Below are 144,179 nucleotides of genomic sequence, written 5' to 3'. Positions count from 1 at the left end.
CACTGTGCCAGACTACGATAAATAAATCCAGAATAGTTTTTTGGTTTTTTTTCCCCAGATACCGAGAGGTGATCTCATAAACATTTGACATTTCCGGAGGTTTCGACAGAATCATTTTGAAGACACTCATTTGGCAGCATATCAGGAAGCTCTCAGACCAAGTGTGCTCATTGGACCACTTACACCAAAACGTCATTTGTCCTTTAGATCTCCTGTGAGGTGAGTCACTCTTAACGATGATTTAAGGTTTGAGTAGCTTTTTTGAGCTCCTTTTGCGAAATTCGACAGCACTAGGTGGTTAGGCTTTGCTAAATTCACGTTGTTATCTTAGGATTTTAACCAAATAGTCTTTTGTATAAGATTCTAAAACCTAAGATCTTCATGTAAAATTTTTAAACCTGAATCTTGCTATGAAGTAATTTTGATTTGAAAGTGCATTTGTGAGGAGTATAGCAAGTCAGTCTTCATCTGCCAACTGCGTAGTGTGGAAATCTCAGAATCCCACTATTCTGTTCCCAGCTATGAAGATATAACAAATCCTCACTCTCCACTGCCCTGTTCAGTATAGACACCAGTCATGTACATGGCATCTCTTTCTCTGACTCTACCCACCTAGAGCTAAGGCAGACTTCACAAGTTAAAAGGACACTGTTCTTTAGACTGTCAAATAGGCAAATGCCAGCCGCAAGCTTGGGAGTCCACATGATATCCTTACTTCTGACTTGCTGGCCACAAACTCAGAGTTCTCCCACTACCCCTTCAGAATGCCAGCCACAAGCTTGGGGGCTTCCCCAGGGTTCCCTTACTTTTACCTTCTGGCTCCCACTACTCCTATGGTTTCAAAAATTGCTGAAACAACATATAGAACTCACAGAAATTACTATACCCATGATTACAGATTTATTACAGCAAAAGTATACAAGTCAGGATCAGCAAAAAGATGAGAGACACATGGGAGTGAGTAACAGAAGAGTTTCCACTGAGAAACTTCCATATCTCACAAAGAGCTTGCTACCCTCCCACTTGTATCAATATCTTTTACCAGCCAGGAAGCTCTATGTTTCATGGAATAATCATGAGTGAGGCCTCATTGTATAGTCATAACTGGGGTCTCATTGAATATATATGATGGGTGAAATATACTCTTCCCTTCCTGAGTTTAGCTGACCAGGTGGTCTTTGTGGCTTGGCCTGCCCAAATCCTCAAGTGTTGTCTGGAAGTTTTAAATAATAAAAGAACTTGGATTACTCAGGAAATTCCAAGGGTTATCTCTCAAGACATTTTGAGATCTTTGTGTCACAGCAACATTTAATAAATCAAACATAGATTTTCATAAAATATCATTATAGCTTTGGTTTGAAAATGTACCACTTGAAAGGTTACTGTTTGCCATTAACATGCTCATTTTTCTGCTGATTGCTGTGCTTTTGCTTTTGTTTGTCTGTATTACATAGAGAGCACTTTTGTTTTTTGTTAATCTCCTTTAAGACTTAAGAACATATAAGAAGTCCTCTAAGAGAATGAATAGAGACAATGTCTCAATAAAGCTCAGTTCAATCCAAGCCAGCTCTGAGTGTTAGCGGTCTATCAGGAGTCCATTAGACCTGGGGCCAGTTTGTAAGCTCTGAGTGTTAGCGGTCTATCAGGAGTCCATTAGACCTGGGGCCCGTTTGTAAGCTCTGAGTGTTAGCGGTCTATCAGGAGTCCATTAGACCTGGGGCCCGTTTGTAAGCTCTGAGTGTTAGCAGTCTATCAGGAGTCCATTAGACCTGGGGCCCGTTTGTAAGCTCTGAGTGTTAGCGGTCTATCAGGAGTCCATTAGACCTGGGGCCCGTTTGTAAGCTCTGAGTGTTAGCGGTCTATCAGGAGTCCATCAGACCTGGGGCCAGTTTGTAAAGAAGGCATTCATCAAAGTTATCTTAGATTCCTTGCAAAACCTTCACCAATGCACCCTCTTTCTCAGTGATATCACTAGGTGGTGGTGAGGGGATGCAGACTGCACCCCATGACACAGACAAAAGAGATGACTCCAAAATGGCCCCAGAGCCCAATGCCTTTGGGGGAGGGGCCATCAAGGCAGTGAATGCATCACTAGGGTTGGTGTTACCCGTCACCCCGTGTGGTAACTCGTCACCCCCCCATCACGTACCAGTCAGGGTGCTGGTGGCTGAGTTGCCGCACCTGCCATTGGTCAGAAAGGGGGGTCTGCACCTTGGCCAATGGGAGATGGAGGAGCTGTGGGGAGCTATGGTGGAGGGGACAGGAGGGATGGGGCTTTGAGGCATGGGGGTACAGTGGGGCCACTCGATCAACTGGAGGAGGTTCATTGGCCAGCTCTGCCCAACCTGAGTGAGGGGGGTGTAACTCCATGAGTTAGTGCACTGGGTGACACCAACCCTAGTGATGCCACTGCTCTTTCTTGTTAATTTGTGAAAGAAGGTCAAGTTGTTAATCATATGGCCCCTGCTTAGCACTTGACTGAGGAAACCAAGAGATAAACACATGCAGTTGACCAATGGTAGTAGCTTTGTTTTATTTGCCATGCGATTGTTCTTGTCTAAGTCTTAACTTCTTGAAGAAATTCTGATTCCTATTTAAAATCTCATTGTAATCCTAACTCTTGCACTTTGCTTGACAAATTACAAAAAAAAAAAAAAAAGTTGACTTAGATTGACAATGGCCATTAGTGGGAACTTCTGGCCTGTAAAAATTAATTAATATGCTTAAGAGAAATTCTATAAAAACTAGAGGACAAAGCACCAAGCATTCAGGAGTCAGATTATTTACTTGGTATGATGAGACCTCAAAACGTAACTTTAATAAAATCTTTCTTAAAGATTTGTTACTTCTGAAATTTGCCCTCCTTTCATCTTTAGTCTTTCTACACAGCCTTACCTGATCTTCTAAATGAGCTATCCTTTCTCGATTGTCTTCAGGAAATGAAAGATCACATTGTGAAATTGATAGGTTAGAAGGCATTGGGAAATTTCTAGATTCTGGTCTAGGGCAAATTAAGGGCTAGGCTTAAGGATTTTCCCAAACTTTAATAACACAGGCAAAGGAATTGCCACAAACTCAGAATTTTTATTAGATATTTATTTTCCTGGCCAGTTGATTGGTAACAATTATTTCTGTTAACTAGTAGTGGCACAGATAGGAAAATATGTTCAAGAATAGAGTATAAGAGAGAATTTTAAATGACTCAGTAAAATTTTTGAATGTTGCCTTGAAAGGTGTCAAAATCATCAAAGTACAAAGGAATTAAAGCATATAGGGTTTATTTGAATGATTAATCTGTACGTATACCAGGAGATCTTTGGGTTCAGAGAAGAAAAAAAGAAAGAAAGGGAGGAGTCATTGTAGGCTAGTTACAGGGAGATTTTAAGGAGAAAAGAGAGGAAATTCAGAGTACAAACTTAACACTTTGGTTAACCTTAACATAATTAAATGATGCTCCTTTTTATTCTTGTGCCAGTAGTTGGTCATCCTGGCCTGGCCAGTCTCCATTCACTTGTGTAATAAAGACATCTCAACTACACAGGAAACAAGTGAAAACCAGGTTACTTTGGATAAAGTTAAATTCTTTACACAAGGTAAGCTTTAAGCAAATTCGTGCCTAACAGATGACTTATTACACGGGGAATTCTGCTGTTTTGAGATGGCTGTGTCTTCTGCCTGTCTCCTTCATTCTTATTTATTGGTTCTCTGGTCCATTCCACATTGGTCAGTGACCTTTGTGAAATTTTCTAGGCACTCAGAGGAATCTGTCAATCTAGGCCTCGATTTCTTTCCTTTTTTTTCTTTTTTTAACAGAGGGTAAAAAATATATATGTATACTACCTACGTCAATTTCAAAATTTATATGTAAAGTATGTTGAATAAAGATTTATAGCTATAAGCTAAATTAAATGTAACTGGAGGAGCCATTCCAGGAAAGGTAGCTGCAAGAGCAAACTGAACACGACTGTGTTCACACAACAAGCCATAGTCTTGCTTTTTGAAAATCAACGTGTAAAGCCACGGCCCACATTGCTTTCTGTGTTAATGTCTCCAAGTAGCCCAGGAATATCACTTCCCTAAGAACAATATTCAAATTAATTTTTGGCTTAAAAATCCCTGCATCAATTACTATTAAGTTGGGTTACTAACCTATGAAGGAGGGAAATTAATGTTTTAAGTTACAGAAGATGTTCTTTAAAAGAAAGTGTACTTGCTTTCTCTCTGAGCTAGGGACAACTTTTTCAACTCCTCTTTGAAAGGACAGTGTAGCTCTTTGAAGACTGCCACATTACATAAGTGATCCCAGTGCAAAATTTCTGCTACCTATAGATGGGTCCAACATCTCAGATTTGTTTCCTGTGTGGTGTTCAAACCGAAGCCTTTTGCACTTAAAATCTATCACAAATATAAATATATCCCCTAAACTGCCTATCTGGAACCCTGGTGGTGCAGTGGCTAAGAGTTTGGCTGCTAACCAAAGGTCAGCAATTCAAATCTACTACCTGCTCCTTGGAAATACTACGAGGCGAGGCAGTTCTACTCTGTCCTATAGGGTCGCTAAGAGCCAGAATTAATTCCACAGCAATGTGTTTGGTTTTTCTCCAAATATTAATTAATATGTGTATAAGAAATTATTTAATTATCTTTACCAATTAGTTCTGCAATTAGAATGCATCCTAGAAAGGAATTAAGTAGGATAAATAAAAACATGTAAAGATATGGAGAATACCTTTATGAAACCATAAATAATTCAAATCCATTCAAAACCATATCATATGATTAAGGATTTGAACATATATGAAGTTTCTTTTTATTCCATAAATTATATGGAAACCCTGGTGGCATAGTGGATAAGTGCTACAGCTGCTACCCAAGAGGTCAGCAATTCGAATCTCTCAGGCGCTCCTTGGAAACTCTATGGGGCAGTTCTACTCTGTCCCGTAGGGTCGCTATGAGTCAGAATCGACGTGACGGCAGTGGGTTTTTTAATATTAATATAACATATTGATACAATATAGTAAAGTATCTTGCATAATATAACCAACATACCATAAAATAAAATGACATAATGTACTTATTAAGTACATATGAAATCATAGAATCTTATCCATGTGACTTTGGACAATTTAACCTTTGTAAATTTCTGTTTCCTCTACCATAAAACCTAAATGCACAGAGAAACACAAAAATCAGGATATCAGAATATATTTATTGTGAGTAGATCCAATTTGAATTGGGCAGTGTCCACCCAAAAGTATTGGAAAGGCACTCCAATGAGGGGACAGTAAAAGCAGGTTATGAAGGCAGGGTCCTGGATTCCAGAAGAATTAAAATGGTTTCTCTCCTCATATATCTACAATAGAAAAATAATCGTACCTGATTTATACTGACGCTGCTAGGGTTAAATATGAAGTATTTACCACAGTTTCTGTCACATAATAAGCTCTCAAAACCTTCAGCCATTGTCAGCAGTATTATTAATATTTTTGAAATTATTATAATCTAGCAGAGATAATATGAAATGATATGTATGAAAACCATACAAATGTAACAGCAGTTTTGAAAGAACCCGTATATTAAATTTAAGCATGTTTATTTAATTGTTCAGTGTTTGTTCTTTTCAATTTTGTCTTCTTAAAATTAATTCTTTCTTTTTCTGTGACCCTTCAATTTAACAAAACTTTCTTTATTACAATATTTGATCTAAATCCTATAATTTTTAACTGTATAGATATTGAAAACAAAAAAAAAAACTGCTTGCCATGTTAAAAAAGTATTGAAGTTTACATTGAAGAAGTTTACATTTCAAGATATTAGAATTTTGACTGTCAGCAACCCCACCAACTTCCTCTAAAGAAAGATCAAATTTTACATTTTACATTCTCAATTCCACATTTGAAAAACCTAAATCGTTTTCACTATAGTTCAACCTAACAAACTTATAGAATAAAAAAAAAAATGAAAGTGGATTTAATAAAAAAAATTCTAGAAGTTCAGGGATATTTTTAGGTGTCCAATAAAGGTTTTCATAAGCATTCTTTTCCTTCTTAAATCTGGTTCAAAGCAGTAAATATTTCTAGATATCAGTGTTGCCTAAAACACCGTCATGTAACCTTCCAGGAAGGGCAAGAGTGAAAGCCATTCCAGCCCAGGCTCTAACCAGAGATACAAGTGTGAATGGACTTGTGTCTCCCTGGCTTTTCCCCATTGCTGGGCCTGATGGCAATTAGGATGCTCACCGCCGGGCTCCAGAGCCAAGCCAAGGGAGAGGACAGTGTATCCTGTTCTGTTCTGTCCAGCCACCAACCAGAAAGACTACATGCACTCTATTCCTTAAACTACCCTTTCCCTTTCATAAAAAGAAGTGAAAAATTGCTTTATGAATTTTCACCATGCTAAATTTTATGGAGTGAAAAACTGCAACAAAAAATTAGGCTATGATAAAAAAAAAAAAAAATCGCTATTTGCGTATCTGCATATCTTTTCCTGGTTGACTTTTGGGCATATAAACAAGATCATTACAGTTTTAATAAATCAGAAAAATGCCCCTACTTTCATTATAAAAGTGAGCAACTTAGTAGAGATCATACCTAATAGTGTCTCCATTTATTTTCAGATATGATGAAAGGTGTATCACAAAAATAGAGAGCACAGATTTTTTCCTTAATTATGAAACAACTTGGCTTTCTAAGGCAACATATTTCAATGAAAACTTTTAACAAATTACGTTTATGTTCTCTCTTAAGCAATAGGGAAAAAAATCAGAACAAAAATGACCATGTTAAAGGCTACCTCGCTTATACGAGAAACTCATTCTGTAATATTACAGGATCAAAAGTAAAAGCTAAAATAGCTGTTCTTCTCTGTAAGCTCCATGACCTAATATTTTTACGTTGCTTTCTCATCAATATTACCCTTTGCTTTGCCTGTAAAGTATCATTTGGGAAGCAAACCTCTTTGCAGACCTCCTCTCCATCTTTGTCATTTGGGTATACACTCTTCTTCATTACTTTCAACTTCTTGGGGAGAAATGCATTAAGGCCACCTGAACCTGCATTTTTGATGGATAGTTTCTCATATGACCTTAGAATTTGCTGACTTAAAGGAGGCCTCTTCTAGATCATCAAGTTTATCTGTCTGCACATAGCTATTTATTTCATGATATTATCTCTTCATCATTTCTAAAATAAGAAGTTATCATTCTACCATTTTCTTTTGTCATTGATTTCCTCTACATGTTTTTGTGACTATCTCTTTACTTACTGTTAACATGCTTTTGTTCTAAGTTACTCACCAAGATAATCAATTTTATCAGGCACTTAAAATTATTTTGGAATCACTATACTTTTTTGGTTTTACACTTTAGTAACCCTTGTTATTATAAATATCATGTTTTACCTAGGGGATATTTTTTTCTCTATCTTTATTATCACTTTCATAACTTACAACCTAGTGACCATATAGTACTGAAGGAAGAATGTTGAAATGTATGTGATTTCCAACTAAAAGAATATTTCACTATAATGCTTAGAAGTAATTGCTTTTTAAGTTAATGGACAAATTATTAAAATACCAACAAAATTGAATACTTATGGCAAATAACATCTGTATGTATTAAAAGGCTATTAATAAGATTTTTAAAAAAGGCTTCTATAAATACTCTAAAATATTGCAGTAAACATCCAAAAATTTTATTTTGGGTAATCGTAAATAGAAAGTTTTCCAGAAGGAATAGGATCGTTTTTGAGTAGCTAGAGTTAGAGAGAGTGTGTGAGAAAGAAAGGAAGAGATTCATAAAGACAGAGTTAGACACAGAAATGGGGATAAAGAAAGTAAGATAGAGAGATAGGGTAGAAAAACAGTGGGTGAGAACAGAAAGGTTTGCTGAAATTGATAGAGGGGAAAATAGAGCAACTAAGAAAGTAAGAAAAACACTTCAGAAAAAAAGAATATCCCAAAAGCCTATATGAATAAGCTGTCCAGCCTAATTCAAAATTAGTGAAACATAAATTAAAACCAAAGTGAAACATCAACCAACGCACAAAAAATAAGAGCTAAAATTAAATGGATTTGTTGTCGTTAGATACTGTCAAGCTGGTTCCGACTCAGTGAGCTCATGTACAACAGGACAAAACACTGCCCGGTCCTGTGCCAACCTCATGATCGTTGTTACTCTTGAGCCCATTGCTGCAGCCTCTGTGTCAATCCATCTCGTTGAAGGTCATCCTTTTTTTCACTGACCCTCTAGTTTACCTGGCATGATGTCCTCCTCCAGGGACAGATTCTTCCTGATAACAGGTCCAAAGTAAGTGAGACATAGTCTCACCATCCTTGCTTCCAAGGAGCATTCTGGTTGTACTTCTTCTAAGACAGATTTGTTCGTTCTTTTGGCAGTACCTGGTATATTCAGTACTTTTAGCCAACGCCACAATTCAAAAGCATCAATACTTCTCCCATCCTCCTTATGCATCGCCCAGCTTTCTCATGCATATGAAGTGATTGAAAACACCATGTCTTGGATCAGGCGCACCTTAGTCTTCAAAGTGACATCTTTGCTTTTTGCAGTTTTTTAAAGAGGTCTTCTGTAGTAAAAAAAAAAAAAAAACCAGTAGATTTGCCCAATGCAACGTGTCGTTTGATTTGAAATACCGAATTATGCAGAGGTTGTATAGCAATAGTAAAAGCTTAAATTGGTTTCACCTTTGTGGAAGCCTATATGCCATTTTCTACTGATGTCATCTATGAACACCTTAGGATTCAGCAATTTCAGTACTAGGCATATACAGGAGAAACGCATACACATGTGCATGAAAAGAAATGTACAAAATGTTCTTAACATCATTGCTCAAAATAGCCAGAACTGAAAGCTACCCAAGTGTCAAAGACAGTAAAATGGATAAATAAAATGATATCCTTACGATGGAAAACTATGCAGAGATAGGTATATGTGCAAAACAAAACAGAGCTGCAGTCACACACAACAGGTGAGAATTCCACAACCCTTATGTTAGTGAGGAGACTCTGGGTGGGCAAATGGTTCATGCACCCGACAGCTAACTAAAAGGTTCAAGGCTCAAGTCCACCCAGAGGTGCCTGGGGAGAAAGACCCTGCAATCTACTTCTGAAAAATCAACCAGTGAAAACTCTATGGAGTACAGCTCTACTCTGACACACGTGGGGTCGCCATGAGTCAGAATTAACTCGACAACAACTGGCACTGGTATGTTGAGCGAAAAAAATTGGACACAAGAAAATTTAGAAGAAAATATTGTATAACCCCATTTATGTCGCTATGGGACAAAACTAACCTATGGTATTAGAGGTCATAATAGAGGTAATTTTTGAATAGGCTAGATGTATTAATGTTTCGAAAGGGGCAGTAGGGTTAGAGTTTTTGTTAATATTCTATTTCTTGATCTGATGGAGGTGACATGGGCATATTTGGGATAATTCAGTGAGTTGATGTTATAATTTTTGTGCTTTTCAATATGTCAGTATATTTGAAAATATTATATAAAACAAAACAAACACAAAAAATATATATTCCAGGGAGTATATGTGAGAACAGATTATACTGCAGGTATGCATAATTACAAAATATAAATGCCTAGAAATTGAAGGCAAATACCCCGATATATAACAAGCTTAAAAGACAATGGGATTAGGGAAACTGAAGAAAGAGGATTTTGTTGAGAAAATGTTGGGTATACTAAAATCTATCTGTATTAAAAATATAGGCAGATAGGTAGATACAAAATAAAATATATGTGTGAAATATAAAATAGGTGAACACCAAATAGATTTTTAAAATTAAAAAACTGCTACCTATTTCACGTAAAATCATTTCTGGTTTTATAAAATGTAGATATTCAATAAAGGATACATTTCACTGATGTAGTAAAGTGAGGGAAAAAGAGGGCCCTCAGGTAGTTCAAATGAAATCTGAAGAAAGCAGAAGTTTAAAATGAATGTGAGGTTAAGGTACTGGATGAAAACTGTTGAAGAAAAATAAGAAGTTAAAAAAATGAAAAGTCAAACTATGTCTCCTAGGCATTTAAAATAGTTGGAGACAAGGCATCAGTAGAGAATGAAAAGTAGGGACTGGAAAATGTGGGATCTTGTCTTTAGGTAACCACTAATGAAGAAACAATTGCAGGAATTGTTGCTTCATGACATAATCAAGAGTGTGTTCACATAAAATTTCATGTTCTTGGTGTCCCATCCATTCCCTTCTCTGGGATTATGTATTTAAGGATCAAGAGGGAAATATATTTAAAGATCAAGAAGTCTTGTGCCTACCCAAAACCCAGTGCCGTTGAGACAATTCCGACTCATAGTGTGCCTACCAGAACTAAGAAATTGTTTTTTTGAGTCTCTGCCTCAACTTTCTATGAGTTTTTTAAATTCATTCTTATTTAATCACTATGCTAAGCCATTTAACACACGCACACACACACAGAGCAAGAGATTCTAACTTAGTATGTCACCACTTCCTTGAAAGTTTTAATTTTTAAACATGACAGTAATTATGGCAGACTTGGGAGTTATTAAAATAAATTAGCCAAGCTCTCTATCCTTGAAAAGCTTATGACCTACTGAATTTGGAAGAGGAAGAGATAATTTTTAGAAAGCCTAAAGGAAGAAAGCAAGGGATGGGTCCTAAGATCAGCAAAAAAAAGCCTGAGTAATACTCTATGCTCAAAGCATACCACATGATCTGCTCAAAGTCGTTAGTGAAGATTAGAAATTACTGGAAATGTTCTTTATGGGGTAATATTTTGTGGAGTGATGGAGATTTTTGCTTGATGATCAGAGATATTTAAAGAAGTTGACCTTGCTTATTGGTATTCTTGGCATGTTTCTTGGGAGTATCATTTTTAAAATTTTCTCCTTAGATTCATTTCTTTTTATACAGCTGGTGTAGAAAAATGTGTCTGTAGCTACCTCCCACTTGGAGAGATGCCTTAATTTAGAAAAAGAGTGCTCACCCAGGTAAAAGGGTCCTTTTCCATGCCATTTATCTGTCTCTTCTAGAAAAAGCAGCCCTGTGGGCTCACTCATAGTGGAGCCCAAGTCTCCAGAGGCCTATATGCAGGCTTGGTGGTGGATATAAACACTGATTTTTCCCCAAAATGTCTTCCTTTGCTTTCTGAAAACCTCAAGAGTTAATTGCTAATGAGCTTTAAGCTCTAGGTTGGCTTCTAGATTAACTCAATTAATTAAAAATTAAATGTGTTCACATGCTCTAAAAAATTGCGCTTCTATCTTGGTAGAGAAGGCTGATGACAGAGCAACAGAGATGAGGTGAAACTTAGATAAAATGCAGTTCAGTCGAAGACTAATTTTAGTCAAGAAAATAGTCAAGTGGGTTTGGGTAATTAAATAGAATTTAATTAAATTCAACAAACCTTTATTCCCTTTATACTTTGGTTTAATTAAGATTAAAGCATACCCCCAAAGTAAAATCTCATAGCCACAGTAAAGGCAAATATTACTTAAGGGAAACACTTACCTTTGATAGATAGCATATAATTGTTTTCTTAAAACATCATATGCTAATGAATTTTTTCTGTATTTCACTATTTTACTTTAGTGATACATTACAACATCGAAAAAAAAATCACATCAATGATGCTTAATTCACAGCAGCTCATTTGTTTTTTCCCCTAGATTACAGAAGACAAAGATTAGCTAAATACATAAATGAAAGACAACCAGCCATCTCCAAATAGTTATATTGCCTTTTGTTAATGTATTGAATAGAAAGTCTTAGATGTAAATATCACTATTAAATCTAAATCCTTTGTACAATGGCATTCACTCAACTACAATATTCATATGAAGGGAAAATAAAATGTACATTTAATTAACAGCTGGTTTGCCATTAAGTCCAAAGCTCACGTGACTGTTACTATCAAGAAGTACCAGCTTTCTCCAGTGTCTCAGCTGACAGTTAATGTTGCGTTACTATTGAATAGGTTAAAGAGAAAAGGTCTGGCTTCCAGGGTCAGAGGATGTGAGATCAAGAATATTTAAAAGAAATGGAAGAGCGTAGCTTTCTAGATTTTGACTTTTGACTCATCATGAACTGTCAAGAATTTAATTACATTGCTTTCTTCCCAGAACATTCAAAAGCCAATTGTACAGTTCTACTGATATATCTGTTATCTTTGCTTCACTGCTTCTCAAAGAATAAAAGTTATAATAGTAAAATTATATCAAAGGGTTACAATATATTTTCATTCCTTTATTGTTATCTATGTGGCAGAAATCTTATCTACAAAGGCTTAACAACGACAGGATATTTCACCACTAGGGAATCCAACAATATTCCAGGAGACTTCTAGAAAGATGGTAAAAGAGGTTAATTAGGGAGAAATTGAAAAGTCCATTGTTGGCACAGTTGGAAATTATTCTCAAGGAAAGGAACAAAACTGAATATAAATAAAAGAAGTCATAGGAGGAATTCTATAACGTAATAATAAATTTCCATTTTTAAACTATATAGGAGCAAAGCTTTGTAAAAAAAATTAAGATTTTTTTTTTTTTTTCCTCCCAAACCCTTGCTCATCAATGACATAAAAGGAAAATTTACCAACGCTCGTGATTTTCAGGTAAAGAATAGCAATTTGAAGAATCACAAAACTTTTGAATTGGAGTGAAACCTTGCTGCTGTTAGTTGCTGTCAAATAGGTTCTGACTCATGGAGACCCCCTGCAGAGTAGGATTGCTTCATAGGGTTTTCAAGGCTGTAACATTAGAGAAGCAGATTGTCAGGCCCGTCTTCCAGGGCATCTCTGAGTGGGTGTGAACCACAAACCTTTTGGCCAGTAGTCAAATGCTTAACCACTTTTGCCGCTCAGCCACCTAGAATATATTCAAGCCCACCACCTACTGCTATTCATTCTTTGGCCTGTAACTTCATGTTTTTTTTATAAGTCAGGACTCAGTATCTCCCAGGAAACCCATTCTATCATTAAACAAGTCTCAGCATTACAAAGATCTTAGTACTGCATTAAATATTGTTTTCATGGATATTCTTCCAATCAGCCTCTGCTTTGCTCTAGAATGTTCAAGTTCTCTTTCAAATGAATTATAAAATACTGTTCGATTCATTCTCTAGAATACCAGTGTAATAACATACTATCTAAAGTTTATTTATCAGTCAATTATTTGGAATTGGACATTTTGTCATAAAACACATGCTCACATTAAATCTCCAAAAATAAATGCATATATTCACACACATACATGCAAATATACATGCACTAATAAATTATCAAATAACACTATACTTAGCTTGGGAGCCCTGGTGGTGCAGTGGTTTAGAGCTATGGCTGCTAATCAAAAGTTTCACAAGTTTGAATCCACAACCTGCTCCTTGGAAACCCTATGGGGCAGCTCTACTTTGTCCTAGAGCGTCACTATGAGTTGGAATTGACTCAATTGCAACAGGTTTGTTTTTTGTTTTTTTTATACCTAGAGTTTAGTTTTGTAGGATCTAAACATTTATTTATCCATTGCCCAAATATTTTAATCATTTTTATATACAAGGCACAATGGCAAAAGATGATTCCAAGAAAGTTTATAAATTGATCATGAGGAAGAAAATGCATATAAATAAATAGTTATTACATAACTCTAGGAAAATGCATTCAATGTTTAAATTCTGGAGGCTAAAATAACCTCCTCCACATAAGTGACTGAGACTGGAAATTTCATATTAAGGGATAGGAGCAGGTCAGGTCCACTGCACTGGACAACTACAAGAAGAAGGAGTTGCATTGTTGTCTATGTGAAAAGCACTCCTGGCATGTGCACTATGCATCTAGCGTGGTCATATATGGTAGACCTGGGGAGTACAGCAAAGTATCACTTGGAGAAATGGGGTACCTAAAGATGACGTAGCCAATGGAAGGAGCATAGGCTTTGGAATTAGGCACGTTTTTTCTTTCTGTTTGACTACTCTGCACATGTGTATATATGTACATATACACACAGGTTGTACCTCTAAATCCTAAACAATTGTGAGACTGCTAGGATAAGTACTATCCAATCCGATTGGGTCATACACACAGGACACACAGTTTTGACAATTGAAAGCCATTATTATTTATAGAAGGTAAACAATAAACAAGAATAGATTACTTATAATGGATTTGAGGTGAACAGATTTGAGTATCCCACTTAGCATTATAGGGGAGTGTCTTGGTTATCTAGTACTGCTGTAACAGATATACCACAAATGGATGGCTTAAACAAAGAGAAATTTAGTCCCTCACAGTCTGAATTCTGACTGCCAGCTCCAGGGAAAGGCTTTCTCTTTCTGTCAGCTCTGGAGGAAGGTCCTTGTCATCAATCTTCCCCGGTTGAGGAGTTTCTCAGTGCAGACACCCCGAATCCAAAGGATGTGCTATTCTGGCTCTTGTTTCTTGGTGGTATGAGGTCCCCAGTTCTCTCTGCTTGCTTCTCTCTTTTATATCTCAAAAGAGATTGGCTTAAAACACCATCTAATCTTGTAGATTGAGTCCTGCCTCATTAACATAACTGTTTATAATCCTGCCTGATTAACATCATAGAGATAGTATTTACAACACATAGGAAAATCACATCAGGCGACAAAATGATGGACAATCGCACAATACTGGGAATCATGGCCTAGCCAGGTGGTAACCCAATAAGGGTGGGTCCTGTTTGGCTCAACCCCTCAAGTCAATTTAGAGACACCATACCTTCGAAAAAGAGAAAGTAGACTAAAATAAGCCAGTCAAGCAATTTGCTTGGAGACTAAGTTTCAAATCAAGCTCCCTGTTGGGGATCTAGGGCAGTTATAAGTTTCAGGACAGGGAACTTCATGGAATTCATGAAGTTTCTGGGAATAGGCAGACAATTACAGGAACTAATGAACATGTATGGGGGTGCAGTGGGGGTGTAATATGACAGCTAGGGGGCATGTGTTTTCTGAGGGGTAGAGACATGAACTTTTTCTAAGGACAGCTTTGAGGTTTGTTACTCCTGTCTGAATGGAGGGGGGGCAGTTAGTGAAGTGACCTTGAGGAGAGAAGCAGTAAGATGACCTTGGTCTGCTATGCAGAATAGACCCTGGGTGTGACAGGAGGAGGTGGAAGAGTTTAACCCTGTCAGTTACATTCCAGGAGGGGGAATAGCTTAACCCTGTTGCTTACAAAGTTGACACATGTTTGGGGGGGGGGCACAATTCAATCCATGACAGGGAGGAACCCACTTGTGTCTAAAAGGGGACCACTCAGCTTTTCTAAATTAACCATGTCCATTTCTGTGTCACTTGGCAGGTATCCCATTGACCAGGTATTAGCAAGTGAATCTCTCTCTAAACAGGTGTGCCATCAGGTCAGGTCAGGTGCAGTGTGGCTATGTTTGTTTTCCCTGTCTCCCTCCCTCTAACTCCACGCAGCTTTTCTTGGCTAATTCTGGCCCCCTGTGCTTGCAGGTCTAGCTCTCAACCAGAGCTTTGGGACAACCCTGGGCCAGTGCCAGGGTTAAGCTGGTATTACAACAGCTCTGGAGACAAAACTTTTATGGGTAAACTCTGTATCCTGAACGCCCAAGCCTGCTCCATTGTGACCTCCTTCTCAGAGTTGCCAGCTCCATTGTCAACCTCCTGCCTGAAGGTGCCAAGCTCCATGGGCCACCTCTGTGCACTGCAGCTGTCTGCCAGTCTCACAGTTCCTGGCGCTGCACTACTGCCACTGTTTCTCTGCTGATGGGCTCTGCTGGGCTCTGCTGTGCTTGCTGCTGTTTGTCTGTTTTCAGTGTTACCAGCTTAGTGTTACAGCCCTTGTTCTCTATTACAGCTCTCCTAGGAGGTTCTCAGCGCAGGGCCCCATGTCCAAAGGAGCAGCTTCCCTACCAGCTCTCATGGATCAAGAGGCCCCATCTGAACTTCTGTGTTTTGGGGATTTTATCAGTCACTGGGCAGGCCCTCCAGCCAATTCTGGTAAAGGTCAGCTACTAGGTGGGGCACTCCTAGATATCCATGACAATGTTGATCTAAAACTGACCATCCTTGCCAGCCACTCGTGCGATAGCAAACTGACCATCCTTTAGCAGATTTCTATCTGGCAATCATCCTGGGAGAATTACAAATTCGCAGCCAGAATGGCCACATAAACGGAAACCCGTCTCGCCACAATACTGCTGTAGTACTTATTGACCATATGAAACTCAATAAAGTAATTAACAGGCTAAGTGTTCTCATTCTTAAAGTAGATATATGATAAACTTTTCTTCAAGGTAGCTTAGAGAAGTGTATAAAATTATGAGCATGCTAAGTAGAGCACCTACTATAAAGCCTCAAAGGTTGAAGGCGGGATTCACTTTGACATTGTAATACTTCTAGAAGGAGAATCCATTGGTTATCAGAATTTTACATGCTTTATTGTTGTTTATCTTGATATGAATGACCCATAATATTTTAGCTGTCTGTTTTCCTGCTATTTAAATATGTCCATCAATTACTTCAAAGTATTTTCCGTATAAGTAACATGCATTAAGGCAATTCTCTTCTTAAAGGTAAAAGTGATACAAAAAAATGTCCTTCATTAATGTTTAAGTTAGTTCATCTAAATTTAACCTTCTTAGTAAATTGGGATGTTTACTGAATTATTTTATGGAGGACACACTTGTAATTAGCAAAAGCTGTGAATTTCCATTTAGTAAAATCTGAGAGAATAAGTTAGAAAATTGGTCACATTTGGATAACTCTCAAGTTTTTAAAAGATGAGATACTTGAGTAGATTTTTTTTTGGCAATATTTGCAAAACACTTCAAAAAGAGGTCCAAATATATTTTACCTAACTTAGTTCTAAAGGCAAAATATGAATTATCTTGTTTTCCAACCCTAAGTAAATTATGCCATCCACCTCTCCATCACCTACAGAGATTCCTCATTTTCTGGGACTATTCTAAACATTTATTTTATCACCTCTGTATGTCTTTAGACTCATACTCACTGTTTCAAGGGAAACTCTAACCAGATCACCTATTGTCTGCAGAGAGCTGGGATTTCAGATGAGCCCTGGAAAATCATTTTACCACTATGTTATAAGCAGTTTTGAAAATGGAATGCAGAACATATTTACTACACCTGGTGAGTCTCTAATTACAATGGTCTATATTCATCATTTACACACATTTGTCATTTTAATTAATTACTCAAGGCTCAATTCAATCCCTTTGCTGTATCATAAAATTCCCACTGATTTAAAAAGTACAATTGTTGCTATGAAGTACCAGACTTTTGGAATTGGCCATTTTTATACAAAGACTATTCAAGTTCCTGCCACTCAAAATCATTTTGTTTCTTTATTCTGTGACAATGAATGTGAAGACTCTCTTTTGAGTATTAAAAGTTCTACCTTTAGTCACAGAAACCCTGGTGGCGTAGTGGTTAAGTGCTACAGCTGCTAACCAAGAGGTTGGCAGTTCAAATCTACCAGGCGCTCCTTGGAAACTCTGTGGGGCAGTTCTACTCTGCCCTATAGGGTCACTATGAGTCGGAATTGACTTGACAGCAGTGGGTTTGGTTTTCTTGGTTTTATCGTTAGTCACAAACCTTATGTTTAACATTGTTATAAGAACCCAAATATGGTTATTAATACAACATATTATATTGTGTTAATAATTATTTCAAGTAAATGTAAAAGGCTTATTTGTTAGATAACATGTTTTCCCTTGGATTAATCCATTCCTAGAAATATCAAATGCAATACAAATATTTTAATTACTTGTAGAATAACATTTTTTTCCTGAACTTCATCCCCCCAGCCCCAAGTCAACCAATTTTGTTATAAACATAAGGTGTATTCTTGGCTGTTAATGTATTTAATAACTTTAAAGGAGATATTTAACCAATGTCATGAAATAAATCAGTCACAAATATGTAATGGAAATCTTTGGGTTTTGAGTAATGTGAAATTTTGTCAAAGAGATAAATTCTTAAGATGGCTTAACTGAACTACATAAGTAGTCTACACTAATCAGATTTTTTAATGTTGGTTACAAGTTTATTTCCTTTATGCATTACTTACCGCTATCAGTCAACTCTTTAAGCAAGGCATGTACATTGACATGTATGATTTCCTATAATAACTGTGAGAGTTTATTGTGTATTTTGACTTTGGTAGGTAGCTCTTCTGGTGTCTTATATGGAAAAACTGACTGAATTCTCACAAAGAATTTGTGAGAAAGTCCTATTTTTACCTCCGTTTTAAAGGAGAAAACTGAAGCACGGAGAGATTATGCAATTTCTGCGGTCACATAGTACAGATTGGATTTGACCTCAGGTTCTACCGATTCAGAGCCTGAACTCCTAACCATCACGTTCTCCTCACGCCATATTGTTTTCAATTATTTTTTTTTATATTAGAAAGTATTTGAAGATTGAGACCTAGTCTTAACCATCTTTTATTTCTCCCATAATGCCATTAAAAAATCAAGTACCGAATACTTTTTTTTTTCATTGACATAGTAGTACATCTTTTAAATTCAGGCATAATTAGTGGCAAGCTCAATATTTAAATTGAGTCTTCTTACCAAGTCTATGAATTGGTTTGTTTGCTCTTATTTTGTCATTCAACAGCTTTGTGGAAGTAAAAGTTACATCAAATAAAAGTCATTTATCTTCAATAAGTAATTTGATGAGTTTTGGGATACCGCATACATTCATGTAACAAAGATCACAATCAAGAAACAGAATTTTACCAATATCTCAAAAAGTTCCCTTAAATCCCTTTGCAGTCAATCCCATCCTCCCTAAACCTTGGCTACAATTAATCTGATTTCTATCAATATTAATTGCATTTTGTAGAATTTCTTATAAATAAAACCATATAGTATTATTTTGTCTTTGAATTCTTTCACTTGGCATTTAATGACACCCTATAACAAAAAAAAAAAAAATTATTATTATGGGGCAGTTCTGTTTTGTCACATGGTGTCACTATGAGTCAAAATTGACTTGACAACACCTACCAAGAACAACATTCCGCTTTACTCTAAATAAATGTTCAGTAGATATTAAAAAAAAAAAAAATCAGTAGATATGGCCACCTACAATTCAGTTTAAGGTAGGTTACACAACAGAATCAACACATTCATGCAGTTTTATACTTTCTATACTTTTCAATGTCATGAAAGATACCAAATTAAATTTGCAAACTGTACAGTCAGGTCAAAGCAAGTGTCAATAGTGCTAAAGAAGTAACAGTTCAGAATGTTCCACCTAGCTTCTTGTGATGAAGTACAGCTGTCCTTAGGATTGAGAAGAATCAGCAATACTAGAAAGAGGAAGGGAAAAAAAAAATTGGCGATACCTGTCAAATGAAACAAAAAACCCTAAGACTAAAAATATTTAAAATGGTGGATTGAATATAGTAGCTGTTGAATCCAAATATTCTCTCAGAATTAAGATTTCTTTTCTGCAAATTTTAGCCAGTGTTGTAAATACTAGCTACACAAAGCACTGAGGACAAGTGCAATTTTGGGTAAATAGGTTTGAAACCATATGTTTTCTTACAGTAAGCAAAGAAAAATGTAAGAGTAAATGTTCAAGTTAACAAATGAAGTTCCTTGGAGAACTAGCAGAATTCAAAACATTATTTACTCTGAAACATTTGCACACACACATACACACTCACACACCTACCTTAGATATATTTTTGTAAGATCTTGGATATGTGTAATACTAAATTAATATATCTCTGCTTTGATTTGCTTTTTCTTAATGCCTCAAATTCATTTTTGAACCCATATATTTAAAAGAGTCACATCAATGGTCTGGGTACTGTGGCAAACAAACACTACGATAACCCCCAAACCCCACACTCACTGGTGCCTACGAAGCCCTCGCCCCACCGCAGTCCCCCCACTTCGCACCCTGCCAAGCCAGGGCCTCTAATTGCGGTTTGGCCTGACCACGCTGCAGCCCTAACCACAGATTGAATTTGGCATCAGTTCCTAAGCATGCGTGGACCAGGATTTTGGCACATGCACAGGACCTGAAGAGATGTGTCCTCAACCTGTCCTTGGACCTGAACATCACCGACATGATTCAACATTGGGACCTCCAGATGTGGACATCGGAGGCCTAAGTGTGGAGAGTTCTGGGCGTCAAACCCAACCCTCAGACACCATTAGAAATAAAATGCTCCTCAGTCCCCGCAGACAGAAAGCGCATGGTCTTTCGGCTGCTAGGCCCCATGATGCTCCTTGTTTGTGCAAACAGTAAAATGCCACTTTCTCTTTCCCCTGCAACTGGCAGTATGGTGTCGGTCTTATTTCACTCCCTAATAGGACAGGACAAGAACCTGCATTCGGTTACACTTATGACTTTGTATAATACCCTACCCTTGTTTTTTTTGGTTTTTGCAGAGATGATAGGATGTCGAGCTCATGATTATATTACCATATACAAGATGTGGTCTTGCTAGCCGACTCACTCTCTTTCTCTTCTGCTGACCTTGATGTGGCAAGCCACCATGTTGTGAGCTGCCTATGAAAAGAACCATGTGCCAGGGAACTGCAGCTGACTTCTAGGAGCAGAGGGCAGCCTCCAGATGACAGCAAAAACCTGAAGTTCTCAGTACTACAACCACAAGAAAATGAATTCTGCCAACAACCTGAGATTGTAAGTTGATTCTTCCCAAGTTAAGCCTCCAGAGGAGAACAGCCTGACTGACAATTTGAATACAGCCTTCTGAGACTCTGAGCAGAGGGCTGGGTTAAGCTGTACTGTGACACCTGACCAAGAGAAACAGGTGAGATAATAAAGCTGTGTTATTTTAAGCTGCTAAATTTGTGGCAATTTATCATGTAGCATAGGTAACTAATACAGTGCTATTTTTAAATAAGTCATAATATATTCTCTAAAAAGTGCATTCTTAACACTTTCCCTTATTTCTGATTGCTAAACTGTTGGGAGAATGAATGCTCTAATTTATTATTGGGTTGTTTGCCCCAAAAGGACTGGTAGTTAGTCATTGTTGAATTAATTTAACTTTATGTTACTTTAAAACACTATATAGTGTTTAAGAGTTGGCTCCTTTACGTAATTAACGTCATACTCCCAATCGAAGTAACAGAAACTGGCTTGAAAAAAAAAAAAACCTATAAAGTGAAAATTATATTAATTATATTAATTAAATGCTGGTAGTTGCTACTGAGTCATCTCTGACTCATGGAGACCTTATGTAGAGCAGAACAAAACATTGCCCAGTCATGAGACATCCTCGTGACCATTGTTGTGTTTGAGTTCATTGCTGTGGCTACTGTGTCAATCCATTTTAAGGAGGATTTCCCTAGTTTTCACTGATCCTGTACTTTACCAACCATGATGTCCTTTTCTATCTGCTGGCCTTCTGATGATGTGTCTGAAGTAAGAGAGCTAAAATCCTGCTATAATTGCTTCTGAGGAACATTTGGATTACATTTCTACCAAGCCTGATTTGGTCATTCTTTTGGCAGTTCCTGATATATATTCAATATTCTTTGCCAACGCCACAATTTGAATGCATCAATTTTTTTTTGTCTTCGTTTTTCATTGTCCAGCATTTGTATGCCTATGAGTTAGTCGAAAAGACTACGGCTTGGGTCAGGCACGTGTTAATCATCAAAGTGACATCTTTGTTTTTTCAAACTTTAAAGAGATCTTTTACCCAGATTTGCCCAATCCAATACATCCTTTGATTTCTCGAATGATGCTTCCATAGACGTTGATTTTTAATTTAATCCAAGTAGAATGAAATCATTGACAGCTTCTTTTTTAGTCAATACAGCTGTGAGGATTTTCTTTTTTTTTTTTTTTTCTCTTCACCTTCAGGCATAATCCATACTGAAGGCTGTAGTCTTTGGCCTTCATCTGTAAGTGCTTCAGGTTGTCTGCATTTTTGGTAAGCAAGGCTGTATCATCTGCGTATCACTGGTTGTTATTGACTTTTCCTCCAAACCTGATACCGTGTTCTTCCTCACATAATCAACTTCAAGGATTATTTAGGGATTGTTTATTTAGCATACAGATTGAATAAGTAAGATGAAAGGATGCAACCATGCCATGCACCTTTTCCAATTTTCAACCACACAGTACGCCCTTTTTCTGTTCAAATGACTATCTTTTGATCTCCATAAATACAAATGAGTGCTCCGAAATTTCCATTCTTCATAATGTTATCCATAATCTGTTATGATCCAATGACTCAAATGCCTTTAGGTAGCCAATAAAATACAGTTAAATATCTTTCTGTTATTCTCTGTTTTTGATCAAGATCCATCTGACATTAGCAATAATATCCCTAATTCCACATCCTCCCCTGAATCCAGCTTGAACTTCTGACAGTTCATTGCTGGGGTACCGCTGCAGTTGTTTTTGAAATCTTTTCAACAAAATTTTTATAGTGTGTGATATTAATAGTATTTTTGATAGTTTCTGCATTCTGTTTGATCACCTTTCTTTGGGATGGACACAAGAATGGATCTTTTGGTGGCCATGTAAATGTCTTCCTAATTTACTGACATAAGTATGTGTTTCTAGGGTTGCATCCATTTGTTGAAACATAGCAACTGGTATTCTATTAATTCCTGGGCCTTCTTTTCCACCAATGCCTCAGTGCAGCTTGAACTTCTTCCTTCAGTACCAGTAGTTCTTGATCACATGCTACCTCCTGAAATGGTTGAACGTTAACCAATTTTTTTTTTTTTTTGTACAGGACTCTATATTTCCTCATCTTCTTTTGGTGCTTCCTGTTTCATCCAGTTTTTGCCCATAGAATGCTTCAGTAATGCAACTCAAGGCTTGAATATTCACTTCTTTTGGCTTGAAAAATACTGATTGTGTTCTTCCATTCTGGTTTTCTAACATCAGCTCTTCTCACATTTCATCATAATATTTTAACTTATCTTCTTGGGCCACCCTTTGAAATCTTCTTTTCAGCTCTTTAACTTCATCATTTGTTCCATTCACTTTAAATAGAAGCCAATAAATATACTAAAAGATTCTGAATTTGACTACTTATCTGGATAATGCAAATCCATTTAACAAGTTATTAGAATTACTCAAATTGCATTTTTTTCTGATGGTTATAAAAATGAACAGTATAAAAAATTGCATTATATTATAAACAAATGCATAAAAGACATTTTTTAAAAATTTCATTTACAATGTGAATAAATCTAACAAAAGATAAACTACAGACATAAAATTATAACCATTAATTAAGACATGAATAAATTAAGAAATGGATGATGTGCATAAACTGAAAGACTCAATATTTTATTGATGTCAGTTATCTGCACGTTAGTTTGTTAGTTTTTGGATTCAACATAATTACAATCAACATCAAAGCAAGATTTTTTTTTTTTTATGTTGAAATTGGTCTCAACCCACCTGTAGCAAAGGAGAACGAAGAACACCAAAGACACAAGGTAATTATGAGCCCAAGAGACAGAAATGGCCACACAAATCAGAGACTCCATCAGCCTGAGACCAGAAGAACTAGATGGTGCCCAGCTACAACCGATGACTGCCCTGACAGGGAACACAACAGAGAACCCCTGAAGGAGCAGGAGAGCTGTGGGATGCAGACCTCAAATTCTCATCAAAAGACCAGACTTACTGGACCCCAGAGGTCATCGTCCTCAGACCTTCTGTTAGCCCAAGGTGGGAACCATTCCCAAAGCCAACTCTTCAGACAGGGATTGGACTGGACTATAAGATAGAAGATGATACTGGTGAGGAGTGAGCTTCTTAGATAAGTAGTCACATGAGACTATGTGGGCAGCTCCTGCCTGGAGGGGAGATGAGAAGGCAGAGGGGGACAAAATCTGGCTGAATGGACATGGAAATAGAGGGTGGAGAGGAGTGTGCTGTCTCATTAGCGGGAGAGCAACCAGGAATATATAGCATGGTCTATATAAATTTTTGTATGAGAGACTGACTTGATTTGTAAGCTTTCATTTAAAGCACAATAAAAATATTTTTTAAAAATGGACCATAATCCAAAAAAAAAGATATTTGAAACTACAGAGAAAAAAAAAAAAAAGATTTTTTTTTATGTTGAAATCAATAAGCTAACTTCAGAATTGATATAGTAATGCATAGGGCCAAGAACGGTTAAGGAATATTGTCAAAGATGTATATCACAAGAGAATTTACATTATCAAATATCAAGACCTACTATAAATTTAGTTTAATTAAACTTATTGTCTTAAAATTATATAAAATGACCAATAAAATAGAGGCCTGAAATATTTCCACAATGTACAGTCAACTGGTTTGTAATAAATGTGATATTGCAGTGTACTGGAATTTATTTGAAAGACTCCATGGTCTTACTGAGGCAATGTTTTACATAAAACATTAAAGTTACTGAGGCAACCGCATATACAAAAGTAAATATCTACCCCTACCTCACATCATGCAGAACATTTTATTCTATACGCATTGCATAGCTAAATGCAAAAGGCAATGCAACAAAACTTACAGAAAACTTAGATGAATATCTTCGTGATTTCAGAGTGGGCAGAGATTTCTTAAAGGGGACTGAAAAAACATTAATCATGAAAGAAAATATTGATGAAGTGAATTATATTTAAATTAAGAATTTCTGTTATTCAGAAGACATCAGCAAGAAATGGAAAGGCACCCCACACAACAGAAGAAGATATCCACATACAAATATCAAATACTTGACAAAGATCAATAAGAAAAAGACCAAAGCACATATCCAAACGACCAGCTAAAACACAAAAGAAAAGGTGCTAAATTGATTAGTTTTTGTATTTTGTAAAAATCTAAAAATTAGAGGTTTTTTTTGTTTTTAATTTAGTAAATATATAGGGCCTTAGGAGTTGGAATTGACTAGATGGCAAGGGATACAGTTTTTTTTTTTTTTTTTTTAATTTTTGGTTTTAAAAGTATAAAAGCTGTAAGTCTCACTGGAGGCTTTGGAAGTATAAACTGAGGTTTACAGTTAGGGTAAGGTAAAGAGATAAAGGGGTTCTTTTACACAATTTCTTATAAACCAAAAAAAAAAAAAACCCAAACCCATTGCCGTCCAGTCAATCCTGACTCATAGTGACCCTATACAATTTCTTATAGAAAAAGAAAATGACAATTTTTAAAAATTTTATAGCATTAAAAAAGCCCTTCAATCATAGAGACTAATAAACATATCAAATATTCTCAACTCATTACTTACTGGGCAGTGCAAAATCATACCACTCCGTAGCCACCAGGATGGTCAGTAGTTAAAAATACATGCAACACTAGATAACACACAAATGCTCCTTAGATGCTCAAGAATACAGGCAATAGGGAGCAAGATTGAAATAGAAAACCGGAACTGTGTAAAATAGGTAATTACAAAATTAGATTAAGATATACTACTCCAGTCCTAAACTTTCCTGAAATCCACCAAGATTCAATTTCATTCAAATAGACTCGTGTTGACGCTCTATGTAACCCACATCGTGCTTTTCAGTGAAACACGGCATGGCATGATCGATAAAATATAAGAATGATTTCATCTGCTCGTTCTCATTTTTTTGGAAATAAATGTTGATTTCTAAACCACAGTTTTTCCTTCTTTATAAATTAAATAACGCCAGTCGCTGCGGAGTCGAGTGTGACTCACGTGACCCCACGTGTGTCAGGGCAGAACTGCACCTCGTCGTGTTGTCAGTGGCTGATTTTTTGCAAGTAGGTCCCAGGCCTTTCTTCTGAGGTACCTCTGGGCGGACCTGAACCACCACCCTTTTGGTTAGCAGCTGAGAACATTGACCATTTGCACCACCAAGGGACTCCAAATAAACTAAGAGGAATACAAAAATATTTGAATTAAAATTATATTAAATTGTTTTTATAAAACATTAGGATATTTGTTGAACTTGCGTTTTCATAGATTTCACAGTTTTTCTTGGGATGAAAAATACATAGAATTCTCCTTTCACTGGAATTAATTTTCATGACTTTAGTTTTTTTTTTTTTATTATACTGGGTCCCTTGAAATTATGCATAATGATGATTTCTTTAATTTTTATTGGGAAAATGATGGAAACATAACTTTCAATAATACTACAATGGGCAGTTCTAAACTGCCCATCTAGATACAACAGGTTTTTTTAAAAAGTATTTTGGACATTTGTTTTATCTCTCTCTGCATACAGGCTTTTTTGTTGTCTTATGACCTTGACATTGTATTGTTAAGTTTTTAAAGAATCCAAATCAGTTGTGAAGTTGTACAGTTGTACTTACTTTATCACACAACTTGTTTACTTTTCTCTCATAACTAGGTTTAAGTTAAATATTTTGAGCAAAACTGCTATATAGGTGTGTATTATACTTCCTATTGCATCACGTCAGGTAATATGAAGTGTCAGTTACTTACTGTTATTGACGATGCCAAGTTTATGAATGGGCTATGCACAGTTTCTCTAAGTAATCTGCAGACTATACTCTGAGTTATGTGACTATCCTTTCTAATAACCAGTTCTCTCTGAGAACCTTGTCTGATACATAGCACATTGTTGATTTTCAATTTCTATTATCTTTTCTTATTAGCTGGCAGTTTTGTGTACATAAGATATTTCTAATTTTAACCCCCTCCTTTTCTGTCATGTGCAACTATGGACTCATGAGTCATTTTTTTTTATTATTATTATTCAATGGGTGGCAATCTAATACTAATATTATCTTTTTGATATTCAAAGTATTGCAGATATGGCAATGAGTGCCTCCCAGTTGGCTCATGTGTATTGGCATACCCTCTTTAACGTTTGAGCACTTTCTTGCTAGGTTCACCCTATAGTTTCCCTAGAGGCATTTATATCTCTAAAATACATTGACTCCTTTCAGGGGGGAGACCTATTTTTAAAACAAAATTTGAGCAGTTGATATAATCATTTCTATTCATATAAGTTACTGATATTCTATTTCTAGGTCCAGTGAATGGACACAATTAGTGTATTTACTCAAAACTTAAATCATACTTGTATCACCAATTTGATTCCAAGATGAAAGACTTTTCACCTTCTCCCATTTCATACGTGCACTGACTTTCTTCCGTTATGAGAACTTCAATTCCCCACATCAATATATTCACTCATTTCTTTTACCCTAGAATCCGCACAATAGTTTCAAAATTACTACATAAATATCATTAACAAATAAATTGTGTAAAATTCAAAAATTCTCCGTACTTTCCCCCCCATAGAACATATTTCATTAAACATCCATATTCAGAATACTGAATCTAAAAGTTTTAGGAATTGTTTTGTATATTTATGTTAAAAAGCTGATATACAATTAATTCATCTCTGTTGGTATCAATTTTAAAGCTTTCCTTTTTGTCATTTACAGTACAATTTTTTGTCCTAAGTCATGGCCATTTTCATGGTTCAAATGTTATCTTTATCTCTGATAATATTCATTTTCCTGAGTTGCCTTTGCCTAATGGTAACTTGTCCATGTCAGCTTTTAGTATGTTTATGGTAAATCTTTTTTCCAGGTTTCCTCTTAACCTATCCATGTGTTTATATTTAAATTGTTGTGGGCTATATAAAACACAAGACAGCACAATACAGAGAATGCTGCTTCACTGGAGCTTTCTGTGAACCCAATAATTCGCAAACATTCAACAACGTTTGGCATGGGGATCAAAAAATACATCCACATACAATTTGAGAACTCAGTTTAGGAAGTGAAGATGTATTTCTGAGGCAATTATTCCCTTTTGTTTTACCATAGTGTCTTCCCTCAATCTCTAACCCTCCACACCCATGGAAAATTATTTTGTTTTATTAAGGCTTTGTAAAAAGTGTTCTGTGGTAATTTTTTTTTTTTTTTTTTTAGTAATCTGTGAAGGAATTTAAATTTATAAAACTGCATTGGCAATCTATAAAGTATGGTCATGTTTTATTATTGCAGTGCTGTCCATCCTGAGTAAATTAGATTAAAATCCATAAATATGTTATAACTTCTCAGTTTTTCAATCACCTTACACTAATGCTCATGAAAGAGACAGTATTTGAGATGATACGAAAATCTGCTTATTTGAAGCCTAACATGAATATTGTTGCATGTCATCAATGCCATTCAACTTGTCTAATCATAATTTAAGTATAACATCCTACTGTTCTTATGATAGCAGGCAATTTAATGACAATCAAGTCTTGGAAGAGAATAGGCATATATCTGATTACCTACAATACAGTACTGAATACAGTGAAAATACTGAATCTGTGATGAATTTTTTTTCCTTTTAACTATTAAAACTTACCCAACTATAATAAAAGAATGAGCAAATAATAAAGAATAGGTGACTAAATAATTGTAAATGCATGCAAAGAGGAAAGTAAAACTGAATTCAAAAATGAGAAAGACAGGTCAAATAAACTAGATAAAAGACAAAATTTTAAAAACGATAACACAAAGTACCCTCTGATACCCCTCCCTGGGTTTGTTCCTGTATGTGAAGTACCTTAACACAGGCAGTGTGCTTGAATTTCTATGTAATTATTTGGCTTTGAGTAGAAAGTAGATTAATCAACGGAAAAAAGATACGTAGCAGACATAATTTTATTGGTAGTTAGTCTCATAATTGTGATGGTGTTATTGCTCATCAAATTATTTTTGTTTTACCATTTTTTTACAATTTGGTAAAAGGCCATTAACTGAAAACAATAGATGATTAAGCATCCTACATTAAAAAAAACATTAGCCGAAGATAAACACCCTATGTAAAGGGAGATAAGCTGTTGTCAAACATGCTTTTCAAGGCTTCTTAAAAGGTAACAAAATGGTTCTCTGATGCATAACCCCATTCTCCCAATCAGCTTGGATAAAAACATAGAAATCTAGAGTTTGGGCAGGTTAACATCCAATAAAAAAAAAAAAAAAAAGAAAGGAATTGGGTAGATTTCCCACTGAGGTTTTGACCTAGTGTCACTGGAGAGAATTTGGAGTGGGGTATGTCTAAGACAAAAGAAAGTGATATACGAGAGAAAACCTGAGAGACAGAGCACATTCTGCACAAAAAGGAGACAGGCACCTAGCTGCCCGGCTAGATGTGAGCCATGTCACCTAACTTAGCAAGTAAAGCCGCCTCACCAATAGGCATGTCCTGAGAGACTGAAAGAGCCCAGTGTTTGTTGCTGGGACACGATGGAGGCAGGCACGGTCACAGACACTAGTGTGCTTCCCTCCTGTAGAATCCTGAAGACAGGAAAGTAGCCAGAACAGAGGGCAGCAGTAAAACGACTGCACTCCCGTCTTTGGGCGTAGCAAGGATGTGTGGGTCAAACGGATGCTACCGAAGATGGAAGACATCAACTGTTCTAAAACTAACCAGCCAAGAGGGTAAAATTCTTGAGCAGAGAGACCCCAATAATTAGGTCCTTCAAGCAGGATGTGTTGGGGCCGTATTCTAAGAGTTCAATTTTTAAAAAACTCACCCGTATAAGAGGTACAACATGTGACTGTCTGCTTCAGAGCTTCAGAATCATAATAGCTCCGCTTGCCTCTTTTCCTCTATTCCAGTTTTCCTAAACTCCATCCAGAAGCTCTAGCAGTGTGACTCAAAGAACACACAGTGAGGGTAAAGAATGTACCACAGCTCCCTTAACTACCGAAGTCCCTGAGCTGACCAGAGAGGAAAATGTGAAAATTTGACATGATGTTGAAATGTCAAATTGGACACTAATAGTCTTAATTTTGGTTCTCCAATTGAGTCTCACGTACCAAAATGAGACTTCTTATGGCTAAAAATGACTGTAAGGTTCTGGGCTGATTCTGTGATTTCTCAAAAGCGTAGGGGAGGGAAATCCCAAACAACATACTTAGAGACAGTAAAAAAAAAACAGTAGTGAAGGAAAATCAATCCATTTTCTTTTTAAACTCAATATATTCAAAAATTATGATAAACCCGTTAAAAGTGAATAAAAATATACATGTAGGGCTTACTTTGTTTCAGCTTAAAACATAACTGTGAATGTTTTTGTCCATCTTCAAATATAAATTCAAGGTTTTTAATATAACTAAGTGGTGTCATCAACATAAAATTGTATTTAAACAATAGTTTATTCCTGAACTTTCCACTTTGCTTAATTACATATATGTTAGTTTATTACACCCAAATACTATATTACAATTATATTTAATACAGAATATAGAACATATAACATATTCTATCCTATAGCATGAATTATATATTATGTATCATCTATCATATTTATATTTGCGTAGTAACCAATATCTATTAGGTTCAATATTTTAAGGCTTTAATATTTAAAACATATGAAGCATATGAAAATATATTTTTCATTTTTTTTAATACCATGTTCAATAGATTTCGGGGGCTATCTTTTTAATCTTTGTTATACTGTCCATTTTTCCATCTAGAATTTTAGCTCTTTTTTGACCTTTATCTCTTTATTTGACGCATTGTTCTACACCTAGTTAGTACCCAAGAAATGTTAGATACTGGTTATATATATGTACACATAGAGAGAGAGAGAGAGAACTATATCACACCTACACGTTTACAAAAATGCAAACAACTACAAAATGCTGGCTAAGTTGAAATTATCTAAAAAATCAACATAGTATTTCCAAAAACCCCATACACATTATACTATTTAAAAAGAATAAACAAAAGTAAAGTCAGTAGTAGTATTAAGTCTTCTCATTTCCTGCTCTTCTTTGAGCATATCTTTGTGTTTCTTTGAATAAGTAAATGTTTTACTTCTGTTTAGCAGTGCAGACCTATCACGCATTTAGAATAAATTCACATACCTTCAGAAACTGTCTTGACCATCTGTAAAGGCATTTAAGAATTTCTGTTGTTTCACAATAGAAACCCTGGTGGCGTAGTGGTTAAGTGCTACAGCTGCTAGCCAAAAGGTCAGCAGTTCGAATCCGCCAGGCGCTCCTTGGAAACTCTATGGGGCAGTTCTACTCTGCCTTATAGGGTTGCTATGAGTCAGAATATACTTGACAGCACTGGGTGGGTATCGTTTCACAGGCTTCCGTAACACCTATATCAAAGGGACAGCCACAGTAGCAAAACAGAGAAATCTGTCTGGGTATCTAATCACATTTTTTACAACTGTGAAGGACCAGTTTAAGCTTAGAGTCTTTGGGTTTCTGTTGTTTTTTAAATAACCAGGATCACCTTGGCAATAATACAAATGTGAAGTATATTCTTTTCTTGGACAAATTAAATAAATTGGTTTATACTTTCTTACTCATTTATATTCATCAACAGCTGTATCTTGCCAAACACAGGGACTTCTTGAACTTGGTAATTTATTTCTAAAGAAAAGTGTGGTTTGTTTTATTCTTCTGGAAAAAATATTAAGAAAAGTCAAAGTCAGGGTCATTTCAATATTATGAGAAGAAAGCTAACAGAGAAACTAGGTGAACACAATTTTCCTTTGTTTAACTTGGGAAATAAGTGTTTCACAAATGTTAGTCCAAGAACATGAAATATATAACAGAATATAGGTTGAAAAAATTATTTTCCTAAAAATCATGCATTTCCAACCCCTAAATCCAATTCTGGAACATATGCCCATATAGCTTCAGGTCATCAAAGAATCTTTTATATGCACTTTTCCTCTATCTCCCTCTTTTATAAGGATTTTTTTCCCCCCCCAGATCTGGTAGCTAATCAGAACTCTAGGCTGAGGACCCCAAATAAACTCAGCAAAATTAAAAAACAAAAATAAAAGCAAGGCTAGCGTAACATGGCTAGGCTAAGCACGGTAATTCCACGAAATTTTTCTTTCTATTTAATACTATAGCAGACTTTACAACCACGACAGCCCAGTGAGAGAAATGTCTGTCCATGTAAGACGACAGTGAGGTTACTCTTTCCATAGAGCATCAGTTTAAGCTTCTCTAGTCGGCAGCATGACCACACTATATAACAAGAGCACCATTCTCACTTGGCAGTAACTGTAGTGTAAATTATCTTAATTATTAAATAATCAACCTAATCCTTATTATATTTCTCAATCTGAAGAGCCATTTATTTCTACCAAAATTTGCACATTGTCAAGATGTAACATTTGAACTAAATTATATGCCTTTAACCTTATTCTTACTATTTTAAATTTATATTAATACTGTACTTGCCCTGATAATTATGAAGTAAAATTCCCACAAATCATAATTAACTTTTAAAATACTGGAAAGAAAAAGTTGTTTTTTTTTTTTAATTTTTAAAAATTTTATGACCTCCATATTATGGTACCATGTATTATTTTGTTCTGTGGAAAAACAACACATATTTTTTTGTAAAGTGGCATGAGTTTCACGTGTATTTTATATTATGCTCATGAAATTTCAGCCAGGATGGAGATAGGTATCTTTACCCTTATTTTAGAAAGAGGAATAGAGAAGGTAAGTAGGCTGCTTAGTGTTTTGAGTCAGAGAAAGTCAGGGATATATTCCTAAAGCAGAGGTCAGATCAAAACATTTTCAATGGCTTCGCTTGCCTGTGGAACTAGGTTCCAAATGGCTTATGTGAAATTTCAGAGCCAGAGACAGTTTACCTCAATTCTAAATTTCATTTCTCACTGTATCTTTTCCTAAACTCTGCTCTCCAACTATCTCAGACTTATCACCACTGCACCAATACAGTCTGCCTTATTCCAGTTTTAACAATTAACTCCTACTATTCCTTCCATCAAAATGCTACGTTCCCTTCTTCAAATTTCAATGCAAATTATTATCTTACCATCAAGGCTTCTTTCCTCAGTGGGGTTCAGTCATTCTTTGTTATGTTTTCCTTACTCAGGTTAAATCCACCACCAGAGTATAATTTGTTATAAAATGGGAAGCATTGTTGTTAGGTGTTTGTTAGGTGCCGTTGAGTCGATTCCAAGTCGTAGTGGCCCCATGCACAACAGAAAGAAACACTGCCCAGTCCTGCGCCATCCTCACAATTGTTGCTATGTTTGAGCCCATTGTTGCAGTCACTGTGACAATCCATCTCACTGAGGATCTTCCCCTTTTTCACTGACCTTCTACTTTACCAAGCATAACGTCATTCTCCAGGGACAGATCCCTCCTGACAACATGTCCAAAGTATGTAAGACACAGTCTTGCCATCTTTGTTTCCAAGGAGCATGCCGGTTGTACCTTTTCCAAGACAGATTTGTTCGTTCTTTTGGCAGCCCATGGTATATTCAATATTCTTCACCAACACCACAATTCAAAGGCGTCAACTCTTCTTCAGTCTTCTTTATTCATTGTCCAGTTTTTGCATGCGTAAGAGGTGACTGAAAACACGATGGTTTGGTCGGGCACACCTTAGTCCTCAGGGTGACATCTTTGCTTTTTAAAATTGATCTTTGAGACAATCTTAAAGATCTTTGAAACCTTCTGTTTTTAAGATGTTTGAAATCTTCTTTGAAATCTTCTGATCAGCTCTCTCACTTCATCATTTTTTCCTTTTGCTTTAGCTACTCGACATTCAAGATCAAGTTTCAGAGCCTCTTCTGACATCCATTTAGGTCTTTTCTTTCTCTCCTGTCTTTTTAATAACCTCTTGCTTTCTTCATGTATGACGTCCTTGATGTCATTCCACAACTTGTCTGGTCTTGGGTCATTAGAGTTCAATGCATCAAATCTAGTGTTGAGACGGTCTCTAAATTCAGATGGGATATACTCAAGGCCGGATGGCAGTGGGTGGGTGGGATACTCAAGGCCGTACTTTGGCTCTCGTGGACTTGTTCTAGTTTTCTTCAGTTTTAAGTTGACCTTGCATGTGATTAATTGATGATCTGATCCACAGTCAGCCCCTGGCCTTGTTTAGGAAGCATACCTTTAAGGAATTAGGACAAAATAGGGTCTCAATAAAAGTCTAATGAATTCATATGCTTGCATTTAATAACAACCATGCCCCAAACTGGTATTAGATATTACACTGATAAGTAAAAATTAAAATAACATATTTTGAGTGATTACTTTGTGAAAAGCACAGCACCAAGCTATGAGATGAACATCCAATCCCCACAGGATCCTAGATGCTGGGTTGTTGACCACTCAGGTCACTGCTGCTTTACCAAGTCTTCTCTCAAACCTGCACTTTGTTTAATAGAGACATCTCTAAGAAAATATCTACATTAGGTTCTACAAATTTAAACACGAGAATTATTGAGCTGGAATAGAATTGTGGCTCTTACGGGGTAAACATGTATGCATCATAATCCTTTAACTAAACTAAAGCCAAATCCATTGCCATCAAGTCAGCTCTGACTCATAGCCGCCCTATAGCACAGAGTAGAACTGCCCCATAGAGTTTCAAAGGCTGTGATCTTTATGGAAGCAGACTGCCACGTCTTTCTCCCAAAGAGTGGCTGGTGAGTTCCAGCCACTGGCCTTTTGGTTAGCATCCGAGCACCTAACCACTGTGCCGCCAGGGCTCCGCAAACCTTTAATTAGGGTTCCCTAAATAATTTAGAAAATCAGCCATTTAGTTTCAAAAACAGCATTCTAGTTACATCATAATGACTTTTTTCTTCTACTTGCTTTTTGTAGCCTTTGAAGAATGATGTCATGTCATAAAATGATTATATGTATTTATACCCTGGTGGCACAGTGGTTAAGTGCTCGGCTGCTAAGCAGAAGGTCTGTGGTTTCAATCCAGCAGCCATTCTGTAGGGGAAAGATGTGGCAATCTGCTTCTGTAAAGATTTCAGCCTTGGAAACCCTATGGGGCACGTCTACTCTGTCCTATAGGGTCGCTGTGATTTGGAATTGACTGGACAGCGATGTTTTCTTTTTTTTTTTCTTAATACCTCTAAAAATATGATGATTTAGTGTATCAGCTACAGAGTTGTGCAGTGCAGCTTTGTAGCATCTGTGAGGAACAATCTTAAGGAATTAGGGGTGAATGTGTGCTTGAAAGTGCTTTTAAATGAATCTCATCCATTAACATAGTTAAATATAGATGTAAGCCTTGACAAAATGCTACTTAATCACCAGTTGTATGAATCACATAAATGTACATGTGATTTCAACAAATGGGTAAGGGAAATACTTGTAAGGGAAAGTAGCTGGACCTAGACTTTCCTAAATAATACATAAATATTCATCAAATATATAGATAGATAATACAGAGAGAGAGAGAGAGCAACTGAGATGGTGCAGTGGTTAAGCACTCGGTCACTAATCAAAAGGGGGGCGGTTCAAACACACCAGCTGCACCCTGCTCCCTGGAAGAAAGATGTGGCAGTCTGTTTCCATAAAGATTACGGTCTTAGAAACCCTATTCGGCAGTTCTCCTCTGTCCTATAGGGTGGCTATGAGTCTGAATTGACTTGACGGCACACAACAACAACCATATATGTGTGTGTGTGTTATGTGTATAAATATATATATAGTAAACATATATGTGTTATATATGTATGTGTGTGTATTTGTGTGGGGGTGTGGTGCAATGAGTTTCTTTATGTAGCCTTTCTGGCCCTTAGTTTGAAAAATAATTGCTTAGGTCACAATCTTACCAGTGATTGGTCAGTTTACTCTGTGCATAAGCAGCTTGCAAGTGGTTGGTTGGTTTACTATGCATATAAGTGGCTCGCAAGTGATTGGTCAGTTTACGACCTTACAGTCGACCTTTACCAGAGTTGTCTGGAAATCCCCACCTTGTCTTACCTTTACCCAGATTGGCTAGGGAGCCTGCCTTGTAAATAACACGGAGTAAATTTTTACATGGACTAGCCTATAAAAACTCCAGTACATGGATAAGAAAGCCAAGATGGGAGCTTGTTTTTTGGACAGGGCCCTGTGCTAGAACCTTCCCAGAAGACCAAGTAAACCTGAAACAACAATTAAGGCAGCAGCTGTGATGGTAGCAGAAGAATTGGAGACAACTAGCCAGCCCAGATCGTGGCAGCAGAGAATAAAGACTGAACCCTCACCAAGAGATGACAGGAAGCCAACAAATGAGTTTCCTGTGAGAAAGTTTCCTGATAGGTGAGAATGAACACTGGTTTTTGGGAAGGGTAAGTGAGTCTCCCTTGAGACATGAGTGGGTCCTCTCTTAAACGTCGAGGCCTAGTGCAAGAATCCCTCCCAAACCTCGCCTTTCATAACCTCATTTCTGTTTATACCCTTCCATGTTATTAAAGTTGTTATTGCAGTTTTGTTGTTTCCATGAGTTCTCTGTGACTGTTCCAATGAATTATAGAACCCAAAGAGAAGGAGTACAGTGGGGGGAATGCCGGTCTCAGAAATGGTGGAGAAGTTGGGGAATGTGGGTATATTTGACCTCTGTCTTATAGGAAAATAGCTTCATGCTGATTCTTAGAGTCAGAGTTATTATTAAAGTGTTTATAAAGCAAATTAATACCCAAGATAATCACAACTTGGAGAAATATAGGTCAACCTCATAACAACTGTCCTGATACAAAAATGTGCTATATAAATGTGAAGGAATGGCATTGCAACATTAATAGGGGCTGGGGTTCGTGGGGAAGATACATACTCTTTCAGAAGCATTTTTATTTTTTTCCTAGACTTTTTTTTTTTTTTGGTGATAAAGGCTTAATATATTTAGTAGAAACCATTAAAATGTATGAAGGCTGTATTAGTTCTAAGGAGATATTACTTGGGTTGAAGTCAGTAAAGAATAGAAGTCATGCCAGAGGCCAGCCCTAAATCAAGTTTAAAATGCACACTTCTGTGATAGGACAAATTATAACTGAAAATGTGGTAGTAGAAGCTCAAGCTTTGTTGGTTATCTGTAATCTCAATATAGACAATTGATCCAAAAATGAGAAGACATTTGTTTTTAGGGAACTACTTAATGATTTGGTCAGTTGACTTTGCCTCTAAAATGCTTGAGTCATGCTATATCACATACCTAAAACTTGACATCAGAAAGAAAGAAAAATAAAATGCTTTCCGAAGGGGTACATATCCAATTGCGTTAGCTATCTCAGTCAGGGAGCAGGTATCAGAGGCCCTATACACAGCAGAATGGAGTATAGCTTCTTTCTGCTGAGGAGATCATCCTGATAATTGATTATACTAAGTAATTTGTTATCCTATGATTTTTCTAATTTAAAACATTACTTTATACTTATACAATAGTTTTGAGTAATATTCAACTCACAAGAAGCCTCTAAGGCAAGGAAGGAAGTGGCATGGCCCTCATTTCGCATGTAAGTAAAGCGGGTCCCCCAGAGGTTCAGTGCCTGGTTTCAGAACAAACATCTAATCAATGGACTAACAGAAATACAAACGGGTCTCCTGGCCCCAGTCAGTTTCACAGCACAGACACCATGCTGTACAGGGAGGATGGAGAGCCAGGCGTTGTCTGCCCCAGCGTTGTCCTTTAATCGTACAGCATAACTGTGACTGGAACTGAACAATATATGAACTAAGATTTCTGAAGAGAGTGGTAAAGTCATGTTTTTCTTTATTATTTAACATTTTAGGGATTTGTCTGAGTATAACCACTCCACCCTCTTAAACAATCACTTTCATTTTTACCAGATACAACCTGATACAGCAGAAAGAATCTTAGAACTGAAGACAAGCGTACAACTTGGCCAATAACTTGCTAAATCACCTTGGGATATTTCTCAATTGATTGAGTTTACATTAGATAGAAGGTCTAGAAAAACATGAGCTTCAAGAGTCATTTTATCTACTAAGTAGTATGATTCAAAAAATATACGTAGTACTCCTCAGTAAAAGTCTTTTGAAAACACTAACCCAAAATATTCAGGCAAATGCAGCAATGTGTAGGAAAAACAAATAATAAGATCCCATTTTTCCAGTCTTCAGTGTTCTTGATGGTGCTTCAAACCTTGAACATTATGCTTCACACTAAAAAAAAAAAAAATGCCGTACAGTCCAATCTGACGCATGGTGACCCCAGGCGTACCAGGGTAGAACTATGCTTCCTTCAGTTTTCAGTGGCTGATCCTTCTGAAATAGATCTCCAGGCCTTTTTTTCTGAGGCTCCTCTGGGTGCACTGGAGCTTTCAACTTTTCGTTAGCAGCCAAGGGTATTATTGTTAGCCAGTTGCACCACCTGGGGACCCCTTTCCATAAATACACGGGTGACGAGTATTTGTACAATAAAGCCACTCCGCAGCTATGGCACGCCATATGATCCCCGTCCACTCACTGACCTACCCCTTTGCTTCCTCAGGCACCCTTCAGTCGTCCATACAGAAGCTTGTTCCAGGTTGTGACCAGGCCTCTGAGAATCGAGCGCTATTGCTGTAGCCTAAGGCCACAACGTCAAATAACGGCAACTTCTGCAGGACAGGCAGGGCGGTTAAGGAAAATCGCTAAAGTGTCAGCTTTTAGAACTCCAGTTTAAAGTTTTCTGGAGAACGAGAGTTTTCTTTACCTCTGAAATTGTTCACAGCATATGAAGTATGTGTTTGGTTCGAGGGAGCTACTGTGAAGAGAGCGCGAAGAGAGCGCGAAGCACAAGCATCACAGGGCGGTCTAATCGAAGTCTCGGTCCTTATCTGGGGACCCCAATTCCTGACCTCAGTGATCTCCAAACATATGTGCAACCCAAGGAACAGTGAGGCACGGACCGTTAGGGGAAAGTGATAATTAATGCTACATTAGGTACATTTCCAGTTAAAAATAACTGCATATTTTCATATTTTATTAAAAAAAAAAACTGAAATAATGAAAAGAATGTTCGCCAATGCCTGCATTTATACTTATAAAGACTGTTGCACCTCGTTGTCGCTTAAAGAATATCAATATCCTACCTGCTTGGTGGACCTTTCAAGGATTCTACCTAACAACTGTTACTTGAAAAGCCATTTAGAAAATGAGGTCTTTTTTTTTTTTTTTTTTTCCACTCACGCCTTCATTCCAAATCCCCTAAGACATTTTGTTGGTAATAGGACGAGTTCCAAAACTCACACTGCCTTTTTCTTTAACCAGAGATACATTTGATTTTCTCCCTGCCACTAGAAGAGGAAATTGATCCCAACTCCCTCTTCAATTCTGAACAAAACTCAACCCCGGCTCGTTTTTAGGGATAAAAATCATTTACAAACCATCAGGTCAGTGAATCACTCCAACAGCGGGCTGCCTGCTTCCTCCGGGGCTGTGAAGAGCTCTGCTGAGCGCAGGAATTCTGGGGGAAAAAAAAAGAGGAAGAAAAGTCCAGCAAATACCGGTCAGGAAAACCAGATTTCCCCCCGCCCCCCAAAAAACACAGATATTATAAAAACTATGTATTTTAGGAATTCTATAATCTGTAGCTGATAACTATCACCCTATCTTTGTTACCTTGAAAACAAAATAAATGGTTCTAAATATTATCTGTTCCCTAAGAAATGAAAGCACTTTGTGTCACTGGGACTTATTTTTATCTTAAGGGATGGTAGATTTAATGGTTTTTCAAGTCCTGTTTTTTAATAGGTTCCCATGATTCTTTAACTCTTAGTGATATTCTAAGAGGCAACTCATGTAGCTTTACAGAAGTTATTGAGAAATATTAATTTTACAATAAAAATATCTTGTGGAAAATATGACACAATGATGAAAAAGTTGGTGATATTCATTTATGTAGACTTATAAACATGCATATCATGTTAGTTTTTATTTTGCTGGCCTTTATTAATAAGAAAGCAAAATAAGTACGCCCTATTTGTGAATAACAAATCCAAAAGTTTTCTTGAAAAATATCGTTTTAGAATCCTTAGCTTCTCATAGGGGCCCAAAGAAAACATACCCAATCGCATTTGTTCTAACAAGATGGGGTGTGGATTACAGACATCCTATTTAAAATTCACACTTTCCCAGGCAATCAGTGTGAGCACGCACCAATCACAATTCATACAAGACCATATTTTCTGTTCACTTTATACCTCTCTGGTGTTGTTCTGCCTTTCAACAATAGGCAACTGGAAAAGGCACTCTGCATTTTACAGATGTTTTCCCTTGGATTTCTGAAAAGGTGACATTTTCAAAAAGTAAACGCCAAAGCACTTCCAAGTCTCATATAATTAAAGCCTCCAGCTGCATACATTTTTAATACCACAGACAACATAGTAATTGACATGTGTGATTCTGGATCACACTTCAGACAGCAAATTATTTCAGTCCGCTGAAGTGTGTTGAAGTGCACTAACCAGATAGCCTTTCAGTAATTTGGCTTTTAATGACTATCCTTCACTTTAGGGCTACCTTTGATGTGAAAATAGTCCAAGGAAAAATGTGTCTTCCCCACATGCTGGTTGGGTTAGAGTCAGATGTTTCTTAAATATTTCATGTAAGAACTCTCCCTGACCCCTACCACTGTGAAAATGTGAGGAGATTTTACTTATAATAATTTTATATCTTGTAGTTCACCTAAATTAACGGGAATGATCAGGACCTCAACCAAAATTGATTGCTGAATCTAAAATAAGATCAAAGCAATGAATCAAAAGAATATAGCAGATGTAAAAATACAAATTACAAGAATAAGTTCAGAATAATTAATATTTGCAAAATTACAGTGCAAAAGACCTTGGAAGTTGGAAAGCTCATAGCATGCTAAAATCTAAAATTTTAAATAGACCTCTGAACCCAGAAAAGTCTACTTAATCCCTGCTTATTTGCTGTGAAGCCAATAGGCATTATACCATAGAGCTTTATTAGCAATACAGTATCTAATTTTTCTGCTTAGCCCCTCTGGTGCCTTAAACTTCTTCCTAGCAGACCGTTCAGTGGGCAGCCACATATAGGAACACTCGAAGGATGTTTCCTACATATCAGCCAAGGTCAGATTTTCTAGGCTCTCCTCCTCTTATTGTTCAGAGATAACACAAAGATAAAGAAAAGAAAATCATGGAGGATATTACTTAATGGATTAAGTTCAGTGGACCCTCACTTTGCTTCAATTATAGCGAAGGAACTACCAAATTATGGAGGGTTCAAAGAAATGAGATGAAGTGATTTGCTATCTTGAGTTCAATCTAGCTTACTATGACATGAAATGAGGACACAATCAAATGCAATAAGTGAATGACACTATAAATGACAAAGAACATTAAATGCTTTTTAGAGCTTTTAAAGTGTAGATTTTATTTAGTTGGGACAATAAGGAAACGTTTCATGGCAATGGTGCCATATAAAATGGGTTTGAAAGGATTGGAGAACGAGGACTTTTGATCAGAGAATCAGCATTTACAAAGCACGGAATCACAGAAGTGTGGGGTGCAACCAGGGAACAGCAGACAGCCCTTCTTGACTCCTGCTTGGCTGATGCTTCTAGACACAGTAGCAGTTAGGACTGGAGAGGTAGTTCTCTGAGGCTGTTTTATGAAACCTTGATCTGGAGACTTTAAGTCTTTTAGTTCTTTGATGAAACCACACTGCCTCATGAAATCACGCTGGTGGGCCAGAAGCTAGACAGCTGGAGCCATAATAAGGAAGAGGAGAACAGGAACAGTCCTTCTTCTTTCTTTTTCCCTTTTCTTCTTCTTCTCCCTTTCCCTCCTTCTCCTTCTCCTTCTTTTTTGTATATAAAGAAATAGTGAGAGGATAAAAAACAATATGTTAATGGATAGTATATTAGTTCCTAAAAGACATATTCCCAGTACTAATAACTAAGATCAATCAATAAAAGTTTAGGATTGTTTTATAACCCAACACTAATTGAAATGGCAATTTTTTTTTTTTTTTTTTTTTTTTATCATAGGAAAGTTTAGACTGTCATAGTAAATTTATAATGCACCATTGGGAGGATTAAATGAGATTTGTTTTCAATTAAATTATTTTCAATTTGGAACAGAAACAATTGGAAATCAATGCTGGCTAAAACACAAAGCCGATAAACACTCAAGAACCTTAAAAACAAGAAAAAAACTAAAAACTGAACAGGGTGACATGCCAGGAATGATGCGAAGGTATTTCTTATATACTGTCTCACTGAGAGATTTATTATTCTTGTTATTGCTGTTGTTGCCATTTAGCACTTGTGGAAACTGAGGTTAAAATACATTAGGGAACAGATACAGGTGTGCACAGTTGGTATTTGGCAACATGGCGCTTGAGACTTCCAGTTCAGTCTTTCAAACCAAACTACTAGAAGAAAATATGCATGCCATGTGGGAAAGAAAGGTAGGGAAGAAACCACACAAAATTAGCTGGGCAGGTGTCAAGGAGTCTCTAACAGGAGCCAAGAAGCAGAAAAATGAAGGTATAAACTAATTGTAATTACAAAGAAATGCAAGAATCAGAAAATATTTTGGAAATGAATTGTAACAATGTTACTAAGCAGTAAAATAGTGGAAGTGAAGCAAAAGAAAGATGCAAAGAAATTATTTGGCTTATAACTGTCAGATATTAGTGAAGGATCATTGATAGAAAAGTTAGAAAAGAAACAGTGGGGGTGGATTACGAGCTATTTGGAATGATTTTTATACTATGGTCTCTGAATGGTACAAATGGTTTAGCTCTCAGTTATGAACCAAAATGTTTGGCAGTTTGAATCTGCGCAGAGGTGCCTTGGAGAAACGGCAAGGCTATCTACTTCTGAAAGATCACAGCTATCAAAAAGCTTTTGGAACACAATTCTACACTGAAATACATGGGGTTGCCATGAGTTGGAATCAACTGTTTTGTTTTGTTTTATTATACCCTGAGTTGTAACTAAATTTTGTGCTCTATTTAAGAGAATAGTCCTATATTTTTGTATTTCCAGAGAAAATTGAGTTCTGAGTTTTGAAAAATAGCCAATGAAATAATTTGAATTCAATTTATTTCAGTTATTCATTAAATAGTGATATTAAATGCTGATGTTAAGACAGAATTGGAGTGCAGGGCGTTCACAGTGAGTGGCCTCAAAATCTAAGTCTGGCATTATGCTGAGTGAAATTAGTCAGTTACAAAAGGACAAATATTATATAAGACCACTATTATAAGAACTGGAGAAATAGTTTAAACTGAGAAGGAAATATTCTTTGATGGTTACGAGAGGGGAGAGGGAGAGAGAGTGGAAGAGGGGTATTCACTAATTAGTGGATAAGAACTACTTTAGGTGATGGGAAAGACAACACGCTATACAGGTGAGGTCAACGCAACTGGATTAAACCAAAAGCAAAGAAGTTTCCTGAATAAACTGAATGCTTCGAAGGCCAGCGTAACAGAGGCAGGGGTTTGGGGACCATGGTTTCAGGGGACATCTAAGTCAATTGGCATAATAAAATCTATTAAGAAAACATTCTGCATCCCACCTTGGAGAGAGGAGTCTGGGGTCTTAAACTCTAGCAAGCAGCCATCTAAGATGCATCAATGAGTCTCAACCCACCTGGATCAAAGGAGAATGAAGAACACAAAGGATACAAGGTAATTAGGAGCCCAAGAGACAGAAAGGGCCACATAAACCAGAGACTGCATCAGCCTGAGACCAGAAGAACCAGACAGTACCTGGCAACAACCAATGACTGCCCTGACGGGGAACACAAGGGAGAACCCCTGAGGGAGCAGAAGAGCAGTGGGATGCAGATCCCAAATTCTCATAAAAAGACCAGGCCTAATGGTCTGATTGAGATTAGAAGGATCCCAGTAGTCATGGCCCCAGACCTTCTGTTGGCCTAGGACAGGAACCATTCCCAAAGCCAACTCTTCAGACAGGGATTGGACTGGACAATGGGTTGGAGAGGGATGCTGGTGAGGAGTGAGCTTCTTGGATCAGGTGGACAGTATAGACGATGTTGGCCTCTTCTCCCTGGAGAGTAGATGAGACGGTAGAGGGGGTTAGAAGCTGACAAAATGGACACAAAAAGGGAGAGTGGAGGGAAGGAGCAGGCTGTCTCATTAGGGGTAGAGTAATGGGGAGTATGTAACAAGGTGTATATAAGTTTTTGAGTGAGAGACTGACTTGATTTGTAAACTTTCACTTAAAGCACAATTAAAATAAAAAAATGCAAAAAAAAAAAAGAAAGCTAAGTCTGTTGGTAAGTGAAAGAAGTAGGATTTGAAGAAAAGGAATTGAATGCAATACAATCACAGCAAAGGCCTCAGCAGACCCTATGAGGAGCTCTGGACTTGGGATGTCTCTTTCCAATTGGCCTATCTTGAGAACTGGCTCACAGGTCCTTACATCATCTATCTAAATCAAACAAACACTGGGTGGAGGCTGCTCCCAACGAAATAGAAAATGCATGGGTGAGGATATTTACTCTACACCTCAGAGGGCCATTCCAAGAGAGGGACTTAAATAAGAGTAATCAGACTCCAGCACTCCCCGCTTCTTGGGGAATGAGGGCTTAAGTTCTAAAGTGAGAATCTGGGCAACACATCACAGCATCCATTACAGTCCACCCTTCTGGATTCCTTCCTTCATCATCTGCCATAATAGTAGCACTGCTTCTTTACGTACCATTAGCTCTCACTCTTTCCAGGCAGTTAGAGCCATTCTAGATGCACGGTTGCACCATCACCCTGTGTAACAGGTGACAGCTCCCTTATCAATCATCTCTTCTATCTAACCTCATATCCTTCTCACCTTCATCCAGCACACTCAGTATCCAGCTCTTTTCATAGTCCCCAGCTCCTATTGTTACACATTGGCTATCCTATACCTGCTTCAATTCTAAAATGTATTATTACTTCCTAGAATGCAGTAATAACACTTGTAATATTCCCAATAATTGTATTTTTACATTTTTTTCTCAATCCCCTTTCCAGATTCTTGTTCAAGCCTACTCTTTCCAAACACTCCTGATTACTTGATTTTCTTTTAATATCTAAAGACTGTATCATCTGGAACACACACAAAAAAAAATGGGAACATTTCTCATATTTATATTTATATGAGAAATGTTTCCATTTTTTTGTGTGTTCCAGAGGACTCGACAGCAGTGGGTATATACACACACACACACACACACACATATTCCTAGTTACGGGAGGCAAGTTTTGTCTCCTTCATGTAGAAGAGAAACCCTGGGATCAGAGAAGTTAATTACCTTTAAAAAGACAAATTACTAAGTGACAGAAGAATAATTTGGCTAGAGAATCCATATATTGACCAGCTGTTTCCTTTTAGTGATGAAAGCTACCATTTGTTGAGCATCCATTGAAATATGCATTGTGAAAGGCTCTTCATATATTTTAAATTTATCACTTATGGCAGGTCTATAAGGGAAGTAACATCATTCCTACGTAACAGGAGAGAAACTTGAAGCTCAGAGAGGTCATCCTCCTTTACTCAAGGACACGCTGTCCACTGTCACTCTGTTCCTAGTAGGTGCCATCCCCGTCATTAACGCCTCTTAGAAATCTTAGGGGTATTCAAAAGCATCGAAGAAATTACACACACTCACACACACGGGAAACCCTGGTGGTGCAGTGGTTAAGTGCTACCACTGCTAACCAAAGGTTGACAGTTCGAATCCCCCTCGTGCTCCTTGGAAACTCTATGGGGCAGTTCTACTCTGTCCTACAGGGTTGCTATGAGTCGGAATCCACTCAACAGCACTGGGTTTGGTTTTTTTTTTGTTGTTGTTCACACACACACACTTGGAATCAGTCCAGCCCTTTTTTCGATATATAGTACCAATCTCATTGGAAGTATTTCAACTTGGGAAAAAAGTCACACTAGAATAAATATCTGATACATTTACAAGCTTTATTCTCCACCACAATATAGTTGAAACATGTCATTTTCTACTTAACATGAAACAAAATAAATAAAATTATGTGTGTTCTTTAGAAATTAACATAATATTTTTGGTGTTGTAAGTTAATTTTGGACTACTCAGGAAAAAATTAAAATCTTTATTATAGGATATAATAAATGAATTATTTTTCCTCCAAACATCCCTAAAGTTTTACAACAGATAAATGGAATTTTACTACTATCTTAATAAGGCTTGAATGATTTAAACTGATAAATTCAAATCACTTTATTATAGCAAGTGCTAAAAGAGCATTTAATTATCTTTAGTTAATAGTACAGTCTAAAGGATTAAGCTATTATGTTCACAGAGCTCTGCTGGTGCAGTGGTTAAGAGCTCAGCTGCTAACCAAAAGATCTGCAGTTTGAATCCACCAAGTACTCCTTGGAAACCCTATGGGGCAGTTCTACCCTGTCCCATAGGGTCACTATGAGTCTGAATAGATTCAATGGCAACAGAGGAAGAGGAAGATCTTATACTGTCAATAAGTTTAAGGATTAATAGTCAGTGTAAGGGCAATGTGTGTATGTATCTATGTATGTTTAAAATACATGCATCCCTAATGTTAATATAGGAAACATTGGTGGCATAGTGTTTAAGTGCTACGGCTGCTAACCAAGAGGTCAACTGTTCAAGTCCACCAGGCGTTCCTTGGAAACTCTATGGGGAAGTTCTACTCTATCCTATAGGGTCTCTATGAGTCAGAATTGACTTGATGGCAATGGGTTAATGTTAATATGAAGGAGCCCTGGTGGCACAGTGGCTAAAGTGCTGGGCTGCTAACCAAAAGGTTGGCAGTTTGAACCCACCAACCACTCTGTGGGACAAAGATGTGGCAGTAAAGATTATGGCCTCGGAAACTCTATGGGGCGGTTCTACTCTGTCCTATAGGTTCACTATGAGTCAGAATCAACTCAATGACAATGGGTTTGGTTTGAGTTAATGTTAATTTATACATGGTAAAGAAGAATCCTAAAGAATCATCAAAACTGAAATGAAATCTGAGAAAAAAATATAAAAAATGGTAGATAGGCTAGTACATATAAAGAATCCTAGGGAAGTTCAGTTCAATGTCTGGCACCAAGGCAAGAGTTCTGAAGAGTTTTAAAGTGATGAGTTGGGCCTATATAAAGAGAAGCACATTCTAAATTCACTCTTAATTTAGCAATATACAGAGTAAACATTCTATTTCCTACAGCATAGGCTGGGCAATGGACTAATTTTATAAAATTCTTTCTAAAATGAGCTCAATAGTGCTTACCTGTAGAATCACGCATTATTTAGTCTGCAAATATTTATCTGAAGATAATAACTGGTTACTGTCCCACATCAAAATTAGTCCTTTTCAATCATATTCATAAAAAGGTCAGAAATGCTACAAGTAAAATTATAAAGCAAAGCTTGTTAGTGATTACCAGGGGTGGGCAAAAGGGGGCGGGAAGGAGAACTCGACGCTTAGGGGACACCGAGCTTCTGTTAAGGGTGATGGAAAATCTGGAAATGGATAGTGGTAACGCGTGAACAAAATTAATGTCACTGAGTTGTACAAGTAAAAAAGGTTCAAATGGCAAATGTTTTGGTACTTATATATTTACCCCATTTAAAACGTGCAGTGAAACAAAGGTGTGTGCAACATCGAGCTCAGTCCTTTGAATGTGAGAAAGTAAGTTTCTTATCTACAAAATTAACCTCAGTTGTTTTCGTGTAACAAATAATAGCAATGAAAGCTCTAAACAGAATATGTAATGGCTTGGAATGGGTGATAGAATTGTAGAATTTTTGGAAATGAGATATTCTGATAAATGAGCTGTTAATTTATTTTTAATAATATAACCTCTATGGAATACAAATTAAATCTATTAGAAAATAAAGTGGTCAGATAGAATAGATTTGTCTCTCCTACTGACGAATGGAGATGAATATTACTATTGATGAAAATATGGAATTTGTATCAATTGTCTTCAGCGTCTGAACATTCCTGCACATTTCTGTATTTACACGGACAGTGTAAAATTTTTACAAATCTTACTTTTGTCTCTTCAAAAAAACCCATCTATATTGCACTAAAAACCAGGCCCACATTTTGTCCATATTACAAATAAAAAGGCTTAGCTTCAAATTATACGAATATTGGAAAAATTAAAGTGAATTATACTTTAATGATAAGTTCATCTAGGCTACAGTTGATTTTACAGCAAACAGTGAGAAATGTTGTTAACATTCCTAATAGGAAAGGAAGGACATGTTTAAAGAACCTTGAGTAAAAGTAGGGCAGGAAACAACTTGTTCATGCTGAAATTGTATAGCTCCACCAAGCAACAGACAGGCTATTATAACTTTATTGTTTCAGGATATAAGCCTATTATACTCTCTAAATGAAGACACTGACATTTTGCTGTATTGGTTTAAAAGATTAACAGTTCACAAAGCATAGTACCCACTGTGCCAAATTAAATATATTAAAATGTGAAGGTTTAACATTCTATTATGCCCTCCGCTGTAAATGCCCATACAGTATAGCTTAAATGGCCTCAGTGGCTCCGTTAGTAGTGCAGTGGCATGTCAGCTTTGGAGGTGCAAGTCAAGTCTTTGCCTCTTTGCTATGAACCATGGCAAGGTGTGTTTTTCTAAACCATTAATAACTATGTCTGGTGAAATGGTGAAGCAGACTAAGTTTAGAAGACTATTCATTATTTTTAAGTCAGTTGGGCCTTGGTGCTCTTTATACACATAGCTCACAATGTACAAAATACTTAAATAAGAAACATACAGCTAACATTTTATTAATACATGTGTCTTGAGGTTTGATCAGTTTTTTCCCACTCCTCTAAATTCAATGTTCCCATTTATCTAGTTACGTGTTCCCCTTTATTTCAAAAAACTGGTCTCCGTTTATACCAATGCACATTCTATGGAAGGATTATGTTATTTTATCTGTTTCAACTTCACTTTCCTCATATGTAAAATATCGATATTAACCCGTAGGTGAGGGTATAATCAATATAATATTTGAAAGCATGTATGCTAATGTCTCCGTCACTCATCTGTCAGTTTGTCATACTGTGGTGCCTTGCTTGTTGCTGTGATGCTGGAAGCTATGCCACTGGTGTTTCAAACATCAGCAGGATCACCTATGGTAGATAGGCTTCAGTGGAAATTCAAGACTAAAACAGACCAGGAATAAGGACCTGGTGATCTACTTATTAAAAGAAAAAAAATAAAAGGCCAGTGAAAACCTTATGAATAGCACCAGAACACTGACATAGTGCCTGAAGATGAGCCTTTCGGGTTGGAAGTCACTGAAAATATGATGGGAAAGTGCTTCCTCCTCTAAGTAGTGTCAGCCTTAATGACATTGATGGAGTAGAGCTTTCAGGGACTTCATTTTCTGATGTGGCACAACTCGAAATAAAAAGAAACAGGCAAATATCCATTAATAATTGGAACATGGAATGTACAAATTATGAATCTAGAAAAATTAGAAGTCATCAAAAGTGAAATGGAACGAATAAATTTCACTATCATAGGCATTACTGAGCTGAAATAGACTGGTATTGGCCATTTTGAATCAGCAATCACATGGACTATTATGCTGGAAATGACAAACTGAAGAAAGGTATCACGTTCATTGTCAAAAAACATTTCAAAATCAATCCTGAAGTAAAATGCTGTCATTGATAGGATAATATCCATATGCCTGCAAGGAAGACCAGAAAATATGACTATCAGCCAAATTTATATACTAATTGCTAATGCCAAAAATGAAATTGAAGATTTTTACCAACCTCTGCAATTGATCAAACATGCAACCAAGATGCATTAATAATTATTGGGGATTGAAATGCAAAGATGGGAAACAAAGAAGAAGCATTGGTCTTTGAAAAATATAGCCTTGGTGACAGAAATGATGCTGGAGACTTCATGACAGAATTTTGCAGGACCAACAACTTATTCATCAATAATAATTTTTTTCAACAACATATATGATGACTATACAAGTGGACCTCACCAGATGGAATATGCAGGAATCATAAATGTGTGGAAAGAGACAATGGAGAAACTCAATATCATCAGTGAGAACAAGGCCAGGGACTGACTACAGAATAGACCATCAGTTGCTCATATGCAAGTTGAAGAAAACTACAAGTCCACGAGAGCCAAAGTACAACCTTGAGTACATCCCACCTGAATTTAAAGACCATCTGAAGAGTAGATTTGACCCATTGAATGCCAATGACAGAAGATCGTTTAAGTTGTGAGATGACATCAAGGATATCATACACGGAGAAAACAACAGGTCATTAAAAAGACAGTAAAGAAATGAAAGACCAAAATGGATGTCAGAAGATACTCTGAAACTTATTATTGAATGGAGAGTAGCTAAAGTGAATAGAAGACATGATCATATAAAAGAGCTGAACAGAAGACTTCAAAGGGCAGGTCACAAGACATGTGCAAAGACCTGAAGTTAGAAAATAAAAAGGAGAGAACATTCAAGGCATTTCTCAAGCCAAAACAACTAAAAAAAGAAAAAAATCAAGCCTCGAGTTGCAATATTCAAGAATTGATTCTACTGGCAAAATATTGAATCCCACAGGAAGCATCAAAAAATGATGGAAATAATATACACAGTCACTGTACCAAAAGAATTGGTAGATGTTCAACCATTTCAGGAGGTAGCACGTAATGAAGAACCCATGGTGCTGAATACCAATTGAAATGTTTCAACAAACGGATGCAACACGGGTAGTGCTCACTCACTTATGCCAAGAAATTAGGAAGAAAGCCACCTTGCCAATTGACTGAAAAAGTTCTATATTTGTGCACATTTCAAAGAAATGTGATCCAATACAATATCATTATTATCACACGCAAGTAAAATTTTGCTGAAGATAATTCCAAAATTGTTGCAGCAGTACATTGACAGGGAACTGCCAGAAATTTAAGACATATTTAGAAGAGGATATGTAACAAGGGATATCATGATATCATCGCTGATGTTAAACGGATCTTGGCTGAAACTAGTGAATACGGGAAAGAAGTTTACCTAGTTTTTATTGATTACGCAAAAACATTAGACTGTGTGGATCATAGCAAATTATGGATAACATTGCAAAGAATGAAAATTTCAGAACACTTAATTGTGTTCATGAGGAACTTGTACATAGAACAAGAAGCAGTGCTTCAAAAACAAGGGGATACTGTGTGGTTTAAAATCAGAAAAGAGTGCATCAGGGTTGTATGCTTTCAACATATTTATTCAGTCTATGTGGTTTAAAATCAGAAAAGAGTGCATCAGGGTTGTATGCTTTCAACATATTTATTCAGTCTATATGCTGAGCAAGTAATCTGAGAAGCAGAACTGTATGATGAAGAATACCTCATTGGGATTGGAGAAAGACTTATTAACAACCCGAGATATAAGATAGCACAACCTTGTTTGGTGAAAGTGAAGAGGGCTTGAAGCACTTACTGATGAAGATCAAAGACTACAGCTTTCAGTATGGATTACACCTCAACATGAAGAAAACAAAAATTCTCACAACTGGACCAATAAGCAACATCTTATAACAAGAGAAAGGTTGAAGTTGTTAAGGATTTCATTTGATTTGGATCCACATTCAACATTCACGGAAGCAGTAGTCAAGAAATCAAATGACATACTGCATTGGGCAAGTCTGCTGCCAAAGACCTCTTTGTTGTTGTTGTTAGGTGCCGTTGAGTCAGTTCTGACTCATAGTGACCCTATGCACAACAGAACGAAACACTGCTCAGTCCTGAGCCATCCTTACAATCGTTGTTATGTTTGAGCTCATTGTTGCAGCCACTGTATCAATCCACCTTGTTGAGGGTCTTCCTCTTTTCCACTGACCCTGTACTCTGCCAAGCATGATGTCCTTCTCCAGGGACTCATCCCTCCTGACAACATGTCCAAAGTGTGTAAGACACTGTGTCGCCATCCTTGCTTCTAAGGAGCATTCTAGCTGTACCTCTTTTAAGACAGATTTGTTCATTCTTTTGGCAGTCAATGGCATATTCAACATTCTTTGCCAATGCCACAATTCAAAGGCATCAATTCTTCAGTCTTCCTTATTCATTGTCAAGTGTTCACATGCATATGATGCGATTGAACGGCTTGGATCAGGCGCACCTTAGTCTTCAAGGTGACATCTTTGCTTTTCAAAACTTTAAAGAGGTCCTTTGCAGCAGATTTACCCAATGCAATGCGTCTTTTGATTTTTTGACTCCTGCTTTCCCAGCTGTTGATTGTGGATCCAAGTAAAATGAAATCCTTGACAACTTCAATCTTTTCTCCATTTATCATGATGTTGCTCATTGGTCCAGTTGTGAGGATTTTTGTTTTCCTTATGTTCAGGTGCAATCCAAACTGAAGGCTGTGGTCTTTGATCTTCATTAGTGAGTGCTTCAAATCCTCTTCAGTTTGAGCAAGCAAGGTTGTGTCATCCACATAACGCCAGTTATTATTGAGTCTTCCTCCAAACCTGATGCCCCATTCTTCTTCATATAGTCCAGCTTCTCGGATTATCTGCTCAGCATACATATTGAATAGGTATGGTGAAAGAAAACAACCCTGACTCACACCTTTCCTGACTTTAAACCAATCAGTATCCCCTTGTTCTGTCCGAACAACTGCCTCTTGATCTATGTAAAGGTTCCTCATGAGCACAATTAAGTGTTCTGGAATTCCCATTATTCACAATGTTATTCATAATTTGTTATGATCCACACAGTTTAGTCCCTTTGCATAGTCAATAAAACACAGGTAAACATCCTTCTGGTATTCTCTGCTTTCAGCCAGGATCCATCTGACACCAGCAATGATAACCTTGGTTCCATGTCCTCTTCTGAAACTGGCCTGAATTTCTGGCAGTTCCCTGTCAATATACTGCTGCAGCCATTTTTGAGTCATCTTCAGCAAAATTTTGCTTGCGTGTGATATTAATGATATTGTTCTATAATTTCCACATTTGGTTGGATCACCTTTGTTGGGAATAGGGTTAAATATGGATTTCTTCCAGTCAGTTGGCCAGGAAGCTGTCTTCCATATTTCTTGGCATAGATGAGTGAGCACCTCCAGTGCTACATCTGTTTGTTGAAACATCTCAATTGATATTCCATCAATTCCTGGACAGACTAGGAAGAAAGACGTAGCAGTCTACTTCTGAAAAGCATTAGCAAGTGAAAACCTTACGAATACCAGCGGAACACTGTCTGATATAGTGCTGAAAGGTGAGCCCCCCAGGTTGGAAGGCACTCAAAAGATGACTGGGGAAGAGCTGCCTCCTCAAAGTAGAGTCAACCTTAATGATGTGGATGGAGTCAAGTTTTCTTGACTTTCATTTGCTGATGTGGCATGACTCAAAATGAAAAGAAAAGCTACAAATATCCATTAATAATCGGAACCTGGAATGTACAAAGTATGAATCTAGGAAAATTGGAAATCATCAAAAATGAAATGGAACGCATAAACAACGATATCCTAGGCATTAGTGAGCTGAAATGGATGGGTATTGGCCATTTTAAATTGGACAATCACATAGTCTACTATGCTGGGAATGACAACTTGAAGAGGAGTGGTGTTGCATTCATCATCAAAAAGAATGTTTCAAGATGTATCCTGAAGTATAATGCTGCCAGTGATAGGATAATATCCATTTGCCTACAAGGAAGACCAGTTAATACGACTATTATTCAAATTTACGCACCAACCACTACAGCCAAAAATGAAGAAATAGATTTTTATCAGCTGTTGCAGTCTGAAATTGATCAAACATGCAATCAAGATGCATTGATAATTACTGGCAATTGGAATGCAAAAGTTGGAAGCAAAGAAAAAGGATCAGTAGTTGGAAAATGTGGCCTTGGGAATAGAAACAATGCCGGAGATAGAATGATAGAATTTTGCAAGACCAACGACTTCTTCACTGCTAATACCTTCTTTCACCAACATAAACGGCGACTATACAAATGGACATTGCCAGATGGAACACACAGAAAACATATTGACTACATCTGTGGCAAGAGACAATGGAAAAGCTCAATATCATCAGTCAGAACAAGGCCAGGGGCTGACTGTGGAACAGACCATCAATTGCTCATATGCAAGTTCAAGCTGAAACTGAAGAAGATCAGAGCAAATCCACAGAGCCAAAATATGACCTTGAATATATTTCACCTGAATTTAGAGACCATCTCAAGAACAGATTTGACACATTGAACACTAGTGACCAAAGACCAGGTGAGTTGTGGAATGACTTCAAGGGCATCATCCATGAAGAAAGCAAGATATCATTGAAAAGACAGGAAAGAAAGAAAAGACCAAGATGGATGTCAGAGGAGGTTCTGAAACTTGCTCTCAAAAGTCGAGCAGCTAAAGCAAAAAGGAGAATTGATGAAGTAAAAGAACTAAACAGAAGATTTCAAAGGGTGTCTTGAGAAGACAAAGTAAAGTATTGTAATGATAAGTGCAAAGAGCTGGAGATGGAAATCCAAAAGGGAAGAACACACTTGGCCTTTCTTAAGCTGAAAGAATTGAAGAAAAAATTCAAGCCCCGAGTTGCAATAGTGAAGAATTCCATGGGGAAAATATTAAAGGATGCAGGAAGCATCAAAAGAAGATGGAAGGAATACACAGAGTCATTATACCAAAAAGAATTATTCAACGTTCAACCATTTCAAGAGGTGGCATATGATCAGGAACCGATGGTACTGAAGGAAGAAGTCCAAGCTTCTTTGAAGGCATTGGCAAAAAACAAGGCTCCAGGAATTGACGACCTCTTTAAAGTGTTAAAAAGCAAAAATGTCATGCTAAGGGTTATGGTTTGCCTGACCCAAGGAGTGGTATTTTCAGATGCCTCATATGCAGGTGAAAGCTGGACAATGAATAACGAAGACCAAAGAAGAATTGATTCATTTGAATTTCAGTGTTGGAGAAGAATATTGAATATAGCAAGGACTGCCAGAATGAATAAATCTGTCTTGGAGGAAGTACAGACAGAATGCTCCTTAGAAGTGAGGATGGCAAGTCTTCATCTCTCATATTTTGGACATGTTATCAGTAAAGACCAGTCCCTGGAGAAGAACATCATACTTGGTAAAGTAGAGCATCAGTGAGAAAGAGGAAGACCCTCAATCACATGGATTAACACAGTGGCACAACAATGGGCTCAAACCTAGAAATGATTGTGGGAATGGTATGGGACCAGGCAGAGTTTTGTTCTGTTGTACTTAGGGACACTATGAGTTGGAATCTACTTGATGGCACCTAACAACTACAACATCCTAATGTCTATCATATATAAGGAGCATAAAATATGTTAAATAATGATAACTGTAATCATAGTAATAATTATCTGCACTTTACATACCCATCTGGTATTCAGAAAAAATATATATCAGAAAATTGAGCACATTCTCTAGGTTCTGGAAGACCTACATTGACTGGCCTGACTCCTTTCCCCTTGACCTCGAGAAGACAATATGCCCTTTTAACTGACCTCATTGTTTCTCTCCTAAAAAGAAAATTCTGCAACACAGTGTATTTTCTCCAGAAGAAATGCACAATCTTCCAAAAGCTCGCCTGCCTACCTTGATGAATAACACAGAGCTTGATGAAATCTGTTTCCTAGACTCATACGTAACAGAACCCTGCATCCCATCTGTAGCTGTGGCCAGTCTCTGTGTGGATATCTATGGGTGTGTTTCCACTGATTTTCAAGAATTTGTCTTTATTTCATAACCAAAGATGCATTTAGTCCAGGGTTTATATCAAAGATCACATTTGTGTTTTTATTCAACATTGGTATTTTCAAAGGGTCATGATGTTAACTAGCTTAAAATGAACTAAATACAAAGGTTAGGAACTGTGATGTATCAAACCCCTTTGTAGTGGATGATTTGGCCTTTTGATCCTAGTTCTGCTAGTAGCACCATACCTGTGGCCAATGAATGAGGACTGACCTGACTACGATAGACCACCTGGGGGCTGTCTTAGTTATCTAGTGCTACTATAACAGATATAACACAAGTGGATAGCTTTAACAAACAGAAGTGTATTTTCTTACAGCTTAGTAGGCTATAAGCCCAAATTCAGGAAGCCAGTTCTAGAGGAAGGCTTTCTCTGTCTGTTGGTTCCATGGGAAGGTCCTTGTCATCACCCTTCCCCTGGTCTAGGAGCTCCTCAGTGCAAGGACCCCACGTTCAAAGATGTGCTTGCTCCCAGCTCATCTTTCTTGGTGGTATAAGGTCTCCATGTCTCTCTCTTGGCTTCTTTCTTTTATATCTTAAGAGATTGACTCATGATATAACCTAATCTTATAGATTGAGTCCTGCCTCATTAACATAACTGCCTCTAATCCTGCCTCATTAACATCACAGAGGTAGGATTTACAGCAGATAGGAAAATCACGTCAGACCACAAAATGGTGGCCAATCACACAATACTAGGAATCATGGCCTAGCCAAGTTAACACACATTTTGGGGAGACAAAATTCAATTCATAACAGGCCTTAATGCTATCTAAGCCTGTGGTGAGGCCAGTGAAAGCCTGGGAAGTCAAAGACTCACTGGAGTTTCCCAGGTTGGAGAGCAGTGACGTTCTTCTCTCAGAAGAGGGGGGAACGTGTGCACTGGGGGACTCAGAAGCTCTGTGCTGAAGAACACCCCCTCTCCAACCTTGTCCCCAGGTGAAGACATCAGTTGAAGGAATAAGAGATTGGAAATTCTACAGAAGAAACCTGCACTGCCAACATTAGAAACTCTCAACCCGATAGAGTGCTGAATTGAGGTAAATAGCAGCAGAGACCTGGAGAAAGCAGAAGGTGGCATCCACTGGGGTGGAAGCAGAGCTGTGTCAGAGGAGAGGGCTGAGAATGCAGTGTATTTAGGGATGCAACAGCACCGGAAGCAGCAGAGACAACAAGCATCTGGGAAGTCACAGTGGGCCCAGGCAGTGGCAGAAGCCCCACCTGAAGTGCAGAAAGGCCTGTCCAGAGAACAGAAGGGATCTGCCACAGAAACACGGGAGACCCTCTGGTGGCAGAGAGAGAGAGACCAAGCACAGCCATGTCACACTCAACCTGACCTTGCGTGAACTCCGTACCTAAACCACTGTGCACCTCCTGACACTTAAGACATGCCCTCCCAGTGACGTAAGAGTAAACATTGACTTTCCACCATGATAATGTTGTTGAAGACTTCTATCTACTTTCTATGTGCTAGTGCTCTGGGAGAGTGTGTGTTCTGGTTCTGATCATCGGGGTGTGATATTTATGGAGGGATCACTATTAGTGAACAGCCTGTGTGTATTCCACCACAATAAATTTGTGTGTTTTAAAAACATGTGAGTGTACTGCTGGAACTAAGTTAACTGGCACGGCGAAACATTTAGATTAAAAGATTTTGACTGCAGCCATTCTGACTGGGATCACAACAGAGGATTCCAGACAGAGTACGAGAAAAATTTAAAACAAAAGATCAAATTCACAAAAAAAGACCAGACTTACTGGTTTGACAGAGACTGGAGGAATCCCTGAGACTATGGACCTAAGACACCTGTCTGACCTGGAACTGAAGCCCTTACTGGAGACCACCTTTCAGCCAAACAATAAACAAGCCCATAAAATAAACAGCAACACTGGAGAGAAATGTGCTCCTTAGAATAATCAGCTATATGAGGACAAAAGGGCAATATTTGCCCAAAAGCAAACATGAGAAGGTAGAAATGAGTAGAAAATCAGGAGAGAAGGAAACTGGGCATCCAGGGCAGAAATGGGGAGAGCGCTGATATACGGGGAATGAAGGCAAGGCCTTGAACAATTTAGGTACAAACTTATCTAACTGGAGTCAAACTTGCCCCATAAACTTTCACCTAATTCACAATTAAAAAAAATTATGGTCGTTAATTATATTAAGATCAATGTTGAGGATGTAAAAGAGGAGAGAGAAGATTGTGAATATCACTTAGAAGGAACTTTGCTGCGACCTGTGCAGGCTGGCTACAGGACTTATAAGGAATAAGGAAGTTCCTAAACCTCTCTGCAAACAGCTGATGGCTCAAGCCATGCATTCTTGGTTCCTATTAAAATCGTCTCTGATAACAAAAATATTGTACAACTAAACATGCTAATCTTTTTTTTTTTTTTTTTTTAGAGGGGGAGTTGTTAGATTGTTGTCAGGTGCTAGGAGTCGGTTCCAACTCATAGAGGCCCTATGTACAACAGAACGAAACACCGCCCAGTCCTGCATCATCCCCACAATCATTTCCAGGTTTGAGCGCATTGCTGCAGCCACCATGTCAATCCATGCGATTGAGGGTCTTCCTCTTATTCACTGACCCACTACTTCACCAAGCCTGATGTCCTTCTCCAGGGCCTGGTAACTCCTGATAACATGTCTAAAATATGTAAGATGAAGTCTTCCCATCCTTTCTAAGGAGCATTCTGGCTGTACTTCTTCCAAAATAGATTTTTTCGTTCTCCTGGCAGTCCATGGTATATTCAATATTCTTTGCCAACATCTAAATTCAAAGGCATTAATTCTTCTTGGATCTTCCTTTTTCATCGTTCAGCTTTCACATGCATAAGAGGTGACTGAAAATACCATAGTTTGGGTCAGACACACCTTGGTCCTCAAAGTGCCATCTTTGCTTTTTAACACTTTAAAGAGATCTTTTGCAGCAGATTTGCTGAATGCAATACACCATTTAATTTCTTGACTGCTGCTTCCATGGGCATTGACTGTGGATCCCAGTAAAATGAAATCCTTGACAACTTCAATATTTTCTCTGTTTATCATGATGTTGCTTACTGGTCCAATTGTGAAGATTTTTGTTTTCTTTACGTTGAGATGTAATCCATACTGAAGGCCCTGGTCTTTGATCTTCACAAGTAAGTGAGTGCTTCAAGTCCTCTTTGCTTTAAGCAAGCAAGGTTGTGTCATCTACATATCTACATATCAAAGGTTGCTATTGAATCTTCCTCGAGCATCTTTCTCCATACAGTCCAGCTTCTCGGGTTATTTGCTCAGCATACAGACTGAATAAATATGGTGAAAGGATACCACCCCAATGCAGACCTTTCCTGATTTTAAGCCAGCCAGTATTCCCTTGTTCTGTTTGAATGACTGCCTCTTGGTCTATGTACAGTTTCCTCATGAGCACAGTTAGGTGTTCTGGAATTCCCATTCTTTGCAATGTTATTCACAACTTGTTATGATCCACATAGTTGAATGTCTTTGCATAGTCAATAAAACACAGATAAACATCTTTCTGGTATTCTTCTGCTTCCAACCAACATCCGTCTGACAATAACAATGATATCACTCAACCCATGTTCTCTTCTGAATCTGGCTGAATTTCTGGAAGTTCCCTGTCAAAACACTAATGCAACAGGGGGAGTAGATATAGACAATGTAAAATATAAGTAAAATCCTGGTGTTCAGCCTCTGGGTTATTAAGACATGTTTTAGAACCTTTTCATTTGAAGACTTAAAATCTGTTTCTTTCCTTTACACTGTGAACATATTCAAGTATAAATGTTAAAGTATTAATTATTTAGGGGCTTCGAGTGACATTTTAAATGAATGGTTTCCCTTTTTAAAATAAAATCACAAAACCAAATATACTTAACATGCTATGAAAGGCATATTATAAAAGTTTAGATATTAGAAAGTATTGGCTAAGGGAGGAGAAAAAATATTGAGAAACAAATAAAGAATGAGTCATGATTTTGAGCTCACTGATGACAAGTGAGAAATTCCCAGATCTAAATTTATTTTATTCATTTGCTCATTGATTTACAGTTAACAAATACTAAGTGCCACTATATGTTAGTCATTCTCACAAGTGTTATGGATTGGTGGAACAGAAAATAGATAAGGTACATGGCATCACAAAGTTCAGTTGACTGGGATATACAGAATAACTAAAACCAAGTGTTCATTTTCCACCCAATTCACATAATTTTTACACTTAGTCCTCACTTATCAACTGTCTTGTTATCTGACATTTTGCATTTACTACAATAGTAAAGATCTACTCTCTCTGACTATTTTACACATTAACGACGTAAGGCTGGCAGTAACCAATTCCAAGGTGGAAGACAAGAATAACACTGGCAGTGATGGTTAAGATTATTTCTCAGCTTGGCTGGGCCATGATTCACAGTGGTTTGGCAGTTATGTAATAATGTAATTTGGCAGTTATATAATGATTTAGTCATCTTCCATTTTCTGATCTGATGTGGTCATCCTCTGTTTTCGCATAATGCTGATTTTTCATATAACGACCTGGTCTTTGGAAACTAACCATGTTGATAAGTGGACAGTGAGTGCAATTCCATACTAAATAATCAATTATTTTCAGTTTTAAAAAGTATCATTAAATATAGTTGATGAATTACAAAGGACTAGAATTAAAAGTGAGAAGATTAATCTTAATCAGCCAGATTATTCATTACAAATACTTCTTCAATAGATTTTCAAATATATTTTACCTAATATGTATCATTTTTTTTAATGTATCATTATTATAGAAGACCACCAGCTATCTGTCAGTTTGTCCTGCTGTGATGGTTTGCATGTTGTTATGATGGTGGAAGCTATACCATCAGGATTTCAAATACCAGCAGGGTCACCCATGGTGGACAGACTTCAGCAAAGCTTCCAGGCTAAAACTAGGAATAAAGACCTGGCAATCTACTTGCAAAATTTAACCAATTAAAATTTTATGCATCACAACAGAGTACTGTTCAATGTAGTGCTGGAAGATGAGCCACCTAAGTTGGAAGACACTACACGATAGCCACAACAATGGACTCAAATATAGCAACGATCATGAAGATGGTGAAGGTTTGGGCAATGTTTCATTCTATCACACATATACATTTTGTGCTATTATAAAACATTATGTAAGTACTCCATGTCAATTTACTATTACAAAGCCATTGAAATGATTGAAAACTGAAAATTTTTTCTATTTTTGTGAATATTTAAGTGTACATCTCTCAAAGCAAAAACAATTCTGATTTTTTTCAAATAATGTTTTAAGCTTGCACTTAATATTCACCTTTCAGAAACAGTTTATCAAATATTACTAATACATTAACAGTTAAAAGAGAATGTGTTATTTTACACTTTTTCCATATACAATATATTTTAACCCTGTATTTAAAAAATACATAAGACTGACTTATTTTGATAGGTGTCTCTGTGAGAGATAGGAGTGATTTTTTCTTTATAAGACATAAGATGAGAGGTCGGGCCAAGACAGAGGAGTAGTCAGACACTGCTGGTGACCCTCGTACAATAAAGACCTGGAAAAAAACAAGTGAAACAATTATATTTATGACAAGCTAGTAGCCCTGAACATCAAAGGCAAAGTTAGAAAACAGACTGAGCAGCAGGGGGAGGGAGAGACAGTTCAGAAGCAGAGAGGAGTTACCAGACCTGAATCACTGGAAACCCACAAGTACAATTCCCTGGAGTGATTGCGACAGGGCTGATGATAGGGTTTCAGACATGGTGTCCTCAGAGAGAGACAGAAAGCAGCACAGCCTACTCACACCTCCCAAAACAGAGAAGAATGGGGCTCTGGCCAAAAGCTAAGCACTTGTGTTTTTATTACCTTGTCTCCACCCCCAAGCTGGATTCGGTGGCTCTTGATTTCCCTGGGCCTGAGATAGGTCCTGATGCACATCCTGAGCCATTCTCTTAGCCTTGGAGAAGGAACAAATTCACAACTGGGGGAAAAGATAATCTTCCAGATACATTAACTTGGGGAGCTCAGCTGCTCCTGTCCAGGCATAAAAGGTCCATGGACTTTGAATACCAGTTCCCCCTCCTTGAACCTGTGTGGACCTATGTCAGGAGAATCGGCCCTTGTTGGCAGACTGCAACTCTCTCAGCTGTGTGGTGGAGAGGTGAGTGTTTGAAGTTTGAAACCACTTTGCCTTTTAAATAGGGTCCTCACCTACCCACATCAGGGGCCTAAGGAATAAAGGCTCCACCCACATCACCTAGCCACCTGTGACAGGGGTCCAAGGATAAGTGCTACTTCCCAATCCTTACAAGCAAAAGCACTGGGTGCCTGTGGTCTGTCTGCAGAGCCCACCCACCTGTGCATTCTAGGGAACAGGGACACACTTTCCTCAAAGACACATGGGAGATGGTTGTCAGCCCCCTGCCTTGTTCAGAGCATGACCCCTTGTTGCAACAAGATACCTGTAAGTACACCAATCACCTCTGCCCCTCTAAGGCTGTAGGACAGAACCTCTACCACACACTTGATGACCAACTACCCAGACACCTGAGCTGAATCCATACAAGAAGTGAATGAACTCCTAGGCTCACATACCTGATAACAGCTCTAACATCTGATGATAGGATGTTAGAGCTTCAAAAGGGAAAATAATCAAGCTGGTTCATTCAAGCAGCCTATTTGGGCAAATCAAAACAAAACAAAGCAAGAAACTAGGATACAGTAAGCAAACAAAAATAAACTACTGCAATAGTTACAGACGGCTCGGAGACAACAATCAATATCAAATCACATAAAGAAGTAGACCATGATCGCGTCAATAAGCCCCCAAAACAAAGAATCAAGGAATCTTCTGGATGAAGGTCCCTTCCTGAAATTACCAGATGAAGAATACAAAAGATGAATATACAGAATTCTTCGAGACATCAGAAAGTAGATCAGGAAAAATGAAGAATGAGCCAAGGAACACACAAATAATTGGTTGAAGAAGATAAAAAATGCTATCCAAGAACAAAATGAATATTTTAATAAGCTGCAGGAATCCATAGAGAGACAAAAATCCGAAGTTCAGAGGATAACAAAATTACAGAATTAGAAAGTCAGAGGAGCAGAATTGAGCAAGTGGAAGTCAGAATTAGTGAGACTGAAGATAAAACACTTGGCACAAATATATTCGAAGAAAAATTGGATAAGAGAATTTTAATAAATGAAGAAACACTAAAAATCATGGAAGACTCTATCAAGAGAAATAACCTATGAGTGATTGGAGTACCAGAACAGGGAGGAATAACAGAAAATACAGAGAGAATTCTTGAAGATTTGTTGGCAGAAAACTTCCCTGATACCGTGAAAGATGAGAAGATACCTATTCAAGATGTTCATTGAACACCACATAAGGAAGAACTCAAAAGAAAGTCACCAAGACATATTAAAATCAAACTTGCCAAGTGAAAGATAAAGAGAGACTTTAAAGAGCAGCTAGGGATAAACAGAAAGTCACCCACAAAGGAGAGTCAATAAGAATAAGCTTGGACTACTCAGTGGAAACCATGCAGGCAAGAAGACAATGAGATGACATATATAAAGCATTGAATGAAAAAAAACTGCCAGCCAGGAATCATATATCCAGCAAAACTGTCTCCAAATATGAAGGCGAAATTAGGACACTTCCAGATAAACGGAAGTGTGGGGAATTCGTAAAAACCAAGCCAAAACTACAAGAAATATTAAAGGGATTGCTCTGATTAGAAAATCAACACTATCAGATATCAACCCAAGACAAGAACACAGGACAGAGCAGGCAGATGTCAACCTAGATAGGTAAATCACAGAAATAAATCAAGATAGAAAAATGCTGAAAATGGGGAAACAGCGATGTCATTATGTAAAAGAACACAACAGTAAAACAAAAAAGAGGGACTAAGAAATGTAACCATAGATCTTTCATATGGAGAGGAAACAAGGCAATATAAAGAAATAAAAGGTAGGTTTAAACTTAAAAAAATGAGAGAAATATTGAGGTAAACACAAAGGAAACTAACAATCCTGTTCTCACAATAAAATATGACAAAAAAATAGAGACTCAGCAGAAACAAAATCAACAACAAAGAACAGTAAAAGACAATATATAGAGATAAACTACTCAGCACAAAAAATTAAGTGGGAAAAAGAAACTGTCAACAACACACAAAAAAAGACATCAAAATGACAGCACTAAACTCATACCTATCCATAGTTATGCTGAATGTAAATGGACTAAATGCACCAATAAAAAGACAGAGAGTGGCAGAAAGGATAAAAAAAAAATGATCTGTATATATGCTGCCTACAAGGGACACACCTTAGACATAGAGACACACACAAACTAAAACTCAAAGGATGGAAAAAATATACCATGCAAACAACAAGCAGAAAAGAGCAGGAGTGGCAATACTAATTTTTGACAAAATAGACTTTAAAGTTAAATGCACCACAAAGGATAAGGAAGGACAGTATATAATGATTAAAGGGACAATATATATAAAAAAAAAATACCTGCAGGATATAAGTATATTAAATATTTATGGACCCAATGACAGGGCTGCAAGATACATAAAACAAACTCTAACAGCATTGAAAAGTGAGATGGACAGCTCCACAATTATAGTAGGAGACTTCAACATACCACTTTTGGTGAAGGACAGTACATCCAGAAAGAAGCTCTGTAAAGATATGGAAGATCTAAAGGCCACAATCAACCAACTCGACCTTACAGACATATACAGAACACTCCACCCAACAGCAGTCAAGTATACTTTCCTTTGTAGTGCACATGGAACATTCTCTAGAATAGACCACATATTAGGTCATAAAGCAAGCCTTAGCAGAATCTAAAACATGGAAATATTACAAAGCAACTTCTCTGACCATAAGGCCATAAAAGTAGAAACCACTAACAGAAAAAGCAGGGAAAAGTAATCAAACACTTGGAAACTGAATAATACCCTGCTCAAAAAAGACTGGGTTATAAAATACATTAAGGATGAAATAAAGAAATTCATAGAATCCAACGAGAATGAAAACATTTCCAATCAGAACCTTGGGGACACAGCGAAAGCAGTGTTCAGAGGTCAATTTATATCAATAAATGGGTACATACAAAAAGAAGAAAGGGCCAAAATCAAAGAATTATCCCTACAACTTGAACAATTAGAAAGAAAGCTACAAAGAAACCTTCAGGCACTAGAAGAAAGGAAATAATAAAAACTAGAGCAGAATGAAATAGAAAACAGAAAACCAACCAAAATAGGTAAAAAGACCAAAAACTGGTTCTTTGAAAAAAATGAAAAAAATTGATAAACCAAACTGACCAAACTGACAAAGGAAAAACAGGAGAGGAAACAAATAACCCAAATAAGAAATGAAATGGGCAATATTACAACAGACCCAGTTGAATTTAAAAGAATCATATAAGATTACTATGAAAAACTGTATTCTAACAAATTTGAAAACCTGGAAGAAATGAATGAATTCCTAGAAACACATTACCTACCTAAACTAACACAAACAGAGGTAGAACAACTAAACAGACACATAACAAAAGAAGAGATTGAAAAGGTAATCAAAAAACTCCCAACAAAAAAAAGCCCTGGCCCTCAGGGCTTCATCGCAGAATTCTACCAAACTTTCAGAGAAGGATTAACACCACTAATAATAAAGGTATTTCAGAGCATAGAAAAGGATGGAAGACTCCCAAACTCATTCTCTGAAGCCAGCATACCCCGATACAAAAACCAGCTAAATAAATCACACAAAAAAAGAAAATTACAGACCCATATCCCTTATGAACTTACATGCAAAGGTCCTCAACAAAATTCTAGCTGATAGAATTGAACAACATATCAAAAAAAATAATTCACCATGACCAAGTGGGATTCATACCAGGTATGCTGGGATGGTTCAACATTAGAAAAACAATTAACGTAATCCATCATATAAATAAAACAAAAGATAAGAAACACATAATTATATAAACTGATACAGAAAAGGTATTTGACAAATTTCAACACCCATTCATGATAAAAACTCTCAGGAAATAGAAATAGAGGGAAAATTCATCAACATAATAAAGGGCATTTATACAAAGTCAACAGCCAACATCATCCTAAATGGAGAGAATCTCAAAGCATTCCCCTTGAGAATAGGAACCAGACAAGGACGCCCTTTATCACCACTCTTATTCAACACTGTCCTGGAGGTCCTAGCCAGAGCAATTAGGCTAGATAAAGAAATAAAGAGCATCCAGATTGGTAAGGAAGAAATAAAACTATCTCTATTTTCTATTTGTAGATGACATGATCTTATACACAGAAAACCCTAAAGAATCCTACTGAAAACTACTGAAACTAATAGAAGAGTTCAGCAGATTATTGGTATACAAGATAAACATACAAAAATCTGTTGGATTCCTCTACACCAACAAAAAGAACATCGAAGAGGAAATCACCAAATCAATACCATTTTCAGTAGCCCCCAAGAAGATAAAATACTTAGGAATAAATCTAACCAGAGATGTAAAAGACCTATATAAAGAAAACTACAAGACATTTCTGCAAGAAAGCAAAATAGAACTGCATAAGTGGAAGAACATACCTTGCTCATGGATAGGCAGACTTAACATTGTAAAAATGTCTATTCTACCAAAAGGAATCTATAGATATAATTCAATTCCAATCCAAATTCCAATGGCATTTTTTAATGAGATGGAGAAACAAATCACCAACTTCATATGGAAGGGAAAGAGGCCCTGGATAATAAAAGCATTACTGAAAAAGAAGACAAAGTGGTAGGCCTCACACCACCTGATTTTAGAACCTATTATACCACCACAGTAGTCAAAACAGCCTGGTAGTGGTACAACAACAGATACATAGACCAATGGAACAGAATTGGGAATCCAGGCATAAATCCAGCCACATATGAGAAGCTGATATCTGACAAGGGCCCCCAAAAAACAGTTAAATGGGGAAAAGATGGTCTCTTTAAAAAAAAAAAAAAAATTTTTTTTTTTTTTTTTAATAAATGGTGCTGGATTGACTTGATATCCATCTTCAAAAAAATGAAACAAGATCCATACTTCACACCATACACAAAACAAATTCAAAATGGATCTAAGACCTAAATATAAAATCTAAAACGATAACAACAATCATGGAAGAATAAATAGGGACAACATTAGGAGCCCTAATACATGGCATAAACAGTATGCAAAACATTACCAACAATGCACAAACACCAGAAGAGAAACTAGATAACTGGGAGCTACTAAAAATCAAACACCGATGCTCATCCAAAGACTTCACCAAAAGAGTAAAAAGACTACCTACAGACTGGGAACAAGTTTTTAGCTATGACATTTCTGATCAGCATCTGATCTCTAAAATCTACATGATACTGCAAAATCGCAACAGACAAATCTCAAAAAGACCAATAACCCAATTAAAAAATGGGCAAAGGGTATGAACAGACACTACACTAGAGATGACATTCAGGTTTCTAACAGATATGGGAGGAAATTCTCAGGATCGTTATCCATTACAGAAATGCAAATCAAAACTACAATAGGATTACATCTCACTCTAAAAAGTCTGGCATTAATCCAAAAAACACAAAATAATAAATGTTGGAGAGGTTGTGGAGAGACTGGAACACTTATACACTGCTGGTGGGAATGTAAAATGGTACAACCACTTTGGAAATTGATTTGGTGCTTCCTTAAAAAGGTAGAAATAGAACTACTATAGGATCCAACAATCCACTCGGAACATACCGTAGAGACATAAGAGCCTTTACACAAACAGATATATGCACACCCATGTAGCACTGTTTACAATAGCAAAAAGATGGAAGCAACCAAGGGGCCCATCAATGGATGAATGGATACATAAATTACAGTATTTTTACAAAATGGAATACTATGCATCCATAAAAAAATAAAAGGATGAATCCGTGAAACATTTCATAACATGGAGGAATCTGGAAGACATTATGCTGAGTCAGTCACAAAAGGACAAATATTGTGTGAGACCACTATTATAAGAACTCAAGGAATAATTTAAACACAGGAGAAAATATTCTTTGATGATTACAAGAGTGGAGAGGGAGGGAGGGAGAAGGGTATTCACTAATTAGATAGTAGACAAGAACTATTTTAGGTGTGGGAAAGACAACACACAATACAGGAGGGGTCAGCACAACCGGACTAAACCAAAAGCAAAGATGTTTCCTGAATAAACCAAATGCTTCAAAGGCCAGCGCAGCAGGGGTGGGGTTTTGGGGATCATGGTTTCAGGGGATATCTAGGTCAACTGGCATAATAATATCTATTAAGAAAACATTCTGCATCCCACTTTGGAGAGTGGCATCTGGAGTCTTAAAAGCTAGCAAGCAGCCATCTAAGATGCATCAATTGGTCTCAACCCACCTGGAGCAAAGGAGGATAAAGAACACCAAAGACAAGAGACAGAAAGGGCCACATAAACCAGAGACTACATCAGCCTGAGAACAGAAGAACTAGATGGTGCCTGGCTATAACTGATGACTGCCCTGACCGGGAACACAACAGAGGACCCCTGAGGGAGCAGGACAGCAGTGGGACACAGACCTCAAATTGCGAAAAGACCAGACTTTATGGTCTGACTGAGACTAGAAGGACAGCGGAGGTCATGGTCTCTAGGCCTTCTGTTAGCCCCAAACAGGAACCATTCCCAAAGCCAACTCTTCAGGCAGGGATTGGACTTATATATATGATAGAAAATGACACTGGTGAGGATTGAACTTCTTGGATCAAATAGACACATGAGACTATGGGGGCAGCGCCTGTCTGGAGGGGAGATGAGAAGGCAGGGGGGACAAAAGCTGGCCAAATGGACTGGGAAATAGAGGGTGGAGAGGAGTGTGCTATCTCATTAGGAGGAGAGCAACTAGGAATATATAGCAAGGTGTACATTATTTTTTGTATGAGAGACTGACTTGATTTGTAAACTCTCACTTAAAACAAAATAAAAAATTTTTAAAAAGGTGATGAAGACTTCATAACTTTTATATTTTTTATAATTTTTTCTATTTAATAAATTTATTTTTCAATTGTTCTTTAGATGAAGGTTTACAGATCAAATTTGTTTCACATTAAACCATTAACACACATATGGTTTTGTGACATTTGTTGCCAATCCCACAACATGTCAACACGTTCCCCTTCTTGACCTTGGGTTCCCCATTACCAGCTTTCCTATCCCCTCTAGTCTTCTCATCCTTGCCCCTGGGCTGGTGTGACCATTTAGTCTCGTTTTGTTTTATGGGTCTGTCTAATCTTTGGCTGAACAGTGAATCTAAGGAATAACTTCAGTACTGAGTTAAAAGGGAGTCTGTGGGCCATACTCTTGGGGTTACATTCTGATGAACCAAGAAACCAAACCACATCTGTTGCTGTCAAGTTGATTCTGAAATTAGTCAGTTGCAAAAGGACAAATATTGTACGAGGCCACTATTATAAGAACGCAACGGTAGAACTGGCCCATGTGGTTTCCAAGGAGTGGCTGGTAGATTTGAACTGCTGACTGTTTGGTTAGCAGCCAAGCTCTTAACCACTGTGCCAATAGGGCTCCAGTGCTGTTTCAAACAATGCAATCTTTATAGAAGCTGACTGCTCTATCTTTCTCCCACAGAGTGGCTGGTATGAAATATTAAATAAAATTTAAATGTATTCCTCGTGAAAATATTCTTTGTGAAAGCCATTATGATTCTATTCCTAAACGGAAGACATTACTTATACTGACATGTATATCCGTGGTTTGCTGACCCTAAGGCTCCCACCATAACCATGTCTCTCAACTGCAGCCAAAGTGGCACAGAGTTGGTAGGGCTTCATGATTCTCGGGTAAAGCAAGAGACAAATCCTGTGTATAAGAAAATATTTCCAAATTCAGTCCTTCGTTCCTGTAAATTAAGATTAAGTAGGATTTTTATCCAACAAAACCATTATTAAAGACTAGAGAAGAAATAAACGTATTTTCAGATAAATAAGATTGATATTTTACAAACAAACATAGTTTACAGAGAAACTAATAAAATTACACTTCAGAAAGCAGGAAAATTACCTCGGAAAGAGGCTGAGATGTAAGAGGCAAGGTTCACAAACGAAGCTGTGAACGTACAGGGAAATCTAAACATTGTCTCTAAATAATAATAATGTATATTGTGTGGAAGTAAGAAAAAGACAAAACTGAAAACCAAGATTTTAATAGCACATTTGCTAGTCATAGACTCTGAGTACTTACTGAAAAATAGGCTGTGGAATTAAGATAAAGTTAAGAAAAAGAAAACAAACAAACATATATATATATATATATATATAACCCAGTGCCATCGAGTCGATTATACGAGATATAAATGTAAGAAGAAAATGAAAGTATCTATTTGAACAAAATCAAACAAAAATAACTGTCTCTCAGGACACACTTAAAGCATTTCTTCTTTTCATATTTTTAAGAGTAGCCTAGTTAGGATAGATTTTTTTTTCGGGTGTGTGTGTGCGTGTGTATGTGTGTGGAGGTTTCGTTATTACTATTATTCAGTCTTGCTCACCACTCTCTCAGCTCCTCCCGTGCTATTTCTACATAATCTGAGGTGGATATTTTTCATGATGACCTTTTCTAACTCTGAGTCACTTTTCTTTGCAAAGGAGAGCGTAGGTCCTGCAAACACAATGCCTCATTCCAGTAGAGCAGCCCCTGCGGTGAGGCATCAGTTTTATCTTCCAGAGCGGCAGGATAAATAGGAAGAGAGCAAACTGTATTGTGTGAGCGATATTGCTAGATAGCTTTGCATTGCCAGATATTTTTGTTTAAAATAGGTTCCTTGGATTCCTTTATCTTACCATTAGTTACTTAATATCACACTTCAAAATAAAAAAATTGAAAAATTTAAAATTATCATTACCGAAAAACAGTCATGCAGCACCTAACATCCCTTTGGGCAATGTCCACCCACATATACATCTGTGGTTCCAATCCCCGTAAAGCCTATTATATTAAAAATTGGGGGTACATGCCACGGTGCCTAATAACATACGGGCACTACTTTGTGACACACATCAAAACATTATTATTACTGTATTATGTCAAAGATGTTTTATTGTATCTGGGATTGTTTGATTTTTTTACACATAGAAAGGTAAACCATATACTACATACTAAGACAAGCACTTGACTGACGTTAGCTACGATCCCTGCCTAACTGTTTTGACTTATACACAAATTCGACATAAAGACAGACTTAGGAATGGAACTCATTCGGAATTCAGGGTCTGTCTGTATATAATACAGTGTTCACAAAATATCCAAATCACAGAACATCCTATTTCACAGATGTGAAACATATAAATATATATACGTACGAAACCCTGGTGGCATAGTGTTTAAGAGCTATGGCTGCTAACCAAAAGGTCTGCAGTTCGAATCCACCAGGTGCTCCTTGGAGACCCTATGGGGCAGTTCTGCTCTGTCCTATGGGGTCACTATAAGTCAAAATCGGCTGGACAGCAATGGGTTTGTTGGTTGGTTGGTATATATACATATGTATGTACATATATATGTAAATATTCATTGGAAATTATGAAAAAAATCCCTGTTTTGTTTCATCTGCAACACCATGCTGAAAAAGTAGTTTTAATCTTACTGTTAGATTTGAAGCATGGCATGGTTATTACCTGGGCAAAATCAAAGCCCAGATGTGAATAAGTTTGTGACACTCTCAGACTTACTTGTACATTGTTTAATTTTTTTTTTAATTAACAGAAAGGCTAGTGATTACAATGATATCAATGATTTTGTGTTAAAATCTTTTCAAATATTATGAAATTTGGGGTTACGAGCAAATTGTGATTTGAATTCTTCTAATAACCAAAATCAGATACCCTGGTGGCATAGTGGTTAAGTGCTATGGCTGCTAACCAAAAGGCGCTCCTTGGAAACTTTATGGGGTAGTTCTGCTCTGTCCTATAGGGTAGGAATCGACTTAAGGGCAATGGGTTTGGTTTTTTGGTTTTAGTAATCAGAATTGTTAACTAGAGATTTTGATGCATACCCCATATTAAAAATAAAGTCAGTTAACCAAACTGAATTTTGGGCCTAAAAGGGTACAGGTTTTCAAAGCCGCAGCGGAGTTAAAAGAACAGAGATCGGGAGCTATCCCTTTGGCGAGAACTGCTGCTGTGCACTGTGTGCTGGCGCTCCCTGTGACTACAGACAACGGGGAGGTAATGCCTCAGAAAGCCCAAAGACAGCTGATCTAAAAGAAGCTTCACCTTCGAGAAGCTTGAGTTGTGTCCACAGAGTTTGGTAGTTAACACTGCTGCTATGATTCCTACTCAGGAAATTTGGAAGGAAAGAGAGATGTACTGCTGAAATTCTTTGGTAGTGAATATAGCCCTTGCTACTAGAATTTATTTATTTATTTTTTACTAGAATTTGTCAAAGAGATCAGATGACTTACAGGTGAGTGTTTACTACAGTTCAGATATTTTGTCATGTGAGAAGGAGACAGCCAACCTGGAGTCAGTATGACACCTGCCCAATATTGTCATCTGTGTATTCAAGAAGACTCAGGGAGAGAATTTTTTCCATTGAGGGCACAGGCAGTATTCAGAGGGAAGGAATGCCTTGCGATGTCACAGCAGAAAAACTCAGTAAAGAAGCCTCAAAGACATCAAGAAAGCGAGTACCGAACTCCAACAACTAGAAGAAAAGCAGACTTAAACAATCTGTCAGAAAGAGAGAAAACAAAATCGTCTTTTGGCTGTACCATTCAAGTAAGAAGTTTAAAAATTTGTCACCAACTTTACCCTCCTCACTACACCCTCTTTGCCTTCCAACTCAGGAAACTTCAGAAAAGAGCAAGTGGAGAAGAGTGAAGACACTTGTCCTGGCTGTTCCCAGGCAGCAGGCAACCTGCTAGAAGCCAGTCCTGTTTGTCAGAGTGGAAATTTAAATCAAATTCATATTTCTTAATATTACAAAGGACTGGGCCTGCTAGCTGCTGATCTGAGATTGTGGTTTTTTGATTGTTTTAGGAAAAAAAAAGAAAAAGACAAGTCTGTTTAAATTTAAAAATAAAGAGTTCATTATGGCAAAAGGGCAGTTTGCAAAATGGGGGAACACAGCGCTAGGAGAAATCCAACAATGTGCTCCCCTGAGCTGCAGTGTCAAAGAGACTCATGAAGGAAAAAAACACAAATAAAGAGGGCAGAGCTGGAGTACATCTGATTGGTTAACACTACAAAGCTGTAGAAACCATCTTTGCAGGGGCTGTCCTCTTTTGCAAGGATGGCTCCAGGTGTCAGGATTCTGGCTGACCACTAAAAATCACATGTTCCCTGGCATCCAGGCTTCTGTAACCTGTGTTCGACCGAGTTACTTTAACACTATGATGGTGAGTTCTGTTGAAATATAAAAGCAAAGAGTTTGTTGAAAGAATAGGATGATTAAAAATGAAAATGCTAAGTATGCTAATGTTCAAGGAGAGAAAAAGGGTTTTGATACAGAAAGGCTATAAGTTTGTAACATTAGCTTATTCTAAGTCTTAAGTGGGGCTACGTCCTCCTTGGGTTTACGCTGAACAGTGTTATGGAAAAGTACAAGTATGTTTGAGTGGACTTAAAGGGAGTATCTTCTTAGAATCGCTTAGCCACTAAAGTCCCATGTTTAACATTAGTACAGGTTGAAGCTTATCGCCTTTTAACATAGGCTATTTTTTTTTTTTATTTCTAACCACAAGGTCTTCCTTTCGCAGAGTAGAGTAGGCAAAACAGCATTTATCTGTAGAATTTACTAATAAGATGGAATTTTACAGAGGCAACTAGCTAGCTGCATTGTATGACAGAGCTGTCTTTAAAAAAATTAAAATGGAGTCACTTTGGACAAGAAGATATTTGGCCTAGACCTTGGCCAGAAGTTTCAATCACATCAAGAGCCTTGGTTTTAGAATATTCTTTCTCAGGATTTAAAGTTACCAAAGGACTCTTTCATCCAGGCTGAATGGAAAGAATCATGGAACCAACCAAAATTTTCATCTAGTGGCAGAAGAACAACTTCTCTCATTTAATAATCTTAAAGGGATGGAAAAACCCATTGCAGTTGAGTCAGTTCTTACTCATAACAACCCTAAAGAACAGACTAGAACTGCCACATTGAGTGTGCAAAGCTTCAAATCTTTAAGGAAGCAGACCACCATGTCTTTCTCCAGCAGAGGGGCTGATGAGTTCAAACTACCCACCTTTCTGTTAACAGATGAGCGCTTTCAACCACTGTGCCACCAGTGCTCCAAAGGGATGGTTAAAGCAAAACCAAACCCGTTGCTGTCAAGCCGATTCCGACTCATAGCGACCCTATAGGCCAGAGTAGAACTGTCCTATAGGGTTTCCAAGGACCAGCAGCTGGTGGATTCAAACCGTTAACCTTTTGGTTAGCAGCCAAGGTCTTAACCACTGCACCACCAGGGATGGTAGGAACAACAAATAACCATATATCTTAAAAGAATTTCACCTGTCATGTCTGTCAATATTCAAGTATCATTTACGTAAAGGAATTCTTATTTCTTCTATTCAAAAAAGGATAGAAAATATTTGAAATGTTAGATCATCGAATTTACCCTATAGATAGAAAAACTGAAACAAGAAAGAAAACATTTACAGAAGATTTTTTTTTCCCCTGCTGTCCTTCTCAGTATCACCATCTGGCAGTTATCCTGTGACAATTACTGTAGAAACAAGTGGCTCTTATTAGAGCAGTCGTTGAAACACACAATAGATATTAAAAAGAATGAGAATCTCCAATCACATGCAACCCAGATGTCAGAGATGTAATATGGATGGAGAGAGCTTTACTTCTTTTTTTCTCCAAATTCCACAAGGCAAAAATGCATTTTGATCACTCTTCACTCCTGAATACAATGTCAAATCTGCAGCAGGCTGTCTCATCCTCGGCACCGTTGACATTTTAGGCGAGATGATTCTTTGTTGTGAGGGGATGCCCTGCGCATTGTAGGATGTTTAGCATCATGTCTGGCCGTCATCCTCTAGATTCCAGTAGCACCACTCCCCAGTTGGGACAACTAAAGGTGTTTCCAAAAACAAACAAACAAACAAAAAACCTGTTAGTGTTGAGTTAGTTCTGGCTCATAGCTACCCTATATTGCCAGACGTCTCATAAAACCAAAACCCAAACCAAAAACAAACAAACCAACCAACCCATTGCCGTCAAGTCCATCTGACTCAGAGTGACCCTATAGGGCAAAGTAAAACTGCCCCGTAGGGTTCCCGAGGAGCAGCTGGTGGATTCAAACTGCTAGCTTTTGGGTTAGCAGCTCAGTTCTTAACCACTACGTCACCAGGGATCCAGTTATAGCACAGTTAGTGTATATATTGCTACTCCTCCATTCTTCCCTCATTATGGCTGGAACTCAGAGTTCAAAGTTATGTGTCTATATGTATGTGTATATGTGTATAGTATATTTGTCTCTGAATAAGATAAGAATATAGTGGCATACATAAGAAAGGCTGTATAAGAAGTAATATCTTAACGACTATTAAACATTTAATTTACTGCATTCTGCGAGCAATTCAGTTACAACTAAAAAGTGATCACATTTACAACATTACGTAAAATCACAGAGTATTGAGTTTCCCAATCTCTACTTCTATAGGTTAGAAAATTCGGACCTATTGAGTTAAAGTAATATTAAAGTCAGTGGTTTAGCTAGGCCTAAAAGAACTCAGAATAACATAACTCCTCCATTAAGTGATCTTCCTATAATCACCCATGTCCTGAACACAGGCTCCGAATGGAGAAAAAAAAGTTATGTTATTTCAACAAAATTACATGAAAAGTAAGCACTATAATAAGTACTAAAGTACAGTATTGAAGGCAGGAACATAAATATTCAAGGATTTATTTCTAGGTAACAATGCCTCTCAAAACACTTATGATGTCCTATTTTTCAACACCTTTTAGCTTCTCCAACCTCTATGAACCTCACATAAATATCCAACACCAAAAGCAAATGAATGGCCAATAAATACACAGTAACTAAAAATAAACCAGATTTTTAGGCTTTTTAGTTTTGTGGTGACATAGTCCGATACAAAATGGATCTTTGTATAAATGAATGGAGAAGTCATTTAAACCACAGTATAGATAATGTAGCGGTGAAGAGTGAAATAAAAAGAGTTCCATGTGAAACATTCTCATGACAATGTAACAAAGGGACAATAGAGTAACCTAAACGCACTCTCATTAAGCTCATAGAAAACTGTGTCACCAGACAAAAGCATTGTTACAGATAAAAATTCAGACCTAAATTACAATCACCATTCGCCTCAGTGACAAGGCTTAAAGCTTATTTAATAATTTTCCAATCAAATATTTATAAACAGATACAAATTCTAATTAACCAAGAGTCATTTTATAAAAGAAAACTAATAACAAGACTTCTAACTCTTTCCATTCAATGCTAAACCAAAACATATACAGCTCATTTCTATTTGGGAGGAAAATACAATAGATATTCAGTAATACTGTAACTGACATAATCTTATGAGGAAAAATGAGCCATTCTTTTCTCTTTAATAAAAATAATGTGTACTAGAATTTTAGGCTTACTGGTACCAGGCTTAAAAGCACTTAATTTCTGTCTTTAAGACATGCTGCATCAGGAGGCAGATGGTTTTAGAGGCTAGAATTGGAATTGGGAAACTATTGCACACCTTTTCACCCTAATATCAATGGTTAGCTATAGCCAGCTTATAACAAAAGAATTCCACAGCGCTAGGAAATGAAAATATAATTGTAGCTTTAGAGCTGCTAGGATCTTAGCACTATTGGGCAGGACATAAGACAATCCTATGCTAGCTTTCTCTAACACTGCCCTCATCAACTAATGGAGCCATTCATGCATCCCACATCCAGACTACTCTGCCTCTTGAATTTGGGTCGTGTTGCTCTGTCTATCCTGAATGCTGTCAAAGAAACTGACCGAAAACAATCAAATCAAAGAAAGATGGTGATAAGTTAGAGTGAATGTGACATGAGGATTTTTTTTTATCTAGAGGAAAGACCTCTCAGAGGAGGTGAAAACTAATAAGAAATGTAAATGAAGGGAAGAAGAAGGTCTTAGGAATAAAAAAATAAAAAATACCTGGGGGGAAACAGTCTAGTCAGAGAGAACAGCAAGTCCACATGTGCTCAGGTCTGAGCTTTCTTAGTATGTTTAAGGAACCAGAAGGAGCCCAGTGTGGCTGTAGTAAATGAGCAAGTGGAAGAAAAGTAGAAGGAGAAATCAGAGTGGCAGCAGGAGTTGGAAAAGGGGAGTGTGTAACAGCAGAGCATGTAGAACTATGAGAACCATAGTGAAGAACTTGGATTATATTCTGCATGTAGAAGGAAGCCACTGGAAAATATTAAGCAGAAGAGTGGTATTACACGACTCCCTAAAGAAATCTCTGAGTTCTTCATGGAAAACATAAAATAGACAAAGCAAACTGGAATCAAGAAATTAGTCAACAGGTGTAGTTTGCAGTAGACAAACAAATATGATGGTGTCTTGCGATATTGTAGAGATGGAAAGATGGGCTAGGGATTTGGACATATTTTGAAGAAGATAGAAGAAGATTTACTGAAGGAATAATGTGAGTCTTAAAGAAAGAAATATATATATATATGTTATGGATTGAATTGTGTCCCCTAAAAATGTGTGTCAACTTGACTAGGCCAAAATTCCCAGTACTGTATGATTGTCCAACATTTTGTCATCTGATGTGATTTTCCTATGTGTTGTAAATTCTACCTCTATGATATTAATGAGGTGGGATTAGCAGAAGTTATGTTAATGAGGCAGGACTCAATCTACAAGATTAGATTGTGTTTTAAACCAATCTCTTCTGAGATATAAAAGACAGAAGCGAGCAAAGAGACATGGGGACCTCATATCACCAAGAAACGAGAGCCAGAGTAGTGCATACTCGGAACAGAGTTGCCTACACTGAGAAGCTCCTCAACTGGAGAAAATTGATGACACGGCCCTTCCCCCAGAGCCGACAGAGATGGAAATCCTTCCCCTGGAGCTGGTACCCTGAATTTGGACTTCTAGCCTCCTAGACTGTGAGACAATAAATTTCTCTTTGTTAAAGTCATCCACTTGTGGTATTTCTGTTACAACAGCACTAGATAACTAAGACAATAAGAATTCATCTAAAGTGTCCAGCTAAAAAACCTTTTGGTGGAGTTTTTGTTCACTGAGATGTGAAGCATGGGTCAAAAAGCACGAATAATGGAGATAATCAAGAATTTTATCTCAGCCTTTTTATGTTTAAATACTGTGGTTGGCTTAATGCTAGAGTACAAAAATATGCAGATCCTAATCCCCAGAACCAATTAATGGTAGACAATACGGCAAAAGGGAATTCACAGATATAATTAAGAATCTTGAGATGTTGTTGCTGTTAGGCCCTGTCAAGTCAGTTCTGACTCACGGTGACCCTAGGTACAACAGAACGAAGCAATGCCTGGTCCTTTGCCATTCTCACAATACTTGCTATGTTTGAGCCCATTGTTGCAGCACTGTGTCAGTCCATCTCACTGATGGTCTTCCTCTCTTTCGCTGACCCTCTACTTTACCATGCATGATGTCCTTCTCCAGAATGGTCCCTCCTGATAACATGCCCAAAGTACGTGAGACAAAACCTCGCCATCCTTACTTGTAAGGAGCATTCTGGTTGTACTTCTTCTGAGACAGATTTGTTCGTTTTTCTGGCAGTCCATGGTATATTATCCCGGATTACCTGGGTGGACCCTAAATGCAATCTTAAATGTTCTTATAAGAGAGGCAGAGGAAGATTTGGCAGCAGCAGGAATTGCGAACACTGAAATAAATTGCTATGCTGTTGACTTTGAAGATGGAGCAAAGGACCACGAGTCAAGGAATGCAAGGGATACCCCTTTAGAACCTGGAAAAGATGAGAAAACAAACTTTCCTTAGAGTCTCTGGAGGGAGAGTATCCCTGCTGACATCTTGTTTCTGCCCAGGTGATTTTGGATTCACGGCATTAAGAATTGTAAGAGAATAAATGTGTGTTATTTTAAGCCATCAAGTTTGTGGTAATTAGCAGCCATAGGAAAATAATACAGTTGTCCATGAGACATCCAAGTGGAGATAAGTAGATTGAAGTGTATATGAATCTGGTGTTTAAACAGTAGGTTCAGGCTAGAGGTAAAATTTGGAAGTCTTCAGTACATGGGAGGTATTTGAATTGTGGGATTGTATGAGACCAACTCAGAAATGTGTATAGTAGAGCAGTGGTCCAAGGACTGTGTCCCGTGACTCTACAACCTCTAGAGTTTGGAAGACAAGAGCAACCTTTAAAAGCAAACTGAGAAGAAGCAACCAGTAACATAAAAAGAAAACCAAGAATAAATGGTTTCCTATGGCACTGGGTACTGGGTTAACTGAAAGTTCAGCCATTTGAAACCACCAGCGGCTCCACAGGAGAAAGGTGTGGCAGGCAGCTTCTGTCGAGATTTACAGCCTTGGAAACCCTATGGGGTCACTGTGAGTCAGAATTGACTTGATGGAGGTGGATAGAAGCCAAATAAAGTATATGTTTCAAGAAGGAACATGTAACCTACTTACATCAAATGCTGTTGCCATGTAATATTAGGTCGGAGAATTAATCATTGGATTTAGCAATGTGGAATTCACTGATTCAGTGAGATGGTGTGAGCAAAGCCTAAGTAAGATATGGAGAAGACAATGAGGGCCAGGTTAGGATAGCAAATAGAGACAAATTTTTGAATGAGTTTTGCTGGGGGAAAAAAAAAAAGAGCAAAGAAATGAGGTGGTAGCTAGAGAGAGAAGTGGGATTAAAGGATTTTTTTAAGATATGAAAATTTATAGTATATTTGTATGCTGATAAGAATGATGTAGTAGAGATTTTAAAAAAATGACAATGTGTAGAGACAGGAATATTTGTAACTGAAAAAGTCTTAAGGAGGCGAGAGATAGATCCAATGTCCAAGTGGAACAGTCGTCTTAGATAAGAAAGAGATAGCTGAATGTAGCCAGATGTTACACTGTCAGACACAATGTTAGGTGCCTTAGATATTTCATCACACTTTTACATCAAATTTATGATAGAATTTTATAAATAAAAAATACGGGGGTCAGAATACTTCTATGAACCCCAGCTTCTTTATCTGCACAACTGGTAAAGTCTTAAATCCTTATGCTGTGAGGATTAAATTAGATATATCAAACTGACTATTGTTGGATAAATGGTAAATATTCAACAACTGATAAACATTATTTCTATCATTATTGCTACCAGAGTAGTTCTTAAATGTGCTAAGATAAAATTATCAGATATCAGAAGGTCTGAATTACGAGGCTAGATTTTTGAAATGCTCACCTGTGGAAACTTTGAAATACCGTGGATAATGGCAGGAGGTCTCGTTTGTGAATGGGGAAGACTGATATGAAGCAAGCTAACTCATTTTTCATCTTTCCAACCTGTTGAGGCCTAAATGGCGTATGTCCTGCAACTCCTGACTTTGAGTCATCCATGATTCTCTTGATTTATCTTTTTATGAGTGTGGTGACCTGAGCTAAGTCCTTCCCATCTTAATGCACAAAGGTGAAAAAGCAGGCAGGGACGACAGTTGAAACTTTTTTCCCCTCTCCTCACAGGCTATTTCCCTTTCCTTGCATGCCATTCACTCTAAGCATTTCCAACCTGACTGCTGTCTCCATGTTCCAGTGTTTCTTGTTAAAGTCACCGGTGACTCTAAAAATAGCCAAATCAAAAAGAGCATTTTTAGTGCTCACCTTCTTGACCTTCCAGCACTGACCCTGTCAACCACTCCTTGATCTGTGAAACCTCCCCACTTGGCTTCTGTGAGACTGCCATCTCTGGTTTTCCTCCGACCTCTGTGACTGCCCAGTCAAATTCAAACGTCACAAGCCCAGCAAACGCTGAGTGATTTCTCTCTGGACGCCTTAGATGCATGATTTATTCCTACATGTATGACTATTCCTGTCCCTTTTGAGGTAAAGAGAATATATCATCCATAGTTTTGCTTCTCTTCTTTGATGTGACATGAACATTTTGGAATTCCCCAAGGTATGTGTGGACCCTCCTTTCTGTACGGGTTTTCCTTAGAGAGAAAGTGATCATCACCTGAGGGTCATTAAACGTCGTTTATGGATGAACAAGCTGTAAAAGCGTGCGCCCAAATTGTCTGCTCTAAACTCTAGACTCACTACTTAAGGCGATGCCTGCTGTCTCACAGGCACACTAAACAAACAAGCAAACAAACAAAAAAAGATTGAGAGTTAATGAAAAAAGTATTTTTTTTGAATGTATGCTTCTATGCTTGCTTACTTTAGCAATAAATTATATAATAAACACATTATATTTATAAAAAAATATTTATAGTATGTTATAAATAAGGAGACCTGGGATCATATTGGTTAAGTGCTCTGCTGCTAACCAAAAGGTTGGCAATTCCAATTGGCAGTTCAAACTCACCAGCTGCTCAGCGGAAGAAAGGTATGGCAGTCTGCTTCCATAAAGGTTATAGCCTTTGAAACCCTATGGGGTGGCTCTACTCTGTCCTGTAGGGTCACTATGAGTAGTAACCCACTCAATGGCAATGGAGTTCTTCAGCGGGGTTTTATGTTATAAATATATTTCTATAAAATATAAATTATATAATTTTCATGAAGCACCTAGAATATAATACTTTTTAAAACACTGACATGATCATTTGCTTGAAACTTTTAAAATATCTTCCCATTGTACTTCAAATCAAATCCAAACTCTACATCCAGGGCTAAAATGCTTTCAGTCCCACCCAGGCTGCCCCTTGTGGGCCTGTCCCTGAGTCCACTGTACTGTAGCCACACTGAGCATACAAAACTCGTTTTCTTTCTCAGGAAACACATGTGCTATTTATTCTTTTACCTACAACCCTCTTCTCTAGTCTTTTTACGTGGCTGGTTTCTTATCATTATTCAAGTCCTATATTAAATGTCACCTCTTCAAACAAAGCACCTTGCTAAATTTGGTCTCCATCATTCTCAAACTCTTCACCCTCTTTGTTTTCTACACAGCATTTATCAAAATTTTCATTATATATAACTCTGGCTTACTCTGTGTTAACCCTATATGCGTGTATGTAGGTACGTGCACACACACACACACACACACATACACACACACTGGTGTTGAAAGAGCCATGGACCACAGAGCATAGGTGCTGTGTATCCCACTCATAACACAGCATAATTCATATCTGGCACAAGGTAGAGAGACCAAAATATTTTTAGTGTATGAATCCAGGAAATACCATGCTTTTTTCTAACCAAGTGAAAGAGGTTTTTATGTGTGAACAAATTTTAATTAGTAAATACCAGAAATAACTCCAAAATAATTTAATTTGGTTTTACAAATGCTCTTAAACATGATGCCATTTGTATTTATATTACACCTTATCTTTGACACACTGATTTTTTGTCTTATGATCCAGAGAGAAAAGCACTTATATTGGAGGGGAAAAATGTCCAAGCTCTGTATAATATTTTATTAAATAACACTTATACTAAATTTTATTTGAGAATAAAGCTTTTCAGTGTAATAGGTGACTCAAAAAGGAGAATTACATTAAATATTGTACATTTAAAGTTAAGGATTGAATTCATTTTTGGATCTTCTAGCAAAACCAGAACATGCTTAGGTTGATTTCATAGAACTGTGTATTTGCAAAACTTTCAGTGGACATAGCTTTTCTTTCTAAATGGCAAGAAATGTATCATGGTTTTATTATAACCCAGTTTACCACTGCTGTTCGTTCTTTAATAATAAGATTATTTTTGCCAATATTTGAAAATTATTTTGCAACTAATGTAACGCTTTTGGGATAGGCACCAATACTTCCCTGAGAATGCTCATGTATTAAACTCCCATAAAATAGATGATTTTATTGCTGCAGATGTCTGATTTGATTTAGAAAGTTGCAATGTGTCTTACTTGTATCATTAAAATAATCAGGCTAGTTCATAAAAAATGTAAAATAATAGACTCCAAACGTAGTTTTAAGTCCTTCAAAATCATTTGCAAGGAAGTCTTTAGAAAAACATCAACTTGCTGTAAGCTAACTTTCCTCGAGTAAAAATATTTGTCCAAGATAACATCATACCCTTGCCACAGTAAGACGCTGTTAAGCTGTCAGCCATTGCCCATTGCATAACTAAGACTGCACATACAGAATGTCCTATTGTAATTTCACGGCACTTCTTGAACAAAGGAAATCTGATTGATTGCAGTCATTTCCACAGCCATAGAAGAGAAGAATATATATTAAAAAAAAAATCAAACATATCATTTTAGGCTTCTATCTACAAAGCTTGGAGTAGTGAACTAAAATGAGAAATTCTGTACTCCTTCTAGATTGCACAAAGCAGCTGTGAATTCAGATTCCACACTTCATCTTTCATTTTGATGAGCATTCTTTTGATCTCCAGAAAGAAATATATTTATAATTTCCAAAAGAACTGCCTCAGAGGTAAGTGATATCCAAATATTGTTCTGCAGAGATAAAAAATATACAGTGTCAGTGGTATTTGGCTGGGAATTGATGATGCATTGCACACCGATATAGAGACATCATTCTTATACAACTTGTAACATTATGGTTTAGGGACTATTTAACCTTTAACACAAATCATGTTTATTTTCCCACTGGAATTTAAAGCACTTTATTCTGTTCCACTGTATTTCTTTTTGTTTCCCCGTTTTCCCTACACTGTGCTCACTGAAAATTTTGTCTTCTGAAAGCTGTTAAAGAAGGAAAGAATAAGGAACATGATTTAGAAGCAAAGCAAACTGGAAAAGGTGAAGAACGATTTCCTGAGCAGGTCCATTTTTAGTGCTAATGAACTTAAATCCTTACTAGCAAAAGATTATTACATAAAGACATGAATTTGCTTTATTTTATTTTTTAATTATGGAGCCCTGGTGGTGCAGTGGTTAAAAGCGGGGCTACTGACCAAAAGCTGGACAGTTCAAATCCACAAGCGTTCCTTGGAAACCCTATGGGGCAGCCCTATAGGCTTGCTGTGAGTTGGAATCGACTGGAGGGTAACAGGTATGTTGTTCTGATGAGTTCTACCAGACAAGTCTAAGAGTAAATAGTGACAATATAAAAACTAAACATATTGGCAGCACTAAGCTTTATCCTGGTATTTTCCCTACACAATGTTGAAGATAGACCTGTTAGAATTACTTGAAGGCACAACACTGAGAGTGTGTAAAGAGAAACAACAGACTCTAAGTGATCCTGAAAATATGAGAAAGAAAAGGAAGAGTCTGAGAGATAATTTAATTTTGTAAATAATCTGACTTCAGTGACAAATTTGAGTCTTCGTGTTGCTTATATTTGGTGGAGATACATACTTTGGTCAAGCAGTTCTCCAAATGTATTGCACACGAGTCAGGCTGAAGGTGTCTTTTCTTCCCACCCTGACAATAACTTTGTCATTGGCACACAGCGCCAAAGAGAAATATGAAAGAATAAAATGTTTTGAGTTCTATTGGGACAATAAAAAATGATTTATATTAGAGGTTAAATAGTCCTTGAACTATAACGTTACCAGCTTGTGGGAACGATGTCTCTCTATGCTTGCTCAATGCATCATCACTTCACTGTCAGACACTACAACATTGTACATTTCTATTTCTGCAGAACAGTGTTTGGAGAGCATTTACCTCCAAACAGATCCTTGCGGATGTGGGAGCAATGGTCACGTTACCTACAAATCAAATAAGGGATCGTGACCCTAAATTGTACAACAGATTATTCAGGACTTATTGATTAGGTGTTTCATGTGACTATATTTTGTGTTTCTACAAATATTAAAGCAAGCCAGTTCTTTCTATGTACGGGGGAATGACTTGATTTAATATAAATTAAGATTTGAAATCATTAACTTTGCTTTTTTATAAAGCATCCTTGAGATGTAAGTTTTTCAAAGCTTACCAATTAATCATATTTAGTAGGCAGTTTTATAAAAGGATGCACAGAATTGGCAATTATCTGTTGAAGCCAGGTTGTGTAGAAAGTCATTCAAGAAAACTCTAAATAAATATTTTAATTACATGAATGTCATTGCCAAAGGTGTTACACAATTCAGAAATGTTAAGTGAATATTAAATTCTTTCTACATATATGGAATGTTATAATCTTGATTGTAAAAACTGTCAACTGTCAGAAATATATCCAAACCTTATTTGTACTAAAATGATGCTATAAGTATAACAACAAAAACGAGTATGTTATTAGAAATTATGTTTTGAATTTGAAACTAAAATCACAAAAAATGAAAAAAAAAGACTTTAATCGTATTTAATTCCTTTGATTTGGAAAAGTAAATCTGGCACTTTTCCTTCTGCACCAACAGGTCGTGGTCAAGCCTTAGGCTTTGCACAGTGGTGTGTTTTCACGTCGCACAGAATCCAGCTTTCAGTCTCTTAACTAGCACGAACGTTTGGTTTCATTAAGATTCTGACTCGAAGACAGGTATTTCCAAACTAAGCACATTAGATACGCAGAATCTTTGCATCACAACTTTTGTATTTATAGTATTTACTGCTAAGCTATATATAAAATTTACACATTGAACACCAGATGAGTTGTGGGATGACATCAAGGGCATCACAGATGAATAAAACAAAAGGTCATTAAAAAGACGGGAAAGAAGAAAAAGACCAAAACGGATGTCAGAAGAGACTCTGAAACATTCTCTTGAATGTTGAGTAGATAATATGAATGAAGAAACGATGCAGTAAAAGAGCTGAGCAGATTTCAAAGGGTAATTTTAGAAGATAACGTATTATAATGAAATATGCAAAGACCTGGAGTGAGAAAACCAAAAGGGAAGAACATGCTTAGCATTTCTCAATCTGAAAGAACTGAAGAAAAATTCAAGCCTCAAGTTCCAATATTGAGGGATTCTATGAGCAAAATATTGAATGATTCAAGAAGTGTCAAAATAAGGTGCAAGGAAAACAGAGTCACTGAACCAAAAAGAACAGGTCGACATTCATCCATTTCAGGTGGTCAAGATAAAGACCTGATGGTACTGAAGAAAGAAGTCCAAGCTTCACTGAAGGCATTGGCAAAAAACAAGGCTCTAAGAATTGAGGCAATACCAACTGAGATATTTCAGCAAATGAATGCAGCACTGGAGGTATTCGCTTACCTATCCCAAGAAATTTGGAAGACAGCTACCTGGCCAAACGACTGGAGAAGTTCCATGTTTGTGCCCATTCCAAAAAAAAAGGTGAACCAACAGAATGTGCAAATTATCAAACAATATCAACTATATATATGAGTCGGAATTGACTCAACGGCACTGGGTTGGTTTTATCAACAATATCACACACATGCAAGTAAAATTTTGCTGAAGATCATTCAAAAGCAGTTGTAGTAGTACATCAACAGGGAAATGCCAGAAACTCTAGCCAGATTCTGAAAAGGATGTGGAATGAGGGATACAATTGCTGAAGTCAGACGGATCTTTGTTGAAAGCAGAGAATACCAGAAAGATATTCCCTGTGTTGTATTGACTCTCCAAAGACATTCAACTGTGTGAATCATAACAAACTATAGATAACATTGCAAAGAATGGGAATTCCAGAACACTTAATTGTGCTCTTGCAGAACCTTTACATAGATGAAGAGGCAGTTGTTTGAACAGAACAAGGGGATACTGCATGGTTTAAAATCAAGAAAAGTGTATTGAAGTTGTCAAAGGTTTAATTTTATTTCAATCCACAATCAAGAAAACAGCAATCAAGAAATCAAATGACATACTGCAGTGGGCAAATCAGCTGCAAAAGACCTCTTTAAAGTATTAAAAACCAGAGATGTCAGGCTAAAGTTGCCTGACACCTGCTATGATGTTTTCAACACCTCATATGCATGTGAAAGCCAGACAAAGAATAAAGAAGACCGAAGAAGAATTGATGCATTTGAATTACAGTGACAGCAAAGAATATTGAATAAACCACGGACTGCCAGAAGAATGAACAAATATGTCTTAGAAGAAGTACAGGTGGAATATTCCTTAGAAACAAGTATGGCAAGACTTTGTCTCACGTATTTTGGACATGTTATTTTTTTTTTATTAGGAGGGAGCAGTCATGAAGAAGGACATTATGCTTGGTAAAGGAGAGGGTCAGCAAAAAAGAGAAAGACCCTCAGCAAGATGGATTGATACAGTGGCTACAATAACAGGGTCAAATATAGCAATCATTGTGAAGATGGTGCAGAACCAGGCCATGTTTTGTTCTATTGTACATGGTGTCACTATGAGTTGGACCTGACTCAATGGCACCTACACAACAATAACTAGCACCATTTCACTTAATGTTTGGAACTGGACTGTACCACAACAATGTATCTTCTATTTCTAGCTCTTGAGTCATCCTGTGTACTCCAGTTGCCTCTGGGTCAATTCTGACTCATGGTGACCCCATGGATGAAGGGTAAAATTGCACTCCAAAGGCCTTTTCAATGGCTGTTATTTTTGGGTTTTTTAACAGGTTTTGGTGATCTTTCTGAAGCAGATTGCCAGCCTTCCTTCCCAGGTACCTCTGGGCGGATTCCAACTGCAGACCTTTCAGTTAGTAGCCTAGTGGTTTACTGTTTGTGCCTCCCAGGGACTCCATTGATTAATCCTAGCCATGTTATATGTTAGAACAGTGTGGGGTCATTTTCATAAAATTTTAATTCCAATAATTTTTTGTTTGTTTTATTTTTCAACTCAACAATATTGGAAATGCCATTAGTCAACCGCGTTAAATTCCAGGAGATGATTTCTGACAAGAATTATGGACCATGTTAATCCTTGACGAAGAAGTTTCCTGAAGACATAATTTCTCAAAAACCGGGTAAGCAAATCATATGTTACTGTTGCTACTTTTATTCTACATAGTGTTTTATAAGGTGTTTAGATAATAAATAACAATAAACAAAACACTGTCTTGATCCCACCTTGCATGTGAGCTGAAATGGAATTCTTATCTTAGAATGCATGAACTGCTGGTTACCTTTTACATTTCAAAGGATCTGTTGAATGACTCCAGATAGTTCAGTAGACAATGGTTGAAGCCATGGAAACACAAGCAGATGGATGACTTAATTATCGTATACAGCATAAGTTCCTTTTTAACTTCTTAATTAAAGAAATTCCTGTTGAATAACAAACTGAATGCAGGTAACTTCTATGTCGTTGCTAAACACTTCCAAATTGGATTTAAGAATCATATTAAGTTCAAAATTAACTGAACATCTTTGAAACATTACCTGCAGTAACTAACTGTGACAACTTTAGGTCAAACTTTTCCAGAATTTTCTAACACACACATGCATGTGCACACACACACACACAAGATCATTTCATGAGTTTTCCCAGCCATAAGCATCATGTCCAAAAGTTCCTTGTCACATCATAATTCCATTTATGGTGTATCACAAATATATAACACACAGCAGCAGTGAAAACAACACAAATCAGTTACAGTTTTTTATTTAATAAGAACTGGTGTTCTCAGCCATATTTTCAACATTCTGGACAACAGTTATTTCTTTTAGCCTTGAGTTTGCTAATGATTATTACTGTTGTAGATATATCTTTTTTTTTTTTTATCATGCAATTTAGGAATAGCATTTCTAAAAATCACCATTTAAACATTTTTCCCCCTTTGTGATATAACTGCTTTTCAGAGCAGTAGCACTTACCTGCATTCAAAAATAAACCCTTTTGAAATTTTAGTTCTTTTACTTCAGTCCATTAAGTTTTTCATGACACATTTTTCTTCACATTGTTTGTAGTTACTATGGTTTATTACAAAATGATGCCTTAAATGGAGTCTTTTAACAAAGATACACTTGGTTTGCATATTAAACACACAAGAGTATTATTTAGTTCCACAAAATCATATGATCTTTGCTTTTCCTGAAACACTCATTCCTCTTAATTTACTTTAACTTACTTTGTTAGAGACATTTATACAGAAAAATGTGTATCTATTTTAAAAAAGAAATTTTACAAACGCAATGACAAGAAGGGGACGATAGGAAGTCGTGGAAACTGTGATGCCAATGATTGGCTCTAGATAGTTGTTGTATGACAATGTTGGCTTCAAGTTTGCAGCTCTTGCAAATTTCTCAAAGAAACCTGGAAATTGGAATTTTTTTCCCTTAAATCTCATGATTTCTTAATGTTGACTCAAAATCTTTGTGAATTAGAAATAAACTTGACTACATCTGGATCTCTGCATAAGATCCAAACCTTTGTCTTTAAGCTACACCAACCAACACTCATCTTTTTATAAAAGAAGGAAGTGAGTTTCAGAAAAAAGTGATTTGGCCAAATACACAGCATGAGATAATGAACTTAAATGTGAATTACTATGCTCAAAGATACAGAATGGGATTTATCACATTTAAAATTAATAATTTTATTGTGATTAAATCCTGAATCAACTTGCCAGTGAAGGTTAAAGATTGCCAAAGATACAATCTCTACCAAAACAACAAAGACCACCATTGGTCTTCGATTGTTTCAGATTCGACCCAAATGTAGGTTCAGGTGAGATGATTTCCGAATTTTATGTTTGTTAGAAGGGTAATGGCACAACTCCCAATTATGTTTTAAACTAAGTGCCTTATAAACCCACAAAACCCGTTGCTGAAGAGTCGATTCCGACTCATAGCAACCCTATAGGACAGAGTAGAGCTGCTGCATTGGGTTTCCAAGGCTGTATGTAATGTTTTCAAAGTATACTGACACATCTTTTTCTGGTGCAGCTGGTGAGTTTGAACTCCCTGTCGTTCAGTTAAAGCTAAATACTTAACCGCTATGTGACCATGGCACCTTAAAGTGCCTTATATAGCAAAGTAAATTTTAAAATGCACAATTACTCAATGGTTTCAGATGGGTATAGCAACAAACCCAGGCCGAAAATTCTGCATGACTAAAATCAGCTGTACTAACTGGCTCTTTGGATACCATCAAACACTTGCTCAACTCTAGCTGCGTAACAGCAAGGACAAAAGAATTTCATTACAAATGAAATGTATTTGGTCAACATTCAGCAGAGCCAATGCCAGTTGAGAGCTGCAGGTCTGTTGGTTTTGCCAATCTATGAGGCTGAATTTGGTGAGTATCTGAAAAGATTATAAAAAGGTAATTCCTATCTCTCAAAAAATATTGTCTGAAAAATGATGTTACATTTCTAGGTTAAAAAAATAAAATTGTATTTTGACATAAATATACTGCAAATTACATGCTCAAAGACAGTAAAAAATGACTGGATGTCTTTAGGTTAACAGCATGAATATTTTAAATGCTAAATACCTAACTTAAAGCTCTTTAGTACTGTCTTTTCCTTGACGTATAAAATAAGGTTAAAATGTTCTAACTAAATAAGATTAAGCATTGTTAAGAGAATTTATTTTAAATTGCCTAGTACCGTTAATTGACACTCAATAAATTTATGCTAATACTTCCTGAAATTGTACCTGTCTTAGAGTATGTCAGCAAATTTCAGCAGTATTTTTTCTTCTTAAATATGCTAAGTCAAACGTTGCCTTATCATTTGTTTGGCAAAAAGGAGGCACTATGGCACAAAAAACTCAGTTTTATTACAGCTTCTGCTAAATTCCCATTTTTTCTAAGCATGGAATTCTCTGTAAATCAATATGCATCGTGAATGTATGTATACATTCCAAGAAATAGAAATAAGCAAGACAAGCGCTACAGCCAACTCTTCGTGAACTCCACAGAATATGTGGGGCCGAGGCATGGATTTTTGAATAATACCGTGCCTTTGACTTTGGAAAACATCTTACTGAACATACAGTTCACTACAGGTATTTCTGAAGACCCAGCCACTCACAATATTTATGTGAGATGACAAAGCCGTGCCAGGAGGAGAGTCTAGATTTCTGTAAACATCAGTCCTGAGCTCCCCAATTCACAACCCTTTTTTTTTCAGATTAACGTGTTGGACTGACCCTCCTGGCTGACTCACTTGTTCAACAAATATTTCTTGAGTGGCTAGAAAGGCGGGCACTATTCTAGGTACTGCACATGCAGCCTGAACAAAGACCAAGGCCCATGCTTGTGTAGAAACATTTGTATTTTTATACTTTCTCCACTCTCACTTCTTTGATCCTACTAAATGGTATTAAATTGTATGTTATGATAATGTAAGGATTTGAGGGGAAACCCTGGTGGTATAGTGGTTAAGTGCTATGGCTGCTAACCAAAAGGTCGGCAGTTTGAATCCGCCAGGCTCTCCTTGGAAACTCTATGGGGCAGTTCTACTCTGTCCTATAGGGTCGCTATGAGTCAGGATTTAAGGACTATATACTCAGAAGAACAGAAGTGCAGAGTATCTTGTAGAATCCATATGTTAGTACGTTCTGATTTACTTTGGGTACATGACAGAAAAAGGACTGTGCTGCCCCAGCATCATCTTTCTTTGCTGGTTTTCATCCTAATAAAACATTTATTTTCATTCAGCGTACATATTATGGTTAAGAGGGTTTCACCCTTATTCTTCTGCCACTAAGTAGTGAATTATCCTATCGGTCATCCAGTTGGCTTAGTTAGTAAGGATGCTTTTCCTGAAGCTGGGGTTGAGACCCGAGGCCCTATTAGTCAAGTGGAAAGAATCCTCTAGAGTGAAATTATCCTCATTCTCACAACTACACGGAAGAGAGGAAAGTGATTTTTCAGTTGGATTGTGCAGCTGGGCTCTTTAGAGAATGTTAACACCCAGACAAAGTGAGTGGAGGGCTGAGTGCTATTTCTAGAGAAATATAGCCTGTAGAATCATAAATCAAGTAGGTATGGAGCACCAACAAAACAATATTATTTTAATAATAGGTGATTAAAATACAAATATCCAGTAACTCCTGAAGAAATCTATCTTTAGCCTAAAGAACTGAATTGGCTTTGTATACAGCAGGAACATGAGATAATTATTTCAATTGTATTACATGGTTTGGTCTTCAGCTAAGTACCTTATAATCATTTTATAGCATTTTCTCATTTTCTGTGACCTGCATTTCAAGGAAAGCATTACAAACGTATTTTCATCAAGAAAAAAAAATAAATAACTGCTTTTTTTTTTTTTTTTAATATTAAGCATATCAGAGGATTTTAACCAATACATTTCTAACCATTCACATGTACCCAGGAGTGAGAAAAAAAAAAAAAAGCGACATGGGCACAAAAACGTGAATTTCTATGATGAGAGAACTCTACACAGAATTTAAAAAGGTTTAAAAATCTCAAGGGTAGCAGAACGCAGTCACCATGCCTACAGACTAAGTCTTAAAATATGTGTTTGTTTATATTTGTGTGTGTGTGTGTGTAAGGCAAAATGAAGGCCGATCTCTTCATGAAGGCAAACAGAAGAAATGTATAAGGAAGTCACTTTTTTTTTTTTAACTAATGAACTAGATCGCTTGTATAAATTATACACAACAGAGGTAAAAGATTAATTGTTGTTAAGTGCAATTGAGCCGGTTCTGACTCATAGCGACATTATGCACAGCAGAACGAAGCACTGCCCGGTCCTGACCCATTCTTACAATCGTTGTTAATGTTTGAGCCCATTGTTGCAGCCACGGTATCAATCCACCTTGTTGAGGGTCTTCCTCTTTTCTGCTGACCCTGTACTTTGCCAAGCATGATGTCCTTCTCCAGGGACTGATTTCTCCTGACAACTTGTCCAAAGTATGTAAGATGCAGTCTCGCCATTCTTGCCTCCAAGGAGCCTTCTGGCTGTACTTCTTCTAAAACAGATTTGTTCTTTCTTTTGGCAGTCCACGGTATTTTTTGCCAACACCATAATTCAAAGGTGTCAATTCTTCTTTGGTCTTCCTTATTCATTGTCCAGCTTTTGCATGCATATGATGAGATTGAAAATACTACGGCTTGGGTCAGATTAACTACTCACATCAATTTATACTCGTTGTAGATATGTTCTCAGGAAAGAATAGATCTGGGATATCTATAAAAACCTTTCTCTTGAGAATTTGTAGCATTTTTAATTGAAAGGGAATAGATGGTTACTAGGAAGAGGACAAAGAGAAAAGAAAGAAAAACAGCTAATGAACGTGTAATATAGTCATGTTATTTTAAAACCCGCCTACTAATTTCGCTGATAGATTTTTCACATGTTGCAATTCTCACACGGTAGTAGCTCATTACTCTTTAACATTTGCTCCCTGCAGCAATGCAAATTTGGGGGAAATTGCTAATGTTTTTTGTTCGTTTGTTTTTGCTTCTGCTCAGGCTCAAAAAAGCCCTGAAGGCAGAGTGGTTAAGAGCTCAGCTGCTAACCAAATGGTAAGCAGTTTAAATCCACCCCTTGGAAACCCTGTGGGGCAGTTCTACTCTGTCCTATAGGGCTGCGTTGAGTCAAAATCAACTTGATGGCAGAGTTTGGTTTAGTTTTTTTTTTTTTTTTTTCAGGCTCAACCCAGCTCCACTACTAGGAATTGAAAAAGTTTGTACTAAATACAGCTGAAGGTGCTAGAATAGCAGTTAAAATGCAGTTGGTTAAGAGAAGTGGGATAAAAACTCTAGTATTCAGCAAGCAATTCCCTTTTTTCAGGGGCAAGGATTGGGAGGGGCAACAGAGATTCAGGGAATAATAATCAGCTGAACATTGCTCACAATTTACTGGAAGGTATTGAAGGTTTATTTTTGTAGTTGTTTTGTTTTTAGAGACAGACTCATGACCGGTATTTTATCAGAAGGAAGATCTACAAAGAGTGAACATTTCTGAAAATCACCGTCTACAACAAACCAAAGGACTAATTCTGTGCTGACCCTGAGAGAACCACTGTATTAGACAAAATGGTTTCCTGAGAATATCCACTCAAAATATCTTGTATTTAAGCAGGCTTTCAGAGCACTGAATCTCACGTCTCTCTCGCTGTGAGACCTAAGAGGAGTGATTGTGAACTCCATGGTTGGAAGTCCTTTCTTGACGAACTCATTGACTCCTTGCCTCCCTTAAGGAAAAATGGAAAAGTGGCGAGATTGCCTTGTTAGCAGCAAAATTAAACAGCTGTTTATTTATTGACTCATTCATTCATTTATTCAGACCTCTAACAAAAATTAATCAAGCAGTGATTAATCTGTGTGGTCAAGAATTACTATGCTACATAATAAATATGCCAGAGTGATTAGGGAAAACCCATATATCAAGGGATTACTTTTAATGGGAAAGATACACAAATGAGTATGTTAACAGAGAGGAAGGGGGCTACATTGTGAGTAAAATATAGAGAAAGTGCTATATGAAGACCGGTTTGAGCGCCTGATCCCGTGATACCCTCAGTAGAGGGCAGTGCCTCGGGAGGACGAATCTATTTGCTCCAGAAATTCCTACTTCGGAGGCTCAGACTTCTGCGAATGTGTTAGCACAGCAATCTGAAAGAAGGCGGTGCAATGGCAAGGGAAGCAAAAAGGGGGAAAAAAAAGAAAAAAGAAAATGGAAAAAGAAGGAACTTTTTTTGAGCTCCTTCCAGGCACGAGGTATTGTGTTTAACATTTTGACGTGCATGTCGCCTTGATCCTCTGTCTGGGAGAAACAGACAATTATCACCATTTTCACTTGGGACAACTGAGATTAAAAGGCCAAGTGACTTGCTCAAGATCACTCAGAAATAACACAAAAAGCTGAAAATATCTAAGATTTGTGGTGAATACACAGTTCTACACAATCCAATCATTAATCAAGACTATGCTCAGTCACAATTGGCATCTGAATATGCTCACTCGGTCTTGTTTTATGAAATTTTATGGTATTGATGGGAGACATTGATTTAAATAAATTAAATATTAGAATACTCAAAGTTACTCAAATGCTAAATTTGAGGGTGTATCTTTCTGAACATTGTTAGGTTAACTAAAGTTTGATTTAATCAATTACTTTAGTAGATTAAAAGAGCAGTCTTTTTATAAAAATTGGTTTTATGCTTTTTTCAGAAATGTGCATCATACAGCTTGAATACACCTTTATTATTATGAGTATTCAATCTCTTTATCTTCTTCTTTATCAATGTTTGCTGACATCCACCACCGCAGACATGGAGTGAATACAGGGACAATGTTGGCCTCACTGATACAGGCCTCACCCTCACGTCAGTGTAATAAGCTTAGAAGCCCTGTATCATCACATAGTCAAATCAGGTGAACATGAAAGATGAAGAAGGAACAGTTTCTCAGGCAAAGGTTTCTCAACACTCTCTTCTTAGATAATGAGTACCTGCCTGATGCTACTAGAAATGAAAAATCATCTTGTTACCAAATCCTTCTTTATAGATTTTTGGATAACATCAGCACTCATAATTTACTTTCTTTTAGAAAGTGTGAGATCAAGGAAAATAAGTGAGGAAGAAAAGAATTTTTCAAAGTGAGAGGTCTCATAAATTTGTTAAAGGAATTAATCATGTGGAAGTCATTTACTAACGTTATAAGGAAGAATAAAAAGTTGACCCAAGTATCATTTTCAGGTATTACACATAGACAAGTACACGGTGTCAGTTTTTCAGTGTTGACAAAATATAAATGAAGCATAAACAATTATTTAATAGATTTGATGAATAAAGAAAAACAATTTAGAATATTCTATATTTAATTTTTTTCAATTACTTTTATATTTATCCCATAATTTTTATTGGAAATATTTCAATAGTGTTATTGCATTGGTATCTCTAGGGTGGTCTTAAATAATACCCCATGGTGAACAGAAAGAAATAATCTAATTTCTATTTACAATCTGTTCAGTCTCAATCTCTGAGATTTATTTCCTCTCTATACTCCATGTAGAAACAGTTTTAGTAAATAAATATTTCCCCTTTTGAGTTGCTATGTTCATTATTTTTCTAATGATCCAACTCTATTTTAATCTCAAAAGCTTCCTAAGCATTACACATCATAACATAGACTACATCACTCGGCTACTCGGCTTCACAACCTCTCCAGTCCAAGTGCAACTTTCATCTACGCATGTCCACTGCCGTTACAGCCCACCTAAACTGAATTTGCAGTCTTTCTCAAGGTTTCATCTGAGAGCTTCAGGGAGCTTAGGCAGCTAGTCAGTTTTCCTTTTGAGAAGGTGACTCACCAGCTTTGGGGGATGGGCATATTAAAGGTATTTAAATCAACTGGATAACTACCCAGAACTCAACAATGTTCTATACCCACTAAGGTTTAGAACTTCCACAAAAGATTTAGTTTCTTGGTTTTATCTCTCTTTCAAGGTTGCTACCCCTCCTTCAATGCTTTTAATAAACTTTTGTATTTGAAAAGAAGAAAAAATAGGAACTAGACAACCTGCCCTGAAAATTTCAAAATGTTATCCATTTTTAGAAGGATTTGTCACATAATGGTAATTTTTCCAATAGCAAAATTAACAACATATATCCTAGTTACAAATGTTAACACTTGAAATGTAATTCTCAATTTCAAGTCCTGTTGGAAATGTTTTTAAATATAGCATTGAAAAAAATCTGTAAAATATATTATTACAATTGTTCTTATCATTTTCAAATCCTAAAAACTTTTCAAAGGAAAATGTGTTTCAATGAAATTAATAGGCTTTTATTATCAAAAAGCCATAGACATTTCCAAACATATAGTAGGATTCATCTGAGTATTAGTTTTTGTTTCACATGATATACATGTCACCCAAGAAAATTAATGTGGCAGCTTATAGTGTATACATCAGAAAATGAGTGATTGGTAACCTGAAGAAAGTGGTTTAAGACTGAATAAAAGAGGTCTCTAAGTTGAAATAAAAGCACCATGTAGGGTATTTTGCACACTGTCTTTCTACATTGGCACAATTAATATCGTTATGAATATCCCATTGTCCAAACTAACTAATCAATCTCTAAAGATGTGTGTGTCTTTAATTGCATACGGTCAATAATCTTACCTTGATCCAGCAAGATAAAATTTAGTAGCATGGAAACAGAATCCTGGAAGGCAGTTTAGACTTTCTTTTGATCCTTACGGCTGCAGGGTAAAAGGATAATCCAAGGAGAAAAACAAGTGTGATCTCAAGGGGTTGTGTTTTATTGATTATAGCAAAGAACGGGGAGAGCAAGCTCAATCGGCTCACACCACTTGGTCTTGACATAGATGCAGCTCCGCTGAAGAGAAAATGAGTATGAGGTAATCCCATCATAAATAATTGCTTAAGTCATCTGGGCCCCATGAAAGCAGAAATTTTGTAAAAGGGGAAAGCCCTGTGAGTGTAAAAGCATGGTGAAGGCAAGCTCTTAAGATAATTGAGGATTTTTCATTGGACTGTAGCTTTATACAGCACCTGGCTTTAAATCCAAGTTTGGAGCACCTAATAGTTAATAACTGCTGATCAGAGCAGGTTTTGGATTTTTTTGCTACTAGCTTTAACTACTACAAACAGAATTAAAGGTGCTAATGGAATATACGCAATTAAATCACCTTCTATCCAACATTTTACAGGGACAGAAGTAGGAGAAGGGTGTTTGTTACAAATAGGCCAAAAGCTTTTTAATGTATTTCACGTCTAAATATTGAAATCGATATCGATCTGTATATTTAAAAAAGAAAAATCCAATAATGTGTTTAAGGAAGACCATTAAGATGTAGTATAATTTCCAGGATTTATTCGTGCCTCTTTTGGGAAGCTTAATATTCAAGCTGAAGTGGAAAATGAAATGCCATTTTTATGCTGCAGTTTTTCGATTTTTTTTCCAAAATACTTCCTGACTTCAATATATGAGAGTGAAAACTTTACTGTGGTTAAATCTAATTAAATATTTTAAAAGGTTTTACTTCTCTTAACTAGAAATTTCACAAAATTAACAAATTGACAATAATAGAAGGCAGGACCCCTGGTTTTTATTTATAACCCTTATGGGAAAACTTGGAGGTAGGTACTATCATTTCCATCCTATAGTTGAGGGAACCATAGCATGGAAAGATGTCAGCAATTGACATAACCTCAGAAACTGGTAAAGCAGGACCCAGCCCTCGACAAGGCAGGCAGCGTGGCCGGGGGCTCTGAGTTCAGCCCTGGACACAGAGCTCCAAGGGGGGTCATTTGGATCACTTACCAGATGCGAGATTTCCATCAGGTTTCTTAACCTTGGAGCCCTGGTGGCACAGTGGTTAAGAGCTATGGCTGCTAACCAAAAGGTGGGCAGTTCGAATCCACCATCGCCCAGTTCTTTGAAAACCCCATGGCCCAGTTCTACGCTGTCCTATAAGGTCACTATGAGTTGGCATTAACTCCACGGCAATGGGTTTTCTTAACCTAGTTCTGTGTCAATTTCCTCCTCAGCAAATTGGGGCAATTACCTCAAATGATTGTTACAAACACTGTGTCAGTGAATATTTCTAAGGCACCACAAAAGTATTTGCTAATTAAATAAAATGGTCCTCTCTAACAGTTTTTTTAATTTATTTTTTTTAATATTTAACAGTTCTGCCCTATTCCTAGCCTCTTGAACTGGTTTCATCCACTAAACATATGTAGGAAGCAATTAGGAAAATTATGCATTGCACAGAGTTGGTAATTTTTGGTAAAATAGAGCTTAATTGAGAAACAGTCAATACAATTCAGGAAAACAATTAAAAAGGAAGATTTTAATGCGTAAACTTGACAAGCCTGTAACTGCCAAAGTACCCAGCAAAGAAAATCTTTTTTCAGCAAAAGATAAGAGGCTACTTCAAAATTTACTTACGAAACTGCAAAAGGCCCTATAAAGCTGAATACATTTTGTTGAATACATGTTTTCAAGTAATTTTCATTTAAGAAATGAATTTCCCGTCAAAAATTACATATACTACTTGCAATCACTCGACTTAATAGTTTTCATAATGCTATTTTATGAAATAATGTTAACCTGACATTTATATAATGTCTTCTATTTGCAAATAGGACCTTAAGTTTGAAAAGCAATTCTTAGAAGAACATAAGAATTATTCTTATCAAAACATGGAAGTAAAATAACATTGTTAAATGTAATCTACAAAAAAAATGTGACCAACAAATTAAATCTTCTTTGGAACTGTTTACTCAGCAACGACTTTGTTCTTATTACTTGGTAAATAAGTTCACCATACAATAAAATGCAAGAATACTTTATGTAGGTCTTTATAAGACAGAAAGATTAAAATTTAGGTCTTATCTCAATTCTCCAAACACAACATATTAAAGGAAATTTCTGGTAATCTGATTTGATATTTTTCAATTTCCTTTGTCCATATACCTAAATTTTGTCAAATGACCAGCAATAGGCAATCCTCTTTTTCATTTAACCTTAGATTGGCATGGAAAGCAGTGCATCTTGTAAATATTTAAGAACATGAAATGAGAGTGAACTTCTTGTGTAATAGTGTGTCTACTAAGTAATAAAAGTAAGAATGATATATTGATAAATGTAATGTACTAAGAATATATTGCAAACATATTTCATTTTACTCAATAGATGCCTAAAAAGTTGTGTACACCTCACATTTTTTTCAAGTTGAACCATAATTTAAATAAAATCAAAGATTATGCAGATAACTCTGAAGAAAAGATTGTATGAAAAAGGGCTTTCCTTACCCTGACTTGCCGTGCCCTTTACTTCCCTCCCTCCTGCCTGAGGTGGGACTGCATCAACCTAAATGGCATTCCCTGGAGGAACCACTGTTTTTTTCTGGCTGAGAGAAGTGCCAAAAGTGGCAGAGGAAGAGACCATGGAATTTTATGCATGTGCTGGATGGAGAACTGATAAATTGCTAACTATATCATCTCTGATCAAGGAGAGCAGAAACCACCATGTCCCCACCTTAAAGGTTTTCAGACACTTCAAGAAGCCCATTAGCGAACGAAAAACAATGAAAAGTCCAAGAAGAGCAACATACCTAAAGGGTTACAGTCTAGATGAGCAGAACACAAAGACCAGGCAACATCTGATGATAATAATAGCAATAATAGTAAAATGCTATAATAGGAGATGAGCACAACTACGGTAATAATATAGAGAGGCCTACCAAGACATCATGCTTGGAAAAGTAGAGGGTCAGCCAAAAAAGAGGAAGTCCCTCAATGAGACGGATTGACACACTGGCTGCAGCAATGGGCTCAAACATAGCAACAATCGTGAGGGTGGTACAGGACCAGGCAGTGTTTCATTCTCTTGTACGTAGAGCGGCTGTAAGTCAGAACTAACTCCATGGCACTTAACAACAATAACACCAACGAGGAAGGAGAATCGAACTCAGTATACGCACACATACACAATTATCTGGATTTAAATGAATATGACTTATGAACCTAATTTTACAAGTTATAAGAAAAAAAAGGGCTAAGTTACAAACAAAGAGAAAATACTCAAACTGACCATAGTGTTTAAGACCCTACGAAACTAGAATCTACAGTACAGTATATGTAGACTACAGAGAAATAAGAAGTCCAGGTTATAAGTGTAGTTTCAAGCTAAAATATCGTTACATTGTCAGGGTGAAAAAAGATATCTGGGGAAATGTAAGGATTAAGAAATGTTATCACCTATAGAACAAAAATCCCAGAAATAATTCTAAACAAACAACTGTATCAAAAACCCATACTAGAAACCCATGCAGGAAAATGAGTGGATAATAAACAGTGGAAAACCATTAAGCCTTGAGACATGTATGCATGTATAAAATAAATGACGATGCATGCCTTCAATATTAAAAAAGGATTTTTGAAGAAATATACTGTAAGGGAAAGACCCAGTAACAGGGGACTAAAAGTATCAGCCATTTCAGAAAAACCTAGGTGCTTAAGAATCTAAGCTTAAGCTTTAGAATCATAGAAGTCTTAGTAAGTGTCTTAACAGTCTCTTTGGAGGGGACTGAAAGAATGGAGAAATAAAAATACTCAGTTGGTCCTGTCTTACTAAGTAGGGTAGAAAGAGAAGAAGTATGGAATTAGACAATTTCATATGACAGAGGAATATATACTTACTGACGAATTCTATGAAAGAGAAGTTATATCTAGTACAATGAAAGAATACAGGAGAAATTGCAAATTAAAAACAAATGACGATTTGACTATCTGCAAAACCAAGGTAAAAAAGGAAAAAGTGAAAGAACAAAATATCATAATTTCTAAGCATAATGTATAAAAGAAAAAACAGGTATAACAATTGCTATACTAAATAGAAATAGACTGAATTATCCAACTAAAAGAAACAAAAGCAATATTGCAATGAAGCACATTAGAAAAATTGACAACGTAAATTTAACAATAATCACAAAAATCATACGATTTTTTTTCATGCCAACAGTAGAAGAATAAAACAAACCAAGAATGGAAACATTATGAGTCATAATGGAATTTAATATTAAAAGCATTACAAAGGAGATCAAGCCTAAATTGGCATGTGAATCAACTCAGATGGGTCACAATGAAACTTATACCCAAAGGAAAATTTTTAACCTTAATTTTTTTAATTATTTGAGTATTAAGAAAGACAATACATAGCAGCGGAAATTGAAAGTTTTGGAAAAGAGATTGAGCCAAAATCCTATATGTACCAAATAGCATAGTAAGTAACCACACAAATGGAAACTATTAGAATTATAAAAATATCTTTATAAAATAAAATTGTACTGGGAAATCTCAATAAAACTTTTTCACATCACATGGTCCAGAGTTGGGGGAAAAAAAAAATTCCATAAAGAAATTGAATGACAAAATAAACTAATTATTTTAATGCATTTTTCAAATTGAGAATACATTCATTTTACGTAGCCACAAAACAAAATAAAAAATAATCATGCATTTGTACACAATCTCTGATGTTATAATTTAATTTGATAATAAATAACAAGATAATCTACATATGTAATAATGGGCATTTACACAAAGTCAACATCCAACATCATTCTAAACAGAGAGAGACTGAAAGCATTCACCTTGAGAAAGGGAACCACACAAGGATGTCCTTTATCACCACTGTTATTCAACATTGCGCTGGAGATCCTAGCCAGAGCAAAAAGGCAAGAAAAAGAAATAAAGGGCATCAAATTGTAAGGAAGAAGTAAAAGTATCCCTATTTGCAGATGATTGATCTTTATACACAGAAAAACCCAAAGAATCCGCAAGAAAACTACTGGAACTAATAGAAGATTTCAACAAAGTATCAGGATACAAGATAAACATAAAAATCATTCGGATTCCTCTACACAACAAAGAGAACCTCAAAAGGAAAATCACCAAATCAATACAATTTACAATAGCCACAAAGAATATAAAGTGCTTAGGAATAAATCTAACCAGAGATGTAAAAGGCCTATACAAAGAAAACTTGAAAACACTACTGCAAGAAACCAAAAGCGAGCTACATAAGAGGAAAAACATACAATGCTCATGGATAGGAAGACTCAACATTGGGAAAATGTCATTTCTACCCAAAGTGATCCACAGATATAATGCTCTTCTGAACCAAGTTTCAATGGCATTTTTTAATGAAATGGAGAAACAAATCATCAATTTTATATGGAAAGGGTAAAGGCCCCTGATAAGTACAGCTTTAAGAAAGAAAAAGAACAAAGTGGCAGGCCTCACACTACCTGATTTTAGAACCTGTTATATCCCCATGGTAGTCAAAAGAACCTGGTACTGGTACATCAGACACATAGATCAATGGAACAGAATTGAGAACCCAGATGTAAATTCATCCACCTATGAAGAGCTGATATTTGACAAAGACCCAAAGTCTGTTAAAAGGGGAAAAGACAGTCTCTTTAACAGATGGTGCTGGCATAACTGGATATTCATCTGCAAAAAAATGAAACTGGATCCATAGCTCACATCATATACAAAAACTAACTCAAGATGGATCAAAGATGTAAATATAAAATATAAAATGATGAAGACCATGGAAGAAAAAATAGGGACAACACTAAGGGCCTTAATATATGGCATAAAAAAAAAAAATGGCATAGATAGTATAAAACCGTAACGTTGTTGTTAGAGGCCATCAAGTCGGTTCTGACTCAGCAACCCTATTAAACAGAATGAAACACTGCCCGATCCTGTGCCATCCTCACAATTATTGTTATGCTTGAGCCCATTGTGTGCCCACGGTGTCAAGGCATCTCATGAGGGTCCTCCTCTATTTCAGTGACCCATGAATCAGAATCAACTTGACAGCAGTGGATTTGTTTTTTTTTTGTCTTTATACTTCACCATGTATTATGTCCTTCTCCAGGGACTGATTCCTCCTGATAACATGTCCAAAGTATGTGAGACACAGTCTCACCATCCTTGCTTCTGAGGAGAATTCTGGTTGTCTTCTTCCAAGACAGTTTTTTTTTTTTCATTCTTTTGACAATCCATGGTATATTCAATATTCTTCGCCAACACCACAATTCAAAGGCATTGATTCTCCTTCAGTCTTCCTTACTCATCGTCAAGCTTTCTCACGCATTTGAGGCAACTGAAGACACCATGGCTTGGGTTGGGCGCACCTTAGTCTTCAAGGTGACACCTTTGCTTTTTAACATTTTAAAGAGGTCCTTTGCAGCAGATTTGCCCAATGCAATGCATTTTTTAATTCCTCAACTGCTGCTTCCATGGGTGTTGATTATGGAGCCAAGTCAAATGATATCCTCAACAACCTCAGTCTTTTCTCTCTTTATCACAGCCTTGAAAACCCTCCTGAGCAGCTGTACTGCACGCACATGGGGTAGCCAATAGTCACAATCAACTACATGGCAACTAACAACAACCACGACAAGTTTCAGTAAGGCCACTGGACGGCGGGTTCTATGTTATGAATGCAGAGATGCATAGGAGCATGGCCTGAGGGGGACCTGAGGCCTTGACTGCGACCTCCTTCAGGCTGTGCACTGCGTCTGGTGTGAGGAGGGAATTTTCCTACCATGAGGCCTGCCAGGTAAAGACTTTCTCATTGCTTATGGTCATGCCAGAAAGATAAGTTGCAAGATTTGGGTCATGTGTTCAACTAGTTAAAAATGTTATAACACTTCCAAACATTAAAAATGCCTCAATGCAAAAACGAACGTACTAAATATGGCAAAGTATTAATAATTATTAAAGCTAGGTATTGGATATATGGGTTTTTTTATTTATTATACTATTCTCTCTGCATTTTTTCTTTGAAACTTCCATACCCGAAAGCAAAAACTGCATTTAGAATAAAAATACATAAAAGTGCATTATCCCTCTTCTGTCAACTTTGTTTAATAATTTAAGATTAATGATAAGAATTTATCAAGATATCTTCTGATTCTTCCATTAGAGGAGCAAACCAACCAATTTCATCAAGGAAGGAATTGAAGGAAATAATAAAATTGAATTAGAGATTTGCCAAACAACAAGGTCCAAAAGGATATGGAAGAACTAAATGATCCTCTGCCCTATTGGCATTTTCCTCTACAGCCTTGACATAAAGATTATAATTATTTTCCAAATCTTGAAAGACTTTTTCTAGTAACTGAACCATTAAACATTTAAGCAATAATTCCCTTAATAGCTCAGGATTTGAAATTAACACATGGATTGCATTGTTCCAGAGAATACCATCCAATAAGCTACTTTGTGGTTCTAAGACATGCACCTTGGAACTTACAAAGGTAAAAACAATAAATCATGTTACCAAGAGGCGAAGAAACCTGGCTAAGTTTTCAGGAAATGGCTTTCATGTGAACCAGTAAAGAATTGCTCTATTGCTTTCATTTGTAAGAAAAACTTTCAACATAAAATCAAAATATCTATACATGCAAATATGGTATTATTTCCACAGTTGAACATCAGGAAAAATGAGTAGTGTTAGCACTAGAAAACAGAATTCGAGTCTGGGTTACTCTCTCAGCTGCCTGTCTCTACGTTCCAATGACATATTGACGTGTAATATAGAGAAGGACACCCTAACAGGAGTCAAAAAGTGTTTTAATTAAAAAAAAAAGACTCCTCCCGTATGGAAGTATATACATACAAATGCTGAGAATACCATATATATATGTGTGTTGTTAGGTGCCATCTACTTAGTTCTGACTGAATTTGTATACGCATTGCCGTTGAGTCCATTCTGACTCATAGCAACCTTATAGTGGTTAAAAGTTCAGCTGTTAACCCAAAGGCCAGCAGTTTGAATCCACCAGCCGCTCCTTGTAAACCAAGTCAAGCAGTTCTACTCTGTCTTATAAGGCTACTAAGAGTCGCTGTGACACCATGGGTACAGTCGCTGTTTATGTTGCTGAAAAAAGGCATTAGTGAGCTGAAATGGACTGGTATTCCCTTTGAACTGGACAATCATAAGGTCTACTATGCCGGAAATGACAACTTTAAGAGGAATGGCATTGTGTTCATTGTCAAAAAGAACATTTCGAGATCTATCCTGGAGTACAAAGCTGTCAGTTATAATATCCGTGGTGGCTGAAACCAATGAATGCAAACATAGCAACGATTTTAAGGATGGCGTGGGACCAGGCAGTGTTTCCTTCTGTTGTACACAGTCGTTCCATTGTACAACCCCATGGAACCTAACAACAGCTAAAACAACAGGTGTCTTAATTAAATCACCCACCACCCGCTTCCTAAACTCTTCAACTCCTTAACCCTGGGCCTCTATCTGCCATTCTCCAACAACCCTACGCGTCTATGGCAAAATATTCCTGCCAGTTCTACTTTAGAGAGCCTCAATTTTTTTTTTTTTTCAAATAATGAACTCGTATCTTGAACATCTTCTTAGCTGGCCCAGGTTTCTCCATGTTTTTGGGTACGTGGGTACTTATTCACAGAAGAGCCTTAGAAATAATACAGCAAGAATGTTCAAATGACAAAGAATAAGCATGCTATGATTAGTTTATATCTATATTTCTGACCCTAGAATACACTAATTCTAAAAAAGCTATGGATTATCTTAAAAATATCAACCATCCCTCTAATAGTAAATGTAAAACTTTGTGATTTTGTGCTCTTGTGTATTTTCTGAGAAAAAAAGGTTTATACACAAAATATGTCACTTAGATGTTTACGACTTCCTCAGCATAATCTACACTGGAAATGACTGAAATAGAGCAATATCCAGAAATATTTTTTTACTTTTTATAGCAGAGAAGAAGGAATATTAAAATTTGGAAAAAAATTATATTGTTATTAAGTAGAATTTTATGAAGAACTACTAGATAATTGTCCTACCAAAGGTGTGAAATATTTTTTCATCATCGATATGTTGTGTTTTAATTATATAAACATTGGCTAATCTGGCAAATACAATGTATTTAGGTGATATATATTAATTTCAATATCAAGAAAATGCCTTGAAATCAGCTTGTCTTTTGTAAGACAGTCTACAATGAAAAAAAGTTGCTTTTCCAGGCTGAGAGCTCACCTTATACTGCTACACCATTGTTAAAAACATCACACAAAAAGAATATGAGCATCATGCCTTGTTTTAGCAGATGCATTAATGAATAGGCAGCAGTAATAAAAAAAAATAAAGAGTACTTCGGTAGTCAATGACAGGAAAGAGAATCTGCGTAAATTGCACATCACTTAAATAGCTGTGAATATACAGAAACCTTTTTATTTCTTGATTACAATTTTAATTAGCATTTCAGGCAAACAGAATGTATGTTTTAATGACCCACTCTTATCGAGTCAATTCCAACTCATAACGTTCCCATAGGGTTTCCCAGGCTGTAAATCTCTATGGAAGCAGACTGCTACATCTTTCTCCCACGGAACCCAGGTGGTTTTGAACCGCCGATCTTTTGGTTAGCAGTCGATTGCTTTAACAGAGCTTGCTGTCATTTCCTACTGTGGCTCGTTTTCCAATATGAACATTTTTATGTGATTTTTCTCTGTCTCTTAAAGAAAATGCCCTTATCAATTACTTTTTAAGCTAAGTTCATCTATATAATAATAATTTTAAAAATTATCAAATTTAAACTTATAGCATGGAATTCAGGTAGATCTCAAAAAATCTAAGATTAATTCTCTCGTGTTCTTGGTACAGCAAACAGATCACCATGTTCTAGTAACCATGCCGATAGTTTACAGTGAATCATTTATTGAAGGTTGGTTATTTTATAAATTACGTGTGAAGAACCACTGTTGAAAAACTGAAATTATACCTTCCTTCTAACAATAAGAAAAGTAGGGACCGATTATTATTCCCATAACACAATTTTTAAAAGAAAATTGTGAATTGTTTTTCTTTTAACAGTACTTCATACATATAAAAAAAAACCCAAAACAAAATAAATGGCAAATAATATTAAGGACACTTTCACTCTATAATGGTGAATAAATTTTACGAGCAATAGTATTGCCAAAATGAAAGGAAAATGTTTATTTGTGTTATATATATGTATATATACACACATATATACATGTATATACACACATACAATATATATATACATATTCATATGTATATATATGACATGGGGGCTGCAACAATGAGCTCAAGCATAACAACAATTGTAAGGATGGCTCAGGACCAGGCAGTGTTTCGTTCTGTTGTGCATAGGGTCAGTATGAGTTGGAACCGACTTGATGGCACCCAACAAGAACAACAACTATATATATATATATATTTTTTATATATATATATATGTATATATATATACATATATATATAAAATCACCATCACAGCCCTGGTGACGAAGTGGTTAAGAGCTTGGGCTGCTAACCAAAATGTTGGCAGTTGAAATCCACCACCCACTCCTTGAAAACCATATGGGGCGTTCTACTCTGTCCTATAGGGTCGCTATGAGCCAGAATTGACTTGATGGCCCACAACATATCACCGTCAGAAGAAAACATTTACTTTGTTTAAATATAGATGGCCTATATGAAACATATGGTACAGAAATTACCAAAAAACTCATCTCTTACCTCCTCGTAACTTGCATTAAATCAGAGTGCAACATCATTGGCTGTGAAAAGGGTCTGACTGTGATATTAGTCTTCGCATTAATTGCCAGGGTTGAATCGTAATGTCCAGCAGCTGTTGTCAACAGGCTCAGGTCAACATTCTCTCAGAACAACTACACCTATCTTTGGTAGCTGTGGTCATAGCTGAACTTTTCATCTCATAATATATTCAATTCATATCTGTGATCTCTACTATGTGGTAAGTTCCACAGCATCAGGGATCATATTTTGTTGCTCATGGTTACCTCTCCAGAGGAAGCACACTGCCTGGCACTTATGGAAGACAGGAATGAATGGCAGAAGCAGGAGACAAAAGAAGGAAAAATATAGAAAACAAACCTGACACAGGCAGTAATTCAATTCTAAGGTTGAAAGTTTACAGAAGTTAATATTGAGAGTTTTAAAAAGTAAAACAAATTCACATTCACATGTGAGTTTATAAGATCTTCACTAAAGGTAAAGAACAACTTTAATGAATCTAATGCTTTACATTATTTAATCCCACAAGTCTGACAGTTTGTTGTACTGTGGTGGCTTGCATGTTGCTATATGATGCTGGAAGCTATGTCACCAGTATCTCAAGTAGCAGCAGGATCACCGGTGGTGGACAGGTTTCAGCTGAGCTTCCACACTAAGACAGACTAGGAAGAAGGGCCTGGCAGTCTACCTCTGAAAAAATTAGCCAGTGAAAACCTTATGAATTGCAGCAGAACATTGATGTAGAAAAGACCACTGGGGAAGAGCTACCTCTTCAAAGTAGAGTCAACCTTAAAGACATGGGTGGAGTCAAGCTTTTGGGACCTTCATTTGCTGATGTGGCATGACTCAAAGTGAGAACAAACAGCATCAAACATCCACTAATAATAGGGACATGGAATCTATTGATGTCGTTAGGTGCCACCAATTTCTTCCAACTCATAGCAACTCCACCTACAACAGAAGGAAACACAGCCAAGTCCTGTGCCATCCTCACACCTGTTCTTATGCTTGAGCCCATTGTTGAGATCACTGGTCAACCTATCTACTGGGGGTCTTCTTCTTTCTTGCTGACCCTCAAACTTACCAAGCATGATGTCCTTCTCCAGGGAACGTTCTCTGCTGATAACATGCCCTAAGTATGTGAGATGAAGTCTCGCAATCCTTGCTTCTAATGAGCATTCTGAATGTATTTCTTCTAAGACAGGTTTGTTCATTCTTCTGGTAGTATATGGTATATTCAATATTCTTCACCAACACTATAATTCAAGGCATCAACTCTTCATGGGTCTTCGTTATTCATTGCCCAGTTTTCACAGCCATATGAGGTGATTGAAAACACCCTGGCTTGAGTCAGGTGCATCTTAGTCCCTAAAGTGATATCTTTGTTTTTTTAGCCCTTTAAAGAGGTCTTTTGCAGCAGATTTGTCCATGCAATGCATCATTTGACTTTTGACTGCTCCTTCCATGTGTGTTTATTGTGGATCCAAGTAAAATTAAATCCTTGACAACTTTAATCTTTTCTCTGTTTATCATAACGTTGCTTATTGGTCTAGTCGTGTGAATTTTTCTTTTCTTTATGTTGAAGTGTAATTGATACTGAAGGTTGCGGTCTTTGATCTTCATCAGTAAGTGCTTCAAGTCCTCTTTACTTTCAGCAAGCAAGGTTGTGTCATCTGCATAACTCAGATTGCTAACGAGTCTTCCTTCAATCCTGATGCCTCGCTTTTCTTCAAAATAGTCCGGCTTCTTGGATTACTTGCTCAGCATACAGGCTGGATAAGTATGGAAATTATACGACCCTGAGGCACACCTTTCTTGACTTTAAACCATGCATTATCCACTTGTTCTGTTTGAATGCTTGCCCCTTGATCTATGTACAGGTTTTTCATGAGCACAATTAAGTGTTCTGGGATTCCCAATCTTTGCAATGTTATCCATAATTTGTTATGATCCACACATTCGAATGCCTTTGCATAGTCAATAAAACACAGGAAAACATCTTTCTGGTATTCTGTGCTTTCAGCCAGGATCCATCTAGCATCAGCTATGGTATCCCTTGTTCCACATTCTTTTCTGAATCCAGCTTGAATTTCTGGCAGTTCCCTGTGTACGTACTGCTGCAGGCACTTTTGAATAATCTTCAGCAAAATTTTACTCCCCTGCGTTATTAATGATATTGTTTGATAATTTTTGCATTGGGTTTTATCACCTTTCTTTGGGGTTGTACAAATATGGGTCACTTCCACTCGGTTGCCCGGGTAACTGTCTTCCAAATGTCTTGGCATAGGTGAGTGAGCCTTGATGTTCATCAGCGTCTTCAGTACAGCTCGGGTTCTTCCTTCAGTACAATTGGTTCTTGATCATACGTTACCTGATGAAACGGTGGAAAGTCAAGCAATTCTTTTTGGTGCAGTGACTCTGTGTAATTCTTTCATCTTCTTTTGATGCTTCCTGCTTCGTTTAGTTTTTTTCCCACAGAATCCTTCAATATTGCAACTTGATACTTGATTTCTTTCCCCAGTTCTTTCAGCTTGAGAAATGCTTAGCATGTTCTTCATAGAATGTATGAAGTTAGAATCTAGGAAAATTTGAAGTAGTCAAAAATGAAATGGAATACATAAACATCAATATTCTGGAGATTGGTGAGCTGAAATGGACTGATACTAGCCATTTTGAATCAGGCAATCACATGGTATATTGTGCCAGGAATGACAAATTGAGAAGGAATGATGTTGCATTCGTCATCAAAAAGAAAATTTAAAGATCTATGCTGAAGTACAACTCTGTCAGTGATAGGATAATATCCATACACCTGCAAGGAAGACCAATTAATACAACTATTATTCAAATGCATGCACCAACCCACAGTGCCAAAGATGAGGAAATTGGAAATTTTTAACAACTTCTGAGTCTGAAATTGGTCAAACATGAAATCAGGATGCATTGATAATTAGTGGTTATTTTAATGTGAAAATTGGAAACAAAGAAGGATGAGTAGCTGGAAAATATGATCTTGGTGATAGAAACGATGCCAGAGATTGTGGGACAGGATTTTGCAAGACCTGCAACTTCTTAATTGCAAACAACTTTTTTTAATAACATAAATGGCAAGTATATATGTTGACCTCATTGGAGCTCCTAAAAATCAAACACTTATGTTCATCCAAAGATTTCCCCATAAGAGTAAAAAGATTACCTATGGAATGGGAAAAAAAAATTGGCTATGATACAATCAGTATCTGATCTATAAAATCTACATGATACTATAAAAACTCAAAAACAAAAAGACAAGCAACCCAATTAAAAAATGGGCAAAGGATATAAACAGGCACTTCACCAAAGAAGACATTCAGGCGGCTAACAGATACATGAGGAAATGCTTGCCATCATTAGCCAGTAGAGAAATGCAAATCAAAACTACAATGAGATACAATCTCACCTCAACGAGGCTGGCATTAATCTAAAAAAACACAAAATAATAAATGCTTACACACTGCTGGTGGGAATGTAAAATGGTACAACCACTTTGGAAATCAATTTGGTACTTTCTTAAAAAGCTAGAAATAGAACCACCATACAACCCAGCGGTCCCACTCCTTGGAATATATCCTAGAGAAATACAGGCCTTCACATGAACAGATACATGCATACTAATGTTCATTGAAGCACTGTTTACAATTGCAAAAGATGGAAGCAACCAACATGCCCATGAACGGATGAATGGATAAACAATTATGGTATAGTCACATAATGGAATACTACGCAATAACTAAGAACAATGATGAATCTGTGACACATCTCATAACATGGAGGAATCTGGAAGTCATTATGCTGAGTGAAATTAGTCAGTTGCAAAAGGACAAATATTGTATAAGACCACTGTTATAAGAACTTGAGAAATAGTATAAACCAGTATTATAAGAACTCAAGAAATAGTTTGCATAGAGAAGAAAATATTCTTTGATGGTTACGATGGTGGGATGGGAGGGAGGGGGTATTCACTAATTAGATAATAGACAAGGACTCTTTTAGGTGAAGGGAAAGACAACACACAATTCAGGAGAGGCCAGCACAACTGGACTAAACCAAAAGCAGTTTTCTGAATACAACCAAACACTTCAAAAGCCAGAGTAGCAGGGGTGGGGGTCTGAGGACCACGGTTTCAGGGACATCTAAGTCAATTGGCATAACAAACTATATTAAGAAAATGTTCTGCATTCCAATTTGGTGAATAGCATCTGAGGTCTTAAATGCTAGCAAGTGGCCATCTAAGGTGCATCAATTGGTCTCAACCAACCTGAGCAAAGGAGAATGAAGAACACCAATGACACAAGGTAATGATGAGCCCAAGAGACAGAAAGGGCCACATAAACCAGAGACGACATTAGCCTGAGACTGGAAGAACCAGATGGTGCCCAGTTACAACTGATGACTTCCCTGACAGGGAAAACAACAGAGAATCCCCGATGGAGTAGGACACCAGTGGAATGCAGACCTCAAATTCTCATAAAAAGACCAGACTTAATCATCTGACAGAGACTAGAGGGACCAGAGGTCATGGTCCCTGGTCCTTCTGTTAGCCCAAGACTGGAACCATTCTCAAAGCCAACTCTTCAGACAGGGTTTGGACTGGATGATAAGACAGGAAATGACACTGGTGAGGAGTGAACTTCTTGACTCAAGTAGACACAAGAGACTATGTAGGCAGCTCCTGTCTGGAGGGGAGATGAGGAGGCAGAGAGGGACAGGAGCTAGTTGAATGGGCACAGGGAATACAGGGTGGAGAACAGTGTGCTGTCTCACTAGGAGGAGAGCAGCTAGGAGTACGTAGCAGGGTGTATATAAGTTTTTGGATGAGAGACTGACTTGATTTGTAAACTTTCACTTAAAGTGCAACAACAAAAAAAAGGCAGATGGAAGCAAAGCACGGGCAGTTCTGAAAAGAATTGGTCAATGTTCAACCATTTCAGGAGGTAGCTTATGGTCATTAATTGATGGTATTAAAAGAAGAAGTCCAAGCTGGACTGAAGTTATTGCTGAAAAACAAGGCTCCAGGAGATGATGGGATACCAACTGAGATGTTCCAACAAAGGGATGCAGTGCTGGAAGTACTCAGTCATCCATGCCAAGAAATTTGGAAGACAGCTATTTGGTCAACTGACTGGAAGAGATCCATATTTGTTACCCTTCCAAAGAAAGGTGACCCACAAGGCAAGGTCATGGAAGGTTCATAGACATACCCAAAGGCCCTGAGAGACTGAACTACCCAGCTGAGGGCTGGGGACTATGGTCTCAGGGGATACCCAGTTCAATTGGCATAACATAGTTTGTAAAAAAATGTTCTACATCCACCATTGGTGAGTGGTGTTTGAAATCCTAAAAACTTTTGAGCAGCCATCTAAGATACTCCACTGGTCCCACCCTGACTGAAGCAAGGGAGATTGAAGAAAACCAAAGACACAAGGGAATGACTTGTCCAGAGGACTAATGGATCACAACTACAACAGCCTCCACCAGATTGAGTCTAGCACAGCTACATGATGTTCAGATACCACCACCAACTACTCTGACAGGGAGCACATAGAGGGTTCCAGAGTAGGACAAAATTCTGACTCAAGAAAAAAGACCAGGCTTATTGGTCTGACAGAGACTGGAGAAAACCCAGAGTATAACCCCTGGATACCCCTTTTTAACTCAGTACTGAAGTCACTGCTGAGTTTTACCCTTCATCCAAAGACTAGACAGGCACAAAAACAAAACTAGACTAAATGGGCACACCAGCCCAGGGACAAGGATGAGAAGTCTCAGGAGTAGACGGGAAAGCTAGTAATGAGGAATCCAAAGTCGAGAAGGGGAGGGTGTTGACACGTCATGATGTTGACAACAATGTCACACAAAAAAAAAATCCTCATATAAATTGTTTAACGAGAAATTAATTTTCTCTGTAAATCTTAGTCTAAAACACAATAAAAAAAAGAAAGGGGATCCATAATGCAGAAATTATCAAGCAATTTCATTAATATCATACACAAGTAAAATTTTGTTGAAGGGCATTCAAAAGCAGCACATCCACAGGAATTGCCCAAAATTACGGATGTCAGATGGATCTTGGCTGAAAGCAAAGCATACTAGAAAAATGTTTACCTGTGTTTTATTGACTATGCAAATCCATTCGACTGTGTGGATCATAACAAATTATGGATAAGATTGCAAAGAATGAAAATTCCAGAACACTTAATTTTACTCATGTGGGAACTGTTCATAGACCAACTGGCAGTCTTCTGACAAGAGCAAGGAGATACTGTATGGTTTAAACTAAAGAAAGCTGTGCATCAAGGTTGCATCCTTTCACCATACTTATTCAATCTGTGCGCTGAGGGAATAATCCGAGAAGCTGGCCTATATGAAGAATGCGGCCTCAGGATTACAGGAAGACTCATCAACAACCTGTGAATATGCAGATGACACAACCTTGCTTGCTGAAAGCAAAGAAGACTTGAAGCACTTACTGATGAAGACCAAAGACTACAGCCTTCAGTATGGTTTATACCTCAACACAAAGAAAAGAAAAATTCTCACAATTGACCAATTAGCAACATTGTGATACACGAAGAAAAGATTGACCATGTCAAGGATTTCATTTTACTTGGATCCATAGTCAACACTCACGAAAGCAGAAGTCAGGAAATCAAAAGACATATTGCATTGGGCAAATCTGCTGCAAAAGACCTCTTTGAAGTGTTAAAAAGCAAAAATGTAATCTTGAGGATCTAAGCCATGATATTTTCCATCACCTTACATGCATGCAAAAGCTGGACAATGAGTAAGGAAGACTGAAGAAAAGTAGATGTTTTTAATTATGGGTTTGGTGAAGAATATTTAATATAACACGGACTGCCAGAAGAAGAACAAGTCTGTCTTGGAAGAAATACAGCCAGAGTGACCCTTGGAAGCAAGGACGGAGAGACTTCCTTTCATGTATTTTGGACATGTTATCAGGAGGGACCAGTCCATGGAGAACATCATGCTTGGTAAAGTAGAGGGCCAGCAAAAAAGAGGAAGGCCCTTGATAAGATGGGTTGAAATAGTGGCTGCCACAAAGGGCTCAAACATAACAAGGATTCTAAGGATTGCGCAGAACTGGGCACCATTTCGCTCTTTTGTTGTTATGAGTCGGAATTGACTTAATGGCACCTAAGAACAACATTATTTAGTTCTCTAGTTGAAATTTGAAATAAACTTAAGTTTTATCCTTTTAACTTAAAATGTAAGTTTCTTCTTCAGAAAATAATTTTGAAAACTGAATGTATTTTTATCAAATTCCATCTTCAAACCATCAGATGTTTCTCTCAATTAATCACTTGAAATTACAATCAGAATTTTCTGTTAATTAATCTTTTGAAGTTGAACAGATAACATGTTTGTTTGGCCCACCTTCTCTGTTCCAGACTTTAAAATGCTTCTCTATAGTCACATTCTGAACAAACCTGATTTTGTTTAATTAATTCAAAGAGGCAATAAAAGAAACTTCTAACAGGAGCTGGGAGGTGAGTAACTGTCATAGTACCAGCCTAGCGTGACCGATGACCCAGAACGCACCTCCCCTCCTCTTCCTATTGCTTTCCGTTTATATTGTACTGGGTTCAATGAGAAAGAGATTTGCTGGTAACAGGTTAACAGTCTTCCACAGAGAAAAAGCACCTATTTGGCTGTCAGATCCGTCACAGCAGGTTGCAACTTAAGTTATTGCAATCTTTCCTAACATCTTCTTTCTCCCACCAAGTTACATGCAGTCAACTGAAGGCACTGAAAGAGGATATTTTCTTTACAGTGAAAAACCATCACCTGTCTTCTCTGCGGAAGAGTCCGGTTACCCTCGCAGCATCCAGAATATTTTATCACAGCCATGTCCTGCACAGAGAAGACTTTCTGTATTGAGATGTGTATTGCAATGTAAATACTCTAAGACATATGAAGACTTGTGTCTTAATGTCCTAAATTCTTATTGTAATGAGAATTTCCTGTGTGTGCACATTGAAATAAGTAACCATCTCCTGAGGGTTGAGAGGATGGGAAAACTCAATCTAACACAAAGTTGCTAGACCAAAACATTTATAAAGGTATGCAGTACTTCAACATTCTCTTTTACTAGTTCATCTCATTTTCATAATATCCATTTTATTACTAGTATTGAAGGTTCAAAGTTGAGACCTCTGGTTTCCTAAAAATAAATAAATAAAAGACTTCTCACTCACCGTGTAGTGCTATACCTATTATAGCAGAGCTAGGAATTTTTTAGGAGCCAAATTCTAATCTTTTGATTTAGGACCAGTACACTTTCCTTTATACAGCCTTCTCCTACCTCTGTTCCACAATCTCTCACCCAGGACTGGATTAGTCAATAAGCAAAGTACTCACGGGCCCAGTTGTGCCTTCCCATTAATCTGCAGTGTGCAAATTTCACCTGTCCCCTACCACATCAAAGATGAGGTGAAACCCATGTGAAATTGCTTACCCCAGATTAGCAAGTAAAAACAGTTAAGTCCGTGTATACCTTCTTCAAAGCAAACTGGTATACACCATCATTGCAAGCCAGCGTATGCCGTGCTCGTTGGTTAACCCACCCCTGCCACTCCTTCCCTCTCCTAAAGTCAAGTAGTTATAAACATGAGGAGTTCCTTAAGCTGGTGCTGCCAATCCTTTTTGCTCCTGAGATGAATCAATATGAATCATAAAGTAGAACTTATTGGGAAAAATTAGACATTTTGGTTAGCCAAATGCATTTTGGTCTTAGCATACAAATAGGCTAATAAGAGCTTTTCCTCTATTTTTACTGTATCTGAGACTATAGGTTTTAACTGAGTAAATTCTTTGTCTCTGAAACAATAACTTTAGTACTGTGCTGAGTAAACAGTTTGTTTGATATAATACCATCAAAGATACATTTAAATTAAATCACTAAACTGCCTTAATCTTCCACTTTTAATCCCCAGATTATCTTTGTGAAAAACAATTTGAGTGTAACAATGCTCATAATATGCTTGTTATTACCAATGTTAAAAATTCTTACCCAGTAATGAAAGTTTATATTGCTTCTGCTTGCTAAAAAATAATAGCACAAATTGAATATTTCCTGTTTATGTGAATGTAAACTGTCTATTGTAATCACTGGTTTCAATAATGAAAAGGATAATTACAATGAGTTTTTATTTTAAAGAATGGTGATTCTTTCAATGTCTACAGAAGACATTAGCCTTCTACTTTTTAGTGTTACTAAAATATTCCTTTTTTCCTTCGATTAAAAGGAGGTTTCATAAAAATGTTGCTTTATATAACTATTCAACAAGAACACTTTACTGAGCGCTTTTAAATGAATCAGAAACTGAGAGTTGATATTGCTAATGATGGCCCTAAAGCATGACAAAATTTGGACACCACCTAAATCATTAAAAAAAAAAAAAAATTGATCAGTGTAGTGATGTCAGCAGGAATGGCAGAATAAGAACTTCCAAAAATTGGCTCCTCCATAAAGAAATGAGAAGCTGGAAAAAATTGTCAAAGTCAACTTTTTCAAAACTCTGAAAAATTAATCAAAGCTTTTCAATAATCTGAAGAATGTTGAATCAAAAAAAGGGTTGAATTTCAATAATAGTGGACATTGTGGTCTTTTAACATGTCCTATTCCCATCCCATGATTCTCAGCTTCATGGTTGCCTTGACGATCTACAATGTCATAACTACAGTAGTCACAAAAAACAGTAGCCTAGCAGCTGCTGGAGTTGGCGGGGAGGGACACAGGTTTGAATTGACCCAAAAACCACATTCCCAGAGAGTTATGATTATTTGAATTGAACAGAACTGATGTTTATTTTACCTGCCTCAGAACTTGCTTTTTCCCTGGAGCATTTGTTGCAAACAATCAGTGGCAATGGTCTTAGCAACAGAATTAAAAAAAAAAAAAGAACAGACTCACAGAGACCTATGGAAGACCATCAAGAGTACTAACGTACATAGAGTGGGAGCCCTCAGAGAGAGAAGAGAGAGAAAAATGGGACAAAAATAATATTTAAATAAATAATGGCCAAAAACTTTCCAAATTTGAAGAAAAACATTAATCTACAAATCCTAGAAACTCAAAAAACTCCAAGTACAATAAACTCAGATATATAATTTCTTTGTAACTCTTTCTCCTCATATCTGAATTAAAAAAAAATCTTTACACAGTAATTACAAAACTTCATATACTGATGTTCATGTAATATGTTGTTGTTGTTGTTAGGTGCTGTCGAGTGGGTTCCAGCTCATAGCAACCCTATGCACAACAGAACGAAACACTGCCCGGTCCTGTGCCATCCTTACAATTGTTGATATGCTTGAGCTCATGGTTGCAGCCACTGTGTCAATCCACCTCCTTGAGGGTTTTCCTCTTTTCCGCTGACCCTGTACTCTACCAAGCATGATGTCCTTCTCCAGGGACAGATCCCTCCTGACAACATGCCCAAAATATGTAAGACGCAGCTTCACCATCCTTGCCTCTAAGGTGCATTCTGGCCTCACTTCTTCCAAGACAGATTTGTTCGTTCTTTTGGCAGTCCATGGTATATTCAATATTCTTCGCCAACACCACAATTCAAAGGCGTCCGCTCTTCTTCGGTCTTCCTTATTCATTGTCCAGCTTTCACATGCATATGATATGATTGGAAATACCATGGCATGGGTCAGGTGCACCTTAGTCTTCAGGGTGACATCTTTGCTCTTCAACACTTTGAAGAGGTCCTTTGCAGCAGATTTGCCCAATGCAACGCGTCTTTTGATTTCTTGACTGCTGCTTCCATGGCTGTTGATTGCGGATCCAAGTCAAATGAAATCCTTGACAATTTCAATCTTTTCTCCATTTGTCATGATGTTGCTCATTGGTCCAGTTGTGAGGATTTTTGTTTTCTTTATGTTGAGGTGTAATCCATACTGAAGGGTGTGGTCTTTGATCTTCAATAGTAAGTGCTTCAAGTCCTCTTCACTTTCAGCAAGCAAGGCTGTGTCGTCTTCATAATGCAGGTTGTTAATGAGTCTTCCTCCAATCCTGATGCTCCATTCTTCTTCATATAGTCCAGCTTCTTGGATTATTTGTTCAGCATACAGATTAAATAGGTATGGTGAATTAATATCACACGCAAAGCAAAATTTTGCTGAAGATCATTCAAAACCGGCTGCAGCAGTATACCGACAGGGAACTGCCAGAAATTCAGGCCGGTTTCGGAAGAGGATGTGGAACCAGGGATATCATCACTGATGTCAGATGGATCCCGGCTGAAAGCAGAGAATACCAGAAGGATGTTTACCTGTGTTTTATTGACTATACAATGGCATTCGACTGTATGAATCATAACAAACTATGGATCATATAATATTTAAAGGTATAATTTTCTTAGAATAATAACATGAAGAAGGAAGTAAATCAGTTATATAGCAGCAAAGATCTATAGGCTACTAACTTGGCATTAATGTGAGTTAGATTATTATAAATTAAGAAGTTAATTGCAATCCACAGAGTAAGCACTAAGAAAATAACTTGAAAAATATAGTCATGGCAATGACATGTAAATTAAAATAGTCCAGTAGAAATATCTACAGGTATACCTAATTTTATTGTGTTTCTCTTTATTGCACTTGGCAGATATTGGATTTTTTACAAATTGAAGGTTTATGGTATCAAGCAACTCTATTGGTGTCATTTTTCCAATAACGTATGCTTACCTCATGTTTCTGTGTCAAATTTTGGTAATTCTTGCAATATTTCTATCTTTTTCATATTATTATATCTGCTCCGGGGATGTGAGAAGTGATCTTTGATGCTACTATTGTAATTGGTTTTGGGTCTCCGCAAATCCCACCCATATAAGACACCAAACTTAATTGATAAATATTGTATGTGTTCTGACTGTTCCACAAACTGGCCCTTCACCCATCTCTCTCCCTCTCCTTGGGCCTCCCTATTCCCTGAGACACAACAGTATTGAAATTAGTCCAATGAATAACCCTATACAATGGCCTCTAGGTGTTCAAGTGGAAGGAGAGTCACATGTCTCTCACTTTAAATCAAAAACTAGAAATGATTAAGCTTAGGGAGGGTAGCATGTCAAAAGCTAAGATAGGCCTAAAGCTAGACATCTTGCACCAAACAGTTAGCCAAGCTGTGATTGCAAAGGAAAAGCTCTTGAAGGAAATTAAAAGTGCTACTCTAGTGAACACAAGAATGATAAGAAAGTAAAGCAGCTTTATTGCTGATATGGAGAAAGTTTTAGTGATCTGGATAGAGGATCAAACCAGCCACAACATTTTATGAAGCCAAGGCCTAATCCAGAAAAAGGCCCTAACTCTGTTCAATTCTATGAAGGCTGAGAGAGGTGAGGAAGCTGCAGAAGAAAAGTTTGAAGCTGGCAGAGGTTGGTTCATGAAGTTTAAGGATAGAAGCCATCTCTATAACATCAAAGTGCAAGGTGAAATGGTAATGCTAATGAAGAAGCTGTAGCAAGTTTTCCAGATGACCTAGCTAAGATAATTGATAAAAGTCGCTAAATAGGTTTTCAATGTAGACAAAACAGCCTTATAGTGGAAGAAGATGCCATCTAAGCCTTTCATAGCTATAGAGAAGCCAGTGCCTGGCTTCAAAGCTTCAAACCCAATGCCATCCAGTAGATTCCAACTCATAGTGACCCTATAGGACAGAGTAGAACTGTCCCATAGGGTTTCCAAGGAGTGCCTGGTAGGTTCAAACTGCTGACCTTTTTTTTTTTGGTTAGCAATGGTAGCCCTTAACCACTATTCCACCAGGGTTTCCAAAACTGTTGCTGTCGACTCGGTTCTGACTCATAGCAACCCTACAGGACAGAGTAGGACTGTCCCATAGGGTTTCAAAGGAGAGGCTAGTGGATTCGAACTGCTGACCTCTTGATTAGCAACCTGAGTTCTTAACTACTGCACCACCAGGGCTGAATCTTTTGTTAGGGGATAATGTAGCAGGAGACTGTAAGTTGAAAACAATGCTCATTTGCCCATCTGAAAACCCTAGGGCGCTTAAGAATTATGCTATATCTACTCTGCCTGTGCTCCATAAATGGGACAACAAAGCCTGGATGACAGCACATCTATTTACAACATGGTTTACTGAGTAGTTTAAGCTCACCGTTGAGAACTACTGATCAGAAAAGAAGGTTTCTTTCAAAATATGACTGCTCATTGACAATTCACCTGGTCACCCAAGAGCTCTGATGGAGAGGTTCAAGGAGATTAAAGTTGTTTTCAAGCCTGCGAACACAACATCCATTCTGTAGCCAATGGATCAAGAAGTAATCTCAACTTTAAAGTCTTATTATTTAAGAAATACATTTCATAAGGCTATAGCTGCCATAGCTGGTGATTCCTCTGATGGGTATGCACAAAGTAAATTGAAAATCTCCGGGAAAGGATTCACCACTCTAGATGCCATTAAAAACATTCATGATTTGTGAGAGGAGGTCAAAATATCGACATTAACAGGAGTTTGGAAGAAGTTGATTCCAGCCCTTATGGATGACTTTGAGGAGTTCAAGACTTCAGTGAAGGAAGTAACTGCAGATGTGGGTGCAATAGCAAGAGAACTGGAAATGGAAGTGGAGCCTGAAGACGTGTCTGAATTGCTGCAATCTCACGATAAAACTTTGATAGATGAAGAGCTGCTGCTTATGGATGAGCAAACAAAGTGGGTTCTTGAGATGGAATCTACTCCTGGTGAACATGCTGTGAACTTGGCAGAAATGACAACAAAGGATTTAGAACACTCCATAAACTTAGTTGATAAAGCAGTGGCATGGTTTGAGAGGATTGACTCCAATTTTGAAAAAAGTTCTACTGTGGGTTAAATGCTGTCAAACAGCACCACATGCTACAGAGAAATCTTTCATGAAAGGAAAAGTCAGTCAATGTGGCCAACTTCATTGTTTTAAGAAATTGCCACAGCCACCCCAAACTTCAGTAACAACCACAGTGATCAGTCAACAGCCATCAACATCAAGGCAAGACCCTCCACCATCCAAAAGATTAGGACTCGATGAAGTCTCAGATGACAGTTAGCATCTTTTAGTAACAAGGTGTTTTTTAGTTGAGATATGTACATTTTTTTTAGACATAATGCTATTGCACACTTAATAGACTACAAAAAAGCCTATTGCTGTTGAGACAATTCTGGCTCCTAGTGCCCTATAGGACAAAGTAGAGGTGCCCCATAGGGTTTCAAAGGAGTGGCTGGTGGATTCAAACTGCTGACCTTCTGGCCAGCAGCAAAGCTCTTAACCACTGCACCACTAGTGCTAGAGTATAGTGTAAACCTGACTTTTATATGCACTGGGAAACAAAAAACTTTGTATGACTTGCTTTATTGTGATATTCCCTTTACTGTGGTGGTCTAGAACTGAGTCCACAGTATCTCTGAGGTATGCCTGTATTTAACAAAAACTGCTCCATAAAGTTTCCAAGGAGAGAGGCTGTTAGAATCAAACTGCTGACATTTTGGCTAGCAGCAAACACTTAATCACTAAGCCACCAGGGCTCCAATCGAGGATGCAAAAAAGACATGACATATAAAATATAAATAGCAAAATGGCAGATGTAAGCCCTACCTAATCAGTAATTACATAAGATATACAATTGCTAAACATTCTAATCAAATGCAGAGATGGGCAGCATGAATAAAAAATAATAATAATAATCAATTATATGCTGTCTACAGCAGTCACACTTTGGACTCAAATTTTGAGATAGGTTGAAAGTAATGGGATAAAAACAAATATACCATTGCAAACTAATATCAGACAAAGTAAATTTTAAGGCAATATTTGTTACTAGGGAAAAATAAGCATATTTTCTATTGATAAAAGGAAGAAATAAAAATTCAACAAAAATAATTGGAGACTTCAATACTTCACTTTCAATAATGGATAGAACAACCAGACAGAAGGTCAACAAGGATATAGAAAAGCTGAACAATACTATAAACCAAGCAGGCCTAACACACAGCTAAGGAGTACTACATTCAACAATAGCAGAGCACATGGAACATTCTTCAGGGTAGACTACATGCTGAGCCATAAAACAAGTATGAATAAATTGAAAAGGACTGAAATCATACAAAGTGTGTTCCCTGACCACAATAATGTAGAAATTAATAATGAAAGGAAAATTGGGAAATTCTCAGACATATAAAAGTATACAACGTGCTCCTAAAGAACTAAATGAGTCAAAGAGGAAACCACAAGTGAAATAAAAAAATACTTTGAAATGAATGAAAATTAAAACAACATAACAAAACCTGTGGGACGTTGCTAAAGCAACATTCAGAGGGAATATTCTAGCTGTTGTTGTTGTTAGGTGCTGTCAAGTCAGTTCCCACTCATACAGTGACCCTGCATAAAACAGAACGAAAGACTGCGTGGTCCTGCGACATCCTCTCAATCATTGCTGTGCTTGAGCCCATCATTGCAGGCACTGTGTCAATCCATGTCATAGAGGTCTGTGTTAAGAAAGAATATCGCAAATCAATAAACTAACATTACACCGTAAGAAACTAGAAAATAATTGCACACTAAACCTAAACTAAGCAAAAATAAGAGAATAATAAAATATTAGATTGGAAATAAATAAAATAAAGAATAGAAAAAATATACAGAATATCAACAAAACAAAACGCTTTTTTGAAAAGATCAGTGAAATTTAAAAATGTTTAAGTAGAATAACCAAAGAAAAAGAAAGAAAGCAAAAATCAGCAATCAAAGAGGGAGCATTACTACCAATGGTAATAAATAAAAAGGATTTTCAGGGAATATAATGAATAATTTTATGTCAACCAATTAGATTATCTAGACAAAGTGGACAAATTCCTAGAAATACAAAAATTACCTAAACTGACTCGGGAGCAAATAGCAAGTCTGAATTCACACACACCAAGTACAATGATTAAATTAGTAACCATCAACTTCCCACAAATGAAGACACAGACTCAAATCGCTTCACTGGTGAGTTCTACAAAATGTTAACACCAGTCCTTCACCAACTCTTCCAAAAATACGAAAAGAAAAACCCCTTGCAGGAGGCATCTCCTAACTCATTTAATAGGGTCAATACTGCCACATTTTTAAGCAAACAACATGTGTCTTCTACTTTTGTCTGCAAACTGTGCCCTCCTCCTTAAAAGTATTTTCATAAAGGTGTGATGCTAATTTTTTTGCAGCAGCTTGTTAAAAAAAAAATTGGCATAGCAGCACTTATGAAAATACCTCACAGGGAGAGGGCACAGATAGAGTCCAGCTTTTGGGACCTTCATTTACTGATGTAGCATGACACAAAATGAGAAGAAACAACTGCAACCATCCATTAATAATCGGAACATGGAATGTAGGAAGTATGAATCTAGGAAAATTGGAGGTCGCCAAAAAAGAAATGAAACTCATGAACATTGATATCCTAGGCATTGGTGAGCTAAAATTGGCCATTTTGAATCAGACAATCATATTGACAAATTGAAGATGAATGGCCTCACGTTCATCCTCAAAAAGAACATTTTGAGGCCCATCCTGAAAGACAATGTCGTCAGTGATAGGATAATATCCATAAGTCTAAAAGGAAGACTAGTTAATACAATTATTATACAAATTTGCATACCAACCACTAATACCAAAAATGAAATTGAAGATTTTTAGAAAATTCTGCAGTCTGAAGTTGACCAAAAATGTAACCAGGATGCATCGATAATTATTAGGGATTGGAATGCAAAGGCAGGAAACAAAGAAGAAAGATTTGTAATTGGAAAATACGGCAAACAAGCAATTCTAACAACAAAATGTTACCATGAAATAGAAAATTTGTGTTAAGAAAACCAACTGGATTCTGAGCTCCATAATTCACTACAAGGCTTGCAACTCCAGACCTGCTTTTCCAAATGGCAAGTAGTGCCTGGACCTCTACAGAAGGTGCTGCCTTTAGATAAAGCATGTGTTATGCAGGGACTCGCAGATCCCAGTGTGACTGCATCAGCCTTACGTTGTATGTTATCAGGTTTCTAGTTCTTCCTTTGAGCCTCTGCAATTTTCTCTGGATTTTGGCCCTGCTTTTATCATTCTGTTGTGAGCAATCACTGCTGAAGTACTCTTGACCTTCAGGTAAAAAATTGTACAGGTATTCTCCATAAAACATGATGCTGTTGCCTATGGCACCATGCAAGCTTGCAGCTGGATTCAGAAGAGGACATGGAACAAGGGATACAATTGCTGATGTCAGGTGGATCTTGATTGAAAGTGTAAAAGATCAGAAAGATGTTTTTTATGTTTTATTGACTATGCAAAGGCATTTGACTATGTGGATCATAACAAATTACGGATAACATAGCGAAGAATAGGAATTACAGAACACTTGATTGTGTTGGCAAAGAACCTGGACATAGAAAAAGAGGCAGTCCTTCAAACAGAACAAGGTGATACTGTCTGGTTTAAAGTCAGGAAAGGTGTGCATCAGGGTTGTATCCTTTCACCATACCTACTCAATCTGTATGCTGAGCAAATAATACTTGAAGCTGGACTATATGAAGAACTGGGCATCAGGATTGGAGGAAGACTCATTAGCAACCTGCATTATGCAGATGACACAACCTTGCTTGCTGAAAATGGACAGGACTTGAAGCATTTACTGATGAATACCAAAGACTACAGCTTTCAGAACAGATTATGCCTTATCATCAAGAAAACAAAAATCATCACAACAGGACCAATAAGCGACATCATGATGGCTGGAACCTTCTGACTAGTACTTCATACCACATGGCTTTTCCCCATTTTAAAAAATAAAAACTGATGAAGCCTGACAGAACCACAACACTGATCATTTCCAGTTTAAAATTTCACGAAGTAGACCCTTACTAATTTGACCACCATTTGCCTCCATGAGCCCAGAGAGTTCTTAGTTTCCTTCTTCACAGTTCTGAGTGAGCCAAACATCAGGGAAGAAGTTGCGGTTCAAAGCTCTAAACTCAGATTAAAAAAAAAACTTGGTGGTAAATCTAGTTCCATCAATCATTAACTCTATTAACTTCTCTAGATTGTCTAAGCTGTCTAACTCTTTAGTCAGTTTCCATCTCTGTATATAAAATGTGCATAACAATATCCACTCCACAGTGCTACTGTGAGTATTAATGGAGTTAATGTCTGCAAAATATTTATTAGAATAAGGGCTCAGAAACCTTAGCCATAAGTGTTTTAAAATTAAAACTCATCACAAAGGTATTCTAGGCAGAAGGACTGGCATGGGCAATCGCATGGAGGCGTGACACAGCACAGGGTGTGTGGGGGCCACAGCTAGTTGCTTAGGACTGAAACTCAGGCTAAACAAAGACTGGAGGGGCTACAAATAGGCAGAGCTGAGAATGAAAATATGATAAGACTTAGTCCTAAGTTTTACATAAATACCAAGGCTTGACAGTAGGTTCCCAATTCATCAAACTGTCTTTTAATCAAGATTCTGTTGTTGATGATTATGATAGCTGCCATCGAGTTGACTCTGACTTTTGGTGATCTAGCGAGGCATTGTCTGGTCCTGCATCATCCTCACGATTGCTTGCATATCTGTGTCCATCATTGTGGCTATTATGCCAATCCATCTCACCAAGGGTCTCCCTTGCCCTCACTGGCCTTCTGCTTCACCAAACATGATGGCCTCCTTTAGTGATTGATCCCTCCTGATCATGTGTCCAAATAAGCTAGTTGGACAATGTTTTGCTGCTATTCACAGTGTTTTCACTGGCCAAGTTTTTTAGAAGTAGATTGCCAGGTCCTTCTTCCTAGTCTGTCTTAGTCTGGAAGCTCTGCTGAAACCTGTCCACCTGCTGGTACTCAAAATATTGTTGGTGTAGCTTCCAGAATTACAGTACCACATAAATAAAATAAACTGACATTCTTAAACTTATGTGCTATATTTTCTTCATCTTCACCAAACAAATAAATTTAAAGTTACTAACAGTGTTTTCCTATACAGTGAAACATGTGAGAATGGGAACTCCTCAACAAGACTGTCTTGTTTTTCTGGGTCTCACAAGTTTTTCCACCTTTGATAGGGTGTAGTCTTACCATTTTTCTATTGCTCTCTATTCATCGAAAATATTTGAGTTTTCCTTCCCTGACAGATTGTACCTTACACAGGTTTTACTGTACATGAAATGACAAGTTTAAAACATTTTAAATATTACCATCAAAATCACAAAAATCTAACAAATAATAAAACTACTATTAAAGATACATATATGGAAAAGTACGGGGTGGAATGTGCAATTTTACTTTTATGTCATTTGTCTTTTCATTTTTATTAAGCACATACTCTTGGAAATTAAAATTACATGAAAAGGAAAAGTTAGAAATGGAGACACCTCCAGGAAGATCTTAATCCCAGTGATTACTTGTTCACCAGCTCTGAGGCATTTTCATTATCGTAATAAATTATATAATCATTATATAATTATCTATAATTATAATATCATATAACTATAATTATAACTAAATGAACATCTCCTAAGCAACTACAATATGCCAGGGGCTATACATAACAAAAAGATATTTTATTTTATTGGCTTTGTCCCTTTCCAATTTTGGCAGAGCTCTTCGCCTTCATCTTTTCATGCCAAGAAAAGTTCCTCTCAGAGTATAAGCTTATTTCTCTAAAGCATTCCTGTTCTATACCTACTTTATAAACCTTAGAAGTTTATGAAATTACCTTAAACAGCCCATGAAAAAACCAAGGAGAGGGATCATCATACTAATTCTTATCTAATTTATATATTAAAAAAAAAAACCAAGTTATTTATATTTATGGGACTCAAAATATATGTCCATTAAACTGTTGCTGAGATTACATAAAGAGAGAAGCACAAAAGCTTGGAGGCAAATACAGAGAGGTTCAAAAACATATAATGTATTTTGATGAGGGAAATGAAGGGATTACAGATTTAATCACATGCAGAACCTTGAAGTCTAATTGTAGGAGTCCATCCTCTGGAGCCAAAGGCCAAGAAACGAATTCTTCCTCGTAAATGTAACTGAATTGAAGCTCATTTCAGAGCAGTGTCATACGAGCTTCATGGAGAGCATGGTTATTTCAGTCCTTTGCTCGAATTACTTTGTTGGCAAAATTTTGCAGGAATATAAAACAAATTTCAAAACTCATCAGTTAAAACCCTTAATGCATTTTCAGAAGGGAAGAACAATTAGAATTGTCCTAAAGCAATTCTAATCAGTAAAATCACACCCACACATACACACACACACACATATATATAGGTATATATACAGATATATACACATGCACACAAGTAAACAGGCAAGGCTATTATGCATAGCATACTATGGGTATAAAAAAAAAAAAGCCTTAAAAATATTTATAAACAATACATAAAGAAGGTTTTTTTTTTTTCTGGAATATAAAACTTTGTTTTCTAGTTACAATATATACAAAACTGAGAGAAAATACATCATATATGAAACAACAATAAATAAATCCAAATTTAATATGGAAATTTATATAATGAAGACAATGGCTACGTAGATTTGTTTCATTTAATCATAGAATAATGAATGGCATAATTTCTACTATTTGTGTTTATGTCAATGATCTCTGTGTTGCTGAAAAACTGCTATTCACAAAACATGAAGGCAGACAATAAGCTAAACAAGGAATTCTCATTGTTCTTAAGTGAGAATGCACTGGTTTGATGGTGTGAGAAAATTGCATAAATGGACATTAACCCTTGGCTTGTTTAGATTATACAGGCTTCAATAACGTGTTTCTGATGTATTTTCTTTTCCTTTTTTAAAAGTACTCTTTTCATTCTTTCCTTTCCTTCCTTTCCTTTTTTTAATGTATCTCAACTGCCTAAGCAATGTCTGACACACACTAGACATCTAATAAGTGTTTTTCAATGAATGAATATCTGATCTGTGGTCATGATAGTATTTCAGTCATAAGCAAAATGGGTAACTTTGTGCTCATTGGTAACAACATTGTAGTTATTTTCTGAGAGAGGGAAGTAAATTTTTCATTTGGATCTACATTGTCCTCCATTATAATGATTAATTATAAAGCCAAAGATAACATAAAGACCGTATCCATGTCTTAGTTGTACAGATGCCAGCAGTTTCTTGTTGAAAGTGTCTGAGCTCCAGACTATACTCAGCTAGTTATAGGAACAATAACGACAACTAAATATTTCCAGCTAGGATCTGAGAAGTTCCAAATGATCCTGAAAAGGGCAAACTAAATTAAATCCTGGCCCCCCCTTTTTGGTAAGCTTGGAGTTATAGATTCTAAGATCTGACTATTCATTCATTTCAGAAAATAGATAAAATAAAGGAGACAGCAAGATGGCAGAGTAGTCAGATGCTTCTGGTGGTCCATCTTACAACAAAGGCCAAAAAAAAAAAAAAAAAACAAGTGAATCTATAATACATGACAATCTAGGAGCACTGAACATCAAGTGCAAAGTTGGGGAAACAGACGAAGTGGCAGGTAGAGGGAGAGATGGCTTAGAAGCAGCAAGAAGTTGCCAGACCCAATCTGGTGGGAGATGGCACCCTGCAGTCTGGATAAGCTGACTAGCACAGTGAGCAAACAGTAGTGTCCGGCACTTGTTTTCCACATCAGGAGACACCGAGCAGTGGAGAGTCTGCTCAGCCCTCCGGAACCAGCAAAAAAGAAGCTCTGAATCAGCAAACAATAAGTACATGCGTCTATCCTACTGTGCAAATCAAAAAATACCCTGTTCAGGAAGAACCTCTCTCCCTGCTCCCTCCCTGCTCTGAACTGGGTCCTGGGCTGGCTTCAGCAATTGCTGCTTCCCCTGAACCAGAAGTAGGGCTTGTCACACACCCTGAGCCATTCTTCCAGCCTGGGAAAGGGAACAAACTACCAAATAGGAAAAAATAACCTGCCAGCTCCCCTTAGCTAGGAAGTCAGGGCAGGTACAGGTCCTTTGCCTGGGCACAGGCATAAGGGTTCCACAGAATTTGAATGCCTTTCACCCCTGCATACGACTGTGTGGGCCTATTTCAACAACATAGGACCTCATTAGCACAGAATGGTGTATATACATGAAGCCTAACTTCTCTGTATCAGCTATATGACAGAATGGGAGGTTTGTGACATTTGACACCTCTCTTTCCCATTAAGCAGGGTTCTCACCTACCCACATCAGGAGCCTGAAGACTGGTGACTTACTCATGGCCACCTAGCGCCCTGCAGCAGGGTCCAAGAATAAGTGATGCCTTCTAGTATTTACAGCCAACAACACTGAGTACCCATAGTCCAGCTGCAAAGCCCACCACCTACGGACTCTAGGGAAAAAGGACATGCTTTCCTCCCAGACACTCAGGGGCAGCCATCAGCCCCCTGCCTTCCTCAGCTCGTGACAACCTACTTCAGCAAGATATCTGTGCCTATTTTAATCACTCTTGCCCATCTAGGACTATAGGTAAGAGCTTGCATCACACACTTGGTGACTGACTATCTGGACACCAGAGCTGAATCCATACAAGAAAGTTAAAACAGGCTCCTGGGCTGACACATCTAGTAGCAAATGTAACCTCCTGGTGACAGGACATTAGAGCTTCAAAGTCACCAACAATCAAACTAGCTCACAAGGTAAGTCTGTTTGGGCATATCAAAACGAAAAAGAAGCTAGGACACAGTAAGCAAATATAAAATAAATAACTATGATAACTTATTTTTGGCTTGGAGACAACAGTCAATATCAAATCACATAAAGAGGCAGAAAATGATGGCTTCAGCAAGCTCCCAAAACAAAGAAACAAGAAATCTTCCAGAGGAAGAGAATATCCCAATATTACCATATGTAGAATACAAAAGATAATATGCAGAGCCCTTTAAGAGATCAGGAAGGAGATCAGGCACAACGCAGAACAAGCAAAGGAACACAGAGACAAAGCAATAGAGGAATGTAAGAAGACTATAGAAGAGCACAATGACAAATTTAAGATTCTGCAAGAATCCATAGAGAAACAGCAAACAGAAATGCAAAATATTAACCATAAAATTTCAGAATTAGACAACTCAATAGAAAGTCACAGGAGCAATATTGAGGCAATGGATGTCAGATTAGTGAGATTGATGATAAAGCATTTGACACCAAATTACTTAAGGAAAACATCAGACAAAAGAATTTTTAAAAAATGAAGAATTCCTAAGAATTTCATGATACTCTATCAAGAGGAATAACATACGAGTGATTGGACTACCAGAACAGAGGATGGTAACAGAAAATACAGAGAGAATTGTTGAAGATTTATTGGCAGAAAATCTTACTGATGTTGTGAACGATGAGACAATAGCTATCCCTGATGCTCTTCGAACCCCAGAAAATGTAGATTTCAAAAGAAAATCATGAAGACAAACTACAATCAAGCTTGCCAAAAACAAAGATAAAGAGAGAATCTTAAGAGGAGCAAGGGATAAACAAAAAGTCACCTACAAAAGAACAGTCGATAAGACTAAGCTCGGACTACTCAGCAGAAACCATGCAGGCAAAAAGGCAATGAGATGACATACATAAAGCCTTGAAGGAAAAAAATTGCCAGCCAAGAATCATATATCCAGCCAAACTGTCTCTCAAATATGGAGGTGAAATTAGGGCATTTCCAGATAAACAAAACTTTAGGGAATTTGCAAAAACAAAAACAAAATTACAAGAAATACTAAAGAGAGTCCTCCTGTTAGAAAATCAATAACATCAGGTAATAACCCAAGGCTAGAACACAGGGCAGAGCAACCAGATATAAACCCAGATAGAGAAGTCACAAAAATAAACCAAAGCTAAACTGCTAAAAATAGGGAAACAGAGACGTCAATATGTAAAAGATGACAACATTAAAACAAAAAAGAGAGATTAAAAAATGTAGTCACAGATCTTTCATATGGAAAGGAAGTCAGGGCAATATAAAGAACTAAAAGATTGGTTTAAACTTAGAAAAATAGAGATAAATGTCAAGTTAGCCACAAAGGAAACTAACAATCCTACACATCAAAATTAAAAAAAAAGAAAAACAAAGATTCAGCAAATAGAAAATCAGCAGCAATGAAAAAATGAAAATAAAATATATAAAGAAAATTAAGTGGAACAAGATACTGTCGACAACACACGCACACAAATACATCAAAATGACAGCACTAAATGGACGAAATGCACCAATAAAGAGACAGAGAGTGGCAGAATGGATTAAAAAAATGATCCATCTATATGCTGCCTATAAGAGACACACCTTAGACTTAGAGCCATAAACAAACTAAAACTCAATTAGCAGAAAAAAATATATATCAAGCAAACAACAATAAAAAGAGAGCAGGAGTGGCAACACTAATCTCAGACAAAACAGAATTTAAAGTAACATCCACCACAGAGGATAAGGAAGGACACTACCTAATGATTAAAGGGTCAATACACCAGGAGGAAATAAAAACAAAAATATTTACGGACCCAATGACAGGGCTCCAAAACACCTAAAACAAACTAAAGCATTGAAAACAGGGAGACAGATCCACAGTAATGATAAGAGACTTCAACACACCACCTTCGATGAAGGACAAAACATCCAGAAAGAAGCTCCATAAAGGCATGGATGATCTAAATGCCACAGTCAACCAACTTGACCTCATAGACATATACAGAACACTCCACCCAACAGCGGAGAAGTATACATTCTTTTCCAGTGCACATGGAACATTCTCCAGAATAGACCACATATTAGGCCATAAAGCAAGCCTTAACAGAATCCAAAGCATTGAAATATTACAAAGCATCTTTTCTGACCATAAAGCCATGAAAGTAGAAACCAATAACAGAAAAAGCAAGGGAAAAAAATCAAACACGTGGAAACTGAACAACACCATGCTCAAACACTACTCTGTTATAGAAGAAATTAAGGACGGAATAAAGAAATTCATGGCACCAAATGAGAATGATAACATATCCCACCAGAACTTTTGGGACACAGCAAAAGCTGTGCTCAGAGGTCAATTTATAGCAATAAATGTACACATCCAAAAAGAAGAAAGGGCCAAAATCTAAGAACTGACCCTACAGCTTGAACAAACAGAAAGCAGCAAAAGAAGCCCTTGGGCATCACAAGAAAACAAATAATAAAAATTAGAGCAGAATTAAATAGAAAAATATTTGAAAGGGTTAGCAAGACCACAACTGCTTCTTCAAAAAGATTAACAAAATCGACAAACCTTTGGCTGAACTGAAAAAAGAAAAACAGGAGAGGAAGCAAATAACCCAAATAAGAAATGAGATGGATGATATCACAACAGATCCAACTACAATTAAAAGAATCATAACAGAATACCATGAAAAATTAAACTCTAACAAATTTGAAAACCTAGAGGTAATGGAAAAATTTCTAGAAACTCACTACCGACCTAAACTAACACAAACAGAGGTAAAATAACTAAATAAACCTATAACAAAAGAAGAGATTGAAAAAGTAATTAAAAACCCCCAACACAAAAAAGCCTGGCCCCTGACACTTTCACTGGAAAATTCTAACAAACTTTCAGAGAAGAGTTAATACTGCTAGTACTAAAGGTATTTCAGAGCATAGAAAAGGATGGAATACTCTCAAACTCACCCTATGAAGCCAGCATAACCCTGAAACCAAAACCAGGTAAAGACACCACAAAAGAAGAAAATTACAGACCTATGTCCTTCATGAACATAGACTCAAAAATCCTTAACAAAATACTAGCCAATAGAATTCAACAACATACCCAAAAAATAATTCACTATGACCAAGTGGGATTCATACCTGGTATGCAGGGAGGATTCAACATTAGAAAAAAATCAATGTAATGCATCACATAAAAACAACAAAATAAAAAATACATCACATAAATAGAACAAAAGACAAGAGGTACATGATCTTATCAATGGATTCAGAAAAGGCATTTGACAAAGTTCAACATGCATTCATGATAAAAACTCTCAGCAAAATATGAATAGAAGGAAAACATAATAAAGGGCATTTTTACAAGGCCAACAGCCAACATCATCCTAAATGGAGAGACTCTGAAGGCAGTCTTCCCTTGAGAACTAGAACCAGGCAAGGATGCCCTTTATCACCACTCTTATTCAACATTGTGCTGGAGGTCCTAGCTAGACCAATTAGGCTAGAAGAAGAAATAAAGAGCATTCAAATTAGTAAGGAAGAAGTAAAAGTATCACTATTTGCAGATGATATGATCTTATACACAGAGCACCCTAAAGAAACCACAAAAAAACTACTGGAACTAATAGAAGAGTTCAGCTAAGTATCAGGATACAAGATAAACACAGAGACACCAGTCAGATTGCTCTACACCAACAAAGAGAAGGTCGAAGAGGAAATCACCAAATGAATACCATCTACAATAGCCCCCAAGAAGATAAATTACTTAGGAATAGATCTAACCAGAGACGTAAAAGACCTATACAAAGAAAAATACAAGACACTACTGCAACAAGGCAAAAGAGACCTAAGTAAGTGGAAAAACATGCCTTGCTCATGGACAGGAAGACTCAACGTTGTGATAATGTCTATTCTACCAAAAGTGACCCACAGGTACAATGCAATCCTGATCCAAATTTCAATGTCATTTTTTAATGAAATGGAGAAACTTATCACCAACTCCATATGGAAAGGGAAGAGGGCCCAGATAAGTAAAGCAGTACTGAAGAAGAAGAACAAAGTGGGAAGTCTCACACTACCTGATTTTAGAACCTATTATACTGCCATGCCATGATAGTCAAAACAGCCTGGTACAGGTAAAACAACAGATACATAGACCAACGGAACAGAATTGAGAAGCAGACATAAATCCATCCACATATGAGCAGCTGATATTTGACAGACAACCAAAGTCCATAATTTGGGGAAAAGACAGCCTCTTTAACAAATGGTGCTGGAATAACTGGATATTCATCTGCAAAAAAATTAAACGAGACCCATACTTTACACCACACACAAAAACTAATTCAAAATGTATCAAAGACCTAAATATAAGATCTAAAATGATGAAGATCATGCAAGAAAAAATAGGGACAATGCTAGGATCCCAAATATATGGCATAAACAGTATACAAAACATTACCAACAATGCACAAACACCAGAAGAGAAACTACACAACTGGGAGCTCCTAAAAAAATCAAACACTTATGCTCAACAAGAAGACTTCATCAAAAGAGTGAAAAGACAACCTACAGACTGGGAAAAAATCTTGGCTACCAAAAGTCAGATCAGTGTATAACCTCTAAAATCTATAAGATACTGCAAAACCTTAACAACAAAAAGACAAATAACCCAATTAAAAAATAGGCAAAGGATATGAACAGGCACTTTACCAAAGAAGACATTTAGGCAGTTACCAGGTGCCTGAAGAAATGCTCATGATCATTAGCCATTAAAAAAAAAAAAAAAACTCAGTGCCGTTAAGTCGATTCCGACTCATAGTGACCCCATTAGAGAAATGTAAATCAAAACTGCCATGAGATACCATCTCACCCCAACACGGCAAGCATTAATCCAAAAAACACAAAATAATAAATGTTAGAGATGTTGTGGAGAGTATGGAACACTTATATACTGCTGGTGGGAATGTAAAATGGTACAACCACTTTGGAAATCGATTTGGCACTTCCTTAAACTAGAAATAGAAGTATCATACAATCCAGCAATCCCACTCCTTGGAATATATCCTGGAGAAATAAGAGCTGTCGCATGAATAGATATTTGCACACCCATGTTCATTGCAGTGCTGTTCACAGTAGCAGAAAGATGGAAACAACCTAGGTGCCCATCAACAGATGAATGGATAAAAAAATTACTGTATATTTACATGATGGAATACTACACAATGATAAAGAACAATGATGAATCTGTAAAACATTTCATAAAATGGATGAATCTGGAAGACACTATGTTGAGGGAAATTAGTCACAAAAGGACAAATATTGTATGAGACCATTATATGAACTCAAGGAAATGTTTAAACTAAAAAGAAAACATTCTTTGGTGGTTATGAGGTGGGGAGGGAGACAAAGGGGTGTTCACTAACTAGATAATAGACAAGAATTATCTTAGGTGAAGGGAAGGACAACACACAGTACAGAGGAAGTCAGCACAACTGAACTAAACCAAAAGCTAAGAAGTTTCCTTCTTACTCAACCAAACTCTTCAAAGGACAGAGTAGCAGGGGAGGTGGTCTGGGGATCATGATTTCAGGGGACTTCTAGGTCATCTGGTATAACAAAGTTAATTAAGAATATGTTCTGCATCCCACTTTGGTGAGTGGTGTCTGGGGCCTTAAAAGCCAGGGAATGGCCATTTAAGATGCATCAATTGATCCCAACCCACTGGGAACAAAGGAGAATGAAGAACACCAAAGACATAAGGAAAATATTAGCCCAAGAGACAGAAAGGGCCACATAAACCAGAGACTCCATCAACCTGAGACCAGAAGAACTAGATGGTGCCTGGCTAACACCAATGACCGCCCTGACAGGGAACACAACAGAAAGTCCCTGATGGAGCAGGAGAAATGTGGAGTGCAGAACTCAAATTCTAGTAAAAAGATCAGATGTAATGGTCTGACTGAAACTGGAGGGACCCTGGAAGACATATGCCAGGACTCTGTTAGACCAGAACTGAAACCATTCCTGAAGCCAACTCTTCAGACAAAGCTTAGACTGGACTACAAGATATAAAATGATACTTGTGAAGAGAATGCTTCTTAGCTCAAGTAGATACATGAGACTAAATGAGCAGCTCCTGTCTGGAGGCAAGATGAGAAGGCAAAAAGGGACAGGAGCTAGTTAAATAAAAAAAAAAAAAAAATTTTTTTTTTTTTTTTTAGTTAAATAGACAGGGGAAATCCGGGATGGAAAGGAGAAGTGTGCTGTCGCATTATAGGGAGAGCAACTAGGGTCATATAACAATGTGTGTATAAATTTTTGTATGAGAAACTAACTTGAACTATAAACTTTCTCTTAAAGCACAATAAAAAAAGAAATAAAAAATAGATAAATAAAGATAAAATTAAAATGTATCCATCATCATAATCTTGTCAATGTTTAGAAAGTATTTATAAATTTTCCAGTCTTTATCCCATGCATGCTTGTGTATTGTATGTATTTCTTTCCTGTTTATTTACCTGGGAATAAAGCAAATGTATGTACCTCTACCCGTGCACTACAGGCTTGGGAATAAATACATGATAGAAATGAAGGAACATTTTGATGAGAAGGTTATGTGGCATGGAATAGATGAAGTGCCACTTGGAGAGAATAAAAAGGAAGAAAATTAGTGTACGCAGTGTGGGACAAAAAATATTAGAAATCAAGGTCACCTATAACTTGATACATACATTGTCTCAGAGGTATATATTGTTGTTGTTGTTACTTGCCACGGAATCGATTCTGACTCATAGCGACCGCATGTGTGCAGAGTAGAACTGTGCTCTGTAGGGTTTTCGAGGCTAAGACCTTACTGAAGCAGAACCGCTGCGTGGGTTCGAACTGCCAATTTTTCACTAGCAGTTGAGCCCTTAACCATTTGGGCCAACAGGAGGTCTGTATCGGGGTATATAAGGAACTCCCATATCACACTATGGTTATTATTTCAGATTTGTTTTGTGTTTTTATTCATTTTTAAATTCTTTCTGGTGTGATGGCAAAAAATCCTAATGAAAGAATACCTTGCTTTGATTTTTGCTGAAATTTATATCCTGAGTATTTCCTATGTTTTTATTCTTTTAAAACAAAGTAATAATAATTAGATATCTTTTACATCTATCTGATCCACATTACACTATAAATTTTGCATTCAAATCTTCTACTATGTCTGTTTCTAATTTTTAAAATAGGCTTTGCCGGATGCTCTGCTGTTTGGCATGTAATAGTTTCATGTCTTGAAGATTATTGATTTGTCCTCACTTTTATATTTTCTACATTACATCCCCATTCCAATAATAAGACTGAAACAAAGAAAGAAACCCTTCCTGAAGGAAGAATGAGTAAGAAGCAGCACATACCCCTGGAGAAAAGGACACTATTTAAAATGGCAAAATAACTTTTATTTTCACATCAGTTGAGTCTGGTATACGTCCCTGCCCAGGGCAGGGAAACTTCAGGACAGTGATATTTTTTCATACTGAAAGCTAAATTAACTCCTGTTCTATGATGTATAGTGGACCACCTACAGAGTTCTAAAGCTTTCTTTTAAAGTCTGCTTCAGGCCTCAACCTTGAGTTAATGGTACCTTGTAGAACAGCAACAGCAGATATGGCCACTAATAGGGTCAATATTTTCCTGGAGGAAGAATTCATAAGGAGAAAGGCCACCAGAATACCAAGTTCTTGGAAATCCTCAGAAGTCATGGCATGGGTTCTCGGTATTCCATGTATAAGGAATATCACCTTGAGCCATTTTATTTCATTAAATAGAAAAAATGACCTTAGAACATAAGTTTTAGGCATCTTATAAAAAAAAAGTGTTAAAATTGTTCATGAAAAGAAGAAAGTGAAAAAAAAAAAGAAAAAAACAATGCTTAATAAGAAGACATCAAATGTATTTTCTCTCCAATAGAAAGAAAGTATAAATATCAATTGGTACCAGAGATAGAAAAGAAGGCAAACAAACCAAACTTCAGAGATACACATAATCAAGAAGGAGAGGCCCTCCACGTGACTCCCAGCAGGCATATCCCCTAATTTCAGGTGTGGGGAAGTCATTTCTCCTCCAGTTTATAGACAAGTGGTTCCAACCTCTCCATGACTTCACAACAGGCGTGGAGTTGGTGGAAAACAAATCAAAGTGCACATCTGGGATATGGCTGGGCAACAGTCCTTCCGTTCTATCTCCCCCTTCCTGCCACAAGTGCCACAGTGCTGGAGCACTGCTGGTGTGCGACTTCAGGAGGCATGAAACCTTCACCCACCAGATCTCATAGGCAGAGAACGCCGGCAGCATCCCAGCTCCAGCATGGTTATCACACCAACTGGGAATAAGAATGACCTAGAGTTCCACAGGGATGTGAAGAGAGAAGAAGGAGTGGTCTTTGTCCTGGAACATGGGTTCCACCACTTAACACATTTTGTGTATTAGGTAATCCCACCCCGCTTACAATGTTGAAGGGGCCTTCATTAGCACAGCTGAAGAAATACATAGGACCATCCAGCAGTGTTTATTTCATGTCCATAATGAGGCGAATGACACCAAGATTGGGCTCCAGCATCCTCATTCAGCATCAGTGGGACCCTGAGCCTCTCAGCAGAGCTCTCTCCTGACATAGGATACAACCCTGGCTGTGGTGAAACATCTGGCCTGAACCCTTTTTCTCTGGCTGGAACAGCTTCAGATCAACAGGCTTAAAGGAAGAGGTCTTGCTTGCTTGGCAGAGATAATCCTCTCTCCAAGGTGTGATTTTTGCCTTTTCACTTAAAAAACAGGAAAGAATTTGGGCCCTTACTGACCTGTCCTTCTTCAGGGTCATGGTCATTCCCTATAAATTAGGGTTTTTTAATCCTCCTACTTTAATTTCTAAAATGTCAAGACCAAAGCTGATTGTCACTGTAGCCCAAAGTTAATTATTTTACAAGTGTGTACAATCTGCTCCCCTACAAGAGTTAGTAACAAGGATCTGGGACTTTCTGCTTTATGACTGGAGAATGCTGGGATCTAGCGGCCTGTGGGTGACAGATCTCTGCCTAGAAACTTCACTGAGTTTTTAACTCACTTACCTTTGGGGATCCAATTACCACTTCCTCAGAGCTCTTCCAGAAGATACTTCCTCCTACCTGGACTGCTCCCAGATGCTGAGTACTTCTCTAGACCATTCCCTTTCTAATTTCTGCCCCTCAATTTGACTAAAAAACACTGGGGAGCAGTGAGATGGTCCAGGACCTAAGACCACTTATCATTAACTGAAGAAAATATTCTTTCACTGCTCATTTTGTTTTAGGGACCGGACCTAACAGTGCAGTGTCTTTCACCAAAAAGACCCCTACTGTTGTATCACTCACTTCTTACCTGGACAAGAGAGACTCTCTAATCTAACGGAGATAATCTGCTCGCTGGACATAACATATTTATTCCGACTTTCACATTTTTGTGTGCACCCTACTCTCTGCTAACATTATACTCGAAGTGCAAAATGTTTTCCTTCAGGGAGCCTTCTCTGACTGACTAGAGACTTCTGAGCAATTATTGACACAGTGCCCCTTACCTTTCCTATGCAGTTTATATTTATTAGTGTTTATGTTGTTTGGTAAATACGTGTTGTAGTCATTTTATGTGTGGGATCTCTCTCCCTATATACTTTGTATGCTCTTGGAGAGCTGTACCATGTCTTTGGTTTATTTTTATAAAATCTCCCCTCCCTTCATAGTGCCTAGTGCTACACTCATGTGATCATTGAACTTGATTAACTTGAAGACTTAAAACAGGTTTATTTTAGACTTCAGAGGAAACAAAAGGCCTTAGGATCATCCATTTGATAACTGTCTCAGTCTCTTCCATCTGCTTTTCCTAGATCCATATTGCTCCTTTCCCTCTTCTCTTTCACTCTTCTTAGGCTCTTTGCCTCCAAGCCATGGGGCCTACAGTGAGGCTGCCTGCTTCTAGGCAGTCAAATAAGTGGGTACTTCCCCAGCCATTCTCCTTTTCTAGAGCATATAATACCATCCTAGGCAAATCTGCCTTTGCTTCATTCCTCACGTGGCTTTCTTGCTATTTCTTCTTGTTTTGATTTCCCATTTTATTCCACAGCACTGAGGTCTCATGAATTTTTCTAATATTTTTGTTGTTGATGAATTGTTTCATTATTAAATATATACATGTGTCAAAAAAATAAAAAGGATGAGAGGCCTTCAGAAGTTAACTTCCCCCCTCCCCCAATTTCAGCCTTAATTTTAGCATAAACTAAGTTCTAAGAGAGAATTAAATAAAATGTTCCCACTTTGCAATCCTCTTTGTCTAGATCAGGGCCATACAAAAGTAAGAAATAAGACGGACTAACTTAATACACAACCAAAAAGAAAACCAAACCCGTTGCCGTCGAGTCAACTCCAACTCATCGTGACCCTATAGGACTGAGTAGAACTGCCCTGTACTGTTTCCAAGGAGCCCCTCCTGGATTTGAACTGCCGACATTTTGGTTAGCAGCTATAGCTCTTAGGCACTGTGCCATCAGGGTTTCCCTGACACTTATAAGTATTAAATATAAAGTGAGATAATATGAGCTTGATCGGGGGTGAGCATCTATGGCCTGTAGACCAAATCAAGCCCTCTGTCTGTTTTTCTTTGTAAAGTTTTGTTGGAACACAGTCATGCTCATTTATTTGCATGTTGTCTATGGCTCCTTTTACAATTCAGTAGCAGGATCCAGTACTTGCAGTAGAAGCTATATGGCTCACAAAGCCTAAAATACATATACAGCCTGGCACTTTATAGAAAAAAATTTCTGATCCCTGGACTAGAACACTAGGGAAACATTCTTGCAGAAGGCGAGTCCTCAGAAATTTCATAAGTACAGGGAGGAAAAATGGAAAACTAAGAGTTATCGAGTAATGATTTTATGCTAAATGTGGTGATACGAGGCTTTCACATATGCTTACAAAACCCTGTGGGATAGATGCTGCTCTCATCCCACAAATTAGGAAACTGAGGCCCGGAGAAGTTTAATGTGCAAACTCCTGTAGAGTCCTGGGCCTCTGAGTACTGCTGCGGGGATTGTGTACTGCACAAGTGTGCCACGTTTGTGAAGATGCCATTCATCCACAGAGATTGTGTGTTTGTGTGTTTATTAGATCGATTCTCTGATAGACAGCGATCAGTTGTATGTTTCAACAAAACCAATATTATAAAAATTTAAAATGAAGCATATTGAGATCGGATGCCTTTGTTTTGAACTCGTGAAAATGCCATCTGGGCCGTTGATAGTCATGCCTGATCTATTAGAGCAGATTGAAATAATGAATAAGCATATTAGGTTGGAATGAAAATCCAGGTACAGAAGACACAAACAAACGTTTGAATTAGCAGAGGCGTGATGTGTTGAGTTTTGTTTTGTTGTTTTCCTTACAGTGAAGAGGTATCCGAGCATTAAGATATAAATAACAAAGGGAAAACTAAAGGACACTTCGTATTTTTCCACCTAATGCTGTTCTCTCTTCTTTGTGGAGACTGTCTTTCTGTGTTACCTGATTCTTGTGGTGCTATTAAAATGTAAATTTTTGTAGCAACATTAATAACTGAGAATCTCTGTGAAGCTTATGCAACTCACCTCGAGCTGGTCTCCTTCTTGTGTTAAAGGAATATAGCTTGGTTGCATTTTAATAGTTAGAAGTATAGGATTCAGCATTAAACATATAGGCCACGTATTTTCAGTAAATAAAATCCTTTGGAGATGGTGTATATACTTTAAAAATGAAGCAAAACTTGTCATATTTTTAGCTATTACTGTCATTACATTTGAACACCATTGGCATTTTTTCTCAAATAAGATAGTCTATCATCATCATAAACCCTAATGAAAAATTCTGGGCCATTTCCATTAGTCTAAAAACACAAAAGCCAAACCCATTGCCATCAAGTGTATTCCGACTCATAGTGACACTACAGGACTGGGTAGAATTGCCTGCAATATTTACGGAAGCAGACTGCCGCATCTTTCTCTCGAGGAGCAGCTGGTGGATTCAAACACTCGACCTTTTGGTTAGCAGTCGAGTGCTGTAACCACTGTACCACCAGAGCTCCTTTTACATTAGTCTAACTTTAATCACATATATGTATACATGTGCAAATTACTAACTGAATACTTAACAACTTTACTGTTTTGCTTCCTTCAGTAAACTTAAACATACTGTTACAGTGATATAAACACATTGACTCAGCAAGTGTAGGAATAAATGCGATATGTTATAGAAATAGGCACAAAGCAGCACAGATGAAAGACGGTTTCCTCAGGCTGGAGGAGTTCACAGTAGGGCAGGTACCTTCACTGGATTTTAGATAACAGGTAAGAATTTAGATGTAGGGGAGAGAAAGCAAGTGTACCTCGGGCAGAAAGCTGCTGGAAAAATAACAGGGTAGAAATGTCAGCAGGTGGTAGGGGATGCGAATCTTCAAGAAGCACCCTATGAATGCATATTCTGGGACCTATCACTGGGGAGAAGCCAGAAACAACTCTGTGTCGAGCAGACCACTAAGGATGACTCTGCTGAGAAAGAGAAAAAATAAATAAAAAAGCAGGGGCAGAGTGTTGAAGGCACACACTCCTTAGGCAGTGAAAAAAAAAAAATTGAGAAGACCACATGGGAAGCAGGAGAGGTATCGTAGCGCACTGGGAAAGAGAGAACAGAATTGCAAACAAGAGTCGACAGTGTCAAATACTCTGGAGAAGAAAAAGAGGAGTAGGAATGGGAAAGGGTCATTGGCTTTGTCGACTACAATATTAAAAAACAACATCCGTGAAAGCCATTCCATCAGTAGGCCAACTTGCGAGTGCTGAAGTTCCACTCTCAGGAGAACCAAGGGCAGAGGCAATGCATACAGACCTGTCCTTTGATGGTTTGTAAGAAGCACAGAAACTGTTGCCTGGGAGAAGGCAAGACCTCTTAAAATATCTTTTAGCCTTTCTCTGATGTAGTTTTAATTTGAGGCGATAGGCAATACTTAAGCATGCTTGCTAGCCCAATTGCCCCAGTTAGATAAAATTATAGATACAAGAAACTAGGGGTAGCTGATGTCAGAAGATACTGAAGACTATACTTGCATCGAATCCGCCAGGTGCTTCTTGGAAACTCTATGGGGCAGTTCTCTGTCCTATAGGGTTGCTTTGAGTCGGAATCGACCCGATGGCACTGGGTTTGGTTTTTTTTTCTGGATACTTGCTTCATTTGAATGAGGAGCCCTGGTGATGCAGTGGTTAAGTACTAGGCTGCTAACTGAAAAGTCAGCATCTTTACAGGGTTGCTATGAGTCAGAATTGATTATGGCAACAGATTTTTTAATTTTTCTACTGGAATGTGCTAGAGATAGAAACGGAGCCCTGCTGGCACAGTGGTTAAGAGCTAGGCTGTTTCCTTGGCAACCCCATGGGGTAGTTCTACTCTGTTGTCTAGGGTGGCTATGAGTTGGAATTGACTCCAAGACAATGGGCTTGGGTTTTGGTTTTAGAGGTAGAAATGGTTGAAAACGAAAAATAACAGTCTATGGAACAAAATTGAAAAGTTCTTTGAAACACACCTGAAGCCTGAAGCAAATAAATTTGGTACTATATACAGAGTAGGACATAGATATCTGGGAATCTTAGGAATAGTTTTCTTTGTTAACTGTTAGACCTGAAATTTAGGATATAACTTACTCCCTTTACTTTTATGTTTAATAAATTTAGTATTACTCTACACATAAAATATTTAAGTTAAATTAATGATATTTTGAGAATTATAAGACGTTATTTTAAATTATTTTTCAAAACATAAATGTAACTTTCCTCAAAA

At 37.2% G+C, this 144,179-nt stretch overlaps 1 pseudogene; it reads left to right on the top strand.

The window, feature by feature from the left end:
* Positions 1–42,055: 42,055 nt before the first annotated feature.
* LOC126064654 (ras-related protein Rab-2B-like) lies at positions 42,056–139,050 on the top strand (annotated as a pseudogene).
* Positions 139,051–144,179: the final 5,129 nt, after the last annotated feature.

This window comes from Elephas maximus, chromosome 21, assembly GCF_024166365.1.
Source record: "Elephas maximus indicus isolate mEleMax1 chromosome 21, mEleMax1 primary haplotype, whole genome shotgun sequence".
Classification (NCBI taxonomy): Eukaryota; Metazoa; Chordata; class Mammalia; order Proboscidea; family Elephantidae; genus Elephas; species Elephas maximus.
The sequence above is the reverse complement of the archived record's forward strand: the minus strand, read 5'-3'. Positions and strand labels throughout refer to the sequence as shown.